Source organism: Diceros bicornis, chromosome 5, assembly GCF_020826845.1.
Source record: "Diceros bicornis minor isolate mBicDic1 chromosome 5, mDicBic1.mat.cur, whole genome shotgun sequence".
In the NCBI taxonomy this organism is placed as follows: Eukaryota; Metazoa; Chordata; class Mammalia; order Perissodactyla; family Rhinocerotidae; genus Diceros; species Diceros bicornis.
Genome location: NC_080744.1, coordinates 87,726,827 through 87,871,005, shown reverse-complemented (window position 1 = coordinate 87,871,005; position 144,179 = coordinate 87,726,827). Strand labels below are relative to the sequence as shown.

Sequence of the window (144,179 nt, the reverse complement as noted above, 5' to 3'; positions counted from 1 at the left end):
AGCCTTGTGAGTGAGCCATCTTGGAAGCAGATCCTCCAGCCCCAGTCAAGCCTTCGGACGACTGCTGCCTTAGCTGACATCTTGACTACAACCTCATGAGAAACCCTGAGCCAGAGACACATAGCTAAGCTGCTCCTGAATCACTGACTCACAGAAATTGTGTGAGATAATAAATGTAAATTATTGTTTAAGCCACTAAATTTTGTGGTGATTTTTTACACAAAATAGATAACAGGGGAGTTTCTACCCTTTGTAATGGAAAAACTAATGATTAATATCCATCTTATGTTTTTTAATGGGGAGGCTCTGGGGATAGAATGAAGTCTTGGGATCCTTCCCTTCATGGTGACTACCACTGCAACTTCCTACAAGCTTGAGTCCTTTATTTCTCATGATGCTCTCTGCCTCTTGGTTCCCTGACCCATTCCTATGAGTTCTCATCTTAACATTCTACAGCCAACTGCTTCGGGCTAACATGATGATGACAGAAGAACACTGGACGGAAAGTCACCTTGGGCAAAATCAGGGGTTTTGACATTTGCAATAATTCCTAGCTCACTTATCTCACAAGGCTGGCCTTCCTCAAACACTATTTCAGAATAAAACAAGCTTGTTCTTGCTTTAGGTCCTTTTTGTAGCTTTTCCCTCCTCTTTGGATTATTATTTTAAAAATTATCATCAATTAAATTATCATATAAAATGCTCTTACATATTGAAGAGTGAATAAAATGTATACACACAGGTAAAGAATAATAACCAAAGGCACACCCTGTACCCACAACTCAGCTTAAGAAATAAACTATTAACAGTACATTTGAAGCCCCCTGGGTACTCCTTCAGGATTGTGCCCACCCTCCCCCCACCCCGCTCCACCAGAGGTTACCCATTCTCCTGAGTTTTGAGTTAATTCGAGTTAATCATTCCCTTGCTTTTCTTTATGGTTTCAAAAAATCACCTACATAGGTCTCCCTGAACAGTTATCATTTAATTTTGAAACACTGAGTAGCAAGCACACACCTAGCTGTAATATAATATTGCCAGATGAAGTCCCCCAGGAGAAGACAAAGAGAATGGTCCCTAGGTTATAATCTGACTTTGGCTTCCCTGGGAAGAACCTCTCCTGAGCAGTGTCATGAGTGGATCCTAGGGACAACAGGGTGCAGCGTAGTCAGGACATTGCTAGGACAATAGCAGGAGGCAAGTGCTGGACGCGAAAGTTATGCGGTCAGGGGAGTGTGCTGCTCTGTTTTTATCTGCTTCTAAGCTCACCGCAGCCGAGGAGTAGATCAAAGCAGACCATTTCTGTGGGGCAAGAAATGAGTCCTCAGCTGATCTAGATGGCAAGGCTTATGGGGGAGAGAGGAACTTTTATCAATATATGGTCCAAGATAGGTCATGTACAGATTAGAATCAAGGTCAGGTTCACCTGCGTATTTAGTTCTCAGGTAAAAAGGAAGAAACAATGGGAGGCAGCACCTGGGTGAAGCCATCTTCAACATGTCTGTCTCTTGGGTTACACTGCTCCAGTTCTGACTGGTGGCCGTCTGGAGCGCAGTCGACATCCTGGAATCTCCCTGCACCATCCACCCAGGGGTTCTGTTTGCCTGCCTTCTGCAACTGATCTCTTCTGTCCTCTATGCCTGCCTCTTTCTTGTTTACTCCATTGTGGAATCCATTCTCCAGTAGCTCCTTGAGAAAGCATGCATGGGAGGTAAAATTTTTTGAGACTTTGCATGAATATTGTCATCTCTCTGTTCTCACATCTACCAGATGATTTGGCTACATATAGAATTTTAAGTTGAAAATCATTTTCTCAGCATTTTGAAGATGTTGCTTCACTGTCTTCTTGATTCCAGAGATGCCATTGAGAAGCCTGAAGTTGTTGATTCCTGGTCCTTTGTATGTGACTTTTTTTTTCCTCTTGAAGCTTTTAGACTCTTTTCTTTGTCCCCTGTGTTCTAGAATTTCACAATGATGGGCCTTGGTGTGTGTCTATATTCATCTGTTGGTCTTGTTTCTTGATCAGCCTTTTCCATCTGGAAATTGTGTCCTTCAATTCTGTGAAATTTTCTTGAATTATTTAATTGATGATTCTTTTCAATTCATTATCTTTGTTTTCTTTTTCTGGACCTTCTATTATTCAGATGCTGAACTTACATGACTTGTCCTCTAACTTTCTCTCCTATTGTCAAATCTCTGTCCTTTTTGTTTTGCTTTCTATGAGTTTTCTCCAACTTTATCATTCTTTCTACCGAATTTTCCATTTCTGCCATATGTTTTTGATTTCCAAGAGTTCTTTTTGGTTCTTTGAATTATTTCTTTATATCGCAACATTTCCTTGTTTCATGGATGCAACATCATTTCTTTTCCTTTTGAAAATACTGATGACATTTTAAGATATTTATGACAATAATTTTAATTTGATGTCTTTTCCCTGCATGGTCTGTTTTTCCTTCAAGTAAGTTACTTTTTTTTCTGCTGGTTTTGGTCCTTATCTTTCCTGTGAAAAGCTTTCTTTAGCTGTTTGGCATTAGCTGTTTGTTCATAATTAAGAATACAGTCTAAAAGGCTGTTTGGAAGCTCCGAATGTGGGATTGTGCCTCGTCGTGCGTCTTACCCATGGTTTCCCCAGAAGCAGAGCCCACGACTTACACGGGGTAGTTCATTTGGGAAGTGATCCAAAGAAGCAGGAATGAGGGATAGTTAGAGGGAAAAAAGACAGAGAGCAAGCCAATATAAGATGTGTTAGATGTGTTACCCAACTGGCCATTGCTGCAGTGACTGGTGCTCCATTCCGTGGGATATCCTGAGTCTTATGGAATGTGTCTCAGAACTGCCCACTCAAGAGATGAGAGAGGGAAGCATTCATCTTCAAGGTAGCCCCACAGTCATTACCTTCCCTGAATTTCTGGGTTGCACATGCCCGAATGGTGATGCTGAGTGGTTCTGCAGACCCATCTGGAAGAAAGAAGCTTAGGGACAGAAAGCAAGATTAAGGGCTGAGGCAAGATTTTGCTTGCTGCATTAGTTAGAGTTCCCCCCCAAAACAGAAACAATAGATTAGATATAGATATAGATATAGATATAGATATAGATATAGATATAGATATAGTATAAGGAATTGGCTCATGCAATTATGCTGAGAAGTCCCATGATTTGCCATCTGCAAACTGGAGACCCAGGAGAGCCAACAGTGTTCCAATTTGAGTCCAAAGGCCTGAGAACCAGGAGAACCAATGGCATAAGTTCCAATTCGAGTGCTGGAGAAGACCAAAGTCTCAGCTGAAAAACAGTAAGGCACAGTGAGTGAATTCTCCCTTCCTCTACCTTTTTGTTCTATTCAGGCCCTCAACAGATTGATGAGGCCCACCCACACTGGGGAGGGCAATCTGCTTTACTCAGTCTACCAATTCAAATGCTAATCTCATCCAGAAACACTCTCACAGACACATCTAGAAATAATCATTACTATCTGAGCATCCTGTGGCCCAGTGAAGTTGACATATAAAATTAACCATCACACTTGCTCTGGGAAGCTGTATGGAACTTGATGGAACAGTAGCTGCAACTGTGGGTGGAGTAAGAGGTGAGACCAAGAGGATTAGAAGTGCTGCACAAAAGGTGTCTGTAGATTGATCCTGAGCTTCACTGAAGCGTGACCTGGTTGGACCACTGTTGGGAGATCCCCCAGTGTCAGACTCTAGGGGTCTTTCCTCATAGGCTGATTAGATTCCTCAAGAACAGTCTTCCAATCTCCTACCTAGAAGGTGAAGGTCACATTGCCAGCATTCTGAGAGCCAAATGGGGCAAGACGGTTGAAGTCTCCACATTCGCTGTGCATTTGGCCTCTGGATTACCCCATTTCCAGTGTGGTACCTGTGCCCTCAATGTGCCTGGCATCCTCTGGACCAGAGACTCTCCTTGTAGGATAAACCTCCAGTCTTCTGCTGGGATCAGGGATAGGATGTGGACTGTAACTGCTTCTCAAATTGCTTTCACTCAGTTTCCCTTAATTTAGGCTTCTCCTCCACCCTCAATCCCAAAGGACCCTGGTTCTGGCAGTTTCTGAGCCTTTTGAGGTATTTCCAGTATAAGTTGGCTTGGATCTCACCTTTCTCAGATCTGCTAAATTAGTTACCAATCATCCATCTATTTTCCAGTTTCTGAAATTGTGTTGCTCTTTTCTCCTTTCCTTATTAGTTTATGACTTAAGGGGGAAAAAAAAAAAGAAAGAAAGAAGGAAAGAAATCTGCTTAGTGCAGTTTGGGGATAGAGCAAAATTAGTTGCATGCACACCACCTGCCATCTTACCTTGGAATTTTGCATGCAGATAAACACATAGCTGCCTCCACTGTGTCCTTCTTGCTTCAACCAAAATGTCACCACATCAGAGAGGCCTTTTCTGACCACTCAACTGAAATTAGGCCCCCATGACTATAGCTCTTATCACTACCTGGTATCTTCTTATTCATGGACTTCTGCCCCATCAGAATGTAAGTTCTGTGAGAACAGGTACCCAAGCCCATGCAGCATCCCCAGCTTTTCAAACAGTGCCTGGCACATGGAAGAAGCTCAGTAACTGTGTTTGGAAATAATATTTCGAGCATCAAATGAGCTTCAACCCTGTGTGTGATGCACCCTGGGAAAAGGAAAGAAAGACTGCCATGCATGAAAAAGGAGCAGGGTCTGTACAGAAATAAGACAGAATCTGTGTGTAAGGCACGCAGAGTATGAGCAGCAAGAGAAACTGCAAAGACCAGGAGCAGAGCTGCAGGAATCTGGAAAGACCTGTATTTGAAAACCGTGTCTCTGACTTGAGTCAAGGTCATCCGCTGAGCTTCCGTGATGAGTTGGGCTGACCATCTAAGGGAGCCACCTCAGGCAAATGTGGACATGGAGGGTGGGAAAAAGGGAGAAAAGCAGACTCCACGGCCTCTCTGCCTCTTTGCTCCAGGAGGACAGGAGGGCAGAAACGGGGAAACAGACCTGGGAATCATCAGGGAAGCAGGGAGCATGGCAGGACGCCCTGTTCTGCATGGGAGACCATGTTAATTGGGAATGGAAGCTGCTGCCCCCATTTTACTTACCAGGAATCCTTATCATGAACCAGGGACATTTCAGGTGCTGTTCACATCCCTGGAGGTACTGAGTGTTGTGTGACCTTTATTTTGTTAAAAAAAAAAAAAGTTACAGGTATTTATTGTAACAAATGCAGATTACATGGACAATTAAAACGTATAAAAAAAAGTTACCTTCCTCTCCAATAGTGTCAGCTTTTAGCTCAGCAGATTGAGTTTAGTTTTCTTTCTTTTCCGTCTTTCATTTAAAAAGGTAATACATTCACATGGTTCAAAAGTAAAAAGTTTGAGGTATATAGAGTGAAACGTGCTCTTCCCACTCCATTCTCCACCCCACTCTGAGGCCTCCTTGGAGGCAACCAGTGTAAACAGATCCTTGTATCTTTCCAGAAATGTTCTCTGCCCATCCAGGTTTTCTTTTGGACACAATTAAATAGGGACAGAACTACTGAGAGCACACACAGAGGCCTTTCCTCTAAGTGAGCCATGGCTAAGAGCTTGGCTCTTTGTTTTTGCCTGTAAAGAAACAGCAGTAACAGGAGCCAGTGTGACTGGGGGAGGGAGGGATCTCCTCTCTGTTCATTGGCAGATTGCTTAGCACGAAAAGGAACTGTGGAAGGGATAGGATGTGGTCTGGCAGGTGTCAGGTGCTTTTAATTTAGGACAGAGCTAGTCTGGCTGTAAGGAGGGAAGGCTAAAGGCATGATATAGATATGGCAAAAGAAATCGTGGCTGTCATGTGTGATAGGGAATAAAGTTTAAATGTGGCAGATAAGGGCCTTCTCTGAGGAGGACGTTGTGTGGGATGTAAGCTTGGGAGAAGGAAGCTATTTTATGTAAGCCACCTAAGGTGTATCTTCATAAAAGGGAGTCTCTCCACAGTTAAAGAAGGAACAAAACAAGAGAGCTAGATGGTTCCCAGGTGGCATGCCAGGAGACTGACAGCAATGGGTGGGGCCCAGTCTGGGAATTAAGGTAGAATGGATCTGACATTTCCCACTTGGAGGGAAGCCCAATTCTGAAGGTGGAACACTTCAGTGAGGTAGGGGAGGGAGCCACTGGCAAATCAGACAGCTCCACACAACAGAAGATCCACCTGAACCTATCTGGCAAGAGGGCAGTCTTCAACAAAAACTGGGAGAGGCAGAAGGGAACGGATCTGGGGCCAGATTACTTGGGCTCTATCCCGGTTCCAATACTTCTCGGCAGTGTGAACTTGGGCAAGTTAAATTCCTTGTATGATTTCCTAACTGAGATAATACACAAGGATGATAATAGTCTCTCATGGGGTGTTGTGTGATCAACTGAATTAACCTACACCGAGGGCTTAGAACAATGGCCAACACATAGCTAACTCAATACTTTTCAGCCATTACTATTTTTAATAAAGGCCTGCTCAGACCTGCTATACTGGCACAGAAGTACTTGGTGATGAATCTGGAAAAGCAGAATCATAGATGGATTTCTAGTAGTGGTAGGAGGGGAAAAAGGGAGTGAACAATAGCACGGCAAGAACACACCTGGAAGAACGAGGAAAAAGGGTTAAGGGTGGGGCTATTTCAGAGAAAACAGCCTTGCTGAAGGTCTGCGATGTTCAAAACATCTTTTGTATTTTGGGAATTCAAGACTTCTAACTTGAAAATTAAAATTTCTTTTGGAAATTAAATGGAGAAAGTTTAATTCTTTTTGTGTGCTCGCTTAGAGCTCAAATTATATTGCTAAGGAGGGTGGCCAGTTGCATAGAAGGAACCCAAGATCTATAAGTCAGAAGACTTGGGTTCTAGTCCTAGCTCTGCCCTCAGTAGCTGATGCCATATTCAGCCAAGTCAATTCACAGTGTCATTTTTAAAAGAAAGGGCCACTAGTTCCTAGGCCCCATGAGTATTTAACACTATCTGATTCTAACCCAGAGGCATGGTCTCAAGAGAATTTAAATGCTTCTCACCTTTCCCCAAGACCTCTCCCCTCAAATAAATCCACTAAAACGAAGAGAAGATCGTGTGGTGTTCCTTTCCTTTTCCCCAGGTCCCTTGCCAAAAGGAGCAAGATTTCTAAAATCCTAGCAATGTGTGAGAGCCACTTTTTCTTTTCCCATCCATGTCAGGGAGGGTTAGGTTTTCAGTTATTCTTGTGGTCTGCCTAGAGTTGCTTCCAGATTGAAGGAGGAAGTAATGAAAAAAAGTGAGATTTGCTTAAAGGAAATGAAGATTGTTTTGCCTGATTCTCTGGGAGAAGGCCGGACAGGTAGACTGTGATTGTTCGGGTTCCAACTACCCCTCTAACAAATACCGCCGGGAGGGTGGGATCTGGCCCAACTAGGATTATGAGACTCTGATTCATTAAAGCCTAAAGACACTGGACATACTAAGAGGCTGTCTCACATAAACGGGTAACAGGAAGCTTACAAACCCTCAAATAAATGGCATCTCAATTCAGATTTTGGGCTAGGGGGATGTACTGGTTGTAAAACCACCGGCTCTGACTCGGTGACCCTTAGGGAAGGACTGACTGTTTAGAAGAAAAATCTTGAAGAGTTCTATAGCGAGGAGATATGGCTGCTTGCCCAAGGGCTATGAACCTGCATCTTGTTTGCTTGTCACCCTGTCAGTCATTCTCCTTTTTTTTTAAAAAGGCAAAAATCTGAACTCAGAATTACAGATTCCCGAGGTTCTTCCAGAGGCGAAGCCCTTATCGCTAGGGCACTGGACTAACAATCCTGGCCTGGTCTACCCCGCGCCAGCAAACCCCCGGCCTGCCCGGAGGGGTCCGCACTGCGGGGCGCAAAACCACAGCTCTGCTCCAAACCTCAAGGTTCCATCACCACCCAATCGCGTGCCAGGGCCCTTCAAGAAAACCAGAAACGCCTACGAGAGGTGAATGACACTAAGGCCAGTCTATCCTCGCGAAGGTAGCTGAAGGGGTGGGGTCAGAATTAGCCAATAGTATCGAAGTAGTTGTTGTTAGGCGGGAGGAAGACGCCAGCGAGCGTGCGTGAGGCCGCTCCGGGAAGGGGTGGCAGGAAGCTCGCAGAGCCAATGGCCGCGGCGGGCGGGCGGCGGCGCGCGTGCGCGTTGGGAACTTGGGGGGGGGGGGGCTGCGGGCTGGAGGTGGGGAGGGGGGAGGGGGGAGGGGAGCAGGCAGGAGCGCGGCGGAGCTGCCGCTGCCGCCGCAGCCGCCGCCGCAGCGAAGAGGCCATGTTGTGTGGTGTGTGGGGCGGGGGGGAGGAGGAGGAGGGAGTAAAGCCGAGAGAGGAGACGGGAGAGAGACACCACACACACACGGCACAAGATGGCCGGAGAGGCAGCAGCACCCCGAGCTGTCAGGCGTTCCGCGGCGGCAGCGGGGCCCGGCGGCCGGCAGGGAGCTGCGCCCGGGCGGCCCGCCGGCCCGCGAGAGCGAAGCGGCGGCGGCTGAGGCGAGGCAGGGCGCGCGGTGGGGTCAGAGCCCGCGGCGGAGGCGCCCGGAGCGGCCGGGCCCACGACGCCGAAAGCGCCGCTGCGGCAGCGGCCGCGGAGGCTCCCAGGGGCCCCGGCAGCTCGACCTGGCGCGGGCGGGAGGCTCGGGCGGGCGGCCCGGCGCGGGACTCGCGCGCGGGCGACCAGGAGGTGCCGGCAGCCGCGCTCGGACCCGGTGAGTGGCTCCCCGGCTCCTTTTATTGTCCTTTGTCCTTGGGAGGAAAAGCAAAATGTCCTTGAGCGCGCGAGCAGGAGGGGGCGGCAGGCCGGGCCTCGCCGGCCGACTCTCCCCGGGCGGCCCCGCCGGCGTCGCTCGCTGGCTCTCCGGGCGGGAAGCGCCTGGGCGCCGCGGGGCCCGGGCTTGGGGGGCGCGCGGGCCCCGCTGCAGACCCGCGGGGGGCGGGGGGCGGCTCGTGGCCGGGACCGGCCCCGCCGGGAGAGGGGCGGCGGCGGGGGACCGCAGGCGGGAGCCCGAGGGGGACGGCGCGGGGAGAGCCCCTTTCTGTCCGGGTGAGTTATTTTGGTATTTAGGGTGGAAAAAATCCTTTTCAGCTTCTCCAACGGGGGAGCTTTTTAACCCCTTTCCGGTGAGGTGGGAACTCATCTTCATGATCGAATCTAAAAGAACAATGGAACTCTGACTACGTCTAAACAAAAATAAAACTTGTTTTTTTTCTTTTGGGTGTTGGCTTTTAACTCTTTCAAAGCCGCTTTTGCAAACGGCTGCAGCGTTAGGGATGGAAGGTACTTGCAGCCGTTTAGAACCGCGATGACGTTAAGGTTGTCGTTTAAAAATGCAAGTTGGAGGAGTGCTTTTGGTATTTCAGAAATTGCGAAGCCAAGTTTACTATATCGTCAGGGCTGTTTAATGGAAATAGGTTTTAATGACGGTGCTAGACGATGACGTTTGATTAAGATAGTTTATTTTTCCGAGTAATTACGCCAAGATTATTTGACATTCTGATGTTTGAATAACGATTAAATATAGTGTTTCGTACTTCTTAGAAGGTCATAAGGAGCCGTTTTCTGTAACTTATCACACCTGAATGTTAGGACGTACTTGGGTCAGTTCCTAGACTTTTAAAAGTTTAAGTTCATCATTTTATTATTTTTAAAAATAACGTATATTATCACAAGCCATGGTCGGCAAAACTTTTACAAAGGAGTATTCTGACACTAAATCTCTGAAGTTACTTTCTCGTAGTGTAAATATTAAAGTAAGACTGCTCTCGGTAATGGGCGATGAAGAGGAGCCATATTTGTTGCATTTGTTGCATGCATAAAAATCTAGATATGCTTAAAACGGAACAGTATTTTACTAACGTGAAGTGGCTTCAAAAAAATTTGCAGAGTCCTCTGTATAGTCTATGAATTTAAAAAACTGTTTGAGAGGGAATTGAAGTTTAATGGTTTGAAGAACAAACCACAATGCACAAACCTTTGTGTATTTTAGAATATATTTGTCTTCATTCTGCGGTAGCTCTCGTGTTGTAAAGGTGCAGATCTATGTAAAAAGAGTGTTGGGCAGATTTACGTGGTACTTATAAAATCAGGGGTACTGGTGTAATCGACCATATTTCTGAGGATATTTTTGTCAGTGAAATTGTTTTATTTTTCGAATAGCATTCACCTAGTGCTACATGTTACATCAGTTGCGCATATCTTGATTTTATAGAATCTGTTGTTTAAGTACCAATTTTGGTTTTTCAAATCAACATTTTTCAAATTTTTGAACACTGAAAGTGGTTTTAAATGAATATTCTGAATTTAGATTTTCAGAATCTTTTTTGAATAGTGAAATGCAAAATAATTGCTATCAGTTTAACCTCATAAGATCTTTTTACATGAGAAATGGGGGAAGGGAGAGATTGAAAATGTTCAAGACCCTGGTTTGAAATTGAATAAAGGTCATAGATACTACCTTTTGCTTAAAAGACAAAGCTAATATCCCACTTGGTGAGATCAAATAACTTGTGGTATAAAAATTTAAAGTAACCAGTGGTCATTTTAACTTCACTAATTTCTCCTGGAGGAGTTAATTTTTAATTGTTTGTAATTTGTAAAAGGTATTTCTAGATGGTAAAGGAAATTTTGAGATGATTTCAGTCTTTAAAAATGGTAAACTTTTCCTTTGTTTTTGTGTGTTGCCTGGTATCAAAGGAAGAAAAAAAACAAGGTCATAATCTTAAATCTGTCCAAAGATGTGAATTTTCTGCATTTCTTTTTAATCTCAATTCCTTAATCTCTTGTGTTTATTCATGCAACCAAAAGATGAGAAAAACAAAGACTGACAGTGAGATAAGAAATAATTGCAACTTTAAATGTACAGGTAGTGTGTCGATCAGCCGTCTCTTAAATTTGTCTATAGATCCTGTCTTTGGAATATTTTCTCATTGTTTCATCACACTGAAACTTTGGCCAAGCAATGTTTAAAAATCAAAACATTGATATAATCTTCCTTTTTTTTTTTTTAAGGTAATTTACAAGATTAAAATTAAATTTGGTTGATGATGGTCTGGACAAATACAGCTCTTTTATTTGAGGTAAGACTGGGTAAATTTTTATAACTTTGACATAAAAATAAGCTTATTCTTTATTTTGTCTAAAATTTATATTTCCAGTAAGTAGCGAGTATGAGTAAACTAAATATCTGAAATAATTTTACTAAACCTTTAAGGCTTTTCATTGAATGAAAAGTATATGTGCATAGCCATTGTAACTTAATATGCCTTTTGAATAGTTTAAAATACTGAAGGTCCTATAAGCCTTTGTTTAATTTTGGGAAAAAGAAAAGACTGATTATATTTTGAGGAAAACCAAAATACCAAAGATACACTTTTTCTTTTTAGTTCGCTAATATACTGGGCAAACAATCTTCTAAATATTTAAAGAAATAAATCTATTAGAAAATTTGAGCTAGTTACTGTTCATGCTAATAGATTTTAGGGAAAAAGATTTTAAAAATCAGCTTTTGTGAACATAGATTTTAGTTTTCGTTTCTTTTAAATAATAAAAAGTTTTAAAACATTTATTCCTGCTTGCTGTTGGTTGTTCCATCAATAAATTGTTTAGAAATATTGGTTTTTTTCCCCAAAAGGTATGCCATTTTGAAGACAGCCCATGGAGCTTTATCCTTGAGGACAAAGGAAATCTTTGCAAAAGTCTGTTGTTTTATATAGCAAGTAAGTAAATGTTTTTATCCAACATCTGAAATTTAATAGCTACCAACATTTGAGTAGGAAAATATCACTAAAGTTTGTCAGTGAAACATAAACTGTAGACTGTTTATCTTGAAAAAGGGATGAGAACAAGCCCATCAAATTCCTTTACCTTACATCAGAGCACTTTTGTATTAATATTAAAACAATTGATATATTTAATTTATATCAGAGCAGTGAGACATGCAGTGCTTTCCAATAAAATGGTACTTCAGGATTATGGTTAAATTAGTAGTTGAGTCATCAGAATTATACGTCTTTATAATCTGAAATGTACATTCTTTAGCCATTTTTTTGATGATACATACCACGTTTTAGAAATGGCCTAGAATTTTGCATTTGCTGATCTTAACGATTCTTAAAAAGAACTAAATTTCAAAAACTAAATAGACACTTGCTTATTCTAGTTATTATTATTTAATGGATTCCCAATATTCATTTTACCTGTTTTTGTGATTTTGTTTTCAAACAGGTACAAAAATGAGTTATCTTACAGGAAACAAGAATAATGCCTCTAAACAGACCTCTAATCCATAGCTTAGTAGTTGTTTTTAAAGCATAAAAGGAAGAAATAATTTTCAACATGTATACAGTACTTTGACATCTTAAAACTTAGATACGTGAATGAAAAAAATATGTCCACTGATAATTTTCAGGAAATATTCTTTATTCGTAAGTTAACACTGAACGTGGAAATTAATGTCAGGCTGATATTAGTGAGGGATTTACCAGAGGAAGTAGGTAATAACAATAAGAGATATCTTGGGAAATTTTAAGAATAGCCAGATAACCAATTAATTAATATAAGGGCAAGTTTACCTTTGTCCTTGAAATTTACGTGGAAAATCTTTTACCTGTTGGTGTTGGCTTATGCTGTTGATTCAAATAGGTGATAAAGGTAATATTTTTATTGTCTTTGCTTCAGCTTAATTTTTCCTTTTCAGTCCTTTTGCTGTTTGATCAGATTTTGTGTTTATTATATGTGCAAAAGAAAACTAAATGTTAGACCTTTAACTATAGTGTTTTAAAGATATAACATATACAAAAAAGTCAAAACGTCTTTCATCTCAAGCTTTAACTTGAATGTGGAGGTTAGGATTTCCTCTATGCAATTGATAGGATATTAGATTGACATTCATATGTGGTTGGACACTGTTATAAAAATTGAGAATTGGGCCTGTTAAGACACAAACATGTATGAAGCGTAGCGTAAATTTAAGTATATATCATCAATACATTTATAATGGCCTACCAAGGGTATAATTTGACCCATAAAATAAAAAATGAACGGTTGAAGAAGGTTAGAAATGTTAAATGAAGATTTTTAACGTTTTCACTCCAGTATCACTAATGATAAAAAAATCTAAATGATATAACTTCTCAATTAATTCCCAGTCTAATGGAATACAGCTTTTCTTTTATCACCAACAAGATAAAGGATTATAAGTCAAATTTTAAAAAGGTCTTACATATACTTTGACCTTTATGATGGTGCTTGTTATATTCAGTGTTTTCATATTTGCTGCTTGAGCCAAATTATAAAATGGTCCGTAGTTTTGATGGACAAAAGTAATGACATATGAGGGCAAATATAAACATAGATAATATTATTTTAAATTATTATATTCCATAAGAAAAGTAAATTATTATTTAGTTTACTACTATTTTCTGCTTAAGAACTAAAGGGATAAATACTAAAATATTTGTTTTTATTTTAGCATTTTGAACTAATTCTTGAATCATGAAAATCACCTGATCTAGTTGGTGATTGGGTTGCACTGTATTTGTTATTATGATAATAACTGTTTAAAACATTAACCTGAAGTTCCATAGAAATAAGCCATGCCCATAGTTAATCACAAGGTTTTCATGAACCATGACATGACAGTTAGAGGCTAGATTATGTGAAATAGTTAATGTTGAATATAAATTTTCTTTCAAGTTTAGTTTACTGTTATTCACAGTTTCTTGCCTATTTAAAAATTTGGACTGTGGACAGCCAATTAATTTACTTTTTCTCCTTTGAGATTTTATTCTTTGTTGAGAGGCATAGGGGAAAAAGATAATTTCAGGACATCTCCATCTTCTGCATTAATGAGAAGTGTGTGATAGAGTAGAAAATATAATTGATTCAGCAATCAGGAGACCCAGCCTCTGATGTAAATTAACCCTATAATCTTGACATTTTATTCGCTGTAGACCATAGTCTCCTAATTTGTATAAAGTATTTGGAGTTACTAATCTCTTAAGATACTTTTTAGGTCTTAAATTGTGCAATAAAAATAGTAGTAAGGAGTGTCTAATTCTCTTATACAAACTGGATAATAATTTTTGTAATCTTTGCATTGCAAATTATGTTAATTTTGTGGTGACATGAGACCTGGGCAATAGTGTACCTGACTTTCTTAATTTTAGGCATTCTAAATATTACTAAGTAATATAAACGAAGACATATTGGTAAGTTGATCTTAAAAAAGTTAAGGTGTGAAATTGTCTTTGAACAAGATTTAGAATGCTACAATAAAAGCGTTGTTTGGATACTTTTCTAAAAATTCTTTTATTAAATATATTTCAAGTTTAGTGTATTTCATGTAACATTTGCAATTGACCATGGGGATATCAACGAGGACTTATAGTTTACCTGCCTGACATAATCTAATTTCCTTTAAGAAATTTCTATATTGAAAGATAAATATCCTCATTTTACCAGCTACCTTCCCCTTCCGGATTGAGTGGCTCAATACAGATTTTCAAATTGGCTGTTATTTCTGAATGTAATTAACCTTTGCAATTTAAATTCAAGGATATTCTGAACTTTATAAATAGAAACTGTCGCTTGATTGTTTACATAACATTCAAGTAGCATGTTTCCTATAACAATTTGATAAACTTTTTATTTATACATTGTGTAAAGCTAGATAGTTTTGTTTTGGAAAACAATCATTTGCTTTTTGAAACTAAACCATTTATTTGAAATTCAGTATTTCCCCAACAAGCAATTATATCCTTAATGTGTACTACGTTAAGAAAGCACAATCATTAATTTGGATTGTCAAGCTATTTTGCTTTAATGGTTTGCAAGTTGTCTTGTGGCAAAGTTTTCTTATGAATGTTAATGACTTTATCACTACCTTATTTTTGTGGAAGATTTCTTATATTTATTTCATAGTGCTCTCAGATTTTATTCTTAATTTAAATGTAAAAATTATTTAAAGGATTTTAAAAGGTGACAAAATCAAATATTCTAAGAAAGCACCAAGTGACTAATAATGATAATATTAGTATATGTATGTGACTTGACTAAAGCTGTCTTTGCCTTTTTTAATAAAAGGACCAGCAATCAAAATGGTTATTTACATTATACTTTCATATTAAATGAGAATCCATAATACTGCAAAATATTAAAGATAGGTAGGAATATGAACAAAAATCATCAGCTTTTTGTTGATCTTCCTCTTTTTTCTCCGCAAAGCCCCAGTACCTAGTTGTGTATCAGTTGTAGAGTTGTAGCTCTTCTGTGTGGGACACTGCCTCAGCATGGCTTGATGAGCGGTGAATAGGGCCGAGCCCAGGATCCAAACTCTCGAACCCTGGGCCACTGAAGGGGAGTGTGTGAACTTAACTGCTATGACCCCGGGCCAGACCACAAATCATCAACTTTTGTAGTCTGCCTAAGCCGAACTTGGTTTTCCCCCCTTCAAAGGAAAGCAAAGTACTGCTTTGTGAATTTTTGGGAAGGAGATGGTATGGTAGATGATGTTAGATTACATTGGCGTCAGTAACTTGTACTGCTAGGGAGCTTTTTTATAAGCACATGATCAGACCAATATGATGGATTTCCCTCAGACATTTCTTTCACAAATATTCGTTAAGTTAGTTCCACCCTTCTCTTAGGGGTTAAATCAGTTTATTTTACTTGGTTGATTTAAGGTTTGTCTTTGTTCACAAATTCTCTTCCTTACAAGGTCAGATTAAATTTGGAAGCTTAAACATAATGCCGTGTTTCTTGTAAAATTCTTCATTTGTTAACTTGTTGGGAGGATATTTTAGCACCTTACTCTTAAAGGTAATTTTGAAGCAGATCTTTACTATATTTCTTGATTAGTCAAAATGACTAAGGGGATTTAGATTTGGTAAGATAATCAGAAACTTACTTTATAATTTGAAAATTTGAAACCTTAGTCGTGGAAAAGCCTTTGGGTAGCTTAGTTTTAACTTAAGTCCTAAACTATTCTTTTGCTTTCTAAAAATCCTTAAATTGCTACACTTTAATAGTGAACTTGTAAACAGAGCTTTTTGGTAGCTCTGCATGTTATTGTGATTATTATCATCATGCTTCAGAGCAAGAGTGACTGAAAAAAGGATATACAGAAGGTATTTGAAGGTAATTCACAAGGTATTTGAGATATGGGAAACGTTATCATCCATGTTTAGTTTATGAGTTATTTCAATCTAGTGGAAAGTATGGATATGATGTTTTTGTTATCAAGTATGTATTTTAGAAAGGGTTAGTGTTGAGTTGAGTAAGTCAGTACAATTAGTAGTAAAAATAGTTTGAAATTGTGCCTAAGGTTTCCTTTTTAACACTTTATCTTAGAATAGGGTTGATTAAAATACATGATAATGTCGAATAATATGGTAAATTGAGTGAGAAACATGGCCTTGCAGGTGGGTAATGGAAGTTTTCCTTGAGAAGTCTTGGGGGTTGATGAGAGGAAAGACCAGAAGATAAAATAATTCCATACTGCTAAAGAGTAATGTCGTTTCTGTTAAACAACTGGTTCTCAACACTGCCAATTAGATCCACCTAGGAAGCCCAGATTTTTACCTCTTCTGTTGGAGTTCTTGGGGACTGAGACTTATGCACGTGAAAGTAACTTATTCTACAGATGAGCCCCCTACATCTGTACAGCCAAATTTAAGATCCTCTGGGTTAGAACTGTTTATTTTCTGCTTGGACTGTATTGTTCATAAATACACGTATGTCTTGGTCTTCTGGTGAGTGATCCTTATAAGATGTTGAAGTTCCCAAATAAATCATGGCATTTTAATAATCTATTTTTGTTTTTTTCTGTGCATAAAATTATATTCTTTTTGTTTTCTGCAGAAATGTGAATCCTGAGAATGAATTCTCTAAAGGGCCTGTACAACGTAATAGATGTTGGTGGAAGCATGTAGTAAGTTTTATTCAATTTACATGTTTAATCTGTGTTTTAATTTTAAATGACTGGAAATTTTGAATAATTGAGTCAGAGTTGTAAAAATATAAAGGGATTTAGTGAAGCTCAAAGCAGTACAAAAATAAAAAATCAAGGTGGTTAGATGTGTGTGTGTATTATTAAAATTTGCTTATTAATTTACTCCAACCTATTATTATTCTCTACTGTCTCTACTTAAACTCAGGCAAAGTTAAAATGCAAAGAAACTCACATTTGAACATGCTTCTAACACTCTGCCCTAGATCTGGGTGTTGGTAAATTCCCCCGTTTTGTAAATAAAGTTTTATTGGAACACAGGTATGCTCTTTGATTTACACGTTGTCTGTGTTTGCTTTCCCACTTCAGCTGCAGAGTTGAGAGTAGTTGTACCTAATGGCCACAAACCCTGAAATATTTACTGTCTTGTCCTATAAGGAAAGCTTGTCTATTCTTGTCCTAGATCCATCCTTTTTGTCAACTTTACCCTACCTTTGTAGAACTCAGAAGCCCTTGAGTTCTCATCTGGTAATAGAATGTACTTTTCAATGGATTTCAGTGTAGTAATTCTAATAAGTAATTCTGAACTTTCCTTGAACTTGAAAGCTCAACAAAAAGTTCTTTTCACACTAAAGTTATGCTTGAGTATTAGAAGACTTGGTTACTACTACTATGGAATAGTTTTTCTAACTCTCAACCTTAGAAATAGTGGGAAGAGTTAGTGGTAAGGCTGTATAAATGAATTTGGATGAATTCTCAAAAGGATTTATTTATGATTGACAGGAGTTTTTAGGTATGATAATTACATACTAGCAGTCGCATAAGAATAATTATTTTTGAATCACATTTGGGAATCTAGATTCTGGATGATAATTTTTGCTTCTAATTACTACCTCAACTTCTGTTGTATAAGTGGCTACTAAGGCCTGCAAAATAGTGAAGTTCGTTTTTGGTTTGATGGAGGATGATGAGGATGGTGAGGCAGAGATGAAAACTTTCCTAATGTATTACAGTTTTGACCTTGTGTCTTATATTTTAAAGAGATTAATTGCCTGGCACATAGTGGATGCTCAATAAATACTTGTTGATCTATTGTATGTAGTTTCTATTAAACATTACTTATCAACTGATGTTTTGGGTCTAATTGAAAAACAAAGTAATTCATTATTAAAACAAGTTTTAATGCTTTAAATATTAACTTTTAGGTGTGCCTGAAAGCTAAAACTTTGACTCAGTAAAAAATTAAAAGTGACAAGAAACTACAACTCTCAAATGTCTTTAACGTGCATATGTAGTCAAGTTTTAAACTAATAAGGACAATGGGGAAGATTTGATTTGATTGTAAAACCTTAAATAAGATGACTTTTTCTTAGTTATCATAATTGATCTTATTCTCTTAGTGATCAACAGCTGGCTGGTCTTTTTCAAATCACTTTGTAGTTAGTTTTTATGCTTACCTTATTTAGGACCCATACTTGTTAATATATTATAATCTTATTGAAGATTAAAGTTATTTTTGGTAATAAGGCAAAATATATGAATTCACTATTAAGTGTTTTCAAATTTAAAGACCAGTATAAAGAAGATTGAAATCAAGTCATAAGCACCAAGAATCTTAATTACACGATGGGAAAGATCAATTTCCGCTCCTCATTGTAATTTGTACCCATTTGTCCCTTTGGTTTTGCAATAAGTATTTGAGTTTTAAGATACTGTGAATTACATTAATTTAATAAATTATAGCATTATTAGAGCCACCTATTTTTAAAATTAAAAAATCATTAATCATTTTTCTTATACTCCTCCTTGTCCCTCACATTTCTTCTTGCTATTAAAAGTAGGAGTTTGCTAGGAAGTAGAGGTAAGGAGATTGCTTATTTTAGGGGAACCCCTCTTAAACCCAATCCAGTAATGAATTACTTGCTTGCATTCAACTAACAACTTATTTTATTTTACAATGTCCCAGTGTTTTGGGAGCTAAAATTTAAAGAGAAGACCCCTTACTCAATTTTATATTCTTTATTTCTGGATGTACAATATTTGGGGATTTTAAGAGAGAGTGGTTTCTTATTACCTTCTTACCATAGAAGCCTTTACCTTTGCTTTTGGGAATTACTTAGAACAAGCAATTTTCCTTAAAAAGGAGGTATAAATGAGTGAATATCATAGAGGAAAAATTCTCCTAACTTTTCATAGTATGAATACGCTGGAAGCTTATGTGAAATACACAAAAGATCTAGATCTATGCAATGATGGAATTCTAGATCAAACCATCATCATCTCTTCAGTATGTCTGCAGTAATTCACAAGTTACTGGAAAGATGTGGAGTAGTAGGGCTTTGATATCCAAACTCTGCTCAGTTTTTTTGTACTGATCTTATTTTAATGCAAGATTAAATTCTCTTTTTAAAGCAGAAAGTGTTTTGTCTTTAATTGACCCCATGATCCTATGGATTCTTCAGAGATATCATTACTATTGGAATATAAATTATTTTGTTTCAGTAAGGTTAGTTTGTAGGTCCCCAAGTATTTTGGTTATTGTGGTATATCAGAATAATAGCTAACATTTATTGAGGTCTTTCTATATGCCAGGTAATGTAAAAGCTGTAAATGTACTAACTCATTTAATCCTCACTACTGCCACATGAGGTAGGTACCGCTACTATTTCTGTTTTACAGATGAACTGTGGATTTTGTTACCAAAAACATTTCCAGGCTCACAGAACTCATGCCTACTTTTTTATTTTTTAACATAACTTTGCTTATTTGTAAATTTAATTTTTGTAAGAATTTGTAATTCCATGAAAATCAGTGGCTTACTCCTAAATCCCTCATTGTTCTTTTAGGAGCTTTGATGCTTGACTGAGCACTTTTGCTTGTTAACAAAATTCTCACTATAGGCTTTGATTGCCTTTGCAGGAATGTAGATTGATCATGGCTTTTTAATGTCATTAAGAGTTGTCTGCTTTCTCTTGTAGCATTCTTTTTCTTCACTCCTTTTTTTAACTATCTTAAATATATGACAGTATATGCGATAGCATGACCAATATGCTTGTATTTTCTAATCTCTGTTTTTGTCACACAAACTAGTGCATTTTATTGAGTAATTTTGGAATGATTTTAGTGTCATTAGGTTTTCTTTTGAAAAAATTTTTTTAAATAATGGTTTTAAAAGGAACTTTTATATAATCTCAATAAATTTTACCTCTTGTCCTGTGGCAGAAGAATATAAAGCATTGAGTTTATCATTTAATGTACTAACTTGAATAAATTGCACCCATAGCCATTGAGATGATTGTAACTTGATATCAATGCATTAGTGTCATTGTTCATCATAATAGTATTTACATCCCCAACTTCATTTAGAGCTTGATCTTAACGTGATAGCAGTAGAGATTGGGGAGAAGTTGGCTTACAATTAACTCTACAGGAGAAATGATGGTATTTTTATTTTTATACTTTTATATAGAAGTATGTGTCCATTTTAAGGAATGAACAGTTCAAATGGAAGATATTTTACTGGTATGGTGAATGAATGAGTGAGTTATTTAGTTCTCCTTTTAGGATGGAGAGAAATCAGCAAAATACCTTAAGGAGAAATATGTTGCGTTTGATGTTTACTACTGATGTGGTGACACTCATTTTCAGTCTTTTTTTTAATATGAGTGGCAGTGTCTCTTGGTTAACCAGTTTAAGTAGATTTTTGTGTTGTATATGGTAGACAACAAATCCTGATTATAGTTTTAGGAGACACAGGTATTAGCTATGTAATCAGCAAAAATGCCCTTATGTTTAATAATCTCCTAGTCAGTCACCCAGACTTTATCTCTACAAATTTAGTTTGAGAGCTGCAAAATTTATAGAGAAGATCAGGGTTAAAACTTATTTTTGCAATTATGTTTGGTCATGACGAATCAGGATCATTTACTTAATGGTAAAATCTCCTGGCTTGCCACTTATCCCTTTAGTTCAAATTACTTAAGTAATGGATTTGTTTTTCTTTGAGGAACATTTGATATTTTGGGAATGGGAGTATTTTATTTGTATTTAATTTGAAATCTGATATTTTATCAGATTTGGCAAATACCAAATAAGCCAGGCAGATATTTTGCATTTTTGATCATTTTTTTCCTAGTGGCTACATATTACCTGCATTTTCAGATATGTAGCCAAGGATGGTGGCATCTGTATTGGTCATTTGCATTATCTAAACAAAATTAACATCTGTTGGACTGGAAGTCTATGCTATGATCCACTGCTTTGGGTTTCTTTTTTTTTTATCTGTAAGATTCTTTTCCATAATTAGTTTTATTTGAAGGAGCTTGGAAAGTTTTCTGCATCGAGATTTAGAATCCATAGTGTTGCTGTAATTTAGCTTTCCAGGATTTTTGAATTTGAATTTTTGTTTTTAATTCTCATATAGACAGTATAATAACATTACATTTAACTATTAAAAATTTGAGTCTTCACTGCCACTTTTTTATGGTTACATATGTATCTGTGACAGTAGAAGAACTTTGTTGCTTGAGTGCAGTCTTTCTATGATTCTCTCATTGAGAAGTTGTGTGTGCAGTACATACAACTTTAATACAGTTACATAGTTTAGAGCTGTTACAAAATTAAAGCTTTGTGTATGGTAAGAGTATCTTCAAGGTGGGTGGATGTTCTCTGTTTGAAGGAATAAGATTATTGGTATTCCAACAGCATTTTTTTCTTTTAATGTTTTCATCAAGCACCCAGTCAGCTTGAAGAGTCTCAAATGGACCCTACCACTGAGAAATCAAGATGGCAGTCCACTATGGGGAATTGAGGAAAATGGATTAATACAAGAGTGCTGTGATAATATACAACCAAGACAGGGTTCTTTTAACATGGATTTCATGAAATCAATGAAGATATAGGTTTCTTACCCAACACAAGTGGACAGTGGATTTGACTTGCCAAAGACTTTTTGTATCATTAAAACAAGTACATTTTTGACATTTGGAGAAGAAAGATGGCACATTAACACAGATGATAGTTTGTATGCCTGGAATTTTTTGCAGTTTGATTTGTATGAGTATGACCTTATGGAATGTTACCTTTAATAAAATTTCCAACACTTTAAAATTTCTCAGTTTGGGCTTTTTTTTTTTAAAACTGAAGTTTCATTAAATGTTCAGTTATTGCCTTAAATAACACTTTGACCTTTACAGTTGCCCAGCAGTAAAGTGTACTGAATAAAGCTGGTAAAATGGAAATGGTGTGCTGGAAAATGTTTTACTTGGTTGGTCTAGATTTGTCTTTTTTCACAAAGTTGTAGAAATTTATTTGTGCTTTTAAGAGATGGTCGTTCAGTTGAAATGCTATTTTGTGCTTTCTTGAAACATCTTCAGAATAACCATTGGGTAATAATAGAATCTTTAATTTGCCATGAGATTTTAATGAACTTTTAAAACAAAATGCCTTTGCCTCAAAATTCAGGATGAGTGATACAGTATTTTTCTGAGTTATTTTGTGTTGATGGAAAAGGTTTCTTTTACCCTTTAGTTTTAATATTATAAATAAAACGTCTTGCAATAGAATATTCGTCTGAACATTTAAACTGATGCCTCCTATTGCCTTAATAGTTAATATTGGGGGAGAGGTGTTGCATTTATAGGAAAGTGTCCTTAGAGTATTCATAAAAGACTTAAAATTTTGGTGGCAATAATGTCTATAATACATTTTATGTAAGTATGAAATAGGATTATTATCTTTTATTATGTACATTTAGGAATTTAGAATAAATGAATCACTGTGTCATAGATTACTTATGTTTGAATTCTAGATGAATACTGCAGTTTAATTTATTGACAATGAACTTAACACCAGTTTCAGTAACTATTTTAAAGTGTGATGGGCTTTATTTTGAAAGACCAAATGGGTTGTTGATATTTTCCCATTATACAGAGAACAAGGAATAGTTTAGCTTGAGTTGTTGTTGGTGAGAATAGTTAACCTTACTGCATTTGTGATTAATGTCAGATACCATAGCACATATAACCATGATCAATACATGTGCAGCATTTGTTCTCATTGATTGAGGTGGTTGGTCTGTATAAATCAAAAGGGGAATTTTGGATTTTGATTTTGGTACAGAATTATCTTGTAGAAAGTTCAGAATTGAAACTGAGTTTGATTATGGGTTTTACATTTACCTAGATGCAACATTGTTGCTTTTGTTGGATATAAATCAAAAATGGGATTTCCTTAGTGAGGGAAGGACACTGTTCTGGCAGATTATAATGTTGAGTAAGGAAAGTTGATATTTTTTTTTTGGATATGTGACTTTTCTTGGGGTGCCTGTTGAGAGAAAAAGTGTTGAATAATTTGTTTTTGGCATTAGTAATAATTTTGTTTGCATAGATCTCATGGCTTTGATATTTAGAAGAATTTGCCCTGTGACATTACTTTGATAACTTGCCATCAGATATGACCATTTGTTATTAATTTACCATTGTTGAAATGGGTATATACTAAGAATTTGATTGGAAATACAAGGGAAGGGTTGGGATATATGTGTTGGGTTGTTTTTGGAGGTGGAGTTTTTTGGGTTTGTTATTTAAAGGTGACCGTGGTAATTCCATACTCTTGAATTTAAGAACTTTGTTTTGCCTGAATCAGTGTGTCAAGTAAATATATTGTGGTTAGGAGAATTTTTTGGGTAAAGTTTGCAAGGTTATATAATGGGTTAAAGAATTTTTTAAAGTAAAAAGGAAATTGAGATTCTTGAATTAAAAACTAGTTGCATTAATTTTTGCTCTAATGCAACTGAACACTAGGGAGGCGCTCTTGAGTTATACCCCTTTCTTCCAGTTGGGATGGAAAATTCCCCCTTAAACTTTGTCTTTAGATAATTTTTTGGCTTCATAAAGAAGGCAAGATTTGAATTTAATTTATAAAATTGAGGTTTTGCTTTTATTTAGAAACCCTTTTACCCATGGGGGGGTTAATTTTTTAAAAGGTTAGTACTTAAGCTGAGCTTTATATTCTCTAAGAATTATCCCTCTTTCAAAATGGCTTGATAAAACACCACTTCCTGTCCAGAGAGGAAGTTATTTTAGCTCAAGGACTGAAATATTTAGCAGATCTTTAGACAAAAGGAACAAATTACATTTCTCTCTGGCTTAAAAAGGGTGCTTGAGCCAGAGGGGGTTAAGAAACCCTCCCCCCTCCCCCTGATGGGGTGGTCTGGAGGGGCTGGGAGGTGTGGGGGTGGGGGTCCTCAGGCTCCCTGGGATGGAGGATCTTTTTTTTTTTTTTTTGGTGGAGATGAAGGGGTGGGTCTATGGTACATCACCTGAGTTGTGGGGTAAATGTAGAGAGTGTCAATCAAAGGCAGAGCTCTCAGAGCTGGGAAGGAGGCTCTAGATGGCGGCTGTGCCTTAGAGAGAGCGCGCTCTGCTCCCTGCCTTCGCCTCACTTTACGCAACTTTCCCTAACTTTCGGGCAGCCTCAGGGGGCCCCCGCAGCCCCCTGCCTCTCCTAGTGACTGACTGGGGTCGATTCGAACCTTTTTTAGGGAGAAAAGCAGCTTTTAGGAGCTTTCTTTTCGTGCCTTGTTGGAAAGAAGCAGCCGTACTGAGAGCCCAGGTCGTTGTTTTTTCCAGCTTAGAAGCCATGGCGCACCTCCATTTTTGTGCGCTCTCCTAATGAGGTTTTTTTTCTTCCGGACCCGTTTTAGTATTAATTGTTGCTTTATTTTTTTGACCAGTTAACATATTTGAGGATTATTTTATTTATTTTTCGTCTTTTAACGGAGAATTTTGTTTTTATTTTTAATTATTTGGGATCTGATATTTTTCTACTAGTAGATAGGACTCTTGCTTTGGACCTACTACATGGATCAGGTAAGTTCATGATCATTAGTGTTGATTTTAAAGATTTATATGTTTAAGTTTGCTTTATTTTCTGTAAATATGAGAAATTCCTGGATGACGCAATAAGATACAGAGATTGTTATTTGTATCCAGTGTGTTACTTTGAGAAACTTTCCTTATTGATAGTGATGATTCCCCGTTTGGTTTATCCTGTTTTTTTTTTTTAAAGGAAAAACTAGAAATATTTTGTGTTTTGATGTTTACCGCTGTTGTGTTATAACAATATCGTTACATCGTCAGGACTTTGTTCCTGATAATAAAAACCATCGATAGAAGCTGGGACCTTACCTTTCTTTCAACTTTTGACAGTAAATACCTGGGCACAGGACTTCAAAGCAAACACAGATTCCCCCTCCCCCTTAATATTTAAGAATTAAAAGATGATGAGAAATAAGGACAAAAGCCAAGAGGAGGACAGTTCGCTACACAGCAATGCATCGAGGTATGAGCTATCAACTTTCTTCCTTTTTTCTTTTTTTGGGGGAAACCTCAGCTTACATTGTTTACCTTGACAGACAAGGATAGCTGTCTGTTTTGTTTTAAGTATTTTACTAATTTGGGTTCGTTTTTTAAAGCGTGACCTTGAGATTGCTAATATGCCACACCCTAATTTTTTGGTAGCAATTTATGAAAGTTGAGTTGTGAGTTAAGGCCTCTTACAGCAGTCAAAAGGTAAGGTACCTTTATTGAAGGGGGCCTTTCCTGTAAACTAGAGTTTTTCTGTCAGTAATTTCAGTTTTTAGGTTTTTGTGCTGTAGAAAAATGACCTTGTCGGTTTAGCCATTGCTGCATTGCACCATTTTACATACAAGGCAAATTTTTCTTTGAAGAATCTAGGATACCCAAACTTGTAACTGAAGGCCATAGAGGAGCCTTGTGGTAGTAAATTATAGTAAATAGACATTTGAGAAAGTTATATGAATGAAAAAATGTACATTTTAAAATGAAATTGCAAAAAAGACCCTTTGACTGATGCCTCTCAGTTTATATTTTTATTTGACTCTATATTTCTTTTGATACTCTTGACATTTTAGGAAATTTTGATATGATTTCTCAAAACCTTTACTCGGTTGTTACAGTTCCTGCATTTATGAAATCAAACCTGTGATCACAGAAATCCTGGAATACTCTTAATTTACTTCTGTTTTGTGTTTGTTACTGTGATTATAACTGTATTTTATGTTTAAAATATTTTAAGGTTTGCATTTTTATGCTTATATTCAGACAATGCTTTCTGGTTGATAGATACAGTATTTTATCCTCACATATTAGTTGTAGCTGCTTTAAATTTATTGATTTATTTTGACAGAGTCGCCTGGAATGCTTTATCTTCTGAAGCTTACAAATGTACTGTTTGTTCAAATCATGATTTGTTTCACATTTGTTGGAGTACCTTATTAGTGACTTAAGTAATAAAGCCTTTAAGATGTTTTGTTGTACGTTTTGTATATTAATTTTTAAAAGTATATATGAATGCATTTCTTGATGTGTATTCTTATGAATTGTCATGTCATGAATTTTAAATCATACATTTAACAAGGATGTGATTGTTTAAGAGTTTTCTCCCCAATTTTGCTTTTTATAATTTTATATAAATAGGTCAGTGAATTTGAAAGTTTTGATTGAACATGGTTTGTTATTACAAATGTTGAATTTTATTTGTTTTATTAACTTAAAATATTTTGACCCTTGCTTTTAAAAATACCTTTCCAAATTCTTTTGCAGATTGAGTTGTCACATAGTTTGGACTGCTGTCTTTTGAATTGAATTGCCCATGTAATTACCTAGGTTAGATTTAGGACAGAAAACTTCTCTACTAATCCTAAACTGATTTTTCTGAGAAGTACTGGTGATTTGAAGAAATAGGAATCCCCAGGTATATTTGACAAATTATTAAAGATTCAATACCTAAAATTGTTACTCCCTTGAGTGTATGATTTGCATAGTCTCACATGGGTTTTGGCTTTCTTATGCAAGGTTTGTGGTTAACATCATTGATCAGACTCTGCTTTCTAATTTAAAAAATCAAGCAGTGTCGCTATTCATTCTTTTAATAATTTGCTCTCACCTGGAAAACTACTTAGAAGTTGTCATGCGTTTGCCTAACGCAGTGGGGGTTACAGTTTAACAAGAAGCAGGTACTGTACTTTTAAATGCATTTTGTCAAGTATATTTTGTCATATACCTGATGAATGTCCAAAAATATTTGAGAGATTCCTGGAAGAGAAGATGGGAGTTTAAATTAGTTACCCTAAATTGCGTACCTTAATACAGGTACATAATTATGACATCACTTCCTTTTAAAATTATAAAGCTAAAGGATGTTGGTGGTGGTTTATTGTAGTAGATTGTTGGTATTTTTAGTGAACTAAAATTAAAGTGATTGTTCCGGTAACTAGTACTTGGTTCCTTAATTCATCAGAATTTCTTCATAAGGATCTGGTTTCTATGGCACACAGTCTAGTGTAGGGAATACTACAAAAAAGCACTTTTGCAGCCTGAGCCACAGGAGAGGAAGGGAGGAGTTGGCAGGTCAAGTAAACTTTTTGGTCTGAGAATTACTTAGGATTTGAAAGGATTGAGTGCAAGTTTTGGTAGACCTGATATTTTCCTGTTTTTGGAAATAATGCAATACTTAATAGTGATTATGTAAGTTTGTTATTTCTGTATTCTTTTGAAGTTACTGCTTCAGTGTAATATTATACTTTGTATATCATGATTTTTGAAGATTAAACAGTTCACTTTCAAAAATAAGATTTTAAAAATATTTGATACCTGTAAAGTTCCTAAATATTTAAAACAGTTTGAGTGATATGTATAGAAATGTATACCACACATTTATCTAAATAATTTGCAGTTTGGGGTAACTTCAGTAATATTAAAGAATGGAAACAGGAGAGAAGGGAATGTGAATGGAACTGTGTGCACACAAAGAGTTGTGTGTGTTCTGGGGCGCTGTGTTTGCAATTTATCTTAAGAACTGAAACAGTTTATTAAATTTATCTCCAAGTCGTCTGCTTTTGAACCAGATTTATTTTGATAACCTGAGGGCCGGGCAAAATCTTGTCTTTAAATCAGCCTTTTAGCAGTTACTCTAAAAGCCTGGGGATGATTACAAATGGCATAATGCAGTTGCTTGTGGACTGGAACAGGCAGTTTTTTAAGTGGCAGCCATTTTATGACGCTGATAATTCTTAAGAATCGGGATTTCTGAGAAGAGTGAAAATAAAGTGAATTGAAACCTGAAATACCAAAACCTCCCCCCCCTCCCCTTTTTTGGTTCTCTGGTGCTGAAATAAAGGGCAACTCGGTAGTTAGCACAGGCAGCAGCTCTCTGAGCCCCTGGCATCTTGGTGCAGGTCCAGCTCAGTCACAAAATGGCTGTTCCTTTGTGCCGCAGCGCTGACAGACATACTGCATTGCACTGTGTACTCGCCAAACAGCAGGAAGTTGCCGTGCTGAGTTCAAAGGCCGGCCGGCGCCGGCGCCGAGTGCTGATTGGCTGCGCGCGAGCCTGGTAACAGCAGGTCAACAGCGACGGCCTTCGGGCAGGCCCCGCCTCGTGACGTCAGGCGCCTCGCGGCCGGGAGGAGCCAACGAAGTGACGTTGGGCTGCGTGCGCAGTCTGGGTGCTTCCTCTGCGCAGCGCGCCGCCTCCTTGCGTCGAGGGGGAGGGGCAGGGAGCTCTGACGGGGACTTTCCGGTGGGCGGCCTCCACAGACCGATTCGCTCCGGGTAGTCCTCTCCGCCCTTCCCTGTAGCCGTCTACACCCTACGGCGTGTATTTCTTTGCCCATCCCTGGGAGTGGTTTTTCCTCTTTTAGAAGCGGCTGCTGCTTTTGGAGAAAGTGAAAGGCACTAATCGGAAACCTTCAAGTGGAAAACCTGCCAGTTTTTATATTTTTCGGTTTCCTTTGAGATACCCTAGCGGGTCTTCTTTTTTTTTTTCTTTTCTGTATGAGGAGATTATTGAGTCACATTTTGTTACCGTTGACAAAAACCGTTTCACTGTCAGAAGAGGTATTTTTATTTAAATTGAAACGTGTTAACAGATGTTTAGTACATGGCTCATAAACAAAGGGAAGATTATTTGAATTTGTCCCCGTGCGCTTTTACTTGGTACCATACATTTTCTCAATTGGCATTTGATGGAGAAAAACTCAGGTCAGTATGTGCAAAGTGATTTATTTTTAAGATTAACAACGGGATAGTTAAGTAGAAAATAGCTTAGGAATTTTCACTTGTTTAGTAACTATAAATATTAAGTTTAAAACATAACGCAGAGTACAGCATCCATTACTATGCAAACACGTGTTAGAAAACATGTCGTTTAAAGTGTTAATAGCACTTGCTGAAGAACTGTGACTCCCAAAACTCGACTGATAGTGGAATCACTTGGCAAAATCTTGGGAAACATCTCAGATCCCCCATTCTGGAAAGTTTAATTCAGTCCTGGTAAACTTGTTAAAACACTGGGGTCATGTGCATGGTCTGCCATGTGCATGGACACCCTTGCAAGAATTTCTGGTTAAATTTTTTTTTTTTTAATACCAACAACAGGTTTATTATTCAGTCACAAGTAAGGAATTTAAGCATGAAGGAGAGGCTATATTGGTGTTTTCTTATGTATCCTGACAACGTTTTTTCTATGTTACAGGAGTATTTTCAGCAGTAACAGGACTGAGCTGTCATGTAGTTGGCCATAGTTCAGAAAGTTTTTGAGTAAAAGATACTGTTTCAAAAGAGGTGTAGACCTCCTGAGTGTAGGTAGAGATGTTTACCTGGGCATATCCTAGGTTTCTGAATAAAGTTTATAAAAGGTAAAATTCACTACACTAGTTGGTTTTGTAGGTGTGCATAGTCTTGGTTCTTTTAGGCAGAATTCTTTAGATAGTTTGTAGAAACTTCAGGTGAAACCAGGTTTGTTTTACAGACTTGTTCACCAAAGGTTATGTAAGTGATTTTTAAATTATATGCTCAAATATAAATTGTATATAAAATATTTTATAGCCTAAGAGACAAATACTTGTAGAAGATGATGATCATTAACTGGAGTTTCCGTCTTCTTAAAGTGCATCTAAAGCAACAAGCACAAAGGTTTGTTTTTTCTGTGTATGGGGAGATTGAATTCTGTTTAGTTGTATTAAAATTTTAGTATTGCTACATGCCCTTAAATTCCTGCAAGTGGGATAGAATTGAGTAACATTGCAGTCAGGTTCCAGGATATAAACTACTCTGTTGAAGATGTTTTAGCCCAAAATAGTTATCGTTACTATCTGAGTTAAAATGCATATTATGAGGGAGCAGTTTATCTATGAACTGTTCAAGTGCTACTTGAAGCCAATTAACTTTTTAAAGAACCAGAGTATTAGCTCTGTTCATTGAGCCTTCTATGGGTTTTCCTCCTGTGCGCAGAATTGCATGAAATGGTAAGAAAAGTGTTGATTAAACTCTCTCTTGGATTCTTACTTTCAAAACCTGCAGTTTCTAATTGATATTTGGCTTTTTGGAGATGAACATCTTTTGTAAAGATTAAGTCATCACAGGAAGGTGGGCACAGGATATTTGATAAGGAATTTTAGTTGTAAAAGTTTTAGCAAGTTATTGCTTGAGGTTAATCTCGAAGTTCAGTTGAATTTTACCTAACAGTATCTGAAACTCACAAATTTTATAATTAGTTAATATCCCCCCCATAAGCAAACCCCTTGACAATTGTGAGAGGGACTTCCTGAGGCCACCTGAGATTTCCAAACTCCTATCATTTCTTCCATAAAATGTGGTAAACTTGTTCTTGACATAAAAGTTGAGTGACTGTAACATTTAGTAAATTTTTTCTGGCTATGAGCCATCTTTTTTTAAGGTCTTGTAACATTTTTCTGAAAACCTTAGAACTCTCTTGGCTTTCTTGAAGGGGGGTGTCACTTTAGCAAACAAAGTTTTTTTAATCACCTAAGAGTTATTTTGTATAAAATAAAAATGACTATGTTGGCTTACTTATGCTGGGTCCTTGTTGTTATAGCTGAGTAATTCCCTCCTGCATTCCAGCCTGACTGGGCAGTGAATTCAGATTTATACCTCAGCAAAATTGCCTGTTACTACTTGCTTTGGAACTTGGGTGTTATTAAGGTAAAGCCAGAACAGCAAAAGTTGACTCAATTATCAGATGCCCAGCGTCTATCATGTGCTTATTTTGTAATCAGTAATATAGCACAGTGTTGGAACACATTGTTTTCATGTCTGTTATGACTTTCCCCTGATCAGTCCAAACTTTAATTGATATGCCAAGTCTGGGGGCAGAGACCTTTCTAAAAAGCTTGACTGCAGTTTATGAGGTGGAGGACAAGGCTTTGCCTTACGAAATAAATCGTGGAGAACCTGGTCCCTGTATGGCAGCCATTCATGCTACATTTTGAAGCAGTTCCCATATAGCATTTTCTTGTTAACATGTTTGATTAAGGATCACCTTTTTTGGTATTTCAGTGACATCTCTGGACCATATTTCACACTGAGAAGTATTTCAATTCCCTTTACTGGAGAGTCCCCCTAGTTTGGGGGAAGTGTGATCACTCTGATTTTTCGGGGGAGAATGCTGCAAAAGAGCCCTGGCTAAGGCATCATTCTAAGGATAGTCTTGATTTTATATACTGTGGTTCAATTCCAGTGAGTTATTTTGTCATTTGTGATGTGTTTGCTGTTACCTCAGTGCCTTGGCAAGAGCTGTGTACATAATATGCACCAGTGCAGCATTTAGTTTAGTACTGAAAACTTTTTTCCCCAGCGTAGGCAGGTGAAGTACTCATTGTTGGACTTGGAATTTTCTCATTTGTAAAATGTGGTTAATGACAGTCATCTTAGCTTGTCAAGATTAAATTATATCATGCCTATAAAGTACTTAGCAAAGAGCCTATGTTGAAAGTGCTCAATAAATGTAAGCTATTAGTAATACTATTTCATTCCAAATGCTTCATCTTACTTTCTTACCCCTCCTCTACACTTTCTGAGGCCCTCTTTAAGAGCCAGCTTGTCCCTGAAGGCCGAGATTGTGTCCTCGTCTCCCCACAAGAGTCTGTTTAGGCCAGTTAGGAGAGAGATTTGTTAAGATGATTTGAGGAGGCAAGTCACCGTTTAGTTAGTTGAAACTTTGGGTGTGTTGTGCAGTTAATCCTCTCAAGTTTTTTTCTGAGAAAGCCACTATTTTGAAGGGAGCATATGATTCTTTCTGGACTGGAAGAGCTTTCTGTGTGAGTCATAGCCCTACTCTTGGCAGTCACTGAGTAGATACCTTTCCTCCCTCTTCTGGAGCTAGTAATTACTGCCCTCGTTTAACCTCTCCCTCATTTCCCCTCTCAAGCTGTACAAAAGTGAATAATGAATACCAGGGTGCAGTACTATTTGGATATAAATGTAACTGCAATAATATTTACAAGCAATGTTTAATTGGCTGTAGCTTGCTTTTAGTAATCAGTCTTCATTTAGCACCATATATTTGATTTCACGTAAGGCCTAAAGTACAATTTATTCTGTTAGAACTATGGTCCCAAGATTTGTGTGTTTTTTGGTTTCCTCTACTTCCTTCATTTCCTTTCGGTTTATGTGTTACTTGAGTTCTGTTTTTTTGTTCCTGTATCAGACCTTGGAGAGCTTCTAAAAATACCGATGTCTACACCAACCTCCAGGTTTTCAGTTAATTTTTCAAAGCTCCCCATGTGTTTTAAATTTGCATGTGTTCCATATGTTTGCAAGTGTCTCCACGTGTTTTGAATCTTTTGATGGAGCGCAGAGGACTTGTCGTTATATTCTTTTCTAACCCATGGTCTTTCCATTGCCTGTCTCATTTTCTCCATCCCTTTTAAGGGCAATTTTAACAACAGCCTGGAGCCACAGTTTGGAGGTCTGGAAGCAACTGCACGTAGGGTGCTGATAAGGGGAGTTGTATGCTTGATGGAAGAGAAACAGTTTTGGTATTAAATCTCGTGCTAGATCCAGCTGTATCAATACCTTTATAATGTGCGTGCTGATGAAATTTTTTCACCCCAAGATTTCTGAATTCTTGTCGTAGTTGCTTCAAATTGTAGTGCTCTCTCTCCCTTACTGTAAGTCTCTATTTATAAACTCTTTTATGATACCTCCAAAAGTTTGAATTCCAGAAGTCTCTATTTATAAACTCTTTTATGATACCTCCAAAAGTTTGAATTCCAGAATTAATTTTGAATGCAGTTATATTCCATTCAGAACTTCCTTTCCCTCTAGCTGATACAGGTAACTGTCCAGAACCAAAGGCTATAGCTGTGGACATGGGCAGTACTGTGGGGCAGTTATTTAGAGTGATGTTTGCCACCCCTTGGTAGGTTGTGAATTGTAACCAGCGTTAAAAAAAAAGAGAATAGAATACGATGATAAACTTCAGGGTATTGTATTTTTATGGGTTATTTTTGAGTCTGGCAGTGCCTGTGATCTCTCATGTTGGATTTTATCGTGAGGGAAAACAGCATGTGGTTAACATTTTATAGAAAAATGCCAGAGTAGATTTACATTTTATTGAGTGCTTACTCTGTGTCAGATATTGTTTTAAGTTTTTTTTTTTTAATGTATATTTTATTTAATGTGAGGGTTAGTGTAGTGGAAATGCTTGCGACCTCCTTATGGTTAACCAACTCCCGAAATTATCACAGAGCTATCTTCCTTTGAAGGTCTGTGGGTGGTCCTCTAGCCTACTGAGCTCTTTATACCCATGCCATTCTGTTCTTTCAGTTGAGCTGTATACTTAACAAGGATTTGTAGATAGTTCTGAAATTTGTTTATGCTGGTTGTTTTTGTAATTTTGCATTTCAATTAAATATCAAACCAGTAGAGGAAATGATTGTGAGAGATGTTTCAGAGAAAACTCAGTTGATTGCTTTGGAAAGACTCAGTAATGGGTATCCTTCATAGTGCCTATTATGAGCCTGGAACTTGTTTTGAGTCCTTTGTATGTGTTAATTCGAGTAATCTTCTCAACAAGACTACGAGGTAGGTATGATTATCATCCTTTTTTGTTGATAGGAAACTGAGGCACAAGGGGGAATAAATGTTGGAACTGGATTCAACACCGGCACTTTGGCTCCAGGATCACTTAAGCATCTTGTCAAAAGTTGCTGTCAAATTAGATGGGTAAGAGGAAACTATATAGCAGATTGGGGGAAACAGTAACAATCTAGAATAATTCCATACTCTGCTTCTCTTAGAAAACATTGCTTTTTCAAGAAACCAAAAACTCAAAATCACATTGCATTGTAGGTGTTATTGATGCCAGAAACACAATGCTGTTCAAAAGCCCGTCATTTTACATAAAAAATTTCAAGTTAAACTGTAGCTGCTGAAGTGATTCCCATGGGGGTGGTTGGAGGAAGCACCGGGAAAGGTGAGTGAGTGGGAGGGAGGTACTGGAGACCCCAGGAGATCTTCGTCCTCATGCAGTTTGACTCCCGTTGTCACACATGCACTTTGTATTTGCAATAGTTTATGAAGATTGGGCTTCTAATTTGTTGTTTTGTTCTAAACTTAGTTTCCAAACTTCTTCTCAAATAGGCTTGCATCAGAATCACTTGAGAATTGAAAAAAAACCAGGCCCAGAGCCGGCACGGTGGCTTAGCGGTTAAGTGCGCGCGCTCCGCTACTTGCAGCCCGGGTTAGGATCCCGGGTACACACCGACGCACCGCTTCTCCGGCCATGCTGAGGCCGCGTCCCACATACAGCAACTAGAAGGATGTGCAACTATGACATACAACTATCTACTGGGGCTTTGGGGGAAAAAAAAAAGAGGAGGATTGGCAATAGATGTTAGCTTAGAGCCGGTCTTCCTCAGCAAAAAGAGGAGGATTAGCATGGATGTTAGCTCAGGGCTGATCTTCCTGACAAAAAAAAAGAAAAAAAAAAAAAACAGGCCCATACCTGATTGGATTTTAGGGCTTATGTAATAGTAGGGGAGGGGAGAGGAGATAATCGAATAGTCAGAAGTGCTCCAGGTGGGTCTGTTGCATAGCTGGGGATGGGAACAGTTGTTCTACAGACATGCCCTGTAGGGAAATAGCTCTTGAGTGTGTTGGGTGTCAAAAATCTTAATTAGAGTGTGTCCAGTTCCAGTAGAGGTTATTGGACATCCAAATAGAGGCAGTACATGGCTGGTAAGTTGTAATTTGGGGGGAAGGGGACGATGGGTCAAATTCTTGCAGTGCTCCATTTCCCTTGCTTAAGAAAAAAGTTTGTACCTCTGAATTTAGCTTTATATAGGCATATAAATTCCCAAATTTACTTGCTAAGAATCACCTGGGGTGCTCATTAAACATTCACAGGCTTGTTGCGTGGAAGTTAGAATTCACTTGTTCTGGGGTGGTGCCCAGGAATCTGTATGTTGAACAATAACCTCTGTTGATTCTTGTACTGAGGCAGGTTTGGGAAATAAGGGATAATAGGATAGGAGTTTGTGTCTGTCTGCTTTGTTTTAGCTGTAGGATCTTGGGCAGGAACCTCTGAGCTTATTCATTTTTTAAGCTGGGAGTAAGGGTTTAGTGTGTGTTTCTTAGGGAAGTTAGAATCAAATAACATAATGTTTCTGAAGAAGTGGTTTTCAACTAGGAGACCCCCCCCAAGACTTTTAGCAGCATCTGGAGATATTTTTGGTTGGAGCTGGGGTGCAACTGGCATCTAGTGGGTAGATGCTAGGGATGCTGCTAAACATCCTACAACACACACGACAGCCCCCCACAACAAAGAATTATCTGGCCCAAAATGTCAGTAATGCTGTGCTTGAGAAACTGGTCTAAAACATTTAGCAAAGTGCTTGCCACAGTGATTGTTGGTGGTGGTTAAGAAAGTTGTGAGCTCTTACCTTTCCTGTTTTTTTTCTGTGGCCTGATCCACGGACCCCGCTTACTCCCTATGACACCGTGGGCATGAGTACCGTTTACTGTTGAAGTTAGTATCCAGGCATTTTTAAGTCTCCTTTGAAGTTTGAGTTGCTGTCTTAAAAGTCTAAAGATTATAGCCTAAAAGTTAGTAAGTAAAAACAAAACTCAAAGGGCTGAAAGGAACTCTGTCAACTCTTCCACCTGTCTTCAGGGTTCTAAAGGGATTTAAATATGTCACTCAACCTGGTGGGTTATAGGGAGAGCTTTTCCCCTTGTACCTGCGTTTTACTGCTTAGTGGGTTAGAAAGTCTTTCATGTTCTTACCTGCATGGAAAGCTTACCCTGTCCTTTGTGTAGCCCTTAGTATATTGCCAAATCTTGACTGGGTAAGTATTTGTGAAATGGGTATCCAGTTTGTATCTTTATCCAGGCTTGTTGCTGTAATTCATTTTTCCCTATTGATAGGTATGCCTGGGTGCCGTTTGTTTGATGCTTCCTAAGCTGTTTAGGACTACTCAAATATTTATTGGTTATTAGGGAGCAGAAGGAGCATGAAAAAGGTAAGGTGACTTCTGCCTGGCACTGGCTGGGAATTTTAGAAACATGCTTATTAAAGGTAGATTTTTTTTTCCCTCTTTACTACTGGATTTCTTAATCTGGGAGGTACTGATGGAACTTGGCCTTTTACCCCCCGAAATTGCAAGCAGCATTTTTGTGTGCTTTTTTTCTTATACATGTGCCTTTTTCTGGAAAGAGGATCCATAGTGTTACCAGTGTTAGAGTAATTTACAGAAGAACTGTCAAATACCAGAACTGTCAAATACCAGGAAGGTCTACTCCTGAATACACTGATCAATTCTGCAATGTTAGAAGTACAGCCATTTTTTGAAAAATTCAGAAAAATTCAAAGAATACAATTAAAGTTTTAAATAAGATATGGTTAAAATCCTGTTTACGCCTTCTCCTTGTCACTTTCATGAAATTGGCATATAAAAACATTGGCATTTTGAAAACGTGTATGGTTCACGTAATGTGTTTTGTTTTAAAAATATAGTTTTGAAATTGTCATGTTGATATTTATAGATCTAATTCGTCCCTATTCTAACTATTGTAGTTAATTGCATAGTATGACTATTCACATTTTATTTTTAGATTTTCATACATGCACATTTAGATTATTTCCTTTTTTTGATCTTATGAGCAGGGCTCTAAACATTTTTATACTTCCCACCTCCTCACGAATTTGATAATTTGTTTAGGTTATACACCCACAGATTGGATTGCATGATTCGTATGCATATTTTGAGGTTTACTGGATAATGCCAAGTTGCTTTCCAAAGCCTCTACTGATTACTTTTTCAGTAATGGTATATGAGTACTATTTTCCCCACTTTCTCGCCATCATTTAGTATTATCAGACTTTTTAATTTCTGCAGAGCAGATGAGTGTAAAATAATCTGTTGTTTAATATACACTTCCCAAATTACCGTAGAGGTTTAATTACCTTTTCATAAGTTTATTGGCCATTTCAGTTTCTTTTCTGTAGTTGCATGTCCATTTCTTTGGCCCGGTTTTCTATTTGATTTTTCTTTGATACGTAATTCTTCATGTGTTGTATGTATAATTCTTTTGTTGTGTGTACATTGAAATTTCTTTTCTCAGTCTGTTACTTGTCTTTTACCCTTGTTTATAGTGAAGCTTATTCTTTAGAATCATAGGACTTGAACCAGAGGTGGAGAGGGTCTTAAAGATGCAGTTACATTTATTTAAGGAACTAGATCCAGTATTCTGTATCAATAGGAAACTCATGACTTAATGATCTTTGCCTTTCTGTCCTCTTAAGACACACATAAGGGATTGAAAAGGAATTGTTCTGCATCAGCCCTGGGTGGTTTGATAATCTGTTTAACTGAAGAATGTATGTATGATGGGGACAGCAATACCACTCAGGTTAATAGTGTGGATCCCATAATTCAGACTGTGGGGGTGGGGGATGACATCATATACACACTCTTGGGTTAAGCCCCTTCTGTAAAATGAGGATAATTTGTCTTATAGGGTTGTCGTAGGAGAGGAGAATTTCTGCATATACCTGCTATATAAGTACTCCATAAATATTAGCTCATTGATAGAGCTTAGTCTGGAAATAAGTTTTATGGAATTCCAGTGTAGATTGCTTTGCATTTTTACCAGATTTTGCTTTCACCACCACCACCACCAACAAAAAAACATGCTCTGCCAAGCAGTGCTGCCATTTTGTAAGTTTAGGAAGATCACCACCACCCAAGTGCTGAAATGGCAGCTATTGGGCAGAGAACCCACAGGCTTGCTCTTTTAAGAGAAGTGTTGCTGTGCCGCCCTCTTGTGGCCACTTGGAAAACGGCAATTAAAAATTAAAAAGGGAGAAGTAGTTGTTAATCCTGCTTGCTTTGAAAGTCCACTTGTAAAGAATTCTTAATCACTTCATTTTTGCCTACTTCAAAAAGGATTTTGAAGATATACCAAATCCTTATCCACAACTGAAAAGAAGTGTTAAACTTTTTTTATAAGCATTTATTTTCTTTTGGAATATAAAAATCTCAGTTTTGACTTGAGTCCTTTTTATTTTTGCATTGTATTTCCCTTGTAGTGATTGCAACTTAGATTTTGAGTAATTTTCAGATAAATTTCTTTTTCATGAGGATTCTACATGGTAGATAATGATTGCTGAATATTCCATTTTTAATTGCCTTATAATTATTATGCCATTGGAAATCAGGTAATTTTATTACTTTTTGGTTATGCGAAAGCTTAGTTAAAAGACTCCTCATTTGCTAACTCTATTTGACGGTTTTTGTTAGAGTCTTGTGGATTTTCCACATTGTCTTCTCTAGGTCACCATTGCAAACTACAATTTAGTTTAAATAGTATTTAGTATTATAATTAGGCATTAATAGCAAATTTGCATAATATTTCAGGAAATATTCTATCCTTTGAGAGAATAATTAGACTATCAGTGCCTTAAATATGGAGGTATTTATCGTTTTTTTTTTTTTAATATTCCTTTTCCATTTCAATATTTAGGAACTTGTCCTCCTAGGAGAAGTATGCAAATTAATTGTTATGCCTTTATTAAGAATCTTTTTAAAAAACCGTTTTCCTCTGAATATTATTTTAAGTCTATTAAATTTAACTTACTGGTTCGAAAAATAAACACCTATGAAATAACACCTATAAAAAAGAAACACCTATAAAAAAATAATTAAAACCTAGTCCTACTCTCATTCAAATCTTTAGCTCGTTTTGTGGAGGATTGGGTGTACTTACATCCCTTGCCTTGGATTTGACTCTTTTGGTTGGATTTATTAGCTATTTTAAACATTAAAAAGATTAATACTTACATAATGAACACCGATGAACTCACCACTCAGCTTCAGTCATAAAATATCACCAATATCATTCTCTGATCACATCTGCCTCCCTCATTGCTGAAAATTCCCCCAGAGGTAAATACAGTTGTGAATGTGGTGTTTGTTTTTTCCTGGGTTCGATTTTCATAGTAAGTTGTGTTTTTTTTTTGGAATTACACAAGTAGTTCATGAGATCCACTAGTATACTTCAAATAACCCATCCAAGAGAATAAACCCCTGTTAGCAATTTAGTGATTAAAATGTGTTTATGCACATAGATATGTGCTGATAGAAATATGGCTGTTTTTTACCTAAAATGTACTGTATGTGTTGTTACATGTCTAGAGGTCGCTCTCCTACACCAACTGGGAAATACAGAGCTGCACAAGAAGACATGTAAAAGGTTATTTATAATTTTATTGGTTTACGGTGAACAATTTGGAAATCTAAATATTCTACTCAGAAATAGAGAAATATGGAAGTGTATCAAGGATATTTGTAGCTTATTGGTTAAGTGAATAACTTGAAAATAACCTAAAAGTCTCATTAATAGGGGACAGACTAAATAAAATGTAGCATATCATACTATGAGGCAGTTCGAAGGGAGTGAAATGTTTAGACATTTACATGTACTCTGACATGGGTATTGGCATTGGACATTTCCATTATATCGGCAATGATTACTGCTTTTCAGCACAAAACACTATAAGGATTTCTAGCTAACCAAACTGTTGTAGTTAACTTGAGCAGACCAACTCTGCTTTTTTTGTGGCTTTCTGGTTCTTTAAGTTTGTAGTTGAAGATTTTCTATCTTGTTGGAATGTTTTATGTTTCGTGGCAACCATACTGTGGTCCTGTGACAATTTTAGTTGGTGGTGATTGCAAAAATGTGATTCTAAACTTCATCTCTTGTCTGGAGTTAAGCATTATAGTAGTTAAAAAACTAAACCATTCATTTCAAAAGGATTTCGAAAAGATTGCATATTCTAGCAAAGTCACTTAAGTCCCCCTGTCCATTCTTTTCTTTAGTATACCAGGCATGGGGAACATCAAAGACTACGACTTAGCTCTCAAGTCTTTTGGGGAGGTGAACAAATTACTTGTATAAAATGGAACAAATGGGAGGCAAAGTAGTGTAGATGTTAACAGCTGGGGCTCTGGCGTCGGTCTTCTAGGCCAGGATGTGTGTCATTGCTAAAAGTGAGGAGAGTCAGCGGAGTATGGTGGTTGCAGCTCAGACTCTGAAATGAGGCTGCCTATTTTCAATTTCCAGTGGTAGTAACTGCTATGACAGAGATGCTATAATGGAGTATTATGGAAGTACCTCATAGGCACAAAGTTTAGGATTGGAAAGTGCAAAGGATGTTTTCCTAGAGAAGGTAATACCTGAGGCCTCAAGAATTAGAGAGGTATTTAGCTTTAGGTGGAAGCAGAGGTTGGAGATGAGCAATACTAGGGCTTACTTTCTGCTCTACAAGTAGTTCAGAATGGCTGGAGCAGTGAGAGTAAGGAGAAGGAATGGTTAAGAGATGAGTCTTGAGAAATTGGCAGAGGCCAGGTTTCACGGGGCATGCTGAGATTGGATGTTACCAGTGCCCATGCCCAGGGTGGCTGGAGGATGTGGGCAGCACTAGCTCCCTAATCTTTCAGGCTTCTCCAAGTACTTAGCTGCTTCCGCTATATAAATGTAGCTTCCGGGTATATCCCTAACACCTTTCAAGTAGACTGCCCTTTCTAAATTCCTTACTTATAAGGAAATTCTGGTGCTGCCTCTACGTTTCTGTCAGTGAGCAAATGGTGGAGGCAAAACAAACAAATTGCAACTAGCGCCATGGATTGTGTGGTACTGTCTCACCAATGCGTGCCAGCTGGGAAGGACTTTATGTTAGAAGGGGAATCTGAGCTTGAATGTGAAATTCTGAAATTTCTAATGTTTGGGTAAGGCTTTGGCATTTGTAGAGTGCTGCTTTCATTTATCGTTTGATGCTCTCATGACCCTACAGGTACAGTCACAGAGGATGGCACAGGTTAAGAGATGGCACAGGCCTGAGATGATCTAGGACTGAGATCCAAGCCGTGGATACCAGAGCCTGCACTTTTTAACTGTACTATCCAGCCTTCCTCTTTCTTATCTCTTGCCTGGTGACCACCTTCTGATTGGTCATAGGTGGAGAATAAATGACTTAAGATGCCTTAGTCACCTGGACTAGTCCACTTTAACTGTGCAAAGGGCCAAGGAGTGAGGAAGTATAAGGAGGGCCTGAAAGTGTTGAGCCACAGTTAAGGATGTCTGACTGGTTTTGGACATTGTCTATCAGGAGTAACATTTATTTTTTGAATCTCTTAAGATTTTGAACCCCTGTGGTAAAATAGAAAGAGTACGGGCTTTAGAGCCAGGCTTGGGGTGGAATCCCTGCCCTAACCCCCAAACCCCCTTTCTAGTTTTGTCATTGACTAAGTTACTTAAAACAGCTGTTTTTTCATTCTGCTCATGGTGATGATAATGCCTAATGGTGTTGTCATGGGGAATAGGCAAAATAATACATATAAAGTACTTAATGCAGTGCTGGGTACCTATTCGATGATCAGGCAATTAATAAATGGTTTTTCTCTTCTCTGCCCCCTCCCCCCCCATCATTCTCACTGCTTCCTCATCTTAACTGAAAGGCCCCTGAACTGTAATGTGCTTACTTACTATGGATCACATGGGACTTTTGGGTCGATGCCAGTTTCCAGTGTACTGCCAGGTTGGTTCTGTGGGCGTGTTTGTCAAGTGATATGACCTCATTCCTAGCTTGGAAGATAACAGTGGTGGTAAATATGAAGCCTCCCTTCTTGACCCTTTCTGGCTTCATGCCATGTCTCTTTCGTTTCCTGGTTGCTAAACTCAAGGACTTTTCTGTTAAGTTAATGTTCCTCTGGGTTGCAGGTTGCCACTTGCCTCCCTTTCTCTGCTCTGCCGCTCCTAAATGAAAAGGTAGTTTTTAAGCGAAAGAGTTGAGTGAGCTGTCCACGTCTTTTCCTGTAGCATCCATCAATTTGAAGTCTTTTCTCTTTCAAGTATCTTCACTCCTACCAGCATGCCCCTGAATTGCTTTTTCACTACTGAGAACAGGGGGGGTGTATTCCCTTCTCAGCTCCCAAGGTTGATATTTTATCTTCCCACAGCTTTCAGTTGTTTCAGCTTTCATTGCCTACTTAGGTTGCTCTTTCCTGAGGGGTGTTCGGAATGAGAAAGGGCGGGGATGCAGTTTTTATTGGATTAGTCATTCACAGTCAAATCAGAGTGCTGTTTTTGTTTATTTTGTTCTCTTAAGTCTACTAGTTGTAGCACTCACTGCAGGAGATTCCAAGGCAGGACCTCTGGTTTGGGGTTAATGTGTATATGTTTTTATGTAGCTCTCCAGATGAGCCTAATTTGCACCTGTTGTTGAGAACCACTGATTGGATAATTGCAACCAGATTGCATTCTTACCCTTTGGGTAACTCTGCCCTGGTTTGGTTTTGTTCTGTGTTGGTTTTTTCTTTCCCCTTTTGATTTTGTTTTTGTCTTGAGGAGGGAGGGACTGATACTGAACAAGTAAGACTTAGTGGATGCAGACAGATCGGCTTGGTTTCAAATCCTACCTGTGTCATCTTTGGAGAGTTACTTAACTCCTTCCAAGCTTCAGTTTTTCCTCATCTGAATGAAGGAGAAAATAATATCCCCCTTCCTAGTTTTTGTAAAGGAGCTAATCTATATAAATTAGCTGGTAAATGGCATCATGTAAGCACTCAGGAAATGGTAGCTATTAGGGATGTTGAGAATGATAGTAATGACATTATTTGTAATATAAGAACATAAAAGTGAATTTGAAAATATTGATCCTGTATTACCCAAATTACTATCTACTGTCATTTTACTGCTAGGATTTTTTTTTTACAGATTCATGTGGCAGTTTTTAAATCTTTTTTTTTTTTTTTTTTTTTTTTAATTAAGTCATTCAGCATCTGAAGAAGCTTCGGGTTCAGACTCAGGCAGCCAGTCAGAGAGTGAGCAGGGCAGCGATCCAGGAAGTGGACATGGCAGCGAGTCGAACAGCAGTTCTGAATCTTCAGAGAGTCAGTCGGAATCTGAAAGTGAATCGGCAGGTTCTAAATCTCAGCCAGTCCTTCCAGAAGCCAAAGAGAAGCCAGCCTCTAAGAAGGAACGGATAGCTGATGTGAAGAAGGTATCTGCTTTGCTGTACAGTGCAAATGTACTGCCAGCGAGGACCAGCTAGCAGACCTTTATTTCCCATGGAAATCTCATTAGTATATCTTGATAATGAAAACTACAGCCACCTCTTCTGATAATGGACTGTGTATGGATGTAAATGCAGACTGCTCTCTGCTTTACCAATTGATATAGTGGATACAGGGCTATAAGGAAAACCATTACATGAACCATCAAATTATAGGACAGAAAAACAAATTTTTTATAGTTTTGGTTTTTAACTTTTAAAAAAGGCAGTCAAAATTATTTTTTTGTACAATACTGAATAATACCGGAGGGAATCATTGACAGATGATTGTTGAATGCAATTGTAAAGTTTAGCGATGGATAATTGTAATCCAAGAATAAGGGCAGTTTTTGTTACCTGAATAATGGAAGAGAAATACTTCCCACAGAAAAAATATGATCTGTACCTAGGCAGTGTAGGTATTCTTTGTTTAACAGAGAAGAGTCTTCCAGCAAAGAATGCAAAAAGGCAAAAATTGAGTTGCATAGCGTTTTCTCATTGATGCCCTTACTTAGGGATGCATTCCTTTTGGGGAGAAATTAATGACTTGGTCTAATTAATCATAAGAATGCAGCTCATCTTTTAAAATTCCATTTTGAAACCATTATGTTTGAATCACTGAAAATACAGAAGAATGTTTCTTTTAGAAATCTAAAAATAAAATGTCTTAATGAAATTAAGAGCTCTATGCTAAGTCAGTTTTTATTCTTTTTTTTTCATGAGGAAGGTCAGCCCTGAGCTAACATCCATGCTAATCCTCCTCGTTTTGCTGAGGAAGACTGGCCCTGAGCTAACATCCGTGCTCATCTTCCTCCGCTTTATATGGGACACCGCCACAGCATGGCCTGACAAGCAGTGCGTCAGTGCGCGTCCGGGATCCGAACCCGGGCTGCCAGCAGCGGAGCGCACGCACTTAACTGCTACGCCATGGGGCCGGCCCCCGGTTTTTATTCTTTTAAGATAACAAATCTACATCTGTGCACTCAGATTTTCATAGTAGTACAAGAGTACAAGTAGTACTCAGATTTCATAGTAGTATAAACAATTTTAAATTACTTGCATGTTCTACAGAATAGCTTCAAAAAACCTGAAATTAAAAAACAACTGCTTTTAACTCTTGAGACATAATTGGGTTAACTATGTTATTTCAGTTCTTCTGTTCCTAGTATAATCATTGCTTAATGGTAAATGACCCTCAGGGGCCCGTGGTAGGTTGGGGAATACTGATGGTAGTGTTAAGGATAGGAAAATGAAAGTTGTCCTTGCCAATTAACTCATCACCAGAGAAGTGAACTTCAGACACCCAAGTGTTGTTCCTTGTTGCCTGCTCAGTGTGTGGTGGACCTTTCACAAGAGACAATTCAAGTGGTGACTTAATTGCAGAAAGACCCTGCATATGTAGAAGTACCACTTAGACATCTTGCTGTGTCATTAAACTCCGAAATTTTTCACCCAGGCATGTAGCAGAAGGCCTTGCTCTGCAATCTTCAGAGCCTAATGTCTGAACCTGTACCTCTGTACATCTACACTGGGTGCTCTTTCCAGAAGACCTCAACACATTTTTGAATGAAGTATAATGGACGAAAATAAGTCTGGATATAACTTGCTTCTGTATGGTGGAGAGTTCTTTACTTGTAGAGATTAGAAACCATGGCTTGCATAGCATGTTTAAAACTTTCTGAAATCATGTTGACTGGGTTTCACAACTGTTAACCAGAAGACGTTATGTATTTGACTTCATTTAAAAAGATGAAAGGGAAACTAAGAAAGAAGGGAAAGCATTACTAAGACAGAATTTTGAGATACAAGTATAGCTTCAGGCAGAAACATTAAAATATACTTTAAAAGTTAAGCTGATCAGTTCCAAGAAGTTAAAGTTAACACATAGGTGGACATACTAGCCAGTCAGAATGATTAGATTGTGACTTGACTAATTATTATTCTAAACGAGAACTTCTAAAAAAGGTTTTTTTAAAGATGATTTTCTGTATACACGTGCCTTTCACATGGTAGCTTTTTCACTGAAGAGTTGAACTAGTTATCATTAGCCCTCAAAAGGACAAATATGAACACAAGATGATTTTAGGATGTAAGCATTATAGTATATACTGTAATAAAGTCCCAACAGGTAGCCTGAATGCTTGTCTAAAATTTTAAAATAAAACTGATGTAGTGATATTTAAATAATTTAGCCACCGCAGTTAATAAAAACTCCATAAATACCTGTGTTGAATAAAGTAATTTCATAGCTCTAGCAGAGATCCAAAAAGGAGTAGGGGTGGGAGTGGGAGTTGGCAGACGAGGCTAGAGTAAAGCTCTTTGTCTCCTTCCTTTCTCTACCAGATTTGTTCAGTGTTCTGCATTTGCTGCATCTTCGCCTGTATTTCCTACTACTTGGTTATTCCTAACTCCTTCTGGTTGAACCTTTTGTCCTCTGACTCTGGGATTATTCTAAGGCTATTACGGATTTTCCACCTTTAAACTAAGGACACTGGATTACATGATTATGTTGGATTCTAGTCCTAGAATGCCTGTTCCTGGAACATCTTGCTTGAAACATCTTTTCTTTTGAGGCCTTGTTTTTCTTCAGCTTACTCTGGCATTTTTTTTTTTTTTTTTTGAAGGCACTGTTGATAGTGTCCTCCCTTGGCTTAGTGACATTGTGTTTTTCTGGGTCGTCTTCCATCAGTTTTGTCTTTTGGGGTCTACTTTCCACACATTTTACCAATCGCAGCCAGTGGCTTCTCCTCTTGCCTCACTTTCTAAATATTTTCATGATGTTAGCTGTCACCTGTGTTTTGAGGACAAACCCACATTTTTAATCTTGGCTTTCAAGCATCTCTTCTACATGTTTAACTCCTGTTAAACATCTTCACTTCAGTGTTGCGCAATCTGTTCAAATTCATTTTGCCTATATGTGATTGATTTTATTACAAGAACAGTTAGTAGTAGTTGTGGGAAGGGGAATGAGGTTGGGGGTAAGACACTAGTCATTAGAGGTTGAGGAAGAAGGAGGCTTTTACACTTTTTCTGTGGATTTGTTGGTTTGAGTCTTTTTATAACATGGTGTTAATATATTGTGAAAAAGATTTTTCTCTTCAACTAATCCCTTCTTTAAACTTTACTTTTTTGATCACTGGTGAGAATGGTTACTAAAAACCAGGTAAAGGCAAAGGGCTAATTACTGCTAGAGAATAAAATCAGGTGTATTAGAGGAAGGGTGGCAGTGGTTTTCACTTGGAGAACTTGTAGCTAAATGTTAGAGACACCTCATCAGTGTGGATCTGGCGTGTTACACGTCCTGAGGAATTTAAAGAGATACCAATGCCCTGATTCTTATTTAATTTGACCTGGTGAGGCCCTGCTTGTTTTTTGAGTTTCTCAGGTGGGTCACTGTGCAGTCAAAGCTGCAGCTGAAAGCATTAGAGGACTTAATTCTTCAGTAAGTACTTTGTCTTTAGTGGAAGCAATTGTTCTCTTACCTTGCCAAATTATTCAGCTGTAAGTTTATATTTTAATGATGGGTGGGCAGTGTACCACATAGTTTAATAGCTATTTAGCAATGAAGAGGCATTGTTAAACTTTAATGTGTGCAAGGATAATATGCCATATTCTTTTTGAAGAATGTATTTTATTGTCTCATAAACCAAACTAACAGAGCAACCCTTTTGATATTTAGTTACTTGAATTTTCTTAAATTGTTCCAGTAATGAAAATAGTAAATGAGGGTCAAGAAAAAAAGATTCACGCGTGGTCTATTAATTTTACAGATGTGGGAAGAATATCCTGATGTTTATGGGGTTAGGAGGTCAAACCGAAGCAGACAAGAACCATCACGATTTAATATTAAGGAGGAGGTAAGAAAAAAAAAATTTTAAGGGGATACATTTAAACTCCTTATCTTACCTCATCCTTTCCGACTCTGGTATGTATTACCATTAACAAGACTGAACTTCAGGCATGATAATTAAGTGACTTTAATGTGAGCGTTCTCAACTTAGTATGGCAAGAAAAGCCACATGTGGCTTTTAAAAAAAGAATCTTAGCAGAAAGATCATGTCATAGTAAATGTTTCAGTAGAGTGTTAGAGTATTATACAGAGCTGGCCTCAAATTTTTTTCTCTTTTTTGCATTTCTCACGGTGAAACATTATAGCGAGAAGTTTACTTTTTTAAATCTCTAGTTTCTGAATGTCCTCTATTTTGTTAAATGAGTCACTAACTTGGTAAACAAATATAACGATGGAAGTAGTTTCAGATTTATTTCTGAAAAAGGAGAGTTTGCTTAAGTAAAGTATTTTATCTTATTTCCTTAAATTTGGTTTCCTAGCTCATTTTTAGTTGTGCAGTGTGAAATGTTGCACACATATTTACTCTCTGATCTAATTGTGAGAGATTGAATAGATTGGTGATTTCTAAAATTAGTATTATGTACTGGGTTCTGTTGTTTCTGTAGAATCAGACTTTTCTCACCTGTCTCAGTTTCTGTGATATTTTTTTGGGTTCTTACCTCTGTGTTAGGTTTATGTACCACATTCTGAAGAGATGTTCTTTTGTCTCTCAGTGAAATGTGCCCTCTCTGCATTCTTAGGAGGACTTGCTTTTCTTAACTATATAAAATCCTTCTCATAAAAGTTAAATATTAATAGCCAAAGGTTACTGGGTTGGGTTTTTAGTTAATGTATTTCAAAAATCTAATTGACCGTAACATCCGCATTGCATTTATGGTGTTTTATTTTGAGTGACCTCTGAACTGGTTTGCCTTAGCTTTCTTTTCCCATAGTGTCTAGGACTAGGTTACTGAGACGTTTGTTATAACCAATCACATAGTTGTGTAAATCTTTTCCTCTTTTGTACATAGATTAACACATTCTCTGTAGGACACAAGACTAACAGCAATAGGAGTAGTTTGCCATTTTGCTTAATTTTGGAGAAAAAGAGCTGTTCAGATGTCTCTATAAACTTTCCTTGGCCTAGCTCTGTCAGCAGAGCACGGTTGGCTCGTGACTGAACGTGCTCTTTAATGAGTCTAAAATGGAATAGATTGGTAGTCACTACCTTTAATGGTACATTAAATGTTGTGGCATTTTCATATATTCTAGATCTGCAGTACCCATTACCGTCACCACCAGACATGTGGCTTTTAAAATTTATATTAGTTAAAATTAAGTAAAATGAAAAATTCTATTCATTAGTCACACTAGCCACATTTCAGGGGCTGAGTAGTCACATGTGGCTGCTGGCTACTCTGTTGGACATTGCAGATACAGAACATTACCATCATCACAGAAAATTTTATAGGACTGCCCTCTTTTAGAAGTCAAGCTGAGAGATATTTCCTGGCGTTAGAGATAACTCAGTAATAACAGACAGACATTAATTTTCAAAGCAAAACAAGAAGGAGCACCACCAGACAAATGCGTAAGTTTCTTTGTGTCTAAAAGCTCATATTGAATAATGTTATATTGAGTAGATTGTTGAACCAGGGCATAATGTTGTCCCTAAGAACTGTGAATTAAAGTCTGTAATCATTTTTCCCCTCGCACACACTGAAGGCAAGTAGCGGCTCTGAGAGTGGGAGCCCAAAAAGAAGAGGCCAGAAGCAGCTGAAAAAACAGTAAGTCTTTCATGGGGGAAATTATTTAATCTAGTATTTCCAAACGTGTCAGCACTTTTGGGACTGCCTTCATTGTGTCTTTAGTCTACCCTGGTCCCAGAGTCGGCTTCTGTCTCTTATCGTCTTGGGTTATTGTCCATCTTGACCTGCAGCTGCAGCAGCAGCAGCATTTGAAGCCCCAGATTCTCAGTTTTATACATGTGAGTGTTCCACACGTGCCTTGGCTACTTCTTGGGGTAGACCCCCGCTTATTTCATCTGATAAGCCCAATTATTTTTTTCTTAAAAAATGTACACAAATACCAAATATATAGATATTTGGTATTCTATCCTAGTTAAGCAAGAAATAAATTTAGATTTGCCATTTTTCATTTTCATTTGTTCTTTGTGTTGCCATGGCAAAATTATATTGGTTGGACACACATTTTGGTATTAAATTTCATATTATTTCCAAATAATTTTAATATTGAAATTCAAAAGCCAGAAAATTTTAATTCTTGGGCTTAACGTGAAATTCCTTTATGACATAGATTATACATTTATTATTTTTAAATTTATTTTAAAAATTCTACTTATGGTGAAAGGATACTTGATTTTTTTGAGAAATAATGAAAAGACGTTTTTTGGAGTGCTGTGGATCCCTTTGACAATCTGAATTCTACAGCCTGTCTGCTCAGAATAATGTAGATATCAAAACTTGGCACACAAATTCAGGGGGTTCTTATGGTAAAAAGTTATCCATGGTCCCTGTTAAAAGCGCTAGGTGCATATTCTCTATTTCCAAAAATTAGTAATCTTTAGGCCAAAAATTTGGCCTAAGGCAAAATAATTTGAGTTTTTTAAACCCGTTTCCTCATCTCCAAAATAGAGTAATACTTATTCTGCCGACCTAACAGAGTTACTAGAAACCATGCTAAGAAATTGCCCTTCCCAGAGCACATACAGTTTTCCTTTGTGTTTTAAATATTTAGTTAGAGTTGGAGAAATAATAAGTGTAGGCAAGCCTGCACTTCTTAGCATCCTAGAAGGCTTTTCTCTTCTTCTTTTCTTTTTGGTGAGGAAGATTGACCCTGAGCTAACATCCGTTGCCAATCTTCCTCTTTTTGCTAAGGAAGATTAGCCTTGAGGTAACATCAGTGCCCATCTGCCTCTATTTTGTGTATATGGGATGCTGCCACAGCATGGCTTGATGAGCCATGTATAGGTCTGTGCCCGGGATCTGAACCCACGAACCCTGGGCCACCAAAATGGAGTGTGTGAACTTGACCACTACGCCACCTTGCAGGCCTCAGAAGGCTTTTGTCCCATGGGCCTGCTTGGGGGACTCTATTCTCAGCTTGCCTTTTGGGAATTCCATGCCTGTGCTCTTTCCTGCACCATCTAACTATTCTGCTGGTCTCTTGTCTGGGCTCTAAAGGGTGCTGTACTTGAAAACTGTGACTTTCCATGTTAATGATCTTATCTGGGTATGCAGAAGCCTGCATTTTTTCAGCCACTGTATAACACATCAGACTTACTTTTTGACTGGCTCCTATACTTATTTTCCCTCTCCTATCAACCCTAAGAGATCCCCAAAGTTGGCAACTCTCAGAGGCTCTCACGGATCTTGCTCGCTCCTGAGTAGAACCTCTTAGTTCCTTGTAGCGGAGTGTGTCTTCTGTAATGCTGCTTCCCTACCCCGCGGCTCTTCCTTAGGAACTTACCGGGAGCTGAGGTAGTTCCCCTCATGTTCGTTTGGCCACTGGGCTAGCCTCACTTCCTGCCATCCTTTGGGCAGCTGGTGAGTACTGGGGCTTATGAGAAGGTCTTCTCCTGAGTCAGTATAATTATGATTAGTAAGACTAATTAGAGGAGGCCTGCAGCTGCTAAGACTCAAGTTGCAAGGGACAGCACTTGAAGGGGCCCTCTGTGTCTGAGCAAGTGTAGCAGAACCTAGTGTGTGGGCATATGAATTTCAGAATTGAGAGAGACTCGCTCAAAGGGGGTGGAAATTTTGAAATATTATTACAGGGAAATGGTTTTCTGAAACCCTGCAGATTGTACCACAGATTTTAATAGTTTTTAAAAAGAGCTTTTTTTCTAACCTTTTTTTTTTTTGGAATTAATGTCAAACTTAAGAAAAGCTGTAAGAATGAGAGAAGTACAAAGAATGCCTGTGTACTTGACCCAGATTTACTGTTGGTTCCAGTTTTGCCCCATTTGCTTAATCACTGTGGGTGCTCTCTTTATGTATATATATGCGCACACAAAGTATTTTTTCTGAACCATTTAAGATTAAGATTCAGACATAATGGCCTTTTGCCCCTAAATATTTAAGTGTGTATTTCCTACGAATAAGGATAGTCTCTATCATAAGCACAGTATAGTTTTAACCTAAATAGATTTAACATTTTTGTCTAATTCATATTCCCATTTTGTCAATTGACCCAATAATGTCCTTTCTAACATTTTTTCACCTCCACTACACATCCAGTCTAGGGTTAGATATTGTGTTAGTTGTCAGGTTTCTTTAATCTAGAGCGCTTCACAGCCTTTCTTTGCTTTTATGACATTGATATTTTTGAAGCATACGGTCTTACAAGGGATTAACTCCCCAGAGTCATAATGTGAATTAGCATTTTAAAAGCTTAGAAGAAGTTATACAGCATAACGTTCCTCCACAATATTGAAAACCTTTTTCGAATTAGTTGGCAACGTTGAAAATTGAGAGATGGTGCGTAAGAATCTAGATTTCTACCTTCTTTTGGGAAAACCTGTCAGTGCTGGCCCACCTAACAGTGGTCTTTGTAACCTTTGAGTGGGCTGTGAGTTCTCTTTCTGAACCCATTTATAATCCTTACCTGGCCCCAATGGGTAAGGATTGTAACCCCTGACTTAAAAGACATACAAACAAAATTTTGAGTTTTATTTAACCCCCATGCTATTTTGATCATTGAACCCTTTTTCATGCATTACCTGTTAATGTCATCCAGATTTGTGAAATGTTGTATGGGATTTCTGCTGACTCATTGTGGTCCCAGTAGTACTTAAAGCCACTCTGTAATGGTTCAAGAACCCTTTCTTGCAACTGAAATTTAAAAAACTAGTTTAGCCATAATTTAGCCAAATAGAAGTTTTTCTCCTAGGATCATAGTTATTTCTTCCTTTCCAGTGTTTTGAATTGGGAGTCTATTCCAAACCTGTAACACAAAGGAATAGAATCCCTGTTAGCCCCGGATTTCCCTTCTTCATTGGAACTTGCTCCTGAAAGGCATCGTCTCCAGGAAAATCTAGTGAAGATCAATGAAGTTAAAGCAGCTTTTTCCCTTTTTTCCTGGTCTGCCTTCTAAAGTGGAGGAGAAAGGAATTCTCTTCTTTGGGCTCTTAGAGACAGTTAATAGGAAACCTCAGCGACTCTTGGCCAGAGTTTAGGCCCGTTTTATTTAAAAATGGCTTTTGTTCATTCCCTCCTTTACGTTGGTTTAGATTTGATTTGTGTGTCTCAGGATTTGTGTCCTGCCAACCGCTTTTTCCCAATAAAGGAAGAAAACTGTACCCAGTTAGCTTGCATTCTGACTTTTTCATGTCTATTTACATTACTTTGGGGCCTCAGTGGCCAAATCTTGGTATTTTTCTCCCCAGTTACCAAGATTTTGGCAAAAATTCCATTGATTCCCTGTTAGGTATATTCCATTGATGTCCTCTTAGAGCTGGATCTGGCAATTCGAGTCTCTTTTTTTTTTTTTTTTTGGTGAGGAAGATCAGCCCTGAGCTAACATCCACACCAATCCTTCTCTTTTTGCTGAGAAAGACTGTCCCTGTGCCCATCTTCCTCCACTTTATATGGGACGCCGCCACAGCATGGCCTGACAAGCGGTACATTGCTGCACACCTGGGACTCGAACCTGGGCTGCCAGCAGCGGAGCACGAGCACTTGACCGCTACGCCACGGGGCTGGCCCCCTCAAGTCTCCTTTAATTTAACATAGGAAAAATTTTTTGATCACTGTCTTCTATTTTAGACTCCTCTTCATTGTAGCCTGGCTTACGATATATGTCTTAGTCAGGGAGCCTTCCTCATAAAATTTGCATTATATCAGAAGCCAGTAATCTAGGAATGGACAGCAGTTTCACACGTCAGAGAGCCCTGTACATCTGCAGGGTCAGGAAGTAATCTTTTTGTAACTAATCTCTCTTTTCTCTTCATCCCTTACACAAAGTGACTTAGTATTGCTGATCCTAACTTACTTTTTTTTTTCCTGTTCTTGAAAATTAAAACAAATTTAAAATAATCCAACCAATTTCAAATACACATACACACAAACTCACTTAGGCCTTTTAAGCCTCTGAGTGTTCAGATCCTCCCACGATGTGTAAGCCTAGCTTTAGTTTTTCCTGATTCTTTGGTCTTCAGTGAGTTATGATTGAGAGTAGTAGAGCTGGGAATTTCACGGGTAGCCAAACGGCTTATTCTCGCTTGGGCATTAGTTTCCTTCTCTAGGAGGAGGGCTTTGGATCAGCTGATATGCTACGTTTTTTTACATTCTAATATTAGAAGATTCTAAGTCCTCCTGGTTGACCATAAGTCTATAAATCTGCAATTTAACTGGAAAACTCTAGCCTCAACCTCCATTCTCTCAGTGTTGACTGCCATTTTAGTCTCCTAAAGTTGTAGAAGTGGCCCTCATTAGCTGCCCTGATTTAGAGTCTCAATTCCTGGTGGAGTTACATAAGTTACAACTAATGCTTGACGTAGATCTTTGTCATCTGATCTACTCTCCCTTAAGTCTTAATTGTTCATGTTCTTTCAAGCTTGTTTCCTGTGAAACCACTTCTCCCCAGTTTGACTGTGTGAACCCCTTCTAAAGGGTAAACTGTTCTGGACTTGGTCCAAGGGAGATTGCAGCCTCATGTGCCAATCTCCCAGTTGCTGGAGACATCTTCCTTTCTTCCTTCTTGGCTATCACCTTCTATTCCTTGGATTCTTTAGCAGACATTTATTGTACTAAGCTCTAGGGGAGAAGAATAAGACAGGTGCCCAGATTCTAGTTAGATATAAGGAGGTCTTTGTTTTAAAGAGAGACTGAAGTATATTAGACAATACTAATAGGCTTTAGTGTCTTACCAGTCTGCTTCAAAAAGCACGTTACCTGTCTGACTGATAGACCAATATGGCTCATTCTTTAGCTAGTTATTTATTTAACAAAAGGAGTATCTCCATTTGCCTGCCTTTGTGCTAAGTTCTAGCATAAAGATGAACAGAAATGGCCCTCCCCACAAGGAGTCACCTCCTCTGAGGGGGTATGAAATAAACAGTGCCGGTAGAACTTGAGTAATGTGCATAAAAGTGCTCCACTGCTTTTTCATGGAAGGCTTGAAAATTTTTTTTCCTTGAGACTCCACTAATTCAGGTGTAGGGCGGCTTCTACTTTTAGGAAGGTACTCAGGCAACTGCACATCAGCCACCTTTTTGCACCAAGCTTCTGCTGTTACTTTGACCTATCTCCCATGAAGAATATTGACTTGACTTTGCAATTCTGCAGCAATTGTCTTTTGTGTAACCTCATTTCCTACGCACAGACCGAGAGTCACAGTGGTAATTGTTTTGTTTACAGAGAAACCCCAGGTACTTGCCTGTAAGGCTTTTTTTCCTAGCTATTTCATGCCCAGTAGCTGTTATATGTTCCTTCCTTCTTCCCTACAGGTGAGAAGTGAGCTAAGTCCCTGTGATATCTGGTTTGGTCTTTAAGTAAACTTTAAAAATTGTTTGGGGGATAGTAGGACACCTATAGGGTATAGCTCTTTCAAGCCTTCTAAGATCTCAAGGAGCAAAGGAACACCTACTGTATCTACTAATTACTAAGAACTACATCTTTAGCTGAACGGATTATTTGGTAGGTGGTAGGTTTATCCTTGAAAATAATTTTAGGGATTGTATCCTTAAATATATTAGTCTAAAGATGTTAAAATATCTAGTATAGTAGTTTTCAAAGAAGCCTCTAACCAGTATCAGCATCATCTTGCAATTGTTAAAATTCAAACTTTTAGGCCTCACATTAGACCTACTGAGTCAGAAACTGTGGCTGTGGCCCAGAAATCTGTTTTAATACGCCCTTCAGGTGGTTCTGATCCATGCTAAAATTTGAGAACCACTGATCCTAGTGTATATTATGGCTTCAATCTTGTCAATGATAGTAGTAAATCAAAATAAAATGTGAGAGATTTAACAGCATTTTTTTTTTCAGAACAAATAGTTTAAAAAATACATCCTTAGTTCCAATTTTCATTTATTTTTGTTATCAGGGATAAAATAGGAATAGATACATAGTCCAGGAAGGAACACAACCAAAATTTAAATGGAGCTATAATAGATCTCTTTTAGCATAATATCTAAAATATACATGATCTGCCTTTTGGGTAATCAGATCAAAATTAGTTTTGTCAGATTCTTCAAGCTAAACAATCTTGAATTTATTTTAGAAAAAAATTATTTTGCTTTGCTTTTGATCACAGAGAAAAATGGAAACGGGAGCCCTCAGAAGATGAACAGGAACAAGGCACCAGTGCAGAGAGTGAACCAGAGCAAAAAAAAGTGAAAGCCAGAAGACCTGTCCCCAGAAGGTGCAGTGTTTGCTCAAACATCTCTGCTTCTGGTTGAGCTTAATTTGTGTTAGATTGAGGAAGAGGATGCAGTGCTAGGAGGAGAGCCTTAATTGATAGGATACAAAATGTTGTGATTCTAGGCTTTGAATGTCTATGGTTCACTTCTTGCCAGCCTACATTGTTAGCAAGTGATTAGATGACTGGGCTACTTGTGTTGATCATGGGTGTTTGCATGGTGTGTAGTTCAGAGTGAACCTTACTCTTTCTTACTCCATGGCAGACTAGTTTAGAGGGCCCAATGTATATTCCACTTTTAAAAAAAGCTCCCTGTGTATTTGACTAGTGTACAGCTTATTTTTGGGAGAACTAATTCTTAAGTTTAAAACACTGTTTGGCGGCCGGCCCCATGGCTTAGCGGTTAAGTGCATGCGCTCTGCTACTGGCTGCCCGGGTTCAGATCCCGGGCGCGCACTGACGCACCGCTTCTGCGGCCATGCTGAGGCCGCGTCCCACATACAGCAACTAGAAGGATGTACAACTACGACATATAACTATCTACTGGTGCTTCAGGGGGAAAAAAAAGGAGGAGGATTGGCAATAGATGTTAGCTCAGAGCTGGTCTTCCTCAGCAAAAAGAGGAGGATTAGCATGGATGTTAGCTCAGGGCTGATCTTCCTCACACACAAAAAAAAACAACACTGTTTGGCTGGTTAAAAGCATATCACACTGTTTATTACCTTTTTCGTATAAGCTATATGACGTTAGCGGAGAATCTGATTGTGCGGAGAAGGAAGTAGGCTCAGATGGCAGGAAACTTTGGAATTTTTGATGAGACAGATGGCAACATAGGGTATGGTGATGGAGAAAGAAAGGCAGGAGGCGGAGAGGCCCCAGGAAAATTTACCTCCTTGCAGTATTGCTTACGATGGGGTTGGCAAGCTATTGTCTTTGGGCCAAATCCCAGTTACCACCTATTTTTATATGGCCTGTGAGCTAAGCATAGAGTTTATAAAGGGACATTTATAGTTTGATAATAGGGAAACACTGAATTTAAACCCCAACTAAGTGAAATATTATCCCTTCAAAAAGAATTCTGTTCTCATTAGTAGATATGTATCACAAAAAATGTACTTGATCATTATTTATTTTGAATTTTGTCAATAAAAAACGATCTCATCTCATTATATAAGTACCTATGTAGTGGCTTCACTTTTGCTTCTTGTCCAGCAAAGTGTAAAATATTTACACTCTGGCCATTTACAGAACACATTTGCCTACTGCTGGCTTAGGACATTGTGTCTGCCTCTCGACCCTGACCCCTCACCCCGTCAAGGAAATTCACCGACTAAGTTTTGTCTCCTTTTGTCTAAGTTTAAGCTCTCAGGACTGGAATGTCACTCTGGTTGTCTTGTTTTACCCATCATTTATTGAATCTGTAATCATCTATCTGTGTAGCTTTGGTTTCTGTAGATAGGAGAAAAACAGATAGATGTGATTGTGAGTTTCTGTCTCCCTCTTTCTCTCTTCACCTTTTTATCACTGATAAAAGAGTATTTGGGGATTTCTTTAGGAGTGTTCCTAAAGTGTGGCTCTCAGTCCTGACTGTGTAAGGAAGTCACTAAGGGGCCATCTGAGTCCTCAGTCTGGTCCGTAGTCTGTGGCAGGGCACAGTCTCAGAGGTAGTCTTCCAGGTATACTTAATGCACGTATAAGAAAAATATACGTGTAGTTATTGCTTGTCTTTTACTCCCTTTATACAGTTGGTAGCATTCCATGCATCTTATTTGTATTCTTCTTTCATTATCTTGGAAATCTTTGTACATCAGTACATGGAAAAACTCCCTTGTTCTTTTTTTATGGCTACATAGTATTCTGTTTTTTGAAGTAGTTCCCAGTTAATGACCATTTAGAGTTTTTCTAATCTTCTGCTATTGTAAATAATACTACAGCGAATCCCTTATCATCCCTGTATTGGTGTATATCTGTAAGATCAATTCCCAGAAGTAAAATTGTTGTATTTGTAAGTTTGATGAATATTTCTAAATTGTCTAGCAGAGAGGTACCATCAGTGACATACTGTATTGTGTATTTTTATGTCAGGTGACCTTGAGGAACAGTTGAGAACCATTACTTCAGAACCCACTTTATCTTCTATAAATGATTGAGTCTTATCAACATTAGAGTCACTTTCATGCTGAAAATGCATATTTCTAATAAATTAGAATCTGAGGGAATGGGAGTCAGGAATATACATTTGTAACATTCCCCTGGTGAATCCTGTTGAATGTAACCCTTGCTCTGGGAAATACTATTATATAGATTTGAAGTAGACACCAAATGATAAAGTAAAAACTTTGCCATTTTTCTCTTTTCATTTTAGAACAGTGCCCAAACCTCGTGTTAAAAAGCAACCTAAGAATCAGCGTGGAAAGAGAAAAAAGCAAGATTCTTCTGATGATGATGATGAAGACGATGAAGCTCCCAAAAGGCAGACTCGTCGCAGAGCAGCTAAAAATGTTAGGTAGGTTATGCCCCAGAAGTTTTTCATTAGCATTAGAATGATATTGTAGTTATTAGAACTTGGTTCTGATAAGTCCAGGATTATGCATTTCATAGGCAAGAATAATGACCTGTGGAAGCTCCAAACATGACTCTGGTCATTCCAGCTAGTTCCCAGACATTCAAGTCAACCTTTCTGGGCCCTAGACGTAATGGAGCAGAGATAAGCCATCCCGAGTATTCTGAATCTGAAATTCTGACCCACAGAATTATGAACAAATAAAATTATGAACAAATAAAATTGTTGTTGTTATTGTTGTTTTAAAATCGACGTCCTGAGGTTGTATTTGGAAATCTGGTCAGTGTTCTTGCAAAAAGAATGGTATTGGCCAATGGGAATATGGAAAGAGTAGCATAGCTTATTTCAAGCCTTCATTCCTGTAAAGAGAAGTGCTTCAAGTTCGCGTCCTATCGAGGTGGCTTAGTGACATTATCTTCATTTCACAATATCCTTTTACAGGAAAGGTGTTTGGATTGTATTCTCACTTGTGAATTGCTCTTTGAATCACACCAATTCTTCTGAAGTTCAGCATATGTATTGATATTTGGGTAGAGTAATTTTATCAAGCTTACTAATAAGATATGAAGCTTTAGTAGAAAATCAAATAAAGGAATATATAATGCCAACATTAATATTTTACTTTATGTGAATCAAAGGACATTAAATTTTCTTTCAGAGGCCATGCAGGCTTCTTTTGGTCTACTTAGAGATGGTGAAACTGAGTCCTGGAGATACTGATTACCTGTTCACTGTATCCAGTTAATCATTCCAAAGCTAAGGATTATGCTTTGAGTGTACTAATGTATAGCTTAGCACTTTTTCTTCCTACAACTGTACTAATTTCTCTTGTGTGACAGAGAAACATCAGAACATTTGTTGTTAATATAAGGTGGTAGGTTACATTTTAATATCTTATTACCAAGAAGTATGTTTATTGAAGTTTTCAACAGTTTGAGAATACTTAAATTTCATATTCTTATTATTAGGAGACAAAAATACAGGGTTGAAACATTTATTTAATCTTAGAAGTATTGCTTCTCTTTTGCTGGGGAAATAGTAGCAAATTTTTTGATTCATATTATGCGTTTTCTTACTTTGTAGTTTTCTTATTTACATAGTAGTGATGTCATTAAAAAATGAAAACTTAAGAGTGTCCTTGTAGTTTTCTATATCTTGCTTACACAAATTACTACAAATATAGTCTGCTTTTATTTTGAAATATGAGTTAGCCTTTCTGCAGTTATCTATGAACATACATCAGTACTTTTAGGGAAAAAAATGTACTTTGTGCCCACTGATTCTGTGGCTAATCTGTAAAATACCATGTTGGAGCCAAAAGGGTACGGTTCCTTATTCTGATGATGTTATGTATGGTGGTGTTTAATTCTGAAAAAACAGTTTCTTATTTATTCAGCATTATTCCTCATGCAGTTACAAAGAAGATGATGACTTTGAGACTGACTCAGATGACCTCATTGAAATGACTGGAGAAGGAGTTGATGAACAGCAGGATAATAGTGAAACTATTGAAAAGGTCTTAGATTCAAGGCTGGGAAAGAAAGGAGGTATGTGTTTTTGGGAATCAAATTACTTTTTATACCTGCTCAGTGAGGCCCACGTTTTATGTATGGTAACTCTGAAGTGATGAGTTTCCGTCCATGCCCATATTTGTTGGGAAATGTGGAAGTTTTTTTGATCCATTGTTTATGTTTCAGAGCTGATGATATAGGGATGTGTCCAATATGTCTTTGAGGTTTTTTTTTTTTTTTAATTTTTATTTGTTTGTTTATTTTTCCCCCAAAGCCCCAGTAGATAGTTGTAGGTCATAGCTGCACATCCTTCTAGTTGCTGTATGTGGGATGCGGCCTCAACATGGCCGGAGAAGCAGTGCGTTGGTGCGCACCCGGGATCTGAACCTGGTCTGCCAGTAGCGGAGCGCGTGCACTTAACCGCTAAGCCACGGGGCCGGCCCTGTCTTTGAGATTTTAAAATTAACAGAGTAAAGATAAGTGTTAATGTTTTAAAAAGTGGTAATGTAGCAGAGAAACTTGCTTATTAACATTAAGCAAATCTACTTTTAGTTAATTGTTTCTGAATTTCCTTGTGAAAAGTATCAAATTTGATTAAATATGTATTTGGACAACAGTGAAGACGTTTTTATATCCAAATTGAGATTATCTCATAATTCAGTTGCTTTAAAAAAAGTAACCTTTCTATAAATGAAATATCAAAATTAATGCCTAATTCCTTTTTCTTTGTCTTTTTTTTCCATCTAGCCTTATTTGAGGTTAAGGGAGTTAACAGAGAACTTTGAGTGGATGGGTATTTGGGGGGGAGATTTTTATTTTCTTACTTTGTTCTTAATATTCCTAGAAAGACAGATTTGTTTTCTGAGTTAGTAGGGATCAAAACAAAAGGATGTTACTGTTCATTTTTATTGTGTTTAGACACAAAGATTTCTTTGATTTCACCTGCAATTTTGGAATACATTTTAAAGTGTAAAGATTGGGTTTGCATTTTGAAAATATTTGAAATTATTGATTTTATTCATCCTGTATTGTTTGTGAGTTTCTGTTTATGTCAAGTCAAAGTATTTTGGTGCTTCATCCAAAAAGAGACTCTTTAGACAATTAACTTGGGAAGGTTTTCAATGTCTGGTTTAATATACTTTTTAAAGTTTAACTGAATCCTTTTGCAGCCACCGGAGCTTCTACTACCATATATGCAGTTGAAGCCAATGGAGACCCTAGTGGCGACTTTGACACTGAAAAGGATGAAGGGGAAGTCCAGTACCTCATCAAGTGGAAGGGTTGGTCCTATATCCATGGCACGTGGGAGAGTGAAGAATCCTTGCAGCAACAGAAAGTGAAAGGCCTAAAAAAACTAGAGAACTTCAAGAAGAAAGAGGATGAAATCAAGCAATGGTACATTTTCCATCGTGGATTAAAGAAATATATTTGTAGCCTGAGGAAAGGGAGGGGTTTTTTAAATAATGCATGGAGAACACAGCTATTTAGGATTTCAGATTTTGCCTTGATCATCTGAATGGGGAGCTATCCACAATTCCATTTTATAAAATTGTGACATCAAGACACTGTATATTTTCGTATATGGCCACAAGGTTTGTAGAGTTTAATAATAACTAGCTTATGGTGCATTTTTCACACATGATCGCCTTAATCCTAATAATAAGCCTATGATATTTATACCATTGTACAAAATTTATAAGTGGGAAGAGTGAGGTACGGAGCAACTCTGCAGGTGGACCCAGGATTGGAATTCCAGCAGCCCGAGTCCAAAGCTAATGTTCTTAAGCACCTTGTTATTTTCCTGTGGTTATCCTGGGGTAGCTTTGATGTCAGTAGTTAATATTCTAGAACTCTCTGGGTTATGATACACTTAAAACTAATTTTGGTTGTACACAATTTGTGGAAATGATGTGATGGAAACTATTAGATAAGTTCTGAAACTGATAGCCCACTGTGGTTTTAGTTTACTTATAGTCTTGAATGTGTGAGATTGCATATGAGAAATACGTGGGGCTACATACAGCACATACAAACCTAAACTGACTATTATTAGTCATACCTGAAGACGTACCTGTCTATAGTATAATGTGATCATGTTGTTTTGTGTTAGGAATAGGGACAGATGGGTTCTAATTCCCATTTTACCATTATGCAAAATGTGCTACTTAGTAAATCACTTCTTTTTCCTTTGAGTGAAAAATAAAAATTTGTATCCCTAAGATAGGGGTAGGTTGTAAAGCAATTAGAAATTTAAAATCCTCACAAGTAGAGTAATATCTGATTTTAGGTTCCTGGCGGTTGTCCTTTTTTAGAATTTTGGTGCTAAGAATAACTAGTTTTTCCAAAAAGCCACATTTAATCATTCCTAAAGCTCATATATGAAAAAAGGCATGTTTTCTTTTAAATCTGGAAGATGGTTTTATTGTCCTGGTCTGTTTAGATATATGAATTTATCACACAAAATAGTTATTTTTAGTTTTCTTTATAAATAGGCCACATCAGAGAGGAGAACGACTGGTGTGTCCTGAGTCTAAGGTTTTCAGGTTTTCAGTGTTTTCCAAGAGTGTATGTTGTTTTGTAAAATCTCTGGCCTAATTACTAGTAAAAGATTATCAAAGGGACAGGTGGAAGTAAAGACTGAGTTTCCTTTTCTACCTTTGACTTTGCTTTGATGGATGTGTATGGATCCCCCAAATCTAATTAGTGTGTACTTTTTCTATCTGTCTTCTGTCCAGGTTAGGGAAAGTTTCTCCTGAAGATGTGGAATATTTTAACTGCCAACAAGAGCTGGCCTCAGAGTTGAACAAACAGTATCAAATAGTAGAAAGAGTAATAGGTAAGTATGTGGCAACTTATTTTAGCAGTGTTTGGGCTCCAGGAATAATGGCTTTTGCTTTTGGGAGTAACGTAAATTAAAAAATGTATCTTGTAGGTTTACTTTTTGAGAATAGACAGATGCCTAGGTTTATTTTGAAGGAAAAGCTAACAAGATTTGTTGGTAAATTTGGATGTGGGGTAATGAGAGAAAGAGGTGTAGAGGATGATGCCAAGAGTTTTGACTTGAGCAAGTAGGAGAATAGAGGTACCATTTACTGAAATGGAACGATAAGGGAAGAGCTGATTTTTGGAGTGGAAATCAAGAGCTTAGCTTGATATTTGTAAGTTTGATGTACTTCTTAGTCATCTAAGTGAAGAGCATTGTGAAGGCTGTAGCGTATGTGAGCCTGGAGTTTAGAACCCTTAGTCTGGGTTAGAGATTTAAATTTGGGAATTTATCAGTACATAGATAGTATTTAAAGCCTATAGATACTATTTAAAGTATATAGATAATATTTAAAGATTTAATGACGTCATTAGAAATAGTATATGTGTTGAGAATAGGAAGTCTGAGAGCATTCCAGTTTTTGAAAGTCAGGAAGAAACCAGCAGAAGAGACTGAGAAAGGACAGCCAGTGAGATAGGAAGAGAGCCGAGAGAGTGGTGTCTGGAAGCTGAGTGATTCACATGGCTCGGGGAGGAGGAAATGCTGCTAGTCAAATACAGTGAAGGCTGAGACTTGATCCTTGAATTTGGCAATAGTTATGGCACTGGTGAAATGGATCCATGGAGTAGTGGGTTTGCAGGCCTGATTGGAGTGGCTTCAAGAGAGAATGAGGTGGACAGTGAGTAAAAACAGCTCTCCTAGGGAGTTTTATTGTAAAGGGAACAGACAAATGGGGTAGTCACTAGACAGGGCTGTGAGAACAAGACCATTTTTTCTTTTCTTTTTTTCAAGTTGTGGAATGGTAGAATATATTTGTATTCTTAGGAGCTAAAATGTCACTCTTTTATTGATTATAGTAATAACTTTCTATCTTATTTTCTATATTTTTAGCTGTGAAGACAAGCAAATCTACACTTGGTCAGACAGATTTTCCAGGTGAGCAAGGTTTATAAATGTTGTTTAGCATTTAAGAGCAGTTTGTGTTTTGCAGAGTGTTTATGGTTTTACCATATGGTGTTTCATTGCTTATATGTAGAACAGAATGTCACACCCCTCTTGTAATAGACAGTTGCTGACCTATAAGTTTTTATATGTGAAATAGCTCACAGTCGAAAGCCGGCACCTTCCAATGAACCTGAATATCTATGCAAATGGATGGGACTGCCCTATTCAGAATGCAGCTGGGAAGATGAAGCCTTGATTGGAAAGAAATTCCAGAGTTGCATCGATAGCTTTCATAGTCGGAACAACTCGAAAACCATCCCAACAAGAGAGTGCAAGGTGTGGTGATTGCTGGCTTTTGGTTTTCAGGGGAAGGATGTGTTGATACAAAGAGTTGGTCACATAGATATTGGGACGAGAAAAATATTACAAAGGTAAATGATAATTCTCCTTTTGAAGTGAAAAAAGATGACTTAACCTTGAAATCAAAGAAAAATAATTATAAAACAAAAGGAGAGAATGAATTGTGTAATGGCTTTGCTGACTTCTGTAATCTTGTAATTTACAGAATTAGGTATATCTAATTAGAAATATTGTGGAGAATACTTGAAAGAATTTGAGCACTTTAAGAGAAGTGACAGGAAAGAGGAGTGTCTCTGAATTCTAAGTTAGAAACTAAATATATAGGCCTTTTTATTTGCTAGATTAGTTGTACAAATCCTTTTCCTTTGTTGGAATTCATTCCATATGTAAAGTGGTATGCTTGGGTCCTCAGTAATAGAAGAACGTGTAAGACATGGGCTCTGTCTCTGAGAAGTTGACATTCAGTTCATGGCACTAAGCTTCGATCTGAAAAGCAGTTTGTAGTTGAGGGTCAGTGAGTGTGATAAAGAACATGTGGTCAGAGAGGTACAGAGGTAGAAGTCACTGAGCTCCAGTAATCATTGAAGGGTTTTTTTTTTTTTTTTTTTTTGTGAGGAAGGTCAGCCCTGAGCTAACATCTGTGCTAATCCTCCTCTTTTTTTTGCTGAGGAAGACCAGCTCTGAGCTAACATCTATTGCCAATCCTCCTCCTTTTTTTTTTTTTAACCCCAAAGGCCCAGTAGATAGTTGTATGTCATAGTTGCACATCCTTCTAGTTGCTGTATGTGGGACGCGGCCTCAGCATGGCCAGAGAAGCAGTGCATGCCTGGGATCCGAATCTGGGCTGCCAGTAACGGAGCATGCACACTTAACCACTAAGCGACGGGGCCGGCCCCATTGAAGGGGTTTTAAAGAGGAAGTTGTGGTACTTGAACTACCCTGGTCCTTGAAGAATGGATCAGTGCGTAGACAAACAAAAGGGGGCCTGGGTTATTGCTCTCCCATGAAAGATATTAAGAGAAAGATGTTCTTATAGTGCAGTAGGAGGAGTACCAGACCTCAGGGCTGGAAGAGAAGGGGAGGTGATGTTGATGAATGCATTTAGGTCGAAGTGTGTGTGTCTTGAATACCTTGAAGTATGTTTTGACTTTATCCTATGGGTATTGATATGCCTACCCTACTGAGTAGAGCAACAGGATGGAAACAGTATTTTATTTAGAAAGCTTCATCTAATGGCAGTGTATAGGAGACTCTCAAGTAAGCAGTTACTAAAGCTAGAAGGTCCAGTCAAGAAGATGTCATAGAAATCCATGAAGGAAGAATTAATGCGAGGACAAGGGAAGTAGCAGTGGGAGCAGATGGAAGAAGCATTGGGGAGACTTGGCAGAAGTAGACAGCCGGTTTTTGGTGGGTGAGAGTGAGGAGTCAGATTCCATTTACTGTTGGGGCACTCACAAAGAAGAGCTGAAACTGTCAGTAATTTCCTTATCAAAGACACTATTAGGATGATACTTACAATAGGGCACTAATTCCATAGAGTGCTAATCTTCAGAGAAATGCTCCCTGAAAAAAGACTTTTGTGGCCAGATAATTTTGGGAAGCATTCCTGAATGAATTTCTCCTGTGAATTCACAATATACACAAGCATGTTAGACTTTGAAAAGTCATGAGTAATGAAATTTATATAACTTTTTAATCCATTGTTTCCCAAACTGATTTGGCCACAGAATCCACATTTTGTGCAAACCATAGAGACATAGCTTTACTAGACTGCTATTCTTCATACCTTTGGAGGTGAAAACAGCTTCTTTTCTTCAGAAAACCAAACTCACATAGTTGGGCGTTCAAGGTAGATGGGCTGCATTTCAGAATTTACAAATGCTATTATGGGTAAAGTTCTGCTGCATTTAGCGTATACAAACTTTCCCAGAAGCATTGTTTTGTGCTATTTAGAATAAGACAACATAAAGATAAAGATAGGAGACTCACTGCCATACAGTGGAGACAATGTAAAATAAGTGCTATTTAATGATATTCACAAACTTCTTAGGAAAGGAGCAAGTTAACTAAAAAATATTTTGGGACACACTCTGGCTTTGGGAATATAGAACATGGTGAGAACACGGTGAAAGGATTTGTGGTGGGGTGGGTGGAGTTGGTGATTCAGATGTGCTATTTAAATTTTTACTTAAATTTAATCTGCTTTGGAACAGATCGTGTAAATCATGGCTAGCATCTTAACACAGGAACAGGAAGAAAGTTTTCTTCAGACCTGAGCTTTGTTAATTTTTGTTTTTCAGGCCCTGAAGCAGAGACCACGATTTGTGGCTTTAAAGAAACAGCCAGTATATTTAGGAGGGGAGAATCTGGAGCTCCGTGATTATCAGCTAGAAGGTCTCAACTGGCTTGCTCATTCCTGGTGCAAGTAGGTAGAAAAATATGTTTGAAATTTTCTTTACTGTATCTGGCTTCTTTATTGTTAGATGCAAAGAATTACTTCTTTCTAGTGTATATTATAGAAATAAGAAAATTATGTGATTGAGAGAAATCCCTTCTGGGAGTTTTTATGTATGTGTAAGACCATTTTAATCTGAAGTAAAGAGTACTTTGTTATTTAGTTATTTGGGGGTAATTTGTCATAGCCAGAGACCTATGTCGTAATATGTTATTCGTGAGTATAAATAATAAATAGCAAGATAATTTTGCCCAAATATTTGATGTGAAAGGAATTATTCTCAGAAGAAAGAAGAAAATGTCTTTTTTCCATTCATTTTCTTTTTAGGAAACCTTTAACTTAATTTCCTATAGCAGTGATGAAGAGTAGTGTGATCCCCCCCCCCCAACCTGAGATTGCTATACAGGCTACCCCATTTAGAGGAAGGTCGCTTGATGGTTGAGCCTGTGAAGTTATCCTTACTTTTTGTAACAAGACCACCTTAATCGTGGGAAAAAAAAGAGAGAAAGAAAGATGAGACAGTGATAGCACTTGAGGTTTAGAGGTACTTTGAGGCAGCACTCATAAATTTTATTCACCAAATTCAATTGCAAATTCAAGTAGTCCCTAAGTACCATGTATTAAGGACCCATCTAGGCCTTTGAGAATTTAGCGGTGAACCAAGACAGATGTGATTTCCCTCCTCACAGAGTGGACAGTGTGCGAGATACGTTTAATGTCTCTCTTACACATTCCTTCCTCCACATGCACACTCTTAATTTCTTCAGTGTTGTATAGTAAAGCACAAATTCTTATTTCAGAATTAAACTACAGCCTGGAAAGTAAAACATTCGAACTTCTTTTCTCAATGCTGAAAAGATGGTTTCTAGTTAAAAGAGATACATTTACAATGACTGTTTCTCAATTGAACCACCTGCTTTGTCTTTGTCCTATAAAATCTAATACATTATTTAACATTCACTTATGAAAATTAGAGTTCTTGAGCAGATGCAGTTTGTATGACTGAGAATGATGTAACTATTCTAAGTTGCTTGAAAACTGTTTTTGTTTGAGAAAACTATTTCTGTTTGAGGGAGACCTAATCTTCCCAAAAGATAGTTATAAAGCTAGGTGGAACCTTAAGGAGTTGTGTAATCTAACCCTCTCATTTAACAGTTGAGGGCTCTTTGGAACAAAGATGTCATGTACCTCCAAAGTCATACTGTGTTTCATGTAGAGTCCTTGGCCAGCATTTTTATTTTAAACTGACCAATTCAGAATGAACTGAAAAGGGCCCACGTGGCTGTGAGGCCCTGGTCACAGGAACCTTACATTGAGTAACGTGCTGTTTCAGAAAAACAGGCTCGTCAATTCAAATCTACTTTAGTGTGTGTATATGGACAGTGGCAATTTGCTGGGGAGAGGAAATGTTGGAGAAAATTAACCCTGTTTCCTCCCCAGTAGTGTGGAAGGTGAGAGAAATATGAGGGTAATTACTCAAAGGAATACGCTGTATCTGAACAGTAACTAAAATTAAGTGTACCTGAGATTTATAGAGGTGTGGCCTCCTCATTCTCCCTTCCCCCAGTATACTGTGCCTTGTTCTTTTCTGTACTTTTTCCCTAAAACTAGCCATTCTGTGGAACATAGAATGTATTTTTAAAAAATTTAATCTCTTCGTGAATTAAATGTCTTGCTTTTCTGATTTATTAAGTTGTCTTTAACTTGTATATTACTTTTAGTTGTCTCTGTTCACTGATTTTGTATTATATATGTGTAAACCTTCAGTGACCTGATTTTTCAAGAACCTTTTAATGTTTGAAACCTTATGTCATACGTGTATTCCTAATTTCCTGCCAAATGGGCTATTTTCTATTTCCTGAACACACTTTCCTAATTCTGGCCATTTCTTCAAATTTTTTCTTATGTCTGGATAATCCTTTCCTATTAGTATCCTGTTGAAATCCAGCTCATCTCCTAGAGCAGTGTTTCTCAAAGGAATATACCTGCATCAGAATATCCACGAGTGCTTGTTAAAAATACAAATTCCTGTATTTTGATTCCATTGGTCTAGGGTGGGATTCAGAAATCTGATCTGCAGCAGATTTCTGCTGCAGACTGTAGTGTATTTAAGACAAACTCCATGTACCTGCAGCATGTATGTCAAAGGAGTAGTATATGTGGCATTAAACAACCCAGTGGCATGCAGTGGAGTGGGCGGGTAATTTGAGCAAAGGCACATGACTGTCAGGCTGTAGGGTTCACTAGCAGTTATGATAGCCAGTCTGCCCCTGCTATCTGTATTGATGGAACCCAAGCTCATGGGCTTGTATACACCAATATGACAAAACCTGCTTTCTCTGTTACAAGGTATAGATGTACAAGACCAAAATGCAAAGTAACGAACGTAGTCTGAATAGGTTCTTGTAGTAATCCAAATCTTGATTAGCTCAGATTATTTTTTATTCTGCTATTTGTAGCTTCTACTTTCTTCTTACGTAGAGACCTAATTGCAGACGAGAGGAAATACAGTTGAGGCTCACAACCAGTGTCTTACTCGTGACATCATGAGGCGTTGGTGTCATTGCTATTTGTGCACATACTGTTTTTTTGTGAACTAATGATTTTTTTACTTTTTTCTTTCTGCAGAAGTAACAGTGTAATCCTTGCTGATGAAATGGGCCTAGGAAAGACCATCCAGACCATATCATTCCTCTCCTACCTGTTCCACCAACACCAGCTGTATGGCCCCTTTCTTATAGTCGTCCCTTTATCCACCCTCACCTCATGGCAGAGGGAGTTTGAAATCTGGGCACCAGAGATTAACGTAGTGGTTTACATAGGTGACCTGATGAGCAGAAATACGGTGTGTAAACAAAAAGAATTGGGATAGAATCTGTATTATAAATGTATTTTGGAAATTGAACTAAAGCCATTATAGTCTTTAGTAAAATTATGATTCTGACACTGTGCTATGCCCCCAATATTGGGAGATTTATGTATCATCAAAATGCAACTCAGATATTCTGTAAAACATATGCTTACTATTTAAAGAAAAGCAACAACAATACATGGATGGGAATATTAAGTTTTTCTTCTCTCTGTCCTGTATACTTTCAAGACCACTTTATTTATAAAGGATTATAAGATGGAGTTAATACTTTGTGGAATGTTAATATTATTTTTGCTATTTTTAAGCAGAGAGATATTACTGAAAATATTTGAGTTCTTAGAGTTTGTTTCCCAACCTTTTAAAATGATGAGTTTGCATAATTTGTAAGAAAGGAGTAATGGGAAAGGACAATGAACCATTCCAGGGCTGCGTAAATGAGAATTATTTGTCTGTTATCAAACTTAACTTGAGCATCAGGAACTTAGAACACAGAGGCTTAAGTTTATCTTTGTTTAGCAAATCTTTTCTTGATAATGACTAACTTTTTTTAAAAGCACCTCTTACGTGCCAGGCCCTGTGCTGAGTGCTTTATGTATACAGTTGGCCCTCTGCATCCATGGGTTTTGCATCTGCAGATTCAACCGATTGCAGATCAAAATTTTGCAGATGCGGAGGAATTGAATCTGTGGGTGCAAAACCTGTGGATATGGAGGGCCGACTGTATTCATTGTACTACACCATTTTATATAAGGGACTTAAGCATCTGTGTATTTTGGTATCTGTGGGAGGTCCTGGAACCAATCCCTCGTGGATCCTGAGGAACGACAGCATTACCCATAATCCTCACCATAGTCTTCAAAGTAGGTGGTATTCTTTCTAACTGGCTGATGAAGAAATTGACTCAGAGAGTTTAACACTTGTCCCCAGGCCTGCTAGAATGTGGCTGGGCTGGGGTTGGGACACAGATGTGTCTGGTCCTAGACCTTTGCTCTTTCACCACTGTATGTTAAACTGTTTTTGGGGGATTGCTTATAATAAATAAGAGCAAGCCATCAGGAATTCTCAAACCTTTGAGAGAGATGAGAAATATATGTTATCATGCTAGTTAAAATTTGTTTTTATTAAAATTGTGTAACCTAAACCCTGGCAGATTTTATTGCCCTAAGTTTGAGTTTCTAAGTGTATAGTAGTTCTTAGCTTCGTTAATCCATTTGTTAACCATTAAAAAAGAAAAAAAACTTCCTAGATTATGCAAAAAGGCTTCAAGCACTGCATTCAAAGGTGATGACAAAGAAAGTGAACTCTGAAAAATTGTGGAGTCAGGGAAGTTTTCTTTGCGATCTGCAACACTCGTTTCTTTATTCTTTCTTCCCGCTTGGTGGTGATCACCTGCATGCATTCCTCGTTCTGTTCTGTAGTTCCTACCTTGACAACCAAAGGGCAGGAGCTTTGTCATGGGCCATTATTTTGCTTGCTGGGGTGCAGTGACACTTCAGTATGAATGTGTTAGTTCTCGTGTTCCTTCACACGTTTTTTTCATTCGTATTAAATTATGTTTTCGTTCTGTAAGCCCCCCTTTCCTTTTTCTTGGGGGCCACATCTTTCTGCTCTATGATTAATGAAATTTCTGACCGAGCCAGAGGTTGGAATTTGTTTTACTTGTTAATAAAACTATTGCCCTACCCAAAGAATAATCAAATTATACTTAAGAAAATTCTCATTCTGGGAGATCCCTAGATAAGTTCAAGTCACCAGGGTTTAATTGCTGATGAAATGCTTTTTTTGGGTCAGATGTGTCAGGGTCAGAGGGGAAAATGTGAGAGGAGATGACAATTTATTTGAATTCTGGCAGTAAATTATTGGCAGCTCAGTGATAGATCTTTTAATTCTCTTACTGCTCTATATTTTGGTTGCTTATGTCAATTTAGAATGTAAAAGATATTCATTAAATTTTAATCAGATTTATTTTTTATTTGGCATATTTCTGTTGCATCTATCACAAGACTTGCTGGTGATGTAGAAAGGTAAAGGTAGAAATGATATCTTAATTACTGTTTTCTCTTATAGATACGGGAATATGAATGGATTCATTCTCAGACCAAAAGGCTGAAGTTCAATGCACTTATAACAACATATGAGATCCTCTTGAAAGATAAGGTATGTAATGGGTAGCTAAAAGTCTAAATATTGTAGTGTGACTTGTCTGAATGGTGGGGTCTGTGCCTCCCACTTGCCGTGTTGTTTTTCTTTCTTTGTTTAAAAAAGCAAACAAACGAACAAAAAAAAAATTCACAAAGAATATTAAGGTTATAAATAAAAGACACAACCTTACAGTTGAAGGGGACCTTAGGTTGTGTAGTCCAGTTGAATGAAACAGGCTTAAAGGGTATTAAGGACAGTAACTCACCTGAGATTCTAGTCAGTCATTGGAAACTGGGCTTGAGCGCCATCTCAGGCATTTCCCATCATATTATTGTTAAGGCATTTCTCCAGAACAGATGATATGAATGGTTTCTGTGAGGAGGACAGAAAAAATGAAGCTCTTGAAATTATCTCCTTTGTATAGTTACTAAGAAATGTATGTGGCAGGTGATCCCATCGGTGATAATAAGCATAAACAAGTTCAATTTGGTGGCTCTTGGTGTTTCTGTGCTTCAGGGTTGGGGTGGAGAATAGGTAGAGAAGAATCTTAATTCAGGAGAGACTGCAAAATCATATGTTTTTTGTTTTTGTGTTGTTTTTGCCCAGCATACCAATTTTTGTGTTCTTGCTTTGGGGCATGTGGCATTACCTGGCATGAGACCCCCCCCCCCCCCCACCCACCGCCCCATACCTTTTAGATGGTGATGTGCTCTTTTGAGTAGACACTGATCTGGCAACTAACAGAATAAACAGAAGAGTCCTAATATGCTTTAAGTCAGTCAAGAATAAATGTTTCTATGTATACCTTTGTGATGGTATTTGTGCAGAGATAATTAACTCTTGAAAGTACTTTTGGGTTCCCTTCTGACCTGGTGGCTCGTTCTGTTTTGTTTTTACTTTAGACTGTGCTGGGCAGTATTAACTGGGCCTTTCTGGGAGTGGATGAAGCCCATCGGTTGAAGAATGATGACTCTTTGTTGTATAAAACTCTGATTGATTTCAAGTCCAACCATAGGCTCCTGATTACGGGGACCCCTCTTCAGAATTCCCTCAAAGAGCTCTGGTCCTTGCTGCACTTTATTATGCCGGAGAAGTAAGCTCCTTCCTGTGTATTTCAAAAGATACTAGAATGTCTGAAATGCCAATGCTTTTTAACTTTTTTAATAGACTTAGGGAAAACAGGTGGCACGGTTTGGGGAAAGCAAAACGTTAAACTGAGGCAGGAACAAAACTAGTAAAGTATTCTATAATAAAAGATAGAAGGCACAGAAATCAGCCTGTTAAGGAGGAAAGCATATTGTCTACCAAACATTTGAATCAGTTAATGCTTTGGGGAAATAATTGGTAAATAGGAAACATCAGACCTTCTCACTGTTGTTTGAAGGTAATCAATATAATTGAAATGAAATATGCTAGGTACACAATCTGACAAGTATTAAAAAAATATCTTAAATTTAAACCTTTGATAACAGAAATATCAGCTTTAGGTTTGATCAAACCTTGAATTTATTAAAGAATTATGGAATTCCTTTATTGAAAAGATTTTTATGGGAGAGATGGTGTGCACATTTCATAAAATTTGAAATTATCCAGTGATGTTCGATGATACTTAAAATGAAATCTAAATTTGTTACCCTGATTTGGAAGACCTTACTTAGTCTGGCCCCTTGGCAATATGCTGATTTCATACCACTTTCTCTATCACTCATTATCCTTCAGCCATTCTGGCCATCTTTCTGTTCCTTTAACATGTGAAGCCATTGCTATTCTTTTTGTCTACAATGTTTTTTCTCTTCCTTATCTTCACATGGCCAGTCATTTTTTTAATATTTTTGCCTTAGCTTGTATGACCACCTCCTTTTAGAGGTCTTCTCAGACCACCTAACCTAAAGTAGCCTATTAGACATGCTTATCATTCCTACCCTGTTTTATTTTCTATATGGCACCTCTTTTTTTCATTTATTTCCTCATTCACCTCGTGCCATTAAATTATGCATTCAAAAGTAGCAGGCATCTTGTTTACTTTATTCATCGATGGTCCATGTTGCCTGGACCAGATACCTGCCTAGTACCTGGCTCACAGTAAACAATTCAGTTTAGTTGTCAAGTTGACAGGTAAATGCTCCACGATTGTTTTTTTTTTTAATTCAGAAAAGATTTAAGTGTCTACTATGGGCCATAGACTGAGCAAGGCATTTTGGATAGCCTAATGAACAACGTAGAAATGGTCACTTCCCTCATGTGTAACTATCCTTTTTTTGAACAGCCTATTGAGATATAATTTACATACCATAAAATGCACCATTGTAAGTATACAATTTAGTATCTTTTAGTAAATTATGGAGTTGTGCAACCATCACCATAATCTAGTTTGAGAATAATTTCCTCACCCAAAAAAGTTCCCTCTTGCCTATATGTAGTTAATCTCTGCTTTTATCTCTAGCCTTAGGGTAATCACTAATCAGCTTTCATCTCTAGAGATTTACCTTTTCTAGAAATTTCATATAAATGGAATCCTAATAATTAGTCTCTTGTTTTTGGCTTCTTTCACTTAGCATAGGTTTGAGATTCACCTGTGTCATAAGAGTTTATCAGGAGTTATTTATTCTCTTATTATGGAGTAATATTCTGTTGTATGCATATCCAGTCACCAGTTGATGGACAATTGGATTGCTTTAGTTTTGGGCTGTTGTGTCTTTGCGTGGACTTACATTTTTATTTATCTTGGTTAGATAGTTAGAAGTAGAGTTGCTGGATTGTTTGGAAAGCATGTATTTAACTTCCTAAAAAACTACCAAACTGTTTTCCAGAGAGACTGCACCATTTTACGCTCCCACCAGAAATGTTTGAATTTTCTGTTTCTCTATATCATCACCAGTACTTGGTGTATTGTCAGTCTTTTGGATCCTAGCCACTCTGGACGGTGTGTAGTGGTATCTCCTTGTGGTTTTGACTTGCGTTTCTATAATGACTAATAATGTTGAACCATCTTTTCATGTGTTCATTAGCCATTTGTGTATCTTTGAAATATCAGTACAAATCTTTTGCCCATTTTGAAATTGGATTGTCCTGAGTTGAAGAGGTTTTTAATTTTTCTTTTTTCTTTTTTTAGTATTCTAGATTCAAGTGCTTTGTTAGTATATGATTTGCAAATATTTTGTCCCAGTCTGTGGCTTATCTTTTCATTTTCTTAGTGTTGTCTTTTGAAGAGCAAAAGTTTTTAAATTTGATGGAGTATAATTTATCAATTTTTTTAATGGATTGTGCTTTAATGTCATATAAAATAAGACATATTTACCTAACCTAAGGTCACAAAGACTTTCTTCTTTATTTTCTTCTGGAAGTTTTAGTTCTTACATTTAGGTCTATGTTCCCTTTTGAGTTACTTTTTGTTTTTAGTGTGAAGTGTGAGAGCCTAAGTTCATTATTTTTGCAGAGGGATTTTGGAAATTGTCCCAGTGCCATTTGTTGAAAAGAATATCCTTTCTTTATTGATTTTCCTTGGTACCTTTGTTGAAAATCAGTTGAGACCATAAATGTAAGGATCTGTTTCTGGATTCTCAGTTCTGTTCCACTGGTACATATTCCTGTCCTCATGCCCATGCCACACTGTCTTTTTTTTTTTTTTTTATTAATTTATTTTTTTCCCCCAAAGCCCCAGTAGATAGTTGTATGTCATAGTTGCACAACCTTCTAGTTGCTGTGTGTGGGACATGGCCTCAGCATGGCTGGAGAAGCGGTGTGTCAGTGGGCGCCCGGTATCCGAACCCGGGCTGCCAGCAGTGGAGCACGCACGCTTAACTGCTAAGCCACAGGGCCGGCCCAAAGATTTTATTTATTTATTTTTTCCCCCCAAAGCCCCAGTAGATAGTTGTATGTCATAGCTGCACATCCTTCTAGTTGCTGTATGTGGGACGCGGTCTCAGCATGGCCGGAGAAGCGGTGTGTCGGTGCGCACCCGAGATCCGAACCCAGGCCGCCAGCAGCGGAGCGCGCGCACTTAACTGCTAAGCCGGCCCTACACTGTCTTGATTACTGTGTCTTTATACTACTTTTTAAAATGAGGAAGTATAAATTCCAATTTTGTTCTTCTCCTTAAAAATTATTTTGGCTTTTCTAGATCCTTTGTATTTCCATATACATTTTTGGATCATCTTATTAATTTCTGAAAAAAAAAATCTACTGGAATTTTGATAGGTATTGTGTTGAATATATGTATCAATTTAGGGAAAATTATGTTAACAATTTTGAGCCTTCTAAGCTGTGATCATGGAAAGTTTTCTCCATTTATTTAGATCTTCTATAACTTTTCTCAGCAGTGTTTAGTGGTTTTCACTGTATAAGTCTTAGACTTTTGTTAGATTTATTCCTACTTATTTTAATTTTGATTCTGAGTGGAATTATTTTTTTAATCTACTTTTCAGATTGTGTTAGACTAATTGAGTTTTGTATATTGATCATGTATCCTGTGAACTTGCAAAAATTATTTTTTGCACTGTTTTCTCTTGTTTGTTTATTCTTGGTATTTTCTAGATACAGGATCACATCTTCTTCATGTGAAGGTTGTTATACTTCTTTTCTCCGACCTGGATGGATGCCTTTTATTTCTTGCCTTATTGTACTGGGTAGAACTCCATGTTGAATAGAACTACGGGGAGTAGGATGTTAGCTATAGAATTTTTGTAGATAATCCTTTATCAGGTTGAGGAAGTCGTCTTCTATTCCTAGTTTTTGAGAGTTTTTATAATAAAGGCGTATTGGATTTTGTCAAGTTTTTTTCCGTGTCTGTTGAGATGACCATGTGGTTTTTGTTCTTTATTCTACCAATGTAGTATATCACATTAGTTGTGTTTCAGACTTTAAGCCAACCTTTCATTCCCGGGATAAATCTGACTGGGTCATAACGTTTAGTCCTTTTTATGTGCTGCTGGATTCTGTTTGCTAATATTTTGGTAAAGATTTTTGTATCTGTGTTTTGCAGGGATATTAGTCTCTAGTTTTTTTGGGGGGGTGCAGGGTGGATTATCTGCCTGACTTTGGTATCGGGACCATAGAATGAATTGGAAAGTGTTCCCTCTTCCTCTGTTTTCCGAAAGAATTTGTTAAGATTGGTGTTATTTCTTCTTTAAATATTTGATAGCATTCATCAGTGTAGCTGTGTAGGCCTTAGCTTTTCTTTGTGAGAAAATTTTTAATGACTAATTCAGTTTCTAATTATGGGTCTATTTAGGTTTTCTGTTTCTTTTTGACTTAGTTTTGTTAATTTGTGTCCTAAGAATTTGTCCATTTCATCTAAGTTGTCTAATTGGTTGATATGAGTATTTCCTCATAATCCTTTTAATTTTTGAAGGAGCAATAGTGATCTAAATAATTTTTTGATTATGATAATTTGTATCTTGTCTCTTTTTCTTGGTGTTTTAGGTAAAGGTTTAACAATTTGGGGGTGTTTTCAAAGAAACCAACTTTTAACTTCATTGGTTTTTTTCTCTATTTTGTTTTCTATTTCATTTATTTCTACTCTCATCTTTATTATTGCTTTCCTTTGCTTTTCATTTAATTTTCTTGTTTTTGTTTTCTTGTTTGTTTTTTTTAATTTTATTTATTTATTTATTTTTCCCCCTAAGCCCCAGTATGTTTTTGTTTTCTTAAGGTGGAAGCCTAGGTATTGATTTAAGACCTTTTTTGCTTTTCCAAATATAGCTGTTTAAAGGTATAGGTTTCCCTCTATCCCCTGCTTTAACTGCATCCCATAAATGTTGATATCTTATGTTTTGTTTTTATTCAATTTCACCTATTTTCTGATTTCTCTTGTGATTTCTTCTGTGATGCAGAGGTTTTTTTGGCAGTCTGTTGTTTAATTTCCAAATGTTTAGGTATTTCCCAAATGATTTGTAATTTAATTTTTGTCTTAGAGAACATGCTTTAAATGAATTTATTGTTCCTTGTTGTATGGTCTAGTATATTTTCTATCCTGGAAAATGTTCCATGCACACTTGAAAAGAATATTTTTTCTGCTTTTGTTGGAGATACTGTGTCGAGTTCTGTAAATGTCCATTAAGTCAACTTGGTTAACAGTTTTGTTCAAGTCTTCTATATCTTTGCTGACTTCATGTCTAGTTGTTCTGTCAGGTCTTGAGAGTGAAGTATTTTAATATTTAACTATAGTTGTTGAATGATTTACTTCCCCTTTTAGTTCTATCAGTTTTTCTCCATGTATTTCGGGGTTCTGTTGTCAGGTATATTCACATTTATAATTGTTATATGTTCCTGATGTATTGACCTTTTTATCATTATGAAATATCTCTCTTTATCTCTTGTAATATTTCTTATTCCTTAGGTCTGTTTTATATGGTATTAATATAGCTCCTCAGCTCTCTTCTCTTAACTGTTTGCATGGTATACTGTTTTCCCTCATTTTACTTCCAGCCTATTTCTTTCTTTGAGTCTAAACTGTGTCTATTATAGACAACGTATAGTTGGATCTTCCTTTTTTATCTAGTGTGACAATCTCTGCCTTTTCATTGGAGTCCTCTGTTTGTCCTTTACTGCCTTGTTTTGTTTCAACAAGTATTTTTCAGTGTGCCATTTTAATTCTTCTGTTAATTGCTTTTTAAAGTTATTTTCTTAGTGGTTGCTCTAGGGTTTTTAATATGCATCTTAACTCATCACAGTCTTCTTCAAATTAATACTGACTTAATTCTGGTAAAATATAGCAACTAGTCTGCAGTATAGCTCCTGGTAAAATATAGCAACTAGTCTGCAGTATAGCTCCATTTTCACCTCCCTCTTTGGGTTGTAAACCTAAGAATACAGTGATATAATTATTGCTTTATTCAGGCTTGTCTTTTATGGAAATTAAGAAAAGAGAAAAATATATTTATACAGTTTTTTATATTTACCCATTTATTTTATCATTTCCAGATCTTTATTTCTTCCTGTGGATTCAAGTTGCCATCGAGTGTCAGTTCCTTTTAGCCTGAAGGGCTTCCTTTAATGTTTTTTGTAAGGCAGGCCTACTAGCAACAAATCTCTGTCTTCATTTGTCTGTGACTATCCTCTTTTCCTTTATTTTTGAAGGATAGGTTAGGGCTCTTCAGAAGATGGGTAGAGAAACTTGACTATTCTGACTGGCCTCACTATAGCTATTAGTAGAACAGGTTTAAACTGTTTCCTTTTTTTTGCAGGCATCCTCACTACAGTGTACTTCTGGGAGAGGAGCCTTCTCTGCAGCCATCCTTCTTCTGCCTTCTCTTAGGGCAGGGTTTCTCTGCCTCAGCACTATTGATATTTTGGGCTGGTTAATTCTTTTTTGTGGAGGGCTGTCCTTTGCATTATAGAATGTTTAGCAGCATCCCTGGCCACTGTCCACTACATACCAGTAGCAGTCCCTTTCCTCAGCTATGACAACCAACAGTGTCTCCAGCTATTGCCAAATGTCCCCCGGGGAGGGCAGAATCACCACCAGTTGTGAAGCACTGTGTTAGAGGGTTACTGATGTCTCCCCACATTGCTCATTCTCCTGTCATATTCCTCCATACGCACCCCTTCTCATTGCTACTCTTTTGCCTGTCCTATTTGCTCTCACCTGGATTCTCTGTTCCTCTCATAGAGCTCTGTGAATCAATAGTGGTCACTCCTGCGGATGGAGGCAGTTGCCCCCTTCTCTTTTTAAATGTTCTGCTGTACATTTTGTAGTGAATACACTGTTCATCATGTATTAGTGGAAGCCTATGTTTTATAAAGTCTGCTTTTCAAAGATCTAAGTGCTGTAAAACAGATAATATATAAAAGTTTAGAAACCATGGAGTTATCAATTATTAGTTATTAATCTTTGTTTTCTGAAATGAGTAAGAGAACTTTCATGTACATTGCTTTTTAGTTTTCATATTATTTTCTCATATTTGATCTTTTTGATACACTACAAGTGTTTAGCCTCAGATAGCAAGTAAGAATATGCTGACTTAGATGATGAAAATGTGTCCCATATTACACAGTTAATAAGTGGAGGGACTGAGATCAGTTTGAGATCTTCCGTGAGCAAGGCCACTGTCCTTTTGAACTTCAGATTCTAAGAGAAAAAGTACATCCTTCATAGCACCATTGAGGCAAGGTAAAAGCATTCTACATAGTAGGAGTCTTAGGGTACCATGGGAACATCTATTCTTGTTATATAGAAAAAAATGTCGTGCATAGTTTCCACCAATGAATGGTTAGCTGGGATTTGCCCTTCTTTTCTTGGTTACTGAAGTGGGTGGTAGGGATTTTGGCTCCTAAATGGTCATAATTAATTTTTTGTCGCTGTTAAGTTCATCCAGCATGTGCTACATTTTGGAAAAACGTCTTATGTACCCTTGCGTAATTGGAGAGAGGAACTTGGAATTACCTTTTCTAGTAGAGATGATCGTTCAGCTAGTGTCTTCCAAAGTTTTTCTTATGGCTAGTTAGATTACTTACGGAATGATGGATGGATTGGAGTTAGAGAGACAGGTTTTTTTTGTTTTTTTTTTTTGTGGAGGAGAGCTTTTTCTCTTTGAAAACATTTTTAAAACATTTTCACTTTAAAACATTTTTTAAAAACACTGTTTTTCCCTAAGATGCATATATAAAAAAGAAATCCATTAGTTAAGGAATTGAGATTTACTCTTATTTCTGCCTGACCTTGCTGTGTGGATAAGTGAAATCCTGTGAGTATTTTTCCCGTGCTTAGCAGTAGTTCCTTAGATTCCTTATGGTCAGCAGAACCATTTGGTCCTATTGTACAGAAGGGAATTAGGTTTGGTCAGCTAACTTGAACTTTTTCCTCCTCAACTGTGACAGGCCGTTGTTTTCAAAATCCAAAAGTTAGTCCTCTTTTTAACCAAGTGAAATGCTATTTCCTTAGTGCAGACTATCCAGCACCTTTCCTGCACGGTGGCTCTGACCAGGAGCCTATCCTTATTATAAATCTGATCAGTACCTTTATTGTAAATATATATCAATCAACCACTTTGTTTTGTACATACTATTTTTCAAAGCGTGGGTCCTGGTCTTAAAGATAGAAGAAGATATGGCACAGTCGAAGAATTCAGCTTATTAAGATAATCACATGCACATGTGTACAAAATAACTGATAGAGCATATTTCAGAGATCTTACCTCTTAGTATTAGAATTTGTTTTTACTTTTGCTTCTGCTGTCTAGACCAATCTCTGAATTTTTTTGCATCTTTCCGTTCACATGTTTATCATGTGACTTCTAGCATATGATTTTCACTGCTTTGATTGAGTTTTCTTCTTTGTTATTCTTCAGTAGGGTGAACTTCTGTTTTTCTAAAATCCCAAGGACTGGAAAATAATCAAAATTGTTTCTACTTTCATAAGAGACATATGTTAAGTACAGAAGTTTATAACAGGGATATGTCTAAAGTAATGAATCTCTAGGCTGTGGTGTGGTGTCATTATAAATTTACCACTATGACCATATACCTTTTATATGTGTGGTATTGTAAACTGATAGTTGTCTGTTGCAGGGAATGGCAAACTTTGCCTGATAGTAAACATTTTCAGCTTTTTAGGTGTTATAGTCTCTGTTGCAGCTACTCATCCCTGCTGTTTAGAGGGAAAGCAGCCATAGACAATTTGTGAACACTTCAGTATGTATATAAAGAAATAGTATCTCATATTAACTCCTCTAACGTAGTAAGAATACACTAGGCAGATGAGAATATTTGTTGCCTAAAACAGGAGGGAAAGTATTGTAAATAAAGTTTATATTTAAGATTTTACATGAGTATAGTTTCAATTAATTATAATATGTGTTAAGTAAATTAAAACATTTTCTTGGGGGCTAGCCCAGTGGCATAGTGGTTAAGTTCGCATGCTCTGCTTCGGCAGCCCAGGGTTTGCAGGTTTGGATCCCGGGTGCAGACCTACACACCACTGATCAAGCCATGCTTTGGTGGCGTCCCACATACAGTAAAATAGAGGAAGATTGGCATAGGTGTTAGCTCAGGGCCAATCTTCCTCACCAAAAAAACCCACAAACACATTTTCTTGAAATTGTCTCTCACCTCTTCAGAAAATAGGCTGATGTGGTGGTAGTCCCTGATTTCCAATAGCTGCATACATTATGTATGTGAGGTGCCATCCCCAGCATTGAGATAGTTCAGTTTACGTTGTTTGTTTTAATGTTCTTATTAGTTTTAACTCCTGATTTATTTTATTTCATGTTCTTGGATTGTTAGCATAGCAGTGCGACAAAATACAGTTTACCTTAGGTTTATCAGGCTTTAAGCTTTAATGATGTTTTTAGATCTCTACTTCAAAAGATCAGTTTGTCTGCTTCCTTGAAGAAGGTTGTTTGGTGTTACCAAGGCATAAGAGGCATTACCAGGTGTTACTAAGGCTGATGTTGACCCATCCAGCAGTACCTGATGAAATGCTTGGCCATTTAGGAGTTCAGAAGTGGCAGCAGACTCTGTTGACACCATTGTGCCTGGTGGCATACTGGCATTTGTTGTCTCTGACTTTCCATCTTATCAGAGAGCATATGCTTTGAGTCTTAAATAGCTCTAGGTAATGTCAAGTCACTCGTTTGTTATTCTGGGACTTGACTGGCCTTGGCAGAGCAGGGCTACATGGTGGCAGAGAGCAGACCATAGGGCCGTGAAGCTTCCAGTTCTAGCCTCAGTTGATGGCAGGCTCACACCTACTGTGTTTCATTCTGCACACAACTAAGCTAGTTCTTCCAACTGCTTCATTGGCTTTAGTGGCAAAACAAAGCACATTTTCTAATCCTCATGAAATAAATTTCCTTCATTTTTTTATATTTGAAAGAAATTTGACCATAATGTCCAATTCTGGATTTCTGCCACAGATCCTTTAGTGAACCAAAGATCGTTGAATTAAGATTTAAACATGAGAAATTTTTATCTATAGAGTTCAGGCAGAATTATTATGGGTGACAAATTTTTAAATTCATTAATAAAATTTGTGTCCCTCAGTTCTATTAGTATTTGTATCATTTGTATTGCTCTTCTTTTCTGGAGGCTATAGTCTTTTTTTTTTTTTTTTTTGCTATCATTATAAGCCATTAACTTTTAAATCTACGAACAGTTAATAGTACTGGTGGAAATTATATAACTAACTTTTACCTTAGAGCAGTGACAGCTGTAATATTGCCACTAATTATTCTTTTACCTCTGAATTTTATTTTCCCAAGAAATTGCAGCTTATTAAAAGATAGGTTATGATTAATTTTTCTGCATGACATTTCGTCACAGTAACTTATTATGTTTACTTATATACTAATTGCATGATATACTGAAATATTTTGTGGACTCTAGATCTGGTCTCAGAATTAGAGACCTACTAGTACCCTGTGTAGACTGGTGGAATTGATTCAATTGGTTTTCCCTTTCCTTTTTGTTTTCCCCTCTCTTCTAGTCAAGAGGTAGTGACTGATAAAGTTTATCTTTCCTTATAGGGAAGATTCATTTTTTTACAGATTTTTTTTTCCCATTTAGTTCCTTTTAAAAGAAAGTTTAGTTGGAAAAGTGCTTTTTTCTTCTATGTATCTAACTAACACTGTATTGTTTCATCTCTAGGTTTGAATTCTGGGAAGATTTTGAAGAGGACCATGGGAAAGGGAGAGAGAATGGCTACCAGAGTCTTCATAAGGTGCTAGAGCCTTTCCTTCTCCGGAGAGTTAAAAAAGACGTGGAAAAATCCCTTCCTGCCAAAGTGGAACAGATTCTCAGGGTGGAGATGTCGGCCCTTCAGAAACAGTATTACAAGTAAGTTATTGGCTGGGTTAGGCCTGAATGAGATAAAGATCAGTACCATGAAGCTATGAGATAGATAATTTACAAAAGAACTGCTTTTTTCAGTGAAGCCTCAATGCAGATTTAAGTAGTGATTTATTTACGTTCAGAAAGAGGAAGTTATGTTATTCTTGCTTTTTTATTTGGGTGAGAATTTGCACAATACTTTTCATTATGTAAGTGGTCTGAACTTTATGTTAATTCTTAGTGCCAATCTCATTACCAATAAACAGGTGTATTTTACTCATTCATATATTTCTTCTCTGCCATTCATTTAGTCATTTATTAAGATTCTGCAGTGTGCTAGGCATTCTTTTAGATACTGGGAATATGAAGATGAATGGAACATGTTCCTTCCGGAAGCCTTGTTGTTTAGTCGGGAAGACAGACTAGAGACAAATAGTTAAAGCAGGGTGTTGGTTAATAACTGATTCATAGGCAGGGGCACGTTCAGAAGGGAAAGTGCTCACCTCTGTACTGAAGGATGAAGACTCTTTGCTTTCTAGCATTCCAGGTGGCACAGGCAGGTTATGGGCTTGCTTTAGGTTATAATATGTTGTAGGCAAAATGGTGGGCTTGGGACAGAGGGTGGAATATAATGTGCTTGTCATGGGCGTTAGTTTTGGTGATTTAAAGTTGGGTCTGGAATAATTGGAACGAATTATATTGCCATGAAAACTATAGTCTTTTAAAGTCAGAGGTTTGGTAATCTTTCTAATGATATTCCCTGTTTGTTGTTAATACAACTGAATAAAAACAAGATGGTAATTTTCAAAAATTACTTACTATCTGACCCTTTTGCCTAACACTATCTTGATTTTTAAAAATCTTTTTATTGTGGGAAATCTTAAATATGTACAAAAACAGAATAGTATGTAGTCATGTACCCATAATCCAGCTTCAACAATTATCGCCTCGTGGTCAGTCATAGTTCATCTATATCTTCTTTTGCATCCCCATTCCCACCTCCAATCATTTGAAACATATTTTTTCTTTTGAAAATGTCTTTTCTGTTTGACTTATCTCACTTAGCTTAATATGCTCAAGGTCCATCCATGTTGGATTTTTGACATTTTCAAAAGAAAAATATGTTATCTATCTTCCTTCAAAGGTTTTGACCAATGAGATTTATTTTGGTAGGATTATGAATTCATTGATAAACATAATTGTGTTTCATTATGTTGCAGTGATTATCTATACTCATGGTCTAATGGCCCCATTTTTAGCCTGTGGGAGCTTATTCAAGGTGATTCTGAGTCTTTTTGGCATAATCCTAGTAGTAGTTGATAGCTTCTTTGCTTTCTGGAATGATAAAATGTTCAGATTCACCTTGTACAGTTCCTGCCCCAGGACTAGAGTCAGTCATATATCCAACAAGCTCTGCATACTGTTTTATTGGAAAATGGTATTTGGAGACCACAAATCGGGCACTAGGGTGCTCTTTGCAGCTGCGGTGGACATTATTGATAGGTCTTTTCAGTGGACAGAATTAGGAAATTTGTTTTTAAAGATAAAAATACATCATGAATTTTTTCCAGTTAAACAGTACTACAGAGATTTTATTTGAGCTGTTGATCTTACACCCATACCAAAAAATTCCACTTCTCACCTGCACCAACTTAATTCATACTACTCACATGGTCTTAGAATAATAGTGCCAGGATGACTACCAGCAATATGAATAACAAAAACAGGGTAAGATTTTTTTTTAATAGTATTTTTTTGTTTGTTTTTAAAGGTATATTCTACTAGAAGGATGAGTCTTAAAGCACTTGAGATAGTTTTTCTTTTTTGTGGTTAGGCTACCAGCTGGATACAATGGTTTATTTATTTCCTTTTTTTAAAAGGATTGCTTTGTTTAATTCTGTTTCGTAATTATTTGTAATATTTATAGAATTCCAAAGGCAAAGCTACAAAGCCTGGTTTGTTCAAAGATATCTAGCTTCTATCCTTGTCCCCTCCATTCTAATCCCTCTTTCCTTTAGGTATTAATTATTATTGTCATTTTTAATCTTTATTTTTCCTTTCTTTTTTAATTTTAATTTTAATTTTTTTATATTTATTTATTTAGCGTGTGTGTGTGTGTGTGAGGAGTATGAGCCCTGAGCTAACATCTGCTAATCCTCCTCTTTTTGCTGAGGAAGACTGGCCCTGAGCTAATATCCGTGCCCATCTTCCTCCACTTTATATGGGACTCTGCCACAGCATGGCCTGACAAGGGGTGTGTCGGTGTGCACCCGGGCTCCGAACCCAGGCCGCCAGCAGCAGAGCACGCGCACTTAACTGTTATGCCACGGGGCCAGCCCGTTTTTTAATTTTTAAAATATAAGCAAGTGCACTTAAACTTTTTTATTGCCTCTCTCCTCTTATATAAATGGTAGCATACTGTATACATTTTTCTGTACCTTACTTTTCTTCACTTGATGTGTGCTGAATAACATTCCATACTAGTTTATAGAGATGTTCCTCCTTTCTTTTTACAACTGCATAGTACTCCATTGTAGATCTGTAGTATAGTTTATTCAATCAGCCTTCTAGGGGTGCACATTTGGATTGTTTCAAATACTTTCCTTTTACAAATAATGCTGCAGTGAAAATCCTTAAGCATTCCTCTTTGAGATAGATTCCTAAAAGCGTGATTGCTAAAAGCATAAAGAAATTTCACTACTCACAGGGCCGGCCCGGTGGTGTAGTGGTTAAGTGCACGTGCTCTGTTGCTGGTGGCCTGGGTTCAGATCCCAGGCACACACCAACGCACCGCTTGTCAGGCCATGCTGTGGTGGCATCCCACATAAAGTGGAGGGAGATGGGCACGCATGGTAGCTCAGGGCCAGTCTTCCTCAGCAAAAAAAAAGAGGATTGGCATGGATGTTAGCCCAGGGCTGATCTTCCTCACACACAAAAAAAAAAGAAAAAGGAACTACTCAGATAAAAGCACTTCTAATATTTTAGAGTTTATGGTTAAAGCTTATACAGTCATGCGTCACGTAACGATGGTTGAGTCATTGATGGACCACATATACAGGGGTGGTCCCATAAGATTAGTGCCATAGAGCCTGGATATGTAGTAGGCTATACCACTTAGGCTTGTGTACGTACACTCTGATGTTTGCACAACGATGAAAACGCCTAACGACTATGTTTCTTAGAACATAGTCCCGTTAAGCAACGTGTGACTACTGTACGTGGATATGCATGAATATATGTGTATTTCTCCTCTCCTCTTTCCAAGTTGGGGTATAAAACATGCTTATCATGAGCATTGTATCATGTAAAATACCCTTTTACAACAGTTTAAATGGGTACATAGTTTCTATCTTATGGTATATCTAATTTATTTAACTGATCTTCTATTTTTAGACAACTTATTTCCACTTTTATACTGCAATAAAGGGTGTTTCAGTGACCATCTTTGTTTTGCATTTATGTGTATATATGTATATGTATTTTTGTTGTTTTTTCCTTTTAATATTCCTGTGTTCAGTCAGGTTGAAATACTCAATAGAATGGGTAATGTTCTCAATCTGAGTGGAGATGTGAGGGGTCCTGGTTAGCTGACAGGAGATGCAAAATTAAGTATCCTTCCCTGCCTTTTTAACTTTTTTCCCAGTAATGCTACTTTCTCTTATAATCTTCTGGTACCCCCAACTCTCTATTTCTTTGAATCTAATAATATCATTATCATCTTAATTTGCAGATGGATTCTGACCAGGAATTACAAGGCTCTTGCCAAAGGAACAAGAGGCAGCACATCTGGTTTCCTTAATATTGTGATGGAACTCAAAAAATGCTGCAACCACTGTTACCTGATTAAACCCCCTGAAGAAAACGAAAGGGAAAATGGACAGGAGATTCTTCTGGTACGTGGGGACCTTGTTCGTATTTACTGTCTCGAAGACAGTTTAGTTGCCATAGATGCTTTTTATCAAAATGCTCTTTTTCCTCCTTTATGACTCTTCAAGGAGCATTAAAAGAAGCTTTAAAAAGCAGGTGAGAAAAGTTAAATAGCTAGGAAAAATCTGGAAACTATAGTGTCACAGATACCAGGTAAAGAGCATTCAGGAATTGCTTGTCAGCCAGATTGCAGATGGCTTCGAAAAGCTCAAAGATGATTTAAAAAGATGATTTAAAAATATGAACTCTTAGAGATTAAGGACAGATTGAAGTATTGTTTTGAACATGATGATTGGAATGTCTTTTCCATCTTCAGTCCCTGATCAGGAGCAGTGGGAAGCTGATTCTATTAGATAAACTGTTGACAAGACTTCGAGAAAGAGGGAACAGAGTACTTATCTTCTCACAGATGGTGAGGATGTTGGATATCCTGGCTGAGTACCTGACTATTAAGCATTATCCTTTCCAGGTAAGAATGCTGTTATTGGGGTCTCTCCCTTCCTCCCTCTCTCCCTCTGGGTTGTATGCTTTGCTTGCTGAATTATCCTAAAGTAGAAAACAAGAGTTTTCTTGCTTGAAACAAATTGAAATTAAGGTTCCAGGAGGGTCTTAATTTTTGCTTCCATGCCTTTAGGCTACCGTATAATGAAAATGGTCGTGTGAAGATCATCCTTCTTTTTTAGAGGGCAAGAGGGCAGGGATTAGAGAAAGGAAAATTGGGCAAGAGAAAAGTACTTTAGGTGGTGTTTTGCATTTCCAAATCTGTGGTACAAGTGGAGAGGAAGGAAGTGTGAACCTGATTATAGAGGCCCAAATCCTAGAAAGAAAGAAAAAGAGAGAGGTGACGGTGTTGTACATTCATCCCAAAGGAAGGTCCTCTGGCTGTGGGGCTGGGCACTGAGCAGCACAGTGTACTTGAAACCTTGCTGGTCCCTGAAGCAAGGGGTGATGGCTCCCCTCTGTGGAGTTGTCGCTGCAGATTTCGTCTTCCTTCAGTTATCTCCTTTAAGTTGAGGAGAAAAATAAGGGAACAAAGAGTTTCTTCAGCAGAATGATGTTTTTAGACTATGGGAAACTTATCTCTGATCTGTTTATAGACATGCATATAATTTAGTTTGACTTTTGGCATAATATTTTTATGGTGCTTTGATTTTTAAGATTTATTAAAAATTTTTTTTAGCTTTGTATGGGTGGACTGTTCTACCAACTCATCTAATTATGCCTGTATTTAAGAAACTTAGAGTCAATGATTCTCTCCTAAGAAGGCTAAGCTTTAAAACTCACTAACAGATTGTCTTTCAAGATACCCTGAAAGGCATTGTTATATCCATAATACCTTGTGTGGTCTTTCAGCAGCAGCTGTCTTAGAATGTAGTTTAATACTGTGGATATTATCCAAAATAACGCACACTACAAAAAGACAGTTATCTCTTAGTGTATCTGATCCCCGTGAGCTTTCAGGTCTAGTTAATCATTTGATATCAAGTAAAATAAGAAGGTGTTACTTTTCTCTCTAGGGGATAAGTAGACTGCAGTCCTCTCAGGTTTATCCTGCCTAATATCTGTTGTTAATGGGCGTATTAAAAGGAGAGCATTTGGGTTTTCTGACTTCAAATAATAGGCTATGAACCTGCCATTTAAACTTTTCTTTGAGTTAAGGCTCTGAGTGGAGTTGGGAGTCAGAAAGAAGAAAGGGGGTTCCCATATCTGATTTTGCTTGTGTTCAGGTGGCTCTGGGTCTGGTGGGCAGAGCTCTGAGCTGTGGAGATGTAGGTCCTTCCACAGACTCTGCTCCCAGCTAGTCATTGATCACTGGCCAGCTGACATCATCTCTCGGGTCAGTTCTGCCTTCTGTAAAATGAGGTATTTTGTTCAAGTGGTGATTGTGAGGGGAAAAATGTGAAAGTGATTTTTAAAAGAGTAAGAAATACTTTATATGTACAATATACAGGTAATAATTCTTCAATATTTATTTTATATGTTATATGGTTTCTCTAGGATGGTGTCGTTGTGGACCTAGAACTGACATATACTCTAATAAAAGGAATTGTACATACTAAGTAAATGCCAGAGGCTCTCTTGAAGATGCATTTTCACTGCTTGAATACTTTGCACTGACTTTAGAGTGTAATTTTGAAAGAGCGGGAATATGATCAACTTAATTTTAACATTTTCAATTATGGCAAAATGTTTTCTAAACAAAATTATGTAAATAACTTTTTGGTTTGTATAGCACTTAATAACTGGGCAACTTTTAGCCACATTAGCTAAGAAGCGACATTTTTCTGCAGGAACTAATTATTAGGTGACCAGTGGTAGTATTTCCTAATCTCTTCAGTCCTCACGGATGTAGAAGCAAGCAAAACCTCTAGCTTGGGTTGCCATCTTTCTCCTTATAGGTCCTGGCAGCCATTCTGATCCTTGGATAAACCTAGATAGTCCTTTGAATCAGAAGCTTCTGACCTTGAGTTTGTAACCGGAGAGCTTGTGGCAAGTAGAGTGTGCTGCTTAAGCACAGCCCATTGACAGCATTTTGCCAGTGCATTCCAGTTATTTTTACTCAGTGGGTGTTGGAGTGATAAAGGTTGCAAGTCTTGGTGTTCTATTCTGAGTGTAGCTGATCTTCCTACCTTATGATTCTCTTGTTTATTTTTACAGCGTCTGGATGGTTCCATCAAGGGAGAAATCCGAAAACAGGCACTGGACCACTTCAATGCAGATGGGTCTGAGGTACACCATGCATGACTTTGTTATTTGAGCAGCTTGGGCTCTAAATCAAGGGGAAAGCCTTTCTAGTTAAATATATTCTGTTTTAGAAACATTTCACAATGCAATTCTCCTGCCTTGAGAAGGGAAAGAGAAATCACTAATATAAAAGATACCTCTTAATTTTGTTATTTGTCGCTCCAGAAAAGCATATGCATGCTTGTTTCTCTCTCGGGTCAGTTTTGGATTAATCCATTAATCCCTGGTCTGGATTAATGACAGGGTAGTTCTGATATCAACTGAGTGTTGTTTGGTGACTTCCAGATACCAAATTTCTGGGCCTAGGAGAGCAGCAAGGCAAGGGTTGAGGAGCGCTGGCCAGTAGGATTCATTTTGACATGTATGTTACATCAGAAGGTTTTGACCTGTTCTGTTTTGGTGACTGAGGCTTGAAAAGTACGTTTGCCTTGTGTCAGATTTGTTGGGCTCCTGGTACGATGTGACTTAACGTTCTTACTTTGGCTTACAGCAGCATTTGTTAATCAGTAAGTGTCCAGCTTGGATTTGACGTTATAAAGTATTTTGTTTTTAAGCCACATACAGAAGAGCTAGTTAGGACAAGTTAGAAAACATGGTGACATTGTAGTTTGTGCATATCAAACTATAAAATACTATGGGATTTGAGAGAAGTGGGATGAGGAGAGGTTTAGTGTTGGTAACACTGTGGCAATGTGTAGAGGTAAAGGAAGCCATGGAGAGAGCCAGAAGTAGAACTACAAGTGTTTTGGAGAGAATGTTAGAACTTCTGAAGCCTGGGCCACTATTTTGTATACATAAAACAGACTTAACTTTCTGCTTTCTGAGGAACTTTGAACACTCTTACTGTCTGTGTCTGTTACTCCAGAATGATGTGACTTCTGCCTCTAGAATTGCACATAGTCCTATATAGAATATAGTGTTCTGGCTGCTTGTTTAGCCTGACATTTTAGTTCTTGAGGAACTTTGGGCACTACTCTCTTCAGAACCAAGGCTCTATAGGAGAAGAGGAATTGAATTACTAAAAACAGTGATCATGATCTAATTCCCATCCCTCCTTTCTCTCCTATTTCCTCAACTATAAAATCATGATAATTCTAATACTTCACAATATTGCTGTAAAGATTAAATGCAGTAATCAGTATATAGCACTGAGCGCACTGTCTGGCATATACAGTCATGCGCCGCATGACGATGTTTCCGTCAGTGACAGATTGCATATACTATAGGGGTCTCATGAGATTAGTACTGTGTAGCTAGGTGTGTAGAGGCTATACCATCTAGGTTTGTCAGTACACTCTGATGTTTGCACAATGACGAAATCACCTAACGGTGCATTTCTCAGAACATATCCCCATCGTTAAGTGACACATGGCTGTAGTCAGCACTCAACAAATGTTAGCTGTTTTTATTATTTAGTATTTTTTGAAATTGGTTTTATGTTCTCTACTCTTAGTTTAAAAAAATAGTTTGAGTTAATGTTTTGTGTTTTTATTTCTCAGGAAAAAGCTAAAGTTGCTTTTTTTATAATTCTCAATTGGCCCCCCTGCCCCATGGCTATATATAGAGTATAAGTTCTCTACCATTTTCTGCAAATCTGAGTCTTTTTTTAATTAATTAAAATTAAATACTATATCATTGGGGGAAGATGTATGCACATTTAGAAAATTGGAAGATGGTGAAAAGTACAAAGAAGAAAAATTCTACAAAATTCCCATCCCAGAGACAATTTGCCATTCACATCATTTGAGTGTATTTCCATTCATACTGGATGGAACCATTTATTTCTTTATATATTTACCTGATTGGGATCATACTGCATGTAATTTTGTTGTCACCTTTCATTCAAAATTATACTTTGAGCATTTTTCTCATGTCATTAAAGATTTTTAAAAACTTTAATTTCTAATATTTTCTCAAGCCTGTACTGTTATTTATTTAACCGTTTGATTGTTGTTGGATGTTTAGTTAAGAGGATATGAGCATTTTAAAAACATTTTGCTAGATTACTTTTCCCAGTTTATATTCGTATTGTTTATGTATGAATATTTCCATTTTACCTCACCCTTAGCAGCATAGAGTTTCATAATTTTTAACCTTTGTCAATTTGATAATAGACACAAATGACGTCTCATCATAATTCATATTATCTTTGATAAAGAGTGACATTGAGAATGGTTTATATGATCATTCAGACCCAGATTTTATTTAAGGTTTAGGTATCTCATTCTAATGAGTGTCCACTATTCACCTGCAGACTTCTCTTTAGAGTGTGGTGTTTCTTGGTATTTCTGCCAAGGGTCACAGAGTGTGTGCTGCCTCAACACACCTGTTGATCAGTTCTTTATTGGAATTATTTAAAGTTCTTGTGAGACAACTGTCTCCATTTTTATTTCTATGGCATAATGTTGGTAAATGTGACTATTGGTTAGAATATGGAGATCTTTTCATTGCATCTATGTATGTATATTAAAAGTTCCACTTACCAAAATATAACTCACGACTACCAGTTTTTGAGTGCCACTTCTGTGCCAGAAAGGTGTCAGCCTTTGAGATGTCTGATAAATTATCTGAAAACAGAAATCTGTTTGGCTTTCTTTTTCTCTGGCTTGTATAGTTTATTCTCTGCCTCCTGCCCATATTTTTCTGAGCACTGAGATGCAGGCAGGTGTACCATGCCTGCCCAGTCTCTTATCTTTGCTGGGGAAACTGGAATATGTCAGTGCCTGGGTCTTTCTCACACATGGCTCTTCAGCCACACCTCTGGTTTTCTTTGTGCATGTGCTTTGGGATTGAGGATCTTGTGCTTCTCAAAAGTTCTGTCTTGTGATCTTTAGTGCAGTGTTTCTGTATTCCTCAGCAGCCTAACAAATGGGTGGACATTTACGTAATCAAATTTCCTTATTTATACTGACTGCTGTACATGGCATAATCCACCTTTATCTGGAAAATAAATATCTAGGCAACTTGCTGGAATGATCCCCTTGATGATTAATTTTGTCTGGTTTTTGTTAACTGCTTGTATACTAGTTTTAGCCAGAGGAGAACACTAACTCTTTTGCTCCTGTTGTCTTGCCAGATTCTACTTTACTCCTTGGTTCACTGCACTGACTCTTACCTCTTAATCAAATGAAAATACACTCTGCCATCAAGTCCTTGGCATTCTTTTAGCCTCCATAAAGTTTGTCCATCATATCTCACTTTTCTTCACACCTGCAGGGGTTTCCAGGTTAAGGGCTTATTGGACTGTGAAACTGTTTCTGAGAAGGCCACTGCATAAAGTAGTATATTGCATTGTGTACAGGACTTCTGTTTCCTGCTCTCGACAAGGGCTGGTGGCCTGGGAATCAATTTGGCTTCAGCGGACACAGTCGTCATCTTTGACTCTGACTGGAACCCCCAGAACGACTTGCAGGCACAAGCCCGAGCCCATAGAATTGGTCAGAAGAAGCAGGTTAGTGGTGAGCGGCTTCTGGAGATGGCTTGGGGGAAAGGGAAAGAGGGAGTTATTGTGCTCTTTCAGGATGTTTGTAAAATGCTTTTTTTCCTATTTTGCTTTCATTTCCCCAAGGATAGATGTCTGTTAATTAGTACAGAGAAGATGTCTTTGGGGCTAAGATGAACTGTTCTCTTTTGCTGTTTGAAAAGTACATCACCAGTGACTTTCTGGTTTACCTCAAGAAAGAGATATGATGAAGAGACTTAGAACTGAAATTTTTCTCTATTTTAATATGGAGGAGTTGTTAAATATTCTAACATTGTTCAAGATGGTCTATTTTTATTATACATGACAATGTTAGCTCTGAGGTATGTTGAAAAGTACATGCTTGTTCCCTTCATATATGAATTTCAAAGTCTGCTCTAGTATTGGGTAACTCATAAATTTCATACACAGCCAGAGATTCAGTTTTGGTGAAACTTTCCGTCCGTGAAACTGATTCTTCTTTAGCAAGATGTTTATCGTTAGAACGAGGCTGTGATAACAGTTCTTTAGAGGCAGTTTTATTTAAGAATGTAATCTGCTGCAGATAGTAAAAATATTGCCTCTACTTAAGTTGCCTACTTGGATGGATGGCTTACAGTCATTTATGGTAATAGAGAACAAATCTTTTTTTATTTCTTCTCTTGGTTTTAGACAGACATACCTTTTTTTTTTTTTTTTTGGTGATCAGTCATAAGCATAAAATTTCCTTTTCCTATAGGTAAATATTTACCGCTTGGTTACAAAGGGGACGGTGGAGGAGGAGATTATAGAACGGGCCAAAAAGAAGATGGTATTGGACCATCTGGTGATTCAGCGCATGGATACGACTGGTCGGACGATCCTAGAAAACAACTCAGGAAGGTCCAAGTAAGTGCCAGAAAGATGGGGGAAGTAGGCCGACTCAAACTGATTTTACATCAGCATTTGATAGAATTCATCCTTCTAATAGGATTCTCTACAACTGATGTTAGTCCATTAATTACCTGGAAAAGGCCAAGCCAAGACCATAAAGAGATGGCGTGTTCATTTTATTTTGTTTCCTCTGTTTCTTTTTTTTGCCTATCAGCCCTCTGCTTATGTGCTCTCTCTCTTTCTTTCCTGCCCCTCTCTTGCCTTTTGCTTTTGGCTGTGCGTGTGACATATGACACAGCAGCAGCACTGGCAGCTGTGTGCACCCCGTTAGGCTTTGATTTCGGCACAATGTTGTCTTGGACTTTTCAGCAGTGAGAGTCCACCAGATTGAATTGGCAGCTGTTTTCTTACTATTGGTAAAAATGTTTGTGTGGACATTGTTATTTTTCTTATTGAAAACAGAAGAGTATAGAAGGAAAGTAGTCAAGTTTCAATTGGCTTTATTTGGAAGCACAATTTCTCACACAGAGTTTACATTTTGACCAAATCTTTGAGTGTCTTCTGTGGCAGTCCTTCAGCTTGTGTTAAAGGTGAAATCAAGTGAGCCCTTACTAAATACACTATTTTCAGATAATTATCCATTCAAGAGTAACCAAATGGAAAAAGCTTTTTTCTTTGTTTTGGACCAGAAGTGAAGAGGTTGAAAATTCTTGGTGAATAACTTTCTGAGTCAAAGGACAAAGAGAGAAATCACTTCTTTTATGTCGTTAATTATCTTTCTTGCTTAACCATGTAGTAGATGAGCCAGTAGGAAAACAGTTGATTTCCTAGTTTTCTGCTAAATTAGGTTTAACGCCACAGAGTCATCATGGATTAAAAAAAAAAGAAGAAATATTTGAGAGATCATTTTTCTTGGGGCAGAATTTATATTTTCACCAGTAATTGGATCCATTTATAAAGGATAGATATTCTGTAGCACTCCATAGAAGTTATTTGACATTCCTAAGAGATTACAACTACATTTTACTTCTACAGCTCAAATCCTTTTAATAAAGAAGAGCTGACAGCTATTTTGAAATTTGGAGCAGAGGATCTCTTCAAAGAACTTGAAGGGGAGGAGTCAGAGCCTCAGGTAATTAACAATGAAAAAATTTTTTTGACAAGTATCATCTGTGAGAGTGTAAATTTTTCTGGAAGCAGATTCTGGCTCTGTTAGATGCTTTTATAAAGAAATAGTAATTACTTGAAGGACATGGTTTCTTGTTTTTCTTCTGGAGCTCAAAGCTTTTACTAAATTGAATAGGCGAGAAGGAGAAAAGCATTTGAGGGTGCTTTGTTCTTTTTTATTCCAATTTTATTTCTTGTAATTTCTGAAGTTACATCTTGTCATTTGTATAAATAATAGTTTGAAACTTTAGGTGTAAAAGGTATAAACTTGAGTAATGTAAAAGTAAATGGAATATCAGAAAGGCTCTTTAGTTTATTTGCACCAAACATTTGCAGTCATTGCTGATCACAATTGCCATTTTACCATATTTGTGTCGCTCTTCCTTTAGGAAATGGATATAGATGAAATTTTGCGCTTGGCTGAAACGAGAGAGAATGAAGTGTCAACAAGTGCAACAGATGAGCTTCTATCACAATTTAAGGTATGAAAATCGTTGTGGGAGAGAGTCTTCAGCATTGATTCATTAACTATTAATAACTGAAGTCTGTACTTCCTGTGTGCGAGGCACTCTACTTTTCTCTTTATGTAAATTGACTCGTGTCTTCAGTATCATTCTCTTGAGTTCCTAGTATGTTGTGAGTGTAGATTCAGTCTTCTCCATGAAGGTAGCCACTGAAGTGGTACATCCTGCTCAGTCAGTGAGTAGAGGAAAAGAAGTTGGTGAGGAGGGCTGAGAATATGCTGTCAGTGGAAAGGTGAAAAACTAGATAGTGTGGAGCTCTAGGAGGTGTGGAGGGGTAGTGGGAGAGAGATTAATAGAATCAGATGACAAAGAGAGGTCAAAGGTGTGAAAACAGAAGGTGACAGTTGGGAAGTTCTTGATGACTTGGGATTGTTTTTTTAAGAGCAGTTACAGGGTGGTCACTGGTAATATATAACAATTCAGTGAGATCAGGACTAAATGCAGAAGTTGGGCACCAAATGTATAGGAGGTGGCAGCATTAAGTATAGACATTATTAAAAAGCTTAGTGAAGAGTACAGTGAAGGTAATTTGTGAGGATAGAGGGGTCAAGCAAAGCAAGGTTTTTGAAAGATATTACCATATTTCTAGGTTAAGGAAGGAACTTGAGAATAGGGAGATATGGAAGGTTCTAAGGAAAGATGGAAAATTTCATGACACATTGCCCCAGAGCAGACTGGAAGGGATGTAATCAAAAGCATAGATGGAGGAGTTGGCTTTTGAAACAAAAAGGAAAGTACATTATAAGGAATGGGAGGGGAGGGAAGATGTGGAAGTTCCAGTTGGTGACCTTAATTACCAGTAAAGTAAGTGAGGTATTTGCTGAGAACTGGAAAAGGTTTGGGACGACCATGGGTGGGGCCAGGAGTTGCTGGGAGGAGCTTGATAGGGAGTAAGCTGAATTTAGAAGATATGGTTTCACCTTGGAGCCACCCAGCAGGGTCATATGACTTTCTCCAGCAGTACTTGAGGTCAGAGAAATTGCATCAGTTTGTGATCCCAAGGTAGGGAATTGGCTTGGGAGGTATTGGAGAGTCAAGGTGGCAGAGGTTTCCCAGATTCAAGTGACAATGTGGTTGAAAGGATTGGCTGTGGGTTGGTTCCATGCAGGTTAGAGAAGCAGGGGAGACCTGGAGGTTACAGTGATGGTTAAGCGCTGTGGAAACATTAGGATTAAGGAAGAAGTGGGTGAAGTGTTTGGAAGGAAGCAGTATTGTGTGATGAGGTCCAAGGTTGGCCACAGGTGGAAGTTATCTCAGTGGAAGAACAAAGGAGCTGAGTGTATCAAAAGCTCTAGGATCAGAGTTATTAATGTGTCTGAGGATGCAGAAGATGGAGGTGAATTACTAGTGTTTCAACTGGATTCCACTTCTATGAGTACTGCTCCCTTCTTAAACAGAAGAAATCTTCATGATGGTGTCTTGGCCAGAATATTATATGATTGTTTAGGTATAAAAATTTCTGTATGTTACAGGTTAATCAAAAGTAGTCAGTACATTGCAGGTGACTCTTGCCTTTCTAAAGCCCTTTTGGCTGTTATGTTTCAGCACCTGGTCAAGTGATTTGATAAAAGTAGGAGTCTGCTTACCCTAGGGGCTCTCTATTTCTAGAGTGCTTCAACTGAGTTGACTTGTATTTTTCCTAATAACGTTTTTTTTTTTTCACCCTAATTTAACATGTTGGAAACACAGCAAACATTTTCTTGAGACAACTTAAGATTATCATTTTCTTAAGTAATAATAACCAACATTTGTATAACTCTTACTATACTTTAGGAACTGTTTTAAGTACTTTACATATATTAACTCCTTCAGTCCTGTGATGAAGTAGGTACTAGTATTATTTTCATTTCTTAATGAGGAAACTGAGGCACAGAGAGGCTAAGTAGATTCCCTGAGGTCACACATATGTGGAGTTGCGATTACATCCTAGGCTAGTGGTCTCGCCTGCAGAGTCAGACTCTTAACCACTATGCCACCCTTGGAAAAGTTAAATTCCCGACTGCATGAACCCCCAACATATTTATTTCAATTTATATCATTTTCATGTGGCTGTTTTGAAAGTCAGATCTAAAGTAATTACAAACAGTGCTTAATTTAAGAGATTGGTCAAATGATTCATTTTATGAAATAGAAAAATGTTGAATTTTCAATCTCAGAAATTACACCTTGTTTTTTCTTGGAATTTAAAAAAATTTGATTGTGAAGATCATGCTATCCATGTTGGAAGTTAGAGTTAGTTTTGACCAGAAGTAGTGAAGTTCTGATTTCCCTGAGAGCTCCGAGTGACTTTGAGGAATGGAGTCTTCAAAAGCTCTTTTGTAGTTCATTATAGTCACAAAGGCTAGGTAGGAAGGAATAAAAAGAATGTGGATCCCAGGCCTGGGGCCTGCCCACCACTGCTCAGAGGCTGGGCAGAGTGTGGATGTTTCTGTGTGGCCATTGTGTGTGTCGTTGAAATGCACGCACTTAGATGGTTTTCTTTCTAGGATACATACTCTTTCAGTACCAATAGGTATCATATATTAAATATGTGACACAAAGTAAATGGAATATTCTTCCAGGTTTGTTTGAATGTTTTGTATTTTATGTTCTCATTTTCATTCCTAAGGCTAAAGAGCACTTTTGAGCAGATGAAATCATTACACACCTTTAGCTTCTGTACTTTTGATAAAAATGAATAAGGTAACTAGTTGGCTAGATGATAGTTTGTGCTTTGAATTATGCATTGTTTCAAATGAGCTCTATTTAGTAGCAATTTATAATTTATAGAACTCTAAGTTCATAATGGATTAGTGTTAGGTATTCAGCATTTTATAATTTAAATAAATCTAAATGTTCTAATTTGTATCATTTATTAGAAAATATATATGATTTAACAACAATTAAAACTTGTAAGACATTTTGTATCTTTATATCTGTTTCCCTACTTTTCTGTAAAATTTCTGATGAACTCTTAAGGGTTTGCTAAGTTGATTTTGGGGGGAGAAGGGAGAGGTTAGTAGCAGATTGGTTATTTGGTTATGTAATATCGTAAGAGTTCTGTTATTATTCTTAGCATCTTACGTTTGAAACACTGGATGAGTTGGTCGTTTAGCAGATGGTGTTTGGGAAATAGGGAAATGTCAGTCAGACAATGGGTTGTGCATTTGTTTTAAGGTTGCCAACTTTGCAACAATGGAAGATGAAGAAGAGCTGGAAGAACGTCCTCACAAGGACTGGGATGAGATCATTCCAGAGGAGCAAAGGAAAAAAGTGGAGGAGGAGGAGCGGCAGAAGGAGCTGGAAGAAATTTATATGTTGCCTCGAATTCGGAGTTCCACTAAAAAGGTGATCAAGTGAGATGAAAGATCTGAAAGTACTTATTATGCTATAAAGGCTACGGAAGTGCTGATTATTCAAGGAAGAGGCTTGCATTGTTGCCCTGACATGCGGGGTTCCAGGGCAGTGATAGGAAACCTAGCAGAGGGAAACGGCAAAATGCACAGGGCTTATGAGCATACCTGTGAGGTATTTGATCTTTGCAAATTGGCTCTTGGTGAGATGGCTGAGCAGGATTTGAGTTTGACGGAAGTTTGCATTTTGCTGTTGAAGTTAGAACCTAACAATTTTGTTCTAATTGGCAGTGCTTTTGACTTTCAGAGTCAAACCTCTTTTTGCCTTTGTTTATAGCACTTGGTATAAATACTTAGCAAGAGATTATATAACTGTAAACAAAGAACATACACATACTTCGCAGCTAACAAAGCCCCATCACAAGCACTCTCTAATTTGATTTTTGCAACGGCATTGATGTAGGTAGAATAAGTTTTATTACCTAGTTTGTTGAAGATGATAGACTCAGGTTTGTCCAGATCGTGGTAAATCAATATTGGCTAGTAGTAGCTACCATTTTTTGAGCACCAACTGTGTGCCAGGCATAGTTCTAAGTGCTTTTACACTAATTGACACATTTAATCCTCATGAAAACCCCTTATTATAGGTACTATTATCCCCATTTTACAAATGGAAAACAAAGGCACAAAGAGGTAAAGTAACTTGCCCAGAGAATTAAACATGAACCTACAATCCAAATATTTTTATTCCAGTTCACTTATCATTACATTTCAATGTCTCTGGAAGTATGGATATCTCCAACAGGTCTTCCTTCATCACATGACATCTGCCTCCTTATTTCTTAAAGGAAAATTGAATTGTCCGATATGATGGGAAGTTCTGAGTACCAGAGAATTAAGATGGGCTGGTCTTAGTACTTAGACATCTTGGACCTGGCGCTTGCTATAATGTGACTTTGCCTTTTCAGGCTCAGACAAATGACAGTGACTCTGACACTGAGTCTAAGAGGCAGGCCCAGAGATCCTCTGCCTCTGAGAGCGAGACAGATGACTCTGATGATGACAAGAAGCCAAAGCGCAGAGGGCGCCCCCGAAGTGTGCGGAAGGACCTCGTAGAAGGATTTACTGATGCGGAGATCCGAAGGTTGGTAGAGGCTCTGCTCTCACTTGTTTGGGAGGGCATGATGAAGCCTTGGGCTAATTGCATCCCTGACGTTTATGACAGGGTGGGCAGAGGCTCATACCTACAAGAAAGGCAAGAGAGACTGAGTCCTGCCCCAGGTATCTGGGATGCTGCTTCTTTTTCCAAGGTTTTCCTCAGTTGAGCTCTCTCTTTTGTTTCCTTCCTGTTCTGTGCTTATTTTCACAAAGAAGATCCAGCCAAGAGAAGAGAGACAACTGGAGGTAAACTTCGGCTGAAACTTTCTTTTTTGTTTTTATTCAAGAATATGAATACACACATGCATACATATATATGTGTGTGTGTGTATCTGTATATGTAAAAGAAACAGTATAAATCTAAAAAATTAAAATGGTACAGATAAGGCTACCCAACCTCCCGGTCCACTTCCCATCAGTGTTAGTGCTGATATCAGTTTGCTGGTGATTTGGTTTGGTTTATTAGTGGTATACACCACGTATTGTTCTGCAGCTTGCTTTTTTTTCGCTTGTAATCAATTTTAGACATCTTTCTGTATCAGTACTTATTCCACGTTTGTTGCTGTCTGATTCACACCCCTCTGCCCTCTAAAGAAAAGGAGATCTAAAATTGTTGCTTCCAAATCATTTTTTTCCATTTCCATGTTATTTTTTTAAAAGGCTGAAGAAAATAGAAAGTCTAAAGATAGTTAACTTTGTGCTCTAATCCATATTATAATTCTATCAAACAGTCCTTTTAGGTCAATATATTTGAAACCATAAGGTCTTTATTTTCCCCTAAATGTTGTACATATTCTTTTCTTTTTTCTTTAATTTATTATGCAAAAATGTAAATATATACAAACATTGATAGAATAGAATATAAATCACCCTCACAAACTCATCATCTTAACCATTTTGAATTCGTAGTCAATCTTCTATGTATATTCTACTTTCTCTTACTCCTTGCTCCCAGTATTTTGAGAAGAATGTGTATTCTGCTGTAGTTGGGCAGAGTGTTCTTTTTTTTGTTTTTTTTTTTTTTGTGAGGAAGATCAGCCCTGAGCTAACATCTGTGCCCATCTTCCTCTATTTTGTGTGGGACGCTGCAACAGCATGGCCTGACAAGCAGTGCGTCATTGCACGCCTGGGATCCGAACCCCGGGCCGCCAGAGCAGAGTGCACGCGCTTAACCGCTGCACCACCGGGCTGGCCCCCCAGAGTGTTCTATAGATGTTTTTTAGGTCTGTTTGGTTTAGTGTTGTTGAAGTCTTCCGTTTCCTTGTTCTTGAATAGATGTGTGAGGGGGAGTGAAGTCAAGAACAATTTATGGTGACGTCACTCCCACATTTCCTTACAGATCTTCTGCTTGGTTGTTCTATCCGTTATTGAAAATGAGATGATGAAGTCTCTGTTATTGTTGTATTGTCCGTTTTTCCCTTTAATTCTGTCAGTTTTTGCTTCATGTGCTTTGGGAGCTCTGTTGTTGGGTGCGTATATTTTATCGGTGATACGTCTTGGTGGATTGGCCCTTTTATCATTATAAAATGTCCTTTTTTGTATCTTGTAACAATTTTTGTCTTAAATTCATTTTTTGGTCTGATAATAGTATAGCCACTCCAGCTCCCTTTTGGGTAGTGTATGCATGGTATCCTTTTTTATCTTTTTTTATTTCAATCTGTTTATGTCTGAATCTAACTTGTGTCTCTTGTAGGCAGTATATAGTTGGATCTTTTTTTTAAAAATCCACTCTGTCAATCTCTTCCTTTTGATTGGAATCTTTGATCTATTTATATTTAATGCAATTACTGATAAGGTAGAATTTACATCTGCATTTTACTCTTTGTTTTCTATATATCCTTATGTCTTTTTTTAGTCCTTTAGTCCTGTTATTGCCTTCTTTTGTATTACAGATATTTTTTTGTATACCATTTAAATTCCTTTGGTGTTTCTTTTACTATATTTTTAAAGTTATTTTATTAGTGGTTGCCCTGGACATTACAATTAAAATCTTAACTTAGAAGATAATTAATACCAACTTAATTTCAATGGTATGTTAAAATTTTACTCCAATATAACTCCATTCCTCCCTCCTCTTTTGTGCCATTATTGTCACACAAATTCTATCTTTATAAACCCATCAACACAGTTTTATAATTATTGCTTTATGCAGTTGTTTTTTAAAATCAGATAGGAAAAGAGTTACAAACAAAAATACGTTTATACTATCTATATGTTTGTTTACTCAGTATCCTTACTGAGCCTCTTATTTTTTCATGGGGATTTGAGTTAGTGTTTAGTGTCCTTTCATTTCTGCCCACAGGACTCTCTTTAGTATTTCTTTTAGGGCAGCTCTGCTAGCAACAAATTGTCTACTTTTGTTTATCCGGGACTGTCTTAATTTCTCCTTTGTTTTTGAAGGATAGTCTTCATTATTTTAGTTCAACTTCTGGACTACCTCAGAGAACATTTCCATTGGCTGCTTTTTTTCCTGTATATGGGCCAATCTTTCTTGTTTCTTTGTCCCATAATTTTTTGTTGAAAACTGGACATTTTATGTAATATAATGTGGCAAGTCTGGAAATCAGATTCCCCCTGCCAGCCAGAATTTGTTGTGTTTGCTGTTGTTGCTGTTTGCTTATTTAGTAACTTTCCTGGACTAGTTCTGTGAAGTCTGTATTCTTTGTCATGTCATTTGAAGGCTCTGCTCATTTAGCTTAATGGTCAGCTAATGATTGGACAGAGATTTCCTTAAATGCCTTCATCCAGTAAGTCTACCAGCCTTTGCTGAAGGGCTCCATGTGTGTGTTGGGGCAGGTTTTCAATGCTCTGCAGGCAGTGTACAACTCGGCCTTATCTTTCAGTTTCTGCTTGTGTAGAGCCTCAAGGCCAGTCAGAGGGGAGAGATTAACAGCTTCTCAGGTCTTTCCTGTGCATGTGCATAGCCCTACACGTGTCTGGCCTTCTAGATTCTCAGTAATATGTCAGATTTTTTTGAAAGCCCCCTGTGGGCATCTTTTCCTCCCAATTTTTCCTTTTCAAGTTTTGGTCAACCTGTTGATATCCCCAACTGGTAACGTTGCCTCAGACAGCTGTGGTGTTAAACCTTTGCCTCTAATTGTTTGTGGCCAATGAACTATGAACAGCGCTCTTCACACAGGTCAAATGAAGACAGGCCTGAGAATGGAGCTTCTCAGGGTGCTGACAGTTAGGTCAAATAGCACTGTTCTCTGGAGAAAGAGCTTTTAGGGAGCTCCAAACATGTTCTGCCACTTCCAGTGGCTGCTACGCTGCTACATTGCACTACTATTATAGTTGCAAAAGTGTTGGTCTTCCAAGGCTGTTACAGAGCTGGGGAGAGGAGCCTGGGAATAGAGCAAGTTAAAATGCCAGAGAGCACACGGTTCTTACTGAGATTCAGCCATTTTCTTGAATAAATGCCCCTTAGATGGCTGCAAGCCTTTGGTTAATTTCCAGAGTTCCAACAAAGTTGATTTTGACAGTTTTTGCCAGTGTTCTTCTTGCTTTTATGGAGGAACAGGTTTTCAGAGGTCCTCACTCCACTATTCCAGAAATCCTTCTCCATCTCAGGATTATTTTGAAGTAAATCCCAAATGTCATATTTCAGATGTAAAATATTTCAGTATATATCAAGAAGGAGAAACGTAGAGTTGAGGAATAATCCTCAGATTCACTTTCACATATAACTCTTTCCTAATCCTTGTGTCCATGCTGTTCCTTTAATATTCTTTCTTAGCTAGTGTCATATTCATTCCCATTTTCTTCAATCGCCATGCCTCTATTTCTGTTTTTTTTCCCCATATTATCTCTGCTTACACGGTTAACTAACCAGATTATTTTAGTAATTTGACATGTTACAGTGAAGCCCTTAATGTATAGTGACATCTTGCTTTCTAGTGAAAGTGCTAGTGGTTAGCTGTAGGGAGGGGAGCAGATGACACATGGAGTGGCATATAGCATGGTTTAGCGTAGAGACTGGTGAAAAGATAGGCTGGATTTTTGGTTGGAGACAACATTGGGCAGAAGGAGTCAGCATAGTTTCCTGAGTTTTGCCCAAGACTTAAGTTTTCAATCATATATTTATTTTACTTTGCCTCATTCCAAAAAGTATTTGAGACAATTCTAAAAATCTTATAGTTGTATGTTATTAACCAGAAAATAATGAAAAATATTGCAGTATGGAATTGAAAGTAACAGTAGTGGACTGAATAGACCAGTTAATTATGTTGGGACTTGATCACAAGAGTTGTGGTGATTGAATCATCTATTACTTATTGAACTCCATAAACTTGTACCTTCTAAAAAAGGTAATATTATTACAGTTAAGTCACTGTTCTCAATTATGTCCCTAAGCATTTTCATGATCAGTCACTGAGAATAAAATTAGTCTTTAGTTTGAATAGATTTCTGGCACTCATTATTTTAAGTTGGCCATTTTCAAAGGCATTCAACATTCATTCATTTAGTGGCACTTGCTAGGATTGGGGTCAGTCTGTTTTTGACAGTTTGCATGGCTCATACAGTCATGTGCTGCATAACAACATTTTGGTCAATGATGGACTGCATATACGACGGTGGTCCCATAAGATCAGCACCATGTAGCCTAGGTGTGTAGCATACTGCACCATCTAGGTTTGTGTAAGTACACTCTGTGATGTTCACACAATGATGAAATTGCCCGACAACGCATTTCTTAGAACGTATCTCTATCGTTAAGCAGCACATGACTGTACTTCGTCATAGGATTTGTTTGCATTAACATAGTTAAAAGTCTCTGGTTTTTAATGTGTTTTATTTATCATATTTTTAGGTTCATCAAGGCATATAAGAAGTTTGGTCTCCCTCTTGAACGGTGAGCTTAGTAATAGTTCTTTATCTGCCTCTTTTTCACTTTTATTATGTAGCAGTTTCTTTTTTGGTACTGTTTTCCATTTAAGGTCTGGCACCTTTTGACAGCCTGATTTTTAGACATTAATGTATTCACATGCTTCATATGATTTGGAGATGAATGAAACATGTTGTAGAAGTAACTGTACTTTGCTTTTAGGAACGAATGGAAGTAGGCTAGGAAAGGAAAGTGAACACAAAGAAGCAGACTAGTGCAAACAGTTTTTGGACACTTCACGTGCTACCATTATTAGCCTATTTAGTTATTAAAGAAAGCTGAACCCTTTTCCTTCTGTTTTTTGAAACTTACTTTGTTTTGTGGACTATTCCAAGGCATAATTCTTTATGATGGAAAATGAGTAAGTTAGCCCTCAGTCACTGTCAGAGGGTTTTTGTTGGAGCCTTGGAATGATCAGTTAAGGAATGTAGAGAAAAGTGTCTTTGCAGAAGCAAGCTTATATGAGACCAACTGGTATCTCCTGTGACATTAGAAAAGTGGGCACAGGGCCTTGAAGTATCCCTGTATTTGTCTTTCCTCAGGCTGGAATGCATAGCACGTGATGCTGAGCTAGTAGATAAGTCTGTGGCAGATCTGAAGCGCCTGGGTGAATTGATTCACAACAGCTGTGTGTCAGCAATGCAGGAATATGAAGAACAACTGAAAGAAAATGCCAGCGAGGGTAAGTCAAGTCTATTTCAGTGATTCTCCAAAACCTGGCGCTTATGGACTGGGATTTCTGCTGCTAAAGGGCCTTTTTTAGAAGAGCAGACTGGTATCTCATGCATCTCTAATCCTTTGAGGTGTGTATTCTGACCTGCCTTTATGTGAACTCAGTGCTGTAAGAGCCCAAAGATTTACTCACAAACAAAGTTGATTTGCAGAAGGTGCAGAGTAATGAACAAGATGAATGATTTCCTATTTTGCTATAGAAAGTTTAAATTGGTTTGAATGATGTAAAGACCCGAGTGGGCAAAGCTGAGCGGACACCTCTATATTTTGCCTATAAATGACGACATCATGGACCACAAGCATCAGTAATTATCTTGGATATACATATATGTTTTGTTTTGTTGGAAAAATTTAAAGGATTTAGAGAATTAATTGTAATAATAAAATGTTGGGTGAATATTGTAAACGTTTTCGTTACAGTGAAATTTTCATGGCACTAGAAGTTGTTGTCCAGTCTTGTGCTGCATAACAACTTTTTGGTCAATGATGGGCTGCATGTATGATGGTGGTCCCATAAGATTAGTAGCATATAGCCCAGATGTGTAGTAGGCTATACCATCTAGGATTGTGTAAGTCCTCTCTATGGTGTTGGCATGACGAAATCACTTAACAACACAGTTCTCAGAGTGTGTCCCTGTTATTAAGCAGTACATGATTGGATTTGACCTATAGTGTGTTTTCTCTTATACACCAGACAGTGTTTTTGCCTGTCCTCTAATAGTAGGACGTGTGGGGAGGCTTGCGAGAAGAGAGCTCTGAAGTTATTATCATTAAAGGACACCCTCATGGTTGAACCTCAGAGAGATAATGGTATTGTCATTCCGGTTCACTGGACTGTGGTCTTTTTGTGGCATTTCTCCCATTCTTTTGTCACCCTTCACTACTCTAGAGGTTACTTACAGGAGGCTCTGTCCACTGTGGTTAAGTGGTCAGGCCCTGGAGACAGCCAATTTACCTGGAATCTTGGTTCTGCCATTTCTTGGCTGCAAGACCTGAGACAAGCAATAGCCTCTCAACAGTCTCATTTGCAAAATGAGTAATAGTACTTACCTCAAGGCTTGGAGGATTACTTGAATAATTCCATACGTGTAAAGTGCTTAGCATAGTATCTGGAGTGCAGTATTAGCTGTTATCATTAAGTAAAAAAGTATTTTTGCTTTGGGATTTTCTTTTAAGGATATTATTGAAAGTAATAGAATTTAAAAATGTCTTAAATATAGTAAAAATTTTTTTTAAATGTATATTTTTTGTAAAAGAAACTTTTAAATAACTTGAGTTGTGTGGACAATAATCCGAATATGTGCTTTTATATCATCTAGAATATGTCCAAAAGTAAACCTTAAGTTTACATTGTTTTTCTTTTTTCATTGTAATTGTTTCGAATGAGTATTACAATCACATGGCTTAAAAATGAAAAACAGGTATCCCTATTTCTTGTCTTTTTCTGGAAATTTAAAAATACATATGTACAGAAAATGAATACTGTTTTTTTCCCCTTTTAGCACAGATGGTAGTGCAGCATGCACACTATCCTGTATTTTGCTTTGTCCATCTCACCGCATATTTTGGAGATATTTCCTTATAACAGTCCCCTTCCTCTCAAATGCCTCTTTTCTGTGCGTGTTCACATTCTGGATCTGGCCGATTGCCTCCTCCTGGCATTGCTTGTTTCCCTATACCTATATTTCCTGTAAACTGCTATTTAGCATATTCTGAGTCCAGGCTGACATTTCTAATTCAAATGTTAGATTATTGATGCCTCTTTTCTTAAGCTGAAAATTTTTGTTCCCTAAAAATGTTAACGTAATCACATATTTGTCTTACAATATAACATTTCCAAATATCAATACCAGTCTTATTGTTAACATAAGACTTTTCGGTGCAGAGTTTGATTTCTTTTTTTTTTTTTTTTTGGTGAGGAAGATCAGCCCTGAGCTAACATCTGCCAATCCTCCTCTTTTTGCTGAGGAAGACTGGCTGTGGGCTAACATCCATGCCCATCTTCCTCCACTTTATATGGGACGCCGGCCACAGCATGGCTTGCCAAGCGGTGCGTGGGTGCGCGCCTGGGATCCAAATTGGTGAACCCCGGACCGCCACAGCGGAGCGTGCGCACCCAACCGCTTGCGCCACCGGGCCGGCTCCTGCGTTTCTTTTTGTCCTTAGAATACATCCCACTATCAATGTGCAGTCAAAATACTGTGTTTTAAAATTATTCGAAGTTGTTCTTTTCTCTTTATAGTTATGCCACCAACTTAATATATGGTTTAGCCTCTTCTGTTTTTGTTTATTTTCAATTTTTAGGGATTACTTTTCTCATTTTGATTTAACTTTGTTTTTTTTAATTATGTAAAACACTTGCGTAGGCCAAAGTCAGAACTATAAAACAAGGAACATTTGGAGAATTTTGCTTTCATCGCGGTCCCCCAGTCCTGTTCTCTTTCTCCCCCATGAGTAACCATTTCTATTAGTTTTAGGTTTATTGTTCCATTGTTTCTTTTTAAAAATTTAAATCTGCATGAGTGTATTTCCCCTCTTATACAGAAGATAACATACTATATATTCTGTTGTGCACCTATTTATTTTCACATGTGGAGAGCTCTCCATATCATTACGTAGAGATCCTCATTCTTTATCCTTTCTACTATGTAGATAGATGTTAATTCATACTTTGTTTCCTAGTAATGAATATTTGGGTTGTTTTCAGTCTTTTGCCATTATAAATAAAGCCACAGGGCCGGCCCCGTGGCTTGGCGGTTAAGTGCTCGCGCTCCGCTGCTGGCGGCCCGAGTTCAGATCCTGGGCGCGCACCGACGCACCGCTTCTCTGGCCATGCTGAGGCCGCGTCCCACATGCAGCAGCTAGAAGGATGTGCAGCTATGACATACGGCTATCTACTGGGGCTTTGGGGGGAAAAATAAATAAATAAAATCTTTAAAATAAATAAATAAATAAATAAAGCCACAATGAATAACTACTCATTATTTCTTATCTCTGCCATCATATCTTTAGAACAGATTTCTAGAATTGGGATTGCTGGGTCCTGGGGAAAATGCATATGTAATTTGGTTAGATATTACCAAATTCTCCTCCAAAATCTGAGACCATTTACATTGCCACCAGCAATGTATATATTTACAAGCCTCACAGACAGAATATGTTGGCAAACATTTGGAATTTTGCCAAACAGATACGTGGGAGATGGTATCTCATTTTTCTTTTAATAAGCAAGGTTGTGCATCTTTTCTAAGGGCCATTTGTGAACTGTCTATCCATATACTGTGCCCATTTTCCGTTGAGCCATTGGTCTTAATTTTTAGAATCTGTTTTTCTGATAAAAGTTGCCAATTTTCTTCTCTGGTGTGTGATTTGTCTTCTTACTTTGCTTATGGTATTTTGTGCAGAAAACTTAAAAATGTTTTTATATAGTCAGGTTTATTAGTCTTTTTTACCCTATTGTGGTATTGAGTCAGTTAAAAACATTTTCTCTACTCCTCGGGTATAAAGGAATTCACTGTGATTTTTTTCCCCCCTTGTGCTTATGTGACTTCATTTACTTGTGTATCTCTGGATATAAACTTGGAGTCTTTCCTGGTGTATCCAGTTTTATTTGTTTTTTCTATATGGTGACTGTCTGTCTCAACACCGTTCATTAAAAATGGTTCATCATTTCCCCACTGCCTGATATTTTTTTTTTAAGAGCTGCATAATCTGTTGTGGTTATACAGTATTAGTGTCCTGTTAATGAATATTTAGCTTTCCATTGTTTTGCTTTACAATGTTGTGATAAGTAATCTTGCATGTATGCCATTTTGCCCCATACCCTCTCACCAGCATTGAATGAGAGTGTCTGTTTCCTCTTAGTCTCACCAACATAATATTTTCAAATTTTTGAATTTTCCTGACTTGATAGATTAGAAATGGTATGTGTATATATTTAATTTGCATTTCTCTTATCATGAGTGAGGTTGAATATTTTTCATATGTTTAGGAACTATTTGTATTTCCCTTTATGTGAGTTGTCTCTTTATCTTTTGCACATTTTTGTATTGCAGTCCTTTTATTTTTCAGATGAGGAAACTGAGACCCAGAGAGGTTAATAACTAGAAGTGAGAGGAGAAAGGGGAGAGGGGGTCATTTGTGCAGATTTGAGATCTCAGATTTCTCATTTCCAGAGTAGTATATTTCCCATTTTACCACATTCTATTTCAGCTCTCATCAGTATTGTTGGGAATAGCATTTGCAAGTGAAATTCTAATGGATTACATACGAATCCCTAAATAATTGTTTATAATTGTAGTGCCATTTCATCAACTTCAGTGTTTAAAAAAAATGAAATTTTTTCTCAGGCTCTGAGCCATCTTTCCTCTCACAGACAAGTGTCGTTATTTCGTGGATTTCAACTTGGACTCTGGTTAGAGTTGCCTGGGTTTCATTTTTACTTCTGGGATTATTTTAATTTGAAACTAGGGATAGGGTAACCTTTTCATGACATCTTTTGTTTTTCATTTCAAGTGTGTTAGGTATTAACTTGATCTCATACTTTTTTTGTTTGTTTGCTTGTTTTTTGTGAGGAAGGTCACCCCTGAGCTAACATCCGTTGCCAATCCTCCTCTTTTTGTTGAGGAAGATTGGCCCTGGGCTAACATCCATGCCCATCTTCCTCTACTTTATATGGGATGCCGACACAGCATGGCTTGACAAGCAGTGCGTTGGTCCGCGCCCGGGTTCCGAACCTGCAAACCCCAGAAACCCCAGGCCACCAAAGCAGAACATGCGAACTTAACTGCTACACCACCCAGCCGGCCACGATCTCATGTTTTTTTAGTAGAGAGAATTGTTTTTAAAACACTTTAAAAAAAACTCTCTTAATGGGATACTTAGAAAAAGAAAAAAACTTCAGCATTAATATTATTCCTTCAGAATCTTCTTTTGTTAATTTTATTAATTTTAGAACCAAAGTCTAAAACAGGAAGATTAAATACAGTTATAAACATTAGTGGATTAAAAAATTCTAAACTTAAAGAACTAATTAGTTTAGAGGTTATTTTACAAACATTAATTGAGAGAAATTTTTTGCTTTATGGATGATATCTTTGAATTAACAATAAGCCAGAGATATATATTGAGGGAGTAAGAGTTCAGAGTTTGCTGATCTATGTTTTCTGTGGAACTTCAGCAAATTCTCATTTAACTAATGTGAAATATTCTTTAGGGAAAGGACCAGGGAAAAAGAGAGGCCCAACAATCAAGATATCTGGGGTTCAGGTTAATGTGAAATCCATTATCCAACATGAAGAAGAGTTTGAGATGCTGCATAAATCTATTCCTGTGGACCCTGAAGAAAAAAAAAAGTGAGTGTATTATGTGCTCATGCATGAGTGATTGTGCCATAAGAAAATAGATTTGAAGTTACAGTTATGTGAGTTATGTAGTGTTTTCATTGTCTTTAACATATCAGAATACTTGGTCCATATTCATTTGTGTTCATTTTCAAATCACAAAGGCCCCTCCTCTAATGTCCTCCTTTTTTTTGAAATCCCTTTAGATACTGTTTAACCTGTCGTGTCAAAGCTGCACATTTTGATGTAGAGTGGGGAGTGGAGGATGATTCTCGCCTCTTGCTGGGAATTTATGAACATGGCTATGGAAACTGGGAGTTAATTAAAACGGATCCAGAGCTTAAGTTAACTGACAAAGTAAGTAACTGTGATGCTGGAGATGTCTAGATTTGTTGTTTAATATTTTTATATTGATTACTTAATTTTAACTATTTTCTGGGGGGTGGAAGATCAAATTGAAAATTAGTAAATTAGTACACTAGTAAATTCCTGGGATTTCTTTATCCTTGGAAATGTTACCATCTTCAGTGGACTGTGGCACTGTTTCATAGATGAGGATAATAGCCAGGTGAAATTTTTGGGAAATTATAGGAGAAATCTTAAAATTCTGATTTTTATTATAGGTCAAATTTCATTGCAACAAATACCAGGGTAAGATTATTAATAATAAAAGCATTTTTCAGCCTTAGTTGTTGGTCCTTTGTTTTAAACTGTATTTGAAACAACCGTGTTTCAGTTCTACACACAAAGAAAGCATGAGCCACACCTTGGTGTTTCCTGTAATGGAATTAAAATTGGCTGTACTTCTCCCACAAAATCGAGCCTCCCACCCTATCTGTTGCAAATCCGGCTACGAAGTAGTAAGGCCGTGCTCAGAGCTGTAAGCAGGGAAAGCTGACTGGCTCACATTTTAGTAGGATGCGCTCCATGTTGTGCTCCTGGCAGGGCTTTTCCTGGCACGTCAAACAATGCTCATCCCATGTGCAGTGTTCTAAGAGGGTGATAGCACCCTGCCATAAGCACTGAGACCAAATCCAGTCTGGCCTGAGAGGTCCAACCGTGGTAGCAGGGATGGATCCTGTCCTGGCGTAGCTCAGTGCTCTCCAGCAATGCTCTAAGAAGCATTTTCAATCTAAAACGAAGCTTTAACCTAGCTCCAGGGATTCCCTGCTCCTGGAAGGAGGAAATCCACGACGGCTGGGATGCTCTAGCAGATGAAGCCAACAAGCCCCTCCTACCTGAGTTGTTCTACCCTGTTAACAGCACAGGTAGGAGCCAGTGGGAGAGCTGGATTTCTCCATCCCATTTTGTAAAACGAGAACGGCTCATAAGGGATTTTCAGTGACTGGGAGCCATGGACATGAGATAGGATCTGAGGCTTTATCTATATTTTGGGTGGTTGGGGAGGGAAAGGACTGCTCAGTTCTGTGTTGTCTCTGTTTATCCTGATCCACTAACCGGGACGTGGGTGGTGGTGGGTGCTTCTCTTCCTTTCCTGTTGAAGATTCTGCCTGTGGAGACAGATAAAAAGCCTCAGGGGAAGCAGCTGCAGACCCGAGCGGACTACTTGCTGAAGCTGCTCAGGAAGAGTCTGGAGAAGAAGGGGGCCGTGACGAGTGGGGAAGAGGTAAGTGCGGCTGCCAGATGGGCGTCCTTCAGGGGACTGAGGCTCTAACCCTGCAGAGTTAGGTAGGAGAAAGGATGCCCTCTCTGGTGCTGCACAGAATGGTACCTTCTTCTAGTCAGGTGTTGCTTTCGAGGTTCCAGTAGTGATGGTTTGGTTGATTAATAATAGAAATGTTCATTTAATAATTGACCTAAACATCTTGGCAACTTTCTTACAAAGCCATTCTCTTCAAATATTGCCTCAAAATAGTCCTCATCTCTCCCAGTGCGATTGGTCCAGATGTACTGTTGCTGTTTCTTTATGCCGCTTCTTTAATTTTGGAACCTAGTTCTGGTTACTGTGTCAATACCGCTGGGTTTGCCTTTTGTTATAGCTAACTCTGGGCTCCTTGTAATAATGGGTCCCAGAAATAAAATGGATAATTGGAATCCACACTTAATTCAGAAACTGGTCTTCGGTTATGATTGCCTTACTTGCTCAGTGAAAATACCAGCTGAGTTGCTAATGAGCTTTATCTCCTTTTATTTCCCTAACTTTCATTTCAATTCACACCTAGAAGGATGGAAATCATAGTTAGGAGATAGTCTAAGTTACTTCCAGTACTAGCAGCCTTTGTGTGTGCATGTTCTTTAAGTGCTCTTAGAGCTATGCCATTTCTATTAATTTCCCTGTATTATAAACAAATTAAAAAAAAAATCATCCTAACTCCATACCTTGCCCTTTTTCATGTAATAGTGTCATAAGTAGTGTTATTCTCCAGATAATATGTTGAGTGTATACTGTAAATTAGGTTCTGAAGAGAGAGATTAGATCATGTTTTAGATAACTGTATCATATTTGATTGAGTAGATAAATATTTTAATCTTTTCCTTATTTTTAGGTATAGCATAAATCTAGGTTTTTTAATATTAAGGCTTTTGTATATTATCTTTATTTGTATCTTGCATATAAGATGTTTTTCCTTCTTTTGAATTATATTTTTAGGCTGAATTCCAAAAAATGGAATCAGTAGGTTCAAGGATATAGATGTTTTTATGTGGTATAGGATATGTATAGGGCTGCAGGTTCTTTTGCCTTTTTCCTTCCCAGGTAAAATTGGTTGCACTCCTTTAAATTTCCTCTGAATTTTTTTGTTTGATATATATGGCTGCTGCTGTGTTAAAGAGTCATAATGTTATTTGGTCATGCTTTTGAGGGGCTTGATTTGTAGTTTTATCATCATTTTCTCTCCCTTTCAGGCCAAATTGAAGAAGCGGAAGCCTCGAGTAAAGAAGGAAAACAAAGCACCCAGGCTGAAAGATGAGCATGGAATTGAGTTTTCATCTCCTAGACACTCAGATAATCCATCTGAAGAGGGAGAAGTAAAGGTATGAGGCTGGATTTCAGTTGAGGCGTTTTTTTTTAGCTATATTATTGTGCCAACTGGTATAAAACCATTTGAAATGAGTTTGATTTACATGTAGAGTAGATAAAATGAAAATGGAATATATATATATCTTTGCTTAACCTGTGAGAGAGGAATATAGTTGTTCATTTCAGTCAACAATTGCAAATTCATGGAGAATAGAAGTTAAATAAAGGGGGGAGCCATGCGAATTTTCGTGTTAAATGGCAATTGATACTCAGCCTCGTTGAGAACGGTGGGGCGTGGTGGGAGCTGTGGCTAACTAGGGAGCTTATGCCTGATGGAGAGGGGGCAGGTGCCGCGCAGTTCAGTTTATTGTTGGGCTAAACAAAACTCATCTGGGGGCCAACCCGGTGGCGCAAGCGGGTAAGTGTGCGCACTGCGGCGGCCCAGGGTTTGCCAGTTTGGATCCCGGGCGCACACTGACGCACCACTTGGAAAGCCATGCTGTGGCAGCGTCCCATATAAAGTGGAAGAAGATGGGCACAGGTGTTAGCCCACAGCCAGTCTTCCTCAGCAAAAAAAAAAAAAAGAGGAGGACTGGCAGATGTTAGCACAGGGCTGATCTTCCTCACAAAAAAACAAAAAAACTCATCTGTGGGTTAGGTTTGGCCCAGGACATGCTAGTTTGTAACCTCTGGTCTAAGCAAAATGAAAAGTAAATTGGTGTCATTCCATGTATTGTTTCAGTGAGTGACAACTCTGTGGGATTTTATTTCATTATTCTTTGAGTGTGACTGTAATTGGAGATTAGCTCCAAGAGGATCAGCAGTGGGTATAGGAACTAGCATGGATTGGAGTGATGCAGACGTGAATTCAGGTACTAGCAACCTCACCAATTACTCGCTGACTGTGGACAGGTATATAACCTGTTTGGTTCTCAGTGTTTTCCATCTGTGAAATGAGATTGATAATGCCTATGTTATATAGAAGATATAAGTGAAGAGCATCCACCTCTACAGGCCTAACTGGTTGTTACAGAGAGTTTAGAATTGTGTGAGCGGGCCAGCCCCGTGGCTTAGCGGTTAAGTGCGCGCGCTCCGCTGCTGGCGGCCTGGGTTCGGATCCCGGGCGTGCACCGACGCACCACTTCTCCGGCCATGCTGAGGCCGCGTCCCACGTACAGCAACTAGAAGGATGTGCATCTATGACATACAACTATCTACTGGGGCTTTGGGGGAAAAAATAAAAATAAAATTATAAAAAAAAAAAGAATTGTGTGAGTGAGTGCTTTAAAGGCTATATGCTTGAAAACAAGCTTCTAAGTGTAGACACTAATGACCCATTGAGGGCAGTGCTTTTATCTCCAGAAAGTAAACAAGTAAGTATAAAGTTTGTGGCAAAAGCTCATACCTCTGTTTGTTTTCTAGGATGATGGCTTAGAAAAAAGTCCAATGAAAAAGAAACAGAAGAAGAAAGAGAACAAGGAGAACAAGGAGAAACAAATGAGTTCTAGGAAAGACAAAGAAGGGGACAAGGAAAAGAAGAAGTCAAAAGAGAAGAAAGAGAAGGTATCGATGTCATTCTTCTTACTGAGATACCCACAGCTTTTGAAATTCCCTTCCAAGATTTAGAACTAGAATGGCGTTTGAGCGCTGTGAAATAATCGTCTTTTTTTGTGGTATATCCAGGAAGGAAGGATGGGACTGTCAGAGGGATGCCTACACCACTTCCTGCAGAGAGAGGGGACCATGCAAGTTTGGGGTGTTCTTTAATATAGAAGGCCTTTACTTGCTCTTTATTACATATTTCAGAGGGGGTGTTTGAATGAGATAGGACAGGTGAGAGAAATCTGCATTTACAGGTAACTACTTGAAATATGTTCTCAGATTCCTGGTAGAAGAGCACAATCCACAGATGACTTTGAATATTTGAAGGGTTTAGGATTCAAACCAAATACTATCAAGAGTTAAGCTTTTGGAGTAGAAATGGATGAAAAGCTCTGCTATTATATAATCTTCACTTGAGGGGTTTATGAAGTTCATTCTAAACCACAGAATCCTGGTACAGTGTTGCATGTATGCTTGCTGACTTCTGATGAAATTATTTTGCAATTAATCTTTAATCATTATTAAAACATACAGACAAATAAATACTATAATTCCACCTTCCAGTTATAACTCCAGTAAATTCCTCAATGAGTACCTTTGAAACTTTTGTATTATGCGTATAGGAACAAATATAAAATAGAAATCAGACCAGACTGTTTGGGTAGCCTTTTTCCCCACTTTGCAGTATATCACAAACAACTTTCCAAGTGAATAAATAATTGGTAAAATCATTTTTAAGAGATAAGGAAGATTCTATTTGGTTATAACATCTTGGAAGCAATTTGAGTCTCCCATAGTGAAATTGCTTTCAAATATCTGATGTTATAAACCATACTGTGACAGTATCTTTGCATTTGTGCTTTGAAAGAAAAATTTTCTTTTTTTAAAGTGAAATATTTCAAAAATCAAAGCACAAAGAATGATTTAACAAACATCCATTTATCCACTACCCAGATATTACAGCTGTTGTTGACATTTTTCCATGTTTACTTCAAGTGGCTTTTTGACTCTTGTGTTTTGTGTTTCGTGCACACACGACTGATGCTGTTGAAGCTCCCCTTGTTGCTTCTCCTGACTTCATGACTCTCCCTTCCTCTTTTCTCCTCTCTGTAATACCATTCTGAAGTTGGGTTTGAAACCTTCCTGTCCATGTTTTATCCTTTTACTACATATTATATAATCATAAACAAAGCATAGTATTTTTTCATGTTTTTAAATGTTCATACATCGTCATTTTTTTATATATCCATCTTTCCACAACTTTTCATGGATAAATGAGATTTATCCATGTGGATTCATGTAGATTTTAATCACTTATAATATTTTAGTTAATGCACATTCCTGGAGCAAGGTGTATATTCATTGATAAGCTGTTAATAAAAGTTGTTACGTGATATTCTACAAGAGCTCTGCCAATTTACAGTCTTAACCTTTCGATGTTGTTTTTGTGCATTTTATGGATGAGGGAATAGAAGCCAAAATAGCATTGATGAAGCTAAAGTTATAATTGGGTGTATCTAAGGAAAGATATGGGAATGATGTATGATTAAGCTGTGAATCAAATAGGTTTGGCTTCATGATGTCTCAGAGGACTTTATTTTACCTTTTTTTCTTGTTGTTGGCTGAAGAAGATTTGCCCTGAGCTCACATCTGCCACCAATCCTCCTCTTTTTTCGCTTGAGGAAGATTAGCCCTGAGCTAGCCTCTGTGCCAGTCTTCCTCTATTTTGTATGTGGGACACCGCCACAGCATGGCTGGTGAGTGGAGTAGGTCTGCGCCCAGGATCCAAACCCGTGAACCAGGGCCGCCGAAGCGGAGCATGCAGAACTTTAGCCACTTGGGCACAGGGCCAGACCCAATTTTACCTTTCTAATAACCTGAGGCCATCATGTTTACCTGTTGTAGTGATGTGACATAGGTAAAAAGTACAAATTGTAAGGCAGGATTGCACAAATGACAATGATTCCTTCTAACTCTTTTTTAAAAGCCTAAAGGTGGTGATGCCAAATCTTCGAGTAAATCAAAGCGATCTCAGGGTCCTGTCCATATTACAGCGGGAAGTGAACCTGTCCCCATTGGAGAGGATGAGGATGATGATCTGGACCAGGAGACATTCAGCATAGTAAGTCTTGAAATTGAGGGACGCTGGTGTCTGCAGCCACAATGCTTGCTGCGGCTCTGCCTTTCATAGGTCCAGCCACACAGCCTCAGTTGGTCTAAGCGTTAGAACATTACTTTGGAAACACATTGCTTCTAATATCTGAAGACCTTGTGCTCTGGAATAGGCTTGTAGGAAGAGATTTTCTTACTCTGTCTCTGGTGAAAAAGAATTTTAGGGAATGGATTTCATGTCTTGTGCTTCTAGTTGGAGAAGCTGCAGGGGCCTTTAGAGGCATTTGGAAAACAGAAATGTTCACTGAGAAATGTTCATTGAATACTTTGTTTGTGCCAGCCCCTGGAGTTACCATGTTGAATAGATAACTGTTTCTATGTTGTAGACTTTACGTTTGAGTAGGGAGATAGATACTATACAAACCATGTTTGTGCTACTGTGATGGGGCTATGGAGGAAAAAGACGAGATACTACGAAGATCCTATGAGAAGGGGGTTTGACCTAGTCAGGGATATGGGGGAGGCATGATTAAAAAGCGATGTTTGAATTCGGTTCTGAAGGAAGAGGAAAAAGTAACAGGAGAAGAGGAGAGGGAAGAACATGCCAAGGCGAGGCAACAGCACGCACAAAGGCTGTGTGGCAGGACCGAGTGTGGTGCGTTGAGGTAACAGAAGGCCACTGTGGCTAGAGTAGTGAGAACAGGGGGACAGCATGACAGGAGACCAGGCTGGGATGCTAGCTGAGTGAGTTAGAGCAATGGTGAACGTGGCGTATCTTACGTGCTTCCATGTTGTGGTGTGGGGAGCCTAGGATATGGTCTGTCTCCTCATATGAGGCAGGGAAGGTGGTGGGGAAGGAGTGCATGGACCAGGTCTTGCACGGGATTGGAAACAGGCCGGCGTACCCTCAGGACCCTTAGCCCCTTGCTGGAGCTGTATGTATGTATTTCATTGTGCTGCACTTGACAATTCGCTTCTCACCTCTCTTGTGATCTCTTCTCTCTCCAAACTTCCATAAATCACAATTCACTTGAACAGTTAATTCAGTCTCAAAGAGAAAGTGATCTTCTTCTAAATCTCAAAATATTCCTGCTCTGTGGCAGCGAAGGATAGAATTTTGACCTTGCCCTATAAGGTAGTCTTCTCTCTGTTTACCCCTTACTCTCTGTTCCCCAAAACCTATATGCATGTGTATATTTTTTTTCTTTGCACTTAGCTCATTTTTCTTAATTCTCTTTACTTTTCTGCCTGTGAGCTCCCTGAGGGCAAGTACAGTGTCTTACATAAAGTACATCTCGATGCTAGAGATATATCAATCCATGGGTAAATTGAGTAAATGAATAAATTCATTACACAACCAGCTATCTGGTCTGTTTCCTGGTTCTTCCTTAGCCCAGTATTTATAAGAGAAAGTCATAACTAATGTTTCTGTCATACCATACTATGTTAAAAAATGCTTTTACATATTGGCTCATTTACTCTTGTTTTTATATTATGAGATCTTTAAAAAATATAGAAAAATCTCAGGAATATAATAGACATTGGTATAGGTACCATGGAGCTCTGCCAAATGTGAAATTTTTTTTTGGAGGAAGATTAGCCCTGAGCTAACATCCATTGCCAATCCTCTTCTTTTTTGCTGATGAAGATTGGCCCTGGGCTAACATCTGTGCCCATCCTCCTCCACTTTATATGGGATGCTGCCACAGCATGGCTTGATAAGCGGTGTGTAGGTCCGCGCCCAGCATCCGAACCTGCGAACCCCAGGCCGCTGAAGTGGAGTGCGTGAGCTCAATCGCTACGCCACCGGGCCAGCCCCTGTCAAGTCTGGATTTTTTAAAGCTCAGAATGTAAAGTTGAAGCCCCTGGTGTTCCTCACTCTAAACCCACGCTTTTCCTTTGTTACCTCCCCAGAAGTGACCACGATTCTAAATTCAATTATCATTCTCATGTGTGATTTTAGAGTTTTACTAATTACGTGTCTAAAGACAGTAGTAGCTTGCATAAACTCTGGCATTGTGTGTGTGCTTTATGTGTATTTTCTTTGTAACAATCCTGTGAGGTAGGTAATTATCTCCATTTTTCCTATTGAAAAATAAGGTAAAGAAAGTTAAGTGGCTTGTCCTATGTCACACAGTTAAGATGTAGAGCAAAGACTTGACCCAGGCAATTTGGCATGCGAATCTGGATTCTTAACCATTATGCTGCGCAGCCTCCTGTGCAGGAAGCATTATAATATTGCTTTCCATGTTTAAAAGCATTCTATAAATGCCACACTTGGTGTATCCTGTAACTTGCTTTTCCTCCCTCAGGATTTACGTTTTTGAGATTTCCATGTTGATAATTGTGTCTCTGATTTAAATGTTTCATATAATTCTGTTCTATGACTTCTGCAGTTCATTCTTTCTCCTGTTGATGGACGTTGGGGTTTTCCCAACTATTTGCTACTACTAAGTGGCTGTGGTGAAATTGTAAATATTTTCTTGTACACGTATGTAAGGGCTTCTCTAGAGTATTGTATATAGCTTGAGCAGAAACGCTGGGTATATTGGGTATGTACATCTACCACTCCGTTAGATATTGCTGAATTATTCTTCAAAGTGATTGTAGAGATTTGTACTCCTTCTAGCAATGAGTGTGAGTTCCGATTGCTTCCCAGTCTTAGAAACACTTGATAATTTCTGACTTCTTAATTTTTGCCGCTCTGAGGGGTATGAAATATTGACCAGTGGTGTAGTTGGACATTCATGTTTCCAGTGAATTGCCTGTTCAATCCTTTGCCTATTTCGGGTAATTTATCTTTTCCTACCTTTTCTATAGGAATCCTTTGTACGTTCATGATATAATCTTTTATCTGTTACGGTCATTACAAGTATCTTCCAGTTTGTGGTGTATCTTATTATTCTGTCTTATTTTTAAATTAAAGTACAACACTGAAAAATAAACAGATTCTAAGTGTATAGCTATGGGAATTATCACCAAGTGACAGAAATTTGTAGGATTTTTATTGTCCTCAAGTTTCATGATCATGTGCCTTATTAGTTCATTGTACCAGATGCTTAGGGGTTGACAACCATGTTCTACAGATCTGAGAAATTTTTTCAAATTATTTTGTGATAATTTCCTCCTAACTTCTTAGGTTCATCTTTATAGAACTCCTTGTTTTTGGATATTGGACTCTGGGAGTGTTCCCTAATATTATTTTTTTTTCATTTTCTGTTTCTGCTTTTTTTTTTTTTTAAAGATTTTATTTATTTATTTTTTCCCCCCCAAAGCCCCAGTAGATAGTTGTATGTCATAGCTGCACATCCTTTTAGTTGCTGTATGTGGGATGCAGCCTCAGCATGGCCGGAGAAGCGGTGCGTTGGTGCGCGCCCGGGATCTGAACCTCGGGCCGCCAAGCAGCGGAGCGCGCGCGCTTAACCGCTAAGCCACGGGGCCGGCCCTGTTTCTGCTTTTTTAACTCTCTGGGAGATCCCTTCAACTTTATCTCCCATTATTTCTTTTGAGGTTTTCATTTCTCTTGTCATATTTTATTTCCAAGATCTTTTTCCCCTCTGTGGTTTTCTGAATGTTTTTATATTTCTCTTTATTTTCCATCATTCACGTTAGATATTTTTTCAAATGGTTTGGTAATCCTCAGTTGTCTTTTCTCTTTAATTTGTTTTTTGTCATTCAGGTTAGATACAGCCTCAAATGGCTTGGTAATCCTTGGCAGTCTGCTTGTATTTCAGAGGAGGGGCTAAACATCTGATTGGAAGCTGTGAGCATGTGGTGGGGCTTGATTGACTTTGAGAGTGTTGACTATAGGGTGATCTGGTTGGGCTTCTTCTTGGGAAACTTTCAGTGGATAGTCAGCGTCTTTTGGTTCTTCCTCTTGGGTGGTCAGATTTTTGTGGAGGAGAATCCCCCAATCTCCTGACTTGGGGGTGAAGGCCTGGCTTTCTTCATTCTAGAATCCGAGAGGCAAAACACTGAGCAGCTCATCTAGTATGTATATGTTCATATAATCCTGTTTTCAGTGCAGTAGCCTTGCCCCTCAGTTATGCCTGTGCAGCCCAGTTCAGAGACCTTTCTTTTATCCTCTCCAGAGAATAAATCTCTGTATCTTTTGCTGGGCGGAGTTGGAGATCTAGGTGTCTTGTGAATCTGAGTATCTGTTACTCTTAAGCGGTCTTTTAAAAACCTGTCCTTGGGGCTGGCCCCGTGGCTTAGCGGTGAAGTGCGTGTGCTCCGCTGCTGGCGGCCCGGGTTCAGATCCCGGGCGTGCGCTGACGCACCGCTTCTCTGGCCATGCTGAGGCCGCGTCCCACATACAGCAACTAGAAGGCTGTGCAGCTATGACATACAACTATCTACTGGGGCTTTGGGGGAAAAAAATAAAATAAAAAACAAAAAAACAACCTGTCCTTGTTTTTAGCTTTTGCCACTACTTCCAGCAGTCCTTAGCTATTGTTGGGGGAATTTTGCAGAATAAAGCAGATTGGTTCTCAGGTCTCTTCACTGCTGTCTTAGGATTTAGTTTCTCAGGTCTATGAAGTCATTTCCCTTGCTGCCAATATTTTGTTGCTGTTGTTTTTTCTTTCATTTTCCCTGTCGTTGTGAGCTTATCTCTTTTTAAAGCAATCCCTTTACTGTTGTTATTGTAGAGTTAGGGAGGGGGAGAAAAGGATTCTTGTGTTTAGTCCATCATCTTTATCTGGAAGCCTTTCTTTCCCTTAGTTTCTTATAAGCCTAGAGGACTTGTAAATATTTTACCCAGTGGTTTTAGATAGTTTGTGATGGGAAGTTTTCAGGTTAGGTCTGTAATTTTGCTTCTCATTTGATCTTTATAATGGTCTTATGAGATTATCATGCCCCTCTAGCAGATGAGGAAACAGCAGCATTTTGAGAGGCCAAGTAAGATGTAAAAAGTCGTCACTCTTAACAGTAGTGCTAGGACTTGCACCTCAGATTTTTCTGACTCTGACATTTATACTTGTTATGCTGGCTTTCCCTGCTTCTCCTCTAATGAATATATGGCATGAGAGTGGGTTGTGTCTTCTCTGGGAATTTAAGGCACAGTAAGCAAAGGAGAAGATGTCTTTGCTGCAGATATTTTATGTCTCTGCTCTATTGGCCTGTTCCAGTGTAAGGAGAGGATGAGGCCCGTGAAAAAAGCACTGAAACAGCTGGACAAACCCGACAAGGGGCTCAGTGTGCAAGAACAGCTAGAGCATACCCGGAACTGCCTGCTGAAAATCGGAGACCGCATAGCCGAGTGCCTTAAAGCTTACTCAGACCAGGAGCACATCAAACTGTGGAGGAGGTAATCGACCTTGGCCTCAAGTTGCCCAGTTTAATTTGACAGAGTGTATCTGTTGGTTCTGTTTTTGTTTTATAGAAGGTGACATAGGCACCTAATGAAAATTTTTTTCCCCAACGAAAGCCATCTATTGGCAACATACCTGTGCAGGCTTCAGTTTTATTTTCCTGAAATAGGCCGTTTCACTGAGACCAGTCCTTTTTTTTTTTTGGTGGGAAAGATCAGCCCTGAGCTAACATCCATGCCAATCCTCCTTTTTTTTTTTGCTGAGGAAGACTGGCCCTGGGCTAACATCCATGCCCATCTTCCTCCACTTTATGTGGGACGCTGCCACAGCATGGCCTGACAAACAGTGCATCGGTGCGCGCCTGGGATCCGAACCCTGGCTGCCAGCAGTGGAGCTCATGCACTTAACCGCTATGCCACGGGGCCGGCCCATGAGACCAGTCTTTTGAATGGGTAGGATGATGTCATTATAGTATAAGAGAAAGACAGTGATACTGGATATGCTGGTCTATTCTCGGAATAAAGACTCAATCTTTAAACCTGAAAGAGATAGAAACCATCTAGTTTCATTACTTCACCCATCTCAGATTGACGTTCACATATAATAACTATTTGGTTAGTTCTTTACTAACACATGAGGAGAAACAAAGGTTAAAATCATCAGAACTATGAGTTCTCTGTTCTCTTTAGTAATTGAAGAACTTTAGTAAATTGAAGTAATTTGGATTAGTGCAGTTAATCCAGGACTTTAGTTTGTGAGGCATCTTGACTTAACATATACTCATTTATATGTTCACTTTTGATATTTTAAGAAAACACGACTGGAATTTCTGAAAGACAATTGTAACATTAAGTCTCTTTCCATAATCCACAGTTACTTTGAACACATGTACTTTATGGTTAACGTAATTATCTTTGTATAATATGCCCAGTATCAGTGAATTGGTTTTTGAGTGAAAAATGGATTTAAGAAAACCTTCTGTCATGATGCTATCCATAGCAGGGCTCACACCCATTAAAAAAAAAAAGATTTAAGTTTTGAATTGTTACTTTTCTTCCCCTTTACACTGTTACCAACTTCTTCCTCTTGCTAGCCGTATGGCTCTCTTTGTACCCAACTGAATCCCTGTTGGAACATAACAAAAGTACAAAGATCTATGAAACTAGGCTTCCTCTCATGCACTGGGGCCTGTCTGTTTAAATGTGCTGGGCGCTGTGGTCCTGGCTAGCAGTAGGTTGTAAGAAGTTCCTTGCCCACTCCTGAGAAACTTGTCCATCATGAGGTGGTAATTGCAAGACTAAATATATTGGGAGTTCCAAGGAGAAGGAAGCACATGCAGAAGAGTAGTCAGGGAGGGAAGTCTTATGAGAGGCAGGTAGGTATGCTTGAGCTGGGCAGGGAAGGGCAGAGTGGACTTGCTTAGATGAAGAGAGTTCTCAGGCTTCAGCAAAGGCTTGAAAGTGGGCAGTGAGGCGATGGGGAGGTTTTTAGGGTTTAAAGGCATTGATTGAGACAACTGAAGCCCTATTATAGAAGGCCTTAGAAACGAAGGTAAATAGCTTTCCACATGATGCAGCAGGTTTACCAGTTAGGGAGCCAGTACACTGTTCTGTGAGTGGCATGGCATGGCATAGTGAAACTGCTCTCTAGAAAGTGTAAGAGGATGTGAGACTCCTTTTCCAACTCACTGAGAGTACCTGTGCCTCCTTGTTCTAGACACATGTTTTATCAGTCACTCCTCTATTGACAGTAATGCTATGCTAGGGTGAGTGCAATGGAATTGGAGGGGAGGAGTCCCTCGGAGTTTTAAGGAAAAAACGACAGGGCTTGGTGGTGATGACTGGGAGGAGAGAAGGGGCAGCAACGCAGAGATGCCCGACTGTATGTAGGTCCCAACCTGGGAGATGATGGTAATGATGGATTGCACCACAGATTCCAGGAAGTGCAGAAGGTGGAGGAAGACTTGAGGACTGGAGTCCTGGTGCTAGTGAAATAAATTAAAGGGGTTTTGGGCCGGCCCCGTGGCATAGCGGTTAAGTGCGTGTGCTCTGCTGCTGGCGGCCCGGGTTTGGGGCCCGGGTTTGGATCCCGGGCGCGCACCGATGCACTGTTTATCAGGCCATGCTGTGGCGGGATCCCATATAAAGTAGAGGAAGAGGGGCACGCACGTTAGCCCAGGGCCAGTCTTCTTCAGCAAAAAGAGGAAGATTGGCATGGGTGTTAGCTCAGAGCTGATCTTCCTCACAAAGAAAAAAAAAATTAAAGGGGTTTTAGCTGTGAGACAGAACGCTAGTCTCCAGTCCCCTTGGTCAAACTCTGTTGATAGTAGCATCTAAAGAAGTATTATTGATGCAAAGATCTGAAAGAATATTTCTGTAACTTAATTTCGATCCTTGGAGAGTATTGCACAGCAAAATTCAATGGCTTACCATCCATAAAGAGAATAAAAAGTTATTTTAAAAATTCTGTAATTTACCAGAACTGGGTTTTTTTGTTTTTTGTTTTTTTTAGGAACCTATGGATTTTTGTTTCTAAGTTTACAGAATTTGATGCTCGAAAATTACATAAGTTATACAAGATGGCCCATAAGAAAAGATCTCAAGAAGAGGAGGTAAAATACAAATTTAATCCTAATTTATACAAACAGATAATAATCAGTTCCACAGAAAAATTCTTTAATTATTGTTTTTCCCTGGGGAGATGATCATAGGTTGTTCGTGCTAGAAGGGTCACTGGTTCTCCGCCCTTACTTTACAAATGGAGGCATAGGTCCAAGAGGGGGTGAAGAAGCCCACTGCAGCCTGTCCTATCTTGTACAGTGTGCTCTGTCACTGTATTAGCCATGCAGTTTCTTAGCATTCTCCACTAGTGGTCAAACTAACATTCAAGACCCGATGGGTAAAATAACCAGTGTATTGGAACCACGCACTGTTGAAATTCTGACAGGGGTTGTTACCCTGTGTGCTTCTGTCCTGGAATCATTTATTCACCAGGCCTTTTTTTCTTCCATGTGTACATGTCTAAATGGTATCTTATAAATGTGGCTCCTGATGGGTAACAGGGTTGTGGGCAGAAAATCCTTCTTCTGTTCTTTTCTGGGCCCTGTACTTGATGTCCTTCCAGTTTTTGTACGTAGGGTCCCAGCTGCTCACGTAAAGGAGCAAACATGAGAAGGTGCCCAGAAGTTGCCTTCGCTTTTTTGGTGTAGGGGGATGGGCACAGAAGTGGCTTGGCTGATGCTGCAGGGGCAGTGTTCCTTGTGCAGGCATGTCCATTTGTAGATGGGCTGACTTGCCACATGGCCCATACCCAAATTAGCCAGTTAGGGCCAGTCTAGGAACATTTAATACCTTCTCTACTAACACGTCAGCTCTGCAAAGGCAAAGGTGTTATGTCTCTCATTCTCTGCCATATCTTCAGCGCCTGGAGTGGTGCTGGGCACGGGGCAGGTGCTCAGAACTATTTGCTGCGTGAGCATATCCTATGCCCAGCACTGTGTTGAGCTGTGGAGTAGTATCCTCAAGTAGATTATGATTTAATTTTATATGGAAGAATATGGTATAGCAGTAATATACAGGAATAGTATGCTAATATTGCTGAATGTTAGTGTAAATTTTAAGCATTATAAAAAGTTTTTGAAAGAATAGTCAGGAAAGGCCCCAGGAGGGAATGAAATAGTTGGGAAAGGCCCTTTAGGAAAGAGTGCAAGTTAAGATGAGTGTTTGATGTTGGACATATGATGTAGAGGGCTTCATTAGTCTCAGTATTAGAAGTTGGTGTAAGCTGAATAACAAAGGTAGTCATCCTACTAGTGGGGGTATACATTGTCACAACCTTCCTGGAGGACAATTCAGTAAGATTTATCCAAAGACTAATTCTCCTTCTAAGAATTTAGTTTAAGGAGATAATTAAGGATTTAAACATGTTTGTGGTAGAAATGACTTGACCCATCCAACAGTAAGAAATAGATTAAATAAATTATGATATATCCATATCAGGGAGTATTATTCAACCATAGAAATAATATTGTGGAAATAAGTATTCACATGAGAAGATTTCCACAATATATTAAGTGAAAAAAAGAATACCAAATAGTATTTTTGTTTAAAAAAAAATGTATATATGTATGTATAAGTGTGTGTGTGTGTGTGTGTGTATATATATATACACACACATATACATACACAAAATGGCTTAGAAATATATATACACAAAATGGCTTAGAAAGACATGGACCAAATTATTAACTAATTCCTTTGGTAGTGAGATTTTAGGTTACACACATATACATATACAAAATGGCTTAGAAATATATATACACAAAATGGCTTAGAAAGACATGGACCAAATTATTAACTAATTCCTTTGGTAGTGAGATTTTAGGTTACTTTACATTTCTTATTTTTTCCTCACTGTATTTTCTGATGTTTTTATATCAAATATTTTACTTGTGTGGTAAAGAAATGGTTTTACTTAAACATTTAGATGTTTAGCTTGATGACTTGGGCTTAGGAACTAGTTCCCACTGAACTAGTTGGGGGTTGTTTGTTCTAGTTAGCCTCAGAAAGTTAATGGCCCTGGTTTTACACGGTCTAAAGAATCTCCAAGCATGCTGACAGCATAGGCACCTGTTCCATGCCCCGTGCAGTGACATGTAGCAGTCCATGCACGTGTTCTTACAGGTACTTGTCAGTGGAGGTTGGTTTTCTTGTAGGGGCCTAGTAGGTCGGAGCAGCAGATGGGCTGTATGAGGCTGTTCGTGCTGTGGGAGCTCAGTGGAATTCATGAGCCTTTTTTGGTAAGAAGGTTATAAATGGCAGATCAAAAGCCAAGAGGGAAATATTTAGAGGTGATGATCTTTATTACTGTTCTTGAGAATTCAGCCTGGGATCTTGAGACTCTTTGGTTTCCTTTTATCTACAGGAGCAAAAAAAGAAAGATGACGTGACTGGTGGTAAGAAACCGTTTCGACCAGAGGCCTCCGGCTCAAGCCGGGATTCCTTGATGTCGCAGTCCCATACCCCGCACAACCTTCATCCTCAGAAGCCTCATTTGCCTGCCTCCCATGGCCCACAGATACATGGACACCCAAGAGATAACTACAGTCACCCCAACAAGAGACACTTTAGTAATGCAGGTATGTCATTAAGTGGAGTTTTTAGAAGAGGTGCCAAAAGAAGAATCATTTTATTTTCCAAACACAGCAGCTAGACCTTTGTGCTTTATTCTCTTCTGTCACTTTATTGTCCTCTTTTTTCTTAATGAGATAAAGCATGAAATAAACATCCAAAGGCTGTTATTTCAACTTCAAGAAGAACATAGCCACCATAAAAGACAAATGATAGACTGAGGGAAACAATTTACATTATATATGACAGTTAAATGGTTAAAACTGCTAATATTGAAAGAGCTCTTGTAAATTGATAACAAAAGAATAACCAAATAGAAAAATGGGCAAAAGTTAGGAAGAGGGAATTCGTATAGAAGAAGAAATTGAAATGACCAGTATGACAAGGTGACCAACATTGCTACTAGGGAAATGTAAATTAGAGAAACAAGTTAACCAATTTTTTCCCCTTTCAGATCAGCAAAAATTAAAATGTGAAATACATACAAATTGCTAAGTGTGAATTGCTACAATCTTTCCAGAAAATAATCTGAAATATCTAAATATATAGATAGGCCACTTTTTTGGGAGTCTATCCTGTAGAAATAAAAACACAGACATGTCTGAGGATGCCATTCTAGCCTTAAATGGCAAAAAACTGGAAATAACTTGAGTGTCCTTAATAAGAGAGTGGTTAAATGAATAATAGGACATTTGTAGTCTGTACTATTATTAGTTATTAACAAGAATGAGTTAGGGGCCGGCCCCATGGCATAGCAGTTAAGTGCATGCGCTCTGCTGCTGGTGGCCTGGGTTCGGATCCCAGGTACACACCAATGCACAGCTTGTCAGGCCATGCTGTGGCAGCATCCCATATAAAGTGGAGGAAGATGGGCACAGATGTTAGCCCAGGGAAGTCTTCCTCAGCAAAAAAAAAAAAAAAAATGGATTGGCATGGATGTTAGCTCAGGGCTGATCTTCCTCACCAAAAAAACAAAAAAAAATGAGTTGGCTTTATAGATAATAAAAAATTAGAGGGGGAAAAAAAGCAGCAGCAGCAACAGCAACAAAATCCGTATGCATGTTTGAATTTATTGAGGTGACATTCACGTCATAAACTTAACCGTTTTAAATGATTAATTTAGTGGCATTTAGAACATTCACAGTGTGGGCAGCCACCACTTCTGTCTTATTCCAAAACATTTCCATCACCCCAAATGGAAATCCCATGCCCATTAAGCAGTTTCTCCCTGTTACCCACTTCCCTCAGCCCCTGCAGCCACCAATCTGTACTGTCTCTGGATTTATGTATTCTGGACACTTCGTATAAATGGAATCATATATATAATATGTGTCTCACTTCTTTGACTTAGCATAATATTTTCAAGGGTCATCCACATTGTAATGTGTCAGTATTTCATTCCTTTTTGTGGCTGAATGATAGTTCATTGTATGGATTCACCACAATTTTTTATCCATTCACCAGTTGATGGACGTTTGGGTTGTTTCTACTTTTTGGCTGCTGTGAAGAATACTGCTGTGAAAATTTGTGTGCAAGTATTTAAGTACCTATATTCAATTCCTTTAGGTGTATATCTAGGAGTGGAATTGCTAGGTCATATGGTAATTCTATGTTTAACTTTTTAAGGAATCATCAAACTTTTTCATAGTATATGTTTGAATAATATATTTGTATAAGCATAGAGAAAGATGTGAAAATATACACACACAGCAATTACTTAAGGATGGTAGGAATGGAGGGAAGATTGGAGGAATTTCTCCATCACCTGTTGCATCACTGGTTACAAGGTGCGTGAATTACTTTTAAAGATAAAAGTAATAAGAATAAAGGAGAAAAATCATATAGAATAAAACCTAAAAAATTTGTGGTATATATAGAAGCATAGTATAAGATTTTACAGAGTGTCAGATATTCCATAAAACTCAGAATGAAGTATACATTCCTTTCTAAACTTCATTTTAGGATTTCCATTTGATTAAAAAAAAGTACATTCTGGTCTTCTGGTAAAATTCTCAAGCTTTTAGAAAAATCAATTTTCTCCATCTTTTCCTCTTTTTTTTGAACATATTAATTATAGTTATTAAAAATCTTGCCTGCTAACTCCAATATCTGAATTATTATGAGTTATTATTTTCTCTTGGTTTTTAGTCACATATTCCTGTCTTTTGATATGTCTAGTTATTTTTGATTAAATGAGGGACACTGTGTTTTAAAAGTTGTAGAAGCTCCAGGTGATGTTACCTTCTCCCAGAGAAGATTCAACATTTCCTCCCCTGGGCACAGCAAGTGAGAGGTGATCATCTTAATGTAGTCTGCCTCTGGTCCCCTGTTCCTGGGATTTAGCTCTTCAGAGTGCTTAAAAGGGCCTGTGGCATTCTCTGCCCCTCCCCTTGGCAGGTCTTAAACTCGAATCTTGGTTTCCTCAGTACCATGAGACTGCCCTGAACTGCTCTGCTTTTCAGGGGGTTTAAGCTTAGATTTTTAGCCTTCTGCTCCCTGAAGATTCAGCAAATGTCCTAAGGGAAGACTGGCCGTGTCTTTGAAGTCCCTCAATTCTACAAGGTCTCTCTAGCCTAAAAAGATCCCCAGAGGCTCTGCTGGTGTCTCTGTTCCTCCAGCAGTGGTCTTCTGCCTGGGAAAAGCTTGGATGTTCATCCTCTTGCCTGTGCTCAGAATCACACCTCTCCCCAGTGGCTGTGGAAGTCAACCCTTACCTCTTTGAGGTTTTCTGCTCTTCAGAATCTTATTTCCACTAGTTCCGATTGCTTTGGCTGTTCTTTGATGTCTTTAAACAGGTTATATTTTGTTTATCTGGCCTTTTTAATTGTTCTTGACAGAGTGTAATTCTGCTGGAAACAAGTTCTGTGTCTTCTAATCTTAAAAATCTAAATAGTTCAAAATTAATTGATCACCAAAAAGGTAATGACTGTACAAAATGGTTGGGAAATGTTTCCATGTTCTTAGATCTAGTTGTGTGAGTTGTACTGACTTTTTCCTGGATTAGACTGGTTTTGTGTTATTTGTGTGATGTCACTGATTTTATATTCTGATCCTTTGAAAGAACTCTTCTTAATAAGCTAACTGTAGTCTTTTATTTAAATCTTGGATTCCTCACCCATCTCCTTAATAGCTCAGTGCTTCCTAACCAGTGACCTACCTCCTGGAGGGTTCAGGAAGAAAGAAAAGCTCTGTTTGATTTCTCTGGAAATAAATGACTTGGCTTGAGTTTTAACTATCTCGACTATTCCACAGACATTGACACCCTGTTTGAAATCTTACTTTCCATTTGGTTTGAAGCCATCTTCAAGTGATCCTTTCATGTTGTGAAGGTGACTCTTTTTGTTGTTGTTTGTTAATTCTTAGGTTGAGTGGTCAAAAGTCTTTTACTTCTTGGTCCTCTGGCCTGATCCACCCTGCATCAGCAATGAGTTTAAGCTACTGGTTGACTGTACATTATTATTTTTTTTTTTTTTAAAGATTTTATTTATTTATTTATTTTTTCCCCCCAAAGCCCCAGTAGATAGTTGTATGTCATAGCTGCACATCCTTCTAGTTGCTGTATGTGGGACTCGGCCTCAGGATGGACGGAGAAGTGGTGCCTCGGTGCGCGCCTGGGATCCGAACCCGGGCCACCAGCATCGGAGTGCGCGCACTTAACCACCAAGCCACAGGGCCGGCCCATAACTGTACATTATTTTAATGGTACAGATTTCTAAGCTGCGCAGGTTCCTTGATGGTGTTGTTGTTCTGCTCTGTAGAAAAATTTTAGAAGACCAGCAAAAAAGTAGACAGATGTTCATTTGGTGGCATATGTTTGGTCTTAACATAGTTGTAGATAGAAGATTGGATTTCTCATGAAACTACATAGTTCTTTCTGGTTAAGCCTCTGTACTAGTTTCCTAAAGCTGTCTGTTAACAAAGTCTGGACTAGTTTCCTAAGGCTGCCTGTTAACAAAGTACCACAAACTGGGTTGCTTAAAACAACAGATGTTTATTCTTTCATGGTTCTAGAAGTCAGAAGTCTGAAATCAAGTTGTCAGCAGGGTTGGTTCCTTCTGGAGGATCTGAGGGAGAATCTGTTCCATGCCTCTCTCCTAACTTACAGTGGCTGCCAGCTATGCTTTGTGTTCCTTGACTTGTGGCTGCATCGCTCCAATTTCTGCCTCCATCTCTACATGGCCTTCCTCTGTGTGTCTTTGTCTCAAATCTTCCTCTGCCTTTCTCTTAAAAGGATATCTGTCATTGGATTTAGGGCTCAACCCAAATCCAAGATAATCTCACTTCGAAATCCTTAATTACATCTGCAAAGACCTTATTTCCAAGTAAAGTCACACTCACAGGTTCTGAGTGGACATATATTTTGGGAGCCACAATTCAACCCACTGTAGCCTCCATTCCTGAAGTTTCTGTGTTTTCACTACCTTTTCTCATTCAAATAAGTGTGATTCTTGTCCTCAGGGGAACATGGAGGCTATAGAAGCTAAAACAAATTTCAATTTGGCCTTTTCCATGAGAGTTGGAGTGCTGACACAAATCCAAAGTTAGAGGAGAAATCACTTTTTACAGGAGGAGGTCCATTTTTTTTTGGTGTGAGCTGGGGAAGAATAGTAGAATCAGTAAGGATAGTCTGGAAAGATTTTCAGAAACTAGGCACAGCTTATGGTACCAGCAGGTAAATAAAGTGCTGTTTTCTGAATTAGTTGTTTGGTTTTGTTTTTTTGAGTGAAATCTGATTTTAAACGTCTGCCCCAGACTGGAAGGTCAGCAGGTATGGAAAATGAAAAACAATAGTTTTCAAGATTTTAGGAAAAAGGCAGTGAATTTTCTTTTGCCTTAAAATTTGGGGGAAAGAATGTTAGGACTCATTACTGGTATGTTAACCAGCAACAGAAAGGCCAAGAAGGAGGAAATTTAATGTCCATTTATAATGTGTCAGCCTTTCAGTTTAAACTATAGTGGAAGTGAAATTCAGCCATTTCTTGCAGTCATGAGACCATTCTTTCCTTTCCTGCAGATCGAGGAGACTGGCAGAGGGAAAGAAAGTTCAACTATGGTGGTGGCAACAACAATCCTCCGTGGGGTAGTGACAGGCACCATCAGTATGAGCAACACTGGTACAAGGACCACCATTATGGGGACCGGCGCCACATGGATGCCCACCGTTCTGGGAGCTACCGACCCAACAACCTTTCCAGAAAGAGACCTTATGACCAGTACAGCAGTGACCGAGACCACCGGGGACACAGAGATTATTATGACAGGTATATGGAAGGCCCTGAGACACCAGGAGCTGACCTCTGCCAGGAGCTTTATTGTTTATAGGGGAGAGACAAGCAACGTAATACATTAACGTATTTATCTATCAAATGCTCACTGAACATCTCATCATGTGCCCAGGCATGGTCCCAGGTCTGATCCAATGTTTTTCATCAAGGCATTTTCATGGTATTGGGAAGGAATCATGATGTAGGCAGCTGACAGTGTGTGCTGATTGGATGGTTGAAAGTAGGGATTTTTGAGTTTTTCCTGAGGGCTGAGGAAGAGGGGAGGCTGGTGATTATTGTTTTGGGCCCTGAAGAGTCTGCTAAGCAGAGAGAAATGGAATAGGCATCACAGGCCCAGACCAAGGATAGGGAACCAGGAAGGGATGCCTAGAAGATTAACAGAGTGGATAGTGGGGGGTCTTGGATGCCAAATTATAGGTTTTAAGTTTTGTTCTCTGGGTCATAGGGAGCCATTTGTGGTTTCATCATTTCAATTGTGCAGGAAAAGTTTTCTGCCTTTCTGTGAGGAAATCTAGAGAAGCGGTAGCCGTAAAATATTAAAGTCAGCAGCCAAAGTTATTAAGTTCTGTGTTAGGCTCTCAGCCACACTAGGTAGCAGGGATCCTGAGATGGGTACCAGCCCACAATTTAGGGATCAAAGACGTTTGAAGTTGTACCCTCTCTACAACTGTATAATATCATTATATGATGAGCCAAGGTTTTCAGTTGTGAGAGTTAGCAAGTACGGGAAGGGCTGAAGAGGTTTTCCCTATTCTTTCTAATTTCAGGACATAGCTGTATTTTAACCTCATAGTAACTTTGGTTTTCCCTAACCATTTGGCTAACCATATGCTTTGTTGGGGTTGCACCTTGAATTTAAAATAGGAATGTTTCATATAAACATCTCAGTGTCCTGCCTTCTTTTTGGAAGATGTGGTAACACCAGGCTGCATTAGCACAGCAGCTGTAGCCAAGTAGCAGCTGCCTCCTTTAGAAGGGGTCTGCACCCCTCACCCTGACCCTTATGTATATTGTCTGGTCAGGTTTCAGTGGGCATTTGCCCTACATTCCTTTGTGGAGATCTGTATTTCCATTTAGTCTTGTTTTTCTTCTGCCTGAAGGACTTTTGTTTTAGTGTGGGTCTGCTGGTGGTAAATTCAGCATTTGTATGTCTGAGGAAGTATTTTGCCTTCACTTATGAAAGATGCTTTTGCTGGGTATAAATTTTTAGGTTGACACTTTCTTTCAGTACTTTAAAGATGTTCCTCTTCTGTGTGCTTGGATTGTTTCTGATGAAAAGTCTGTCAGTTTATCTTTGTTCCTCTTTACATGATGTGTCTTTTTTTCTTCGTCACTAGTGTTTAGCAATTTGATTATAAACAATTGTTAGCATTTCTCTCAAATTTGGAATTTTTTTACTATTCTTCAAATGTTTTTTCTGTCCCCCAACTCTTGTCTCCTTTGGAGATTCCAATTATATTAGGCTGCTTGAATTTGTTTGATAGCTCACTGGTATTCTGTTGTTTTTTTTTAAATTATGTTTTCTGTTTCATTTGGATAGTTTCTGTTGCTGTGTCTTCAAGTTCACTAATATTTTCTTTTTCGATGTCTAACCTGCCTTGAGGCTGAGGCCTGTCCAATATATTTTGCATTTTATACGTTATGGTTTTATCTCTAGAGGTTGCATTTGGGCCTTTTTTTTTTTAATTTAAATCTTCCATGTCTGTTTAACCTTTTGAAATCTGGAATACAGTTTAAAAATTATTTTTAAATCCTTGTCTACTAATTCTATCATTTGGGTCAGTTTCAACTGATTGATTTATCTCCTTATTATGGTCTTATTTTCCTGATTGTTTCCATGCCTGGTAATTTTTGATCAGATACCTTGTTGAGTGGTGGATATTTTTGTATTCCTATAAATATTCTGGAGCTTTGTTACGAGACACTTGGAAAGAGTTTGATCCTTTCAGATCTTGCTGTTAAGATTCGTTAGACAGAACTGGAGCATTGCTTGTTCCCCACCACTGAGACAAGGATCCTCATTGTACTCTACCAGTGTCCCTTGGATCTTGAGGTTTTTTTTGGGATGGCTGGTGAGAATAGGCCCTGTTTTGGCTCTCTGAGCCAGAGGGCACTTGTACCTCTAATCTTTTGGGTGTTTCTTTCCCTGGCCTTGGGTGGTGTCCGCACGTGTGTACCTGAATACTCAAGGGACAACTCTCTTCAGATCTTTGCGCTTCTTTCTATGTGTAGGACTCTCTTTTGCATTCCATCCTGTGAACTCCGGCTGCCTTGGGTCTACACACACACACGCGCACGCACTCATGCACGCGCACGCACGCACACAGACACACACACACACACACACACTGACTCTCAACCCAGGAAGTCTGCTGGGCTTCTCCTGGTCTCCCCTTCCCTGTGCTGAGGCCTGGAAACTGTCTTAAGGCAGTGAACGGGGTGATTATAAGCCTCATGTCATTAGTTTCCCATGCCTCAGGGATCACTGCTTTTTGTTGCCTGACATCTGGTGTCTTGAAATTGTTCCACACATTTTATCCTTTTCTGGTTGTTTCAGGTGGGAGGGTAAATCGAGTCCTTGTTACTCCATCTTAACTGGAACCTGAAGTCTCTTTTTTATTGAGGTGAAATTCACATAACATAAATGAACTATTTTAAAGTGAACAAATCAGTGACATTTAGTACATTCACAGTGTTGTGCAACCACCACCTATATCCATTTCCAAAACACTTTCATTACCCCAGAGAAAACTCTGTAACCATTAAGCAATCAGTCTCTATTCTGCGTTCTCCCCAGCTTCTGACAGCCACCAATCTGTATTCTGTTTCTGTGCATTTACTGATTCTAGATATTTTGTATAAATAAAATCATATAAGATGTGGCCTTTTGTGGTTGGCTTTTTGAACACTTAGCATGATGTTTTAGAGGCTCATCCATAGTGTAGCATGTATCAGTGCTTCGTTTCTTTCGTGGCTGAATAATATTCCATTTGTACGATGCATATGCCACATTTTGTTTATCCATTCATCCGTTGATGGGCATTTGAGTTGGTTCCACCTTTTGGCTGTTGTGAGTAGTGCTGCTATGAACCTAGGAGTGAAATTGTTAGTCATTTGGTAGTTCTATGTTTAATTTTCTAGGAACTACCTGTTTTCCACATGGTTGCACCATTTTCCATTCCTGCCAACCATGTATGAGAGATGTGACTGTCTCACATCTTTGCCAGTACTTTTCTGTTTTTGGTTTTTGTTAATATAACCATCCTAGTGGGTGTGAAATTGTGTCTCATTGTGTTTTTGATTTGCACTTCCCTGATGACTAATATTCATTAAAGATGTTGAGCATCTTTTCATGTACTTAGTGGCCATTTGTATATCTGCTTGGGAGAAATGTTTATTCAGGTCCTTGGCCCATTTTTGAATTGGGTTGTCTTTTTGTTGTTGACTGGTACCAGTTCTCTTTTAATAGGATAACAAGCAGTTTACCATAGTCCTAAGTAAAACTTTTAATATTCTTTGCATTGAGTCAATTTTTTAAATAATTTAGTTAACCCTTCACTTACTGTTGAATATTTAGGTTGCTTGTGCTTTTGCAGTTACTAATTACTTACAGAATAATTTCTGTGGCTCTTTTCTCCTGCGCTGGGTCAAGGAATATGAAAATGTTTGTAGACCTTGCCAGTTTTCCTAAAGGGAGTATGAGTTTACAAAGCCATCAGTGATTCAAGTGTGTATTTGTTTCATTGCAGACTCAATGAGTCTTATGTCATTTCATAGGATGTGTTTTGCCAATAAGTATAAAATAGCCCTTTGTTGTTACTCTTATTTTGTTTTTTCATTCTAGTAATGTAAGCATTTACTCCTGAGTCTGTTGAAAGTGTCCTTCAATATGAGTGCATGAGGAAGAGCCCATGGATGATGAAGAAGGGGGTGGGAATCTGGTTTTGGTCTTTCAGCTAATCCTTGCGTCTCTGTTTCAGGCACCATCATGACTCCAAGCGGAGGAGATCTGATGAATTTAGGCCTCAAAATTACCACCAGCAGGATTTCCGACGAATGTCTGATCACCGCCCCGCTATGGGCTACCACGGCCAGGGACCCTCAGACCATTACCGCTCTTTCCACACAGACAAATTGGGGGAATATAAACAGCCCCTGCCCCCGTTGCACCCTGCAGTCTCAGATCCTCGCTCGCCCCCCTCTCAGAAATCTCCTCATGATTCCAAGTCACCCCTGGATCATAGGTCTCCTTTGGAGAGATCACTAGAACAGAAAAACAACCCAGATTATAACTGGAATGTTCGGAAAACATAAAGGACAGCTCGGAAAGAAGAAGAGAGCAAGAGTCATTAAGCACCTGGATATTTTTGGTCTGATCCAACAGGAGCCAGTTATCTAGACCAGTAAGTGGAGTTTCTGGACACGCTGCTGCTGTCAGCTCGCCAGCTGAAGGAGCACTTCAGGGAGTGGGAGGCCTTTTGTTTGGTCCAGCTTTGATTTGGGTCACCACTCCTGCACTTTGGCACCCCATCCCATTCCAGCCTGGATTTGGCCTCCCACTTTGATGGGTGCTAGGAGGAAGAGGTGATTTTTTTATGTACCAGCTTTGTGGGCTGTTTTCCCAGTGAAGGAAGAAGGCATCTTAGAGTCATGAATGTTGTGTTGCCGGGGTCGGTGTACCCTGGACCTTGGTGCCGTGGTCGGGGAAGGAATGAGTGCATGAAGGCTGCTGGGACCTGCTGGACAGTGTGTGATGTGGTTCACTATGACGTGACAGATGCTGCTGATGGGGAGCGGGGCGTGGGGATGAGCGGGTGGGGTCTCACATCATAGGACTTGAAGGGGAGCAGGTACACCCCTCAAATATGTTCTTGGGAGAAAGGACACTTGGGCCTCATTATGTGACACCTATGGTGCGGGGGGCAGGGGGATAGAGAGAAGGAGACGATGGCCCCTTCCCTACGAACACTAATTTTCCCCAGACTTCCTGTACATTTCAAAGGTTTGGTCTCCTGCATGGGCCTCCTTTGCCTCCTGTGCCAGGGAAGGTAGGGTCTGTGCAGCTGACGTTTGAGTACTGTGAGTTAGGCAGCATTGAAGTTGGCATGGGTCTTACTTGGTTGGGAGTGGGCTGAAAGAGAGGGCAGGGTGGGGGGTAGGGAGGGGGTAGTGTGGCCAGGGCACTGGAATCCCTGGTGGATTTCTGATTCCTGTGATGAGAAGTAAAACCACAGGGCCTAGAGAGGAGGGGGAGCGGAGGCAGGCCTACTGACTAGCTTGTTGCGGCCGTGTGCCAGGAGGGATGCTAGTGCGGGTGGAGAACAGGTTTCCCAGCATGGGGTTTGGTGGTGCCAGCGCTGGGGGGGCTTCCAGTGTTGTCCTAGGTCTGTGTCTGCAGCTGCATTGCAGTTCCTCTTGCACAGCTTACAGGAGTAGGTGACACAGAATCACATGTCTCCTGACACTCATGTGGTGGGTTCCTGTGGTGAACAGCTTTCCACTGCTAGTTGAAGATCATTAGAATTGAATTCAGTTTCTTTTAGAATAAGATTAAGTGAAGTATAAACCTAAGTTAAATTTTTTCCACAATAGGAAGTATCCAAGGACAGGGTGACTGAGCTGCAGATAGTAAGAGTAATACTAGAGTTGAACTGAGTCAGGACTGGGGGGCAAGTTGGTTGTATCAATTAAAGCAGGCTCCTTTCATTCTTTTGATTCTCGGGCCTTCTGTTTTATTCATTTTAAATATAGCTTACCGGTATTGTTAGAGCATTCAAAGGCCTTTCTAGATGGAGACAGAATAACTGACTTGAACATACAGTGTGCCTATAAATGTCCAGGCTCAGAGCTGGTGAAAACCCTTCTATTGGGCGTTCACAGCGTTAAACTCTCTGAACTAACCTGTGGGGACTTCATAAAATCATTATCACTTACTTGCTGGTATCCTGGGCAGCACCAGTAATGCCTTTACCAAGAAATTGCCAAGTGAGGCAGGTGTGGCATTTATGGGCCACTGCTCCTTGCTACACAGAGCATCCTGGGGCTGGCCGGTGCTGAGTTCCAGACAAGAGTCTGGGTCCTCACAGCTTGTGCTGGGAGCTCAGTGTGCCCACCACCTTATTTATCCACTCATGGTGAGTGGGGCTGTTCACCCTGGGCTTGTACCACACATGCCCTGGAGCAAAGCCCAAGGGACTGCATAGAAGCCTGCTGGCTGCAGTCATGCACCGAGGTGCTGTGACTGCGCAGGGGGAGCAGGTAGGACATTGTCTCTGCTTTGGCCACCACAAGTTTAGCTTCTGGCGGATAGAATGACACTACTCCATATTTGTCTTGCCCAGGCCAAAGAGGAGGGTTAGGCAGGCCTGCCAGGTCCTTGAGCGATGGGGTGAGGGCAGGCAGGACTGAGCCCCAGCGCGTCTTCTCCTATGGGAAGTCGGGTCGAGTCCTGCGGGGGCGCGGCGTTTCCTTTCAGTCAGAGGAGGCCAGAGGAGTAATTGGAGGCCCTGCATTTGGAAACTCATCAAGGTTTTTTTCTCTGAAATTGTTGAAAGGAGATGTGAGTTATTCCCAAAGATGTCTCATCATGAGGAAAAAGGAACTTCCTTTTGTTCGCAGTCAGGACTTTTAGTGCCATATGATGTAGCAAAAGGGAATATCAGCCAGATCAGTGTTAAATTGATTATGACAGTACAGTATCCCCATAAAAGCATCTGTTTTAGGTATTGAAGTATGTTTGAAGAGTTGGGAGAAAGGAGGCATTTCCTCATTAATCTAAATCAGTATGAATACTGTATGCTTCTATCAAAACCAGAAATTTGCACAGGTAGAAATTCTCTCACTTGGAGATGGGAGAAGCTGCCCCAGGAATCTGTGAGGAAGGTATTCCATGAAGCCTGGCTTTGAAAGATTTAATTATTGGGTAGAAATAGCAAGGGTTGAGGAGGAGGGAGTGGAGTTAACATCATATGAAACCTGAACATAAACAAGGATTAATCTGGTGTACTACAGCCCTGGAAAAGGACTCACTGAAACCCAAGGCTAACCTCTGCCGACTTGCAGAGCTGGCTAGAGAGAAACGGCCAGGCTCTCCGCCAAGCCCCTTCTCATGGCCCCTGTGCTCCCTCTCCTTTTAGTCATTCCTTAACGCCCTTCGACGGGAAGCCAGAACACTTCTCACATCGTGCTGCAGACATTCTAGCCTGATGCCTGAAAGTTGCATCAGGACGCGCAGTGCAAGTGCAGTTCAGTTATGAGTTCACAGGTGACACTGAAACCCTACAGACCAAAACTCCCTTGGCAGCAGGGGCGCTGGCCCAGGGCCCAGCACCAGTGGTCTTCTGGCTTATCTGAGGGCTGCCGTGTCGGGCGAGGAGAGCCAGGCCAAGGGTCCAGGCTGCTTTAGTCCATCTGTGTCCTACTCGTTTGGGGACACATGGTTTTTCTTTATTGTAAAATTGTGGACTTTTAAAACCTGTTGACTAAACAGTAATTAATTTATATTTGTGAAAAATGCCACTGTCCTAGTGATTTCTGATGTAAATAATGTTGTTTATATAGTATGTATTAAATTTTCCTACATTGTAAAACTGCTGTACTTTTGATTCTTGTACATTAAAAGTGTTACTAAGGATTTTTAGAATTGGGCGAACCCGTTGCATTGCATTGGCGTGAACTGTGACTGGATGCACTTCCTCATCTCCCCTTCTATTGGTTGCTGGGTCATCAAGATTTTTGACAGCTTGTGAAATGGAGCCTTTTAAAGTTGCATTTTTTTTTCCAGCCCAGCACAGTTGTGTTGTGGGTCCAGGGCTCTACACCGCAGGTTTCTAAGATTTTTCCTAAGTACTGAGGTTAACAGTCCTCTGGCCCAGCAGCTCCAGCCCGTAGCCCACATCCCTGCACTCGATGAGGTGACTTGCAGGAGCTGCAGCCAGTGGCTGAGCAGGGCTGCCCTTAATTCCCCATGTTGGTCGTGCCAAGGAGGAAACTGGGAGACCTGGAAGGTGTGCTTAAAGACCTGTGCCCATCCAGATGGGTCCCGCAGCCCCCTCTACCAGAGGAAATAAAAACACCATGTCTGCCGGCCTGCAGCCTGGAGGGTAATTTAACAGTTGGGTTATATATTCCTGAAGGGGGGAAAGAACATTTTATAATGGAAACACTGACAGAAATGTTAACTGGAGCGATTTGGCATAGGGCAGACCCAGCTCCTGCGAGGCCCAGACAGAGGAAGGGTGGCACAGCCTGCGGGTGGAGAGCCGTCTGAATAGGAGTTGGAGAAGTTTGCCAGACCCCCAAGGTTTTACTAGTATTTAAGTGACTTGGAAACCAAACTCCAATCTTTGTGAAGCTCTTAATTCTTGATACCAAATAAACTCATGTGTCCACTCAGAGTTGAGGGATTAACACCCGTGACTGTCAGCCGGGAGAGTGGCTGCAGGCGTTCCTGCTCAGCCAGCCTGTGCGGGAAGGGGAGCCCGGGGTTTTTAGGGCACGTAGTTCTTAAGTCAAAGACTCAAAGAAGAGCTGAGGGTTCTTGCTGCTGATAAACTCAATTCACAATCGTGTTGCAGCTCACAACTCAGCGGGAACAACTTTGGGAAACTTTAAAAACAAGCGCTGCAATAATCAGCTTATTATGATTTACAATAGCAACAAGGCTTCTCAACTGCCTGCTGCCAACACGCCTGCCTTTTACTGGAAGAAGCCTGCGCAGGCCCCTCCCTCCTCCCTGGCCAGGCCTGCGTGTCTGGCATCAAGGCAAGTCCTCCTCAATTAGCGCCAGCAGAAAGGTCACTTACTGAAACACAAGGCCCTGCGGTTTGCCAGACCAGTCTGGGCCCCGGGTTCCAGCCTGTGGCTCTTAAAGAAGCAGGACTAGGTCCTGGGTCTAGACAGGTCCTTTCCATCACTTTGTGAGGTTGGAAACCCGCTGGACCTGTGTCGCTTCCCAACCTGCCTCTAGTGTTTGTTCTGTTTTGTGAATTGGGAAAGAGACAGCGCGTCTGAATAAAAGCTCTGTATCCTGTAGAAGCCTGGGCCGGGTGGTGCCCGCCCCGCTGCTGCTGCTGCTGCTGCTGCTGGGGGCACCCTGCCCTGGGTCTACGTTTGGGGATTTCCTGGTCAGTGCTGGGGTCATGTCATCTGCTTTGTGTGGGAACATGGACAAGTGAGTGACCTACAGCCTTCTCATCTTAAAGGTGGGCAGAGTGATAACCCACTTCTCGGGGCCAGAGCTGCCCCATGGAGGGTTCCCACGCGCTATCCTTTTGTTCTTAATTTCTTTCGCACCCTAAGGGGATTGTCGTTACTCAAGTGCAGTCCTGCTGACCACCTGCAGCGAGGTGGCCTTGGGGAGCCTGGATGGTCTAAAGGGGCCGGGCAGCAAAGTCAGTGTGTTGCCCCCAGTTGGTCCCTCCCTGTGATGGGGCAGACAGCCTTGTCATCTTCATTTGTAAATGAAGGAGGCAGCTTCTAGAGTTAATGTGGGTTTTAAGTGAGAGCTCACACTGTGGAAAAGGAAAAGGTTTATAAGCCCAAAGGGCTACCTGTGAAGGAGATAGTGTTCATCAGTCCTTGGCTGGGAGGTGGGCTGGGAGGTGGGCTGGGAGGTGGAGGAGGGAGAGGTTGGGGGTGCCTAGGACGGAACTTGCCGGGTCTGGAGCGCAGGCCTGCCTTAGTGTTATGCCCCAGGAACCCTCACCCCAGAGCCACTGAGGCAATCAGAGCTGCCCTCCTCCAGCCCAGCTCACCAGGAGAACCCAGGAAGGGGCTCTGCAAAGCCTGCTCTAGGGAAGATTAAGTCCCGGGAGGAAGGCTCAGCAGGGACTGGAACCATCTGAACACAGAGACAGGCTCCTTCAAGGAGCTCACAGTCCCCCCCGGCGAGATGCAGCCGGGACTGGACCGTCATGGGAGAGAAAGGTTTGCCTTGACCTTCCTGTGGGCGGGTCCCTCCTCCGGGAGCTGGGGACACATAAATGGTGAAGCAGAAGGATAAGGCCCCTGCCCTCTTTGAACTGACATTCTAGTTGAGGGGCCTGGGAAGGCAGACCCTAGACAAGCAAACAAGAGGACAAAATGTCACATAAGGGCCAGGAAGAAAAGAGCCAGGAGGTGGGTAGAGGGATGGGGTGCTGGTAGCCGAGCCCTTGGGAGGAGGTGAAGAAGAGTGCGAGGACCAGCGGGACGGCATGGGTCTGGGAGGTAGACAGACTCAGGTTCAAACCAGCTGGAATTCTTGGGCATGTTCTTTACCTTTCCCAGCCTCAACTACAAAATATGGATAATGAGAGGCCCTCACCAGGCTGTGGGGTGAGTGAGGTCACTGAGGTGACATATATGATGGGCTCGGCCTCAGTCAATATTATCAGAGGGCGATGTTAGGACATGCTGCGGCATTGGAGAACTGCCTGTCC

The 144,179-nt window shown here is 38.7% G+C and overlaps 1 protein-coding gene across 8 annotated transcripts; it reads left to right on the top strand.

Annotated features, from left to right (window-relative positions):
* Positions 1-24,259: 24,259 nt before the first annotated feature.
* On the top strand, positions 24,260-141,400 carry CHD2 (chromodomain helicase DNA binding protein 2). 8 transcript variants are annotated; one of them, XM_058542380.1, is made up of 39 exons: positions 24,260-24,817; positions 25,157-25,289; positions 43,103-43,334; positions 47,156-47,242; positions 48,940-49,001; positions 55,492-55,599; positions 57,962-58,102; positions 59,573-59,706; positions 60,840-61,065; positions 62,406-62,506; positions 63,545-63,589; positions 63,756-63,934; positions 66,259-66,383; positions 69,042-69,258; positions 71,353-71,442; positions 72,330-72,520; positions 83,011-83,199; positions 86,924-87,086; positions 87,437-87,589; positions 89,779-89,850; positions 93,167-93,316; positions 94,065-94,213; positions 95,234-95,330; positions 95,755-95,847; positions 99,046-99,216; positions 100,190-100,365; positions 105,190-105,231; positions 105,807-105,946; positions 111,212-111,350; positions 111,545-111,695; positions 112,843-112,965; positions 114,204-114,332; positions 115,741-115,881; positions 117,908-118,042; positions 123,162-123,340; positions 125,856-125,955; positions 128,268-128,481; positions 133,488-133,734; positions 137,739-141,400. In XM_058542380.1, exons 2-39 carry the CDS (start codon positions 25,228-25,230, stop codon positions 138,070-138,072), a joined length of 5,487 nt encoding a protein of 1,828 aa, XP_058398363.1. In that variant the 5' UTR covers positions 24,260-24,817; positions 25,157-25,227; the 3' UTR covers positions 138,073-141,400. The 8 variants fall into 8 exon arrangements, with proteins under 8 accessions (XP_058398363.1, XP_058398361.1, XP_058398367.1 ...); XM_058542378.1 differs by lacking the exon at positions 24,260-24,817 and adding an exon at positions 33,890-33,997 and having other exon boundaries at positions 25,230-25,289; XM_058542381.1 differs by lacking the exon at positions 24,260-24,817 and adding an exon at positions 29,858-29,944 and having other exon boundaries at positions 25,232-25,289.
* The last annotated feature ends 2,779 nt before the right edge of the window (positions 141,401-144,179 follow it).

Coding starts and splice junctions, on each gene's coding strand:
- CHD2 (XM_058542377.1), top strand. CDS start 39,420: ATGGCTGTTTTTTACCTAAAATGTACTGTATGTGTTGTTACATGTCTA. Junction 47,243..48,939: donor GATTTAATATTAAGGAGGAG/GTAAGAAAAAAA, acceptor CACACACTGAAG/GCAAGTAGCGGCTCTGAGAG. Junction 95,848..99,045: donor AGCTTCTATCACAATTTAAG/GTATGAAAATCG, acceptor ATTTGTTTTAAG/GTTGCCAACTTTGCAACAAT.